Raw genomic sequence first — 142,180 nt, 5'->3', positions numbered from 1 at the left:
CTCGTGGACGAGTCGAATTCACATCAATCCAGTCGCCTGCTCGTGGACCAGGAGCTTTACTAGTCGAATTCACATCAATCCAATCACCTGCTCGTGGACCAGGAGCCTTACTAGTCGAATTCGCATCGATCCAATCGCCTGCTCGTGGACCAGGAGCTTTACTAGTCGAATTGACATCGATCCAATCACCTGCTCGTGGACCAGGAGCCTCACTAGTCGAATTCACATCAATCCAGTCGCCTGCTCGTGGACCAGGAGCTTTACTAGTCGAATTCACATCGATCCAATCACCTGCTCGTGGACCAGGAGCTTTACTAGTCGAATTGACATCGATCCAATCACCTGCTCGTGGACCAGGAGCTTTACTAGTCGAATTCACATCGATCCAATCACCTGCTCGTGGACCAGGAGCTTTACTAGTCGAATTCACATCGATCCAATCACCTGCTCGTGGACCAGGAGCTTTACTAGTCGAATTCACATCGATCCAGTCGCTTGCTCGTGGACGAGTCGAATTCACATCAATCCAATCGCCTGCCCGTGGACCAGGAGCTTTACTAGTCGAATTGACATCGATCCAATCACCTGCTCGTGGACGAGTCGAATTGACATCGATCCAATCGGCTGATCGTGGCTCCACAGCTATATTTAATGCATTGAATTCGAGCCAGCCTTGTGATTTTGGAGCGATAGCAGAGTGATTAACTAAGTCTACTTTCGGTGGTTGAGTGATGGCTTCCCTTTTACGCGCATGTGCGTGTGCGCTCTCAGTTGTATCGCCTGTGCTTTCTGCAGTTGGCGACGCTGTGATTGTGCCTGTTTTCTTCTTGGCTGCCTTCCTGCTCGGTTCCGTTGCTTCTTCGGAGGCCATTGCGGCGTCGTATTCGGGATACCAATCGTCGCCGAAATTTTGAAGTTTGACGACCTTCATCGAGTACGGATTTATGGGTTTCCTGGGCGGGCTTTTCGTGGACGGGTCGGCATCCGGCACTTCGATAGTATGGAAGGAGTGTTTTAAACTCGGATGCATGGGATCGTAATCGTAGTTTATCACGTCCTCCTCTTCTGGTGTCGTACTCCTTGTGGAAGTTGTGCGGGTTCTGGATGTAGTTGCCTGGGAGGTTGTGGAGGCGGCGGTTGTGATTGTTGCTTGGGAGGTTGTTGTGGGGATAGCAGTTGTTGCTGTGGTCGTTGTTGTAGTTGCTTGGGAGGTTGTCGTGGGGGCGGCGGTTGTGGTTGTGGGGATGGCAGTTGTAGGAGAGGTTGGTGCTGGAGTAGGAGTTGTGGTTGCTTGGGAGGTTGTCGTGGGGGCGAAGGTTGTGGTTGTCGGGCTAACAGTGGTAGGGGTAGTTGTTGCAGGGCTCGCAGTTGTGGTTGTCGTGGGGGCGGCGGTTGTGGTTGTCGGGATAACAGTGGTAGGGGTTGGTGTTGCAGGGGTAGTAGTTGTAGTTACTGGTGCGGTTGTCGTGGGGGCGGCGGTGGTGGTTGTTGGGATAGCTGTTGTAGTCGCTTGGGAGGTTGTCGTGGGGGTGGCGGTTGTAGTGGTTGCTTGGGAGGTTGTCGTGGGGGCGGCGGTTGTGGTAGGGATAGTAATTGTGGATGCTTGGGAGGTTGTAGGAGCCACAGTTGTGGTTGGCGGGATAGCAGTTGTAGGGGTAGTAGTTGTGGTTGCTTGGGAGGTTGTCGTGGGGGCGGCGGTTGTCGTCGGGCTAGCAGTTGTAGGAGTGGTCGTTGCAGGGGTGGTAGTTGTGGTTGCTTGGGAGGTTGTCGTGGGAGCGACGGTTGTGGTTGTTGCTGGGGTAGTCGTTGTTGCTGCTTGAGTCGTTGTGGGGATGGCGGTTGTGTTTGTCGGGATAGGAGTTGTAGTGGTGGTTGTTACTGGGGTTGTAGTTGAGGTTGCTTGGGAAGTTGTCGTGGTAGCCGCGGTTGTAGTTGTCGGGATAGTTGTGGTTACTGGGGCGGTTGTGGTTGTTGCAGGGCTAGTCGTTGTGGTTGCTTGGGCAGTTGTCGTGGGAGCGACGGTTGTAGTTGTCGGGATAACAGTGGTAGGGGTTGTTGTTGCAGGGGTAGTAGTTGTGGTTACAGGTGCGGTTGTCGTGGGGGCGGCGGTTGTGGTTGTTGGGATAGCTGTTGTAGTCGCTTGGGAGGTTGTCGTGGGGACGGCGGTTGTGGTTATAGGGGTGGTTGTTTCAGGACTAGTAGTTGTAGTTGGTTGAGAGGTTGTGGGAGCCACAGTTGTGGTTGTAGGGGTAGTAGTGGTGGTTACTGGTGCGGTTGTTGTGGGGGCGGCGGTTGTGGTTGTTGGGATAGCTGTTGTAGTCGCTTGGGAGGTTGTGGTGGTTGCTTGGGAGGTTGTCGTGGGAGCCACAGTTGTGGTTGCTGGAGCGGTTGTCGTCGCCTCTGCGGTTCCTCCACTTGTCGAATCACTCACTGAAAATGCGCTTGTGGTCGTGCTTGGTTGGGCGGCCGTTGTGGTTGCCGGAGTGCTAATCTCATTCCCTTTTCCACCCAGTGTTGACCAAATCGTCTCGACATCCTTCGGATACATTGAGACGGCGTCGTTAGTCGTCGGCGAGACGGTTTTGGATTTAAGCGACTCGTAAATATCCGCGACCGCCTGGCCCGGTTTTACAATTTTGTCGACGACGAGAGGGTACAGGTGGGGTATGTATTCTAAAACTTCCTCTTTAACTTCATTGGTCGTGCCCGTCTCGATTAATTTAGGTGACGGTCCGGTCTTTACAAACGAGCAGTTGCCAAAAGTTTCTTCGATGACACTTTCGTGTTCGTCCAGATCCGCGGAGTTTATGGTGTTGATGTTATTGGCCGAAATGCGTTTGTATGTGGTGGCCTCGTTCATTACGGTATTCGCGATCAGGTGATCGATCGATGTGAAAATATTCACGGCGGCCGAACCGGGGGCTGCAGTTTCCGTTGCTGTTATCGTGCCGTTGGTTAGGACGATTGTAGTATTGGCGAATGAGGCGCTCTTCTTTTTTGTTGAACAGCGTGCAGGCTTGTCGGCTGGCAATGGCTCAGTTGTGGTCACCGTCCTTTCTTCAACTGAAGTGACTTTCTCCGTTCTTGTTAGCGTCTGCTTTGCCCTTATCCCTTGGCGGTCGTTCTTACAACTATCCAAAATTGTGGACTCTTCAACCTGGTCCGTGGTATAGCTTTCGATCGTCTCAAATGATTTCTTTTCGTTAGTTTTCATGTCAATTATCTCAACCACGCGCCTTTCCCGAATCGTTTTGACTAAGGTGATGGAGGTGGTGTACGTCGTGGTTGTTTTGATCGTTTTGGCACCGCTCGAAGGAGGAGTCGAGATGTAACCGTTTCCTCCATAGTACGCATTATAATTATACCCATAAGGAGCAGGAGGTTGTTTTCCGTATGGATATCCAATGGTATGGTATGGATCATAATACACATAAGGTACGTACCCACCTGGTGTAAGCCCTTGTATGTATTCCTGCAGGCTTATTCCTTCTAGTTTATTTTTTTGGACGTTGTCAAAATGGGGTCCGTTCTTTTGAGACTTAGGAGCGCGGTACTCCATTGGCTCTTCGAAAACAATATCACTTACATAATATGGCACCCACAACGATCTCATCTTCGGAGGCCATCTGTACACTACGGGATTCAGCTCTTTGATCGGCTAAAATCATCACTTGTTAGCACTCTACCTCAATTACGCACTTACGAACCCATCCCGAAGAGAGAAGCCTATTACGGAACTGCAAATTTCTACTCGGCGTAGCCTGTCGATTACGTTTCGTTAACTCTAAGCCATTTTGAAACTTGGTACTTACATTAGAAACAAATGACAGTAGTAGCACCGCAGCCAAGCCGATTTGGAACATGCTCGCTGTATGGTCGGCACTAGATGATTCCCGAAAAAAAATCCTGACACAGATTAGCTATTTTTTAATAGCGCACATTTCACAAGCGATGCGATTGGTTTATTATCAGATTTAAAGAAAACACGGCAATAAAAGAGTAATATTCGTTAATGAGGTGCGAAATTACGTCAATTTAATTACCCTTTGTGTTATGTCAACCGTTGTGCAAGTGCAATTGATATTACTTGATAAGCGAAACGGTCCCTTTAACGCTCCGCGATTTCCCACTGTTCTCTTAATCATCATCCTTTTTTTCTCTGTAAATTGAAAGTAGCAGGAACACAGGCCATTTCATTGTTCGATTCATGTTCTCCTAGTAGAGGGTTTCATCCAGATTAATATGAAACGAAAGCGCACATTTGTCCGTCCAATTTCGAAAGAAAACCTCAAAAGTATCAGGAGTACAGGTTTTGTTTCAGTAGCTAGAATACGAAAAATCATATTGGGAGAACATAATGCATTAGACGATGTTTTTTTGAAGTCATTAAAATTGTATCATCCTTAAAAATCCTATACAAGGGTGTTTTGAATTTTTGAACACCCTGTGTATACGGTAGCTAGATCATACTATATTGTAAAGAGGCACTTTGGTGAAAAAATGCGACCATCCTGTCAATGAGCAATCCGGAATTTTGCTAAACGTCCTATACAAGGCCGTTTTTGAATTTTTGAACACCCTGTATATACGGTAGCTAGATCATACTATATTGTAAAGAGGCACTTTGGTGAAAGAATGTGGACATCCTGTCACTGAACAATCCGGAATTTTGTTAAACGTCCTCTGTACAAGGCCGGTTTTTGAATTTTTGAACACCCTGTATATGCGGTAACTAGACCATACTATATTTATCCTACAAGATTGTAAGTAAAAGACACTTTCTTGAAAAAATGCGTTAAAGCTGCCATTGCGCAATTTGGAATTTTGTTAAAAAATCCCATATAAGACCGTTTTTGAATTTTTGAACACCCTGTGTATAGGGTAGCTAGACCATACTATATTGTAAAGAGGCACTTTGGTGAAAAAATGCGACCATCCTGTCAATGAGCAATCCGGAATTTTGCTAAACGTCCTATACAAGGCCGTTTTTGAATTTTTGAACACCCTGTATATACGGTAGCTAGACCATACTATATTTGTCTTACAAGATTGTAAGTAAAAGACACTTTCGGGAAAAAATGCATTCAAGCTGCCATTGCGCAATTTGGAATTTTGTTAAAAATCTCATATAAAACCGTTTTTGAATTTTTGAACACCCTATGTATACGGTAGCTACACCATACATTATTGTAAATAGGCACTTTGGTGAAAGAATGTGGACATCTTGTCATTGAGCAATCCGGAATTTTGTTAAACGTCCTATACAAGGCCGTTTTTGAATTTTTGAACACCCTGTATATACGGTAGCTAGACCATACTATATTGTAAATAGGCATTTTTGTGAAAGAATGTGGACATCATGTCATTGAGCAATCTGGAATGTTGTTAAACGTCCTATACAAGGCCGTTTTTGAATTTTTGAACACCTTGTATATAGGGTAGCTAGACCATACTATATTTGTCTTACAAGATTGTAAGTAAAAGACACTTTCGGGAAAAAATGCATTCAAGCTGCCATTGCGCAATTTGTAATTTTGTTAAAAATCCCATATAAGACCGTTTTTGAATGTTTGAACACCCTGTGTATACGGTAGCTAGACCATACTATATTGTAAAGAGGCACTTTGGTGAAAAAATGCGACCATCCTGTCATTGAGCGGAGAGGGAATTTTGTTAAACGTCCTATACAAGGCCGTTTTTGAATTTTTGAACACCCTGTATATACGGTAGCTAGACCATACTATGTTTGTCCTACAAGATTGTAAGTAAAAGACACTTTCGTGAAAAAATGCGTTGAAACAGCCATTGAGCAATTGGGAATTTCCTATATAAGGTCGTTTTTTTTAAATTTTTGAACACGCTGTGTATACGGTATCTATTTTTCCTACAAGATAGTAGGTAAAGAGACACTTTGAAAGAAACGCGGCCACCCTGTACATGGTAGCTAAGTCTTTTTTTTACAAGAAAAATCATTACTTACCCTCGAAACTTGTGTTTTGCAAGGTATCCGAAAGAGGTAATCAAATCTCCCTTTGCTGGGCGTGGGGATATTGGTTGGGGGAGCACCAAGACCCCCCCCCCAAGGTACTACATTATCATTTAGCTCTTAGAACTGTCCATATGGATTACACTCCCCAGAAAAAAACAATTGAGTCTCTTGAAAAATCAAAACTATTCTCACTTTCCTAAATATTTGTGCGGTGAGGGGGGGGGGGCCGTAGCACCGGGTGCCTACCCTCTAGTGCAGAAGTTCGTCATTACCTTTTCCTGGAAAATCACAGTTTCTACCGATATAGTCATCAAATACCTCTGCTGGGCTCGGGGGTATTAGCCCCCCCCCCTTACTCCTTTTTCTGGGCTGGGGGTATTGGTCGGGGGGGGGGGGTATACTTAGAACTCTCGTGCATGGAAAACCCCCCAGAAAAAAACAATTGGTATTGATGATACTCCCTTGAAAAATCAAAAGTATTCTCACTTTCCTAGGTATGGGGGGGGGGCGTAGCATCGGGTGGTTTGGGGGAGTATAGAATAACTTCTCAGCTTGGAAAGATATAATTACAAAAATAAAAAAGTAACCAATTTCTAAGTCTACAGGGGATACAGCTCGTTCTTCTCCAATTTCCTCTTGGCCTTCTCCATATGCGAGTAGGCCTTATTAATACCACTCAACGCCTTCTTCGTCTTGTGCACCAGGTGCTTCACGCGCGATTTCTTTCCGACCCTCTTCGCTCTGTTCTCCACCGAACCTTGAAACGTACCCATAACCTTCGATATCAAATTGAGAAACGTCCTACTTTCCTTGTCCTCCTGCCGGTTCAGCATTTTAAACGCTTGTCTGCAAAATATCAAAACGTGACACTTCGCCGAGAAACACCGCAATCTCACCTGTCTTCGGGTCGGTCAGGGATTTCGATCGAATCCGAACTCTCCTCGCTGTCGAAGGCGAAACTCCAAAGCACACTCACCAAAAGGAAGCAAAGGACGAGGGACCACGACGTGCCGACCGATGGCATTGCGTTTGGAATGTGCAAAATAAACTTCCTCGGTTACTCAAAGCGTTTTATTTGTTTTTAATAACAATCGATGTTTACTAATTATTGCTATTTTGCTGAGGTGTCGAGAACGGGCCGAACTTCTTGACGTAGTGCAGCCACATGTCGAAGTCGTCTTCGTTCGCGAGCTTCTGCCGTTCCTCGTACCTGCAGCTGGCGTTGGTGGCGAGGATGTCGCTCAGTTTCACCTTGATAAACTCCAGGTTGTCGCTGAACTTCCCTTTGGTGGGGGTGGTCGGGCAGGGGGGCGATTTTTCGATGATTTTTATGACGATATCATCGTTTGGAGGTGGTTTTGTCGTAGTCTCATACTCGTCATCATCTAAGTAATCGGCCAAAAACTGCAGGTCGCGCTCCGTTAAGTCGCCGTTATCCTCCGTGCAGAAGATCTCCAACTTGGAGGTCGTCGTGGTCGGCTTCGGCGTGGTTGCCCCCTTGTGTATCTCGACCACGATCTCGCGATCGCGCTGGTACGGATTCCAGCAGTTGAACGTGGGAGGGGCGAAGATAACCGGGTAGTAGACGAGGCGCGGATGACCGTCCAACTTGCGGTCCTCGATTTCCGCCGACGCGAAGCCGGACCGTTCCAAAATTTCGAAGTCGTCGAGCTTCTTTAGCCTCTCCTGGTGTTCCCGGGACGGCGACCTGAAGGTCTTCTGGAAGCTAAAGTCCTCCTCCAGAGTCCAGATCTGAAATTGTTATTGAGCGCGTGCGAGATGGAGGTGGCCACTTACCCTCTGAATTACGCTCCCAATTAGTACGCACGCCAGTAACAGTTTGGGTAACATTCTCGAATGAATGGCGGCTGGTGACTGGTAATTATTTCAATTGGAGATTCCAGATTGTTTATTTATTTGGGCACGTTTTCGTGTGGATTTGCGACAAACTTTTCAAAGAGGTTCTTGACATTATGACGCATTGGCCTTCAATTTTTATGCGAAAATACGAGATGATTCATGGGCTTTTTGGAGAGGTAGGGGTCTTCAAGGTCTTGGGGGCCTTTGTAGACTTCATAATATCCACCCTCCAGCGGTTTTAGGGTTCGTCAAGATTTTCATGATACCCAGAATCTGCGTTGTCTTATTTTAGAGTTCTCAAGTTTCGGTCTTCTTAGGGCGTCCAAGGTTTTCAGGATTTCCAGGGTTTCTAGGTCTTTCAAGAGTCCTCAAAGCTTAGGGGAAGGTTGTGGCTTTCGGAACTTTTCGTCTGGCTTCGGCGCTTTTCTTTTGGCTTTCCTTTTGGAGTGTTCAGGATGGCGGCCAAGGTTTTCAGGATTTCAAAGTCTTTCAAGGATCTCCAAGACATCTGAGGTTTTTGTGGCCTTCAGAATCTTTAGTGTTTTCAAAGTTTCAAGTTAAAATTCTTAGTCCCTCAAATTCCAGTATCCACAAAGTGATCTGAGTCCTTGTTCATCAGAAATTGTTTGGAATCTTGGGTATTTGGTTTACCACAATCTTCGCGGTACCTTACTGGGCATTTACAAACTTTGTATCAGGAGAATATAATCTATCAGGAGGCATTTCTGCTCCTAATACATGTCTCTGGCTAACAGCTGAGCATGATGGCCGACGAGGGTTTCCTTCTAGCACCCACAGAAATTTGTTTGGTACCTTACCTTGGCTGAAATCTTGTATCAGGACAATAAAATACGCGAGAAGGTGTTTCTGCGCCTGATACATCACCTACGATCTGTGGGGTACTTAGGCGAAGATAATCATGATAATTCATTCCCAAAAACCATCATGGGAGTGTTACCTGGGGGGTTGTGGGAGGGTTGTGAAGTTTTTCTTTGTTGGGCGGTTGTAAACCCTTGCCACACATTAAGTCTTCTTTTAGCTGGGGGGTATTCCAGACCCCCCGGTGCTACGGACTTTGCAGGCGAAGTGAATCCTATACTTCATTCCCAAAAACTATCATAAGAGTGTTACCGGGCGGTCGAGGGGGTATCGAATACCCCCCAGCAAAAGGAATTCGCGCGATAAGTCTTCTTTTTGCTGGGGGGTATGGGGCTATACACCCCCCCCCCCGGTAACACTTTCATGATCGTTTTTCGGAATGAATTAAGTATAAGATTCGCTTCTCCTAAGAAGGGGGGTTTAGAAGACCCCCCAGCAAAAAGAATTCGCGCGTTAAGTCTTCTTTTTGCTAGGGGGTATGGGTCTATACACCCCAAACCCCCTCGGTAACACTTTCATGATCGTTTTTCGGAATGAATTAAGTATAAAATTCGCTTCGCCTAAGAAGGGGGGTATGGAATACCCCCCCCCCCCCCCGCAAAAAGAAGACATATTGCCATCCCCAAAAAACCACCATGATGTCACTGAGGCCTATATCGATTAAGGGTTGTGAACTCTTTCTTTATTGGGTGGTTGTACTATGCGTTAAGTCCTCTTTTTTGCTGGGGGGTGGGGGGCATGGAATACCGTAGGTGTACAGAAGTATTTGATACCTTACCTCAGCTGAACCTGCGGCTAATACATAGCGTATCACATCGCAATTTTTTGTAAAATTTTTCTGAGTAACAGGAGAGCATAATGGCCGTGAAGGTTTTTTTACCACCCACGGAAATGTTTTGATACCTGACCTTTGCTTAAACTTTTAAAGGTGTTGTATCGGGAGAGTATAATACACAATACATTACAGCACAAACTTTTAATTTTTCTGGCTAGCAGGAGATCATGATGGTCGAGAAAATCTTTTTTAAACACCCACTGAAGTTTCAACGCTTATCAGGAAAACATAATCTCTGAGGTGTTTCTGCTCCGTGCACACTTGCATAGTTAGTGAACGTTTTTGAAATTCCTTTGGATACCAGGAGAACAGAATTATTTCTTCTGCTGTTTTTGATGTTTTGGTTATCACCATGGATATGACATCGGTATTCATTCATCAAATCAAATTTGATGCTGTTTATGAACTTGATGCTTTTGTGTTTTTGATGTCATGAAATAGGAAATTAAAACCTCCACTATGTTAATTTGTAATTTTTATTAACACATTTTCTCTACAAGAATCGCATTTCAAGCCGTTTATCCACCGGATATTCGCGAACCCCCTCGTAGGCGAGAAGTTATCGCCTGCAACAAAAAGAAATCTTCATTAGTATTCGATAAGATAAACGACTCGAAATACTTTCATAAAAGAACAAATTATTTGGGGCCCTCAACCTCGCTCAGCAGCGACCTCTGCTTCTCCTCGCACAGCTCGAGCTGCCGCTGCAGATCGAAGAGTATCTTCAGCTCGCGACGGATTCTCAACTTCTTCGCCACCTTCTCGGCCATTTCTTTGACCGAATCCCGTTGCAGTTTTCTCAAGTTGTTCGACTCCCAAAGGAATTCCGCCTCCTTTTTGATCTTGTCGATTTCTCCGCTCGCCATCAGCATCTTCAGGTTGCTCACCGACTCGACGTCGCGCTGTATTCGTGCAGCGCGCCTTTTCTTCAAAAACGCGAGGAGCTGCCTGTTGTTTTTCGCGTTGACGAAGTTAATTTTGCTCAAAACCTCCTCGAGATCGTGCTTGGGTTCTTTCTTCAGCGTCTTCAAGACGCAATGAAACTTCTGGAGATGCACCAGGGTTTTGATCCACCTACCCATGTCCTCGTCCGGATTCTCGCCGATCTTCCTGGCGATGTCGCCCAGAATTTCCTCTTTGAGACGGAGACTTTCGTCGATCTTGTCCGCATTTGCGGTCTTGGCGATTTCGACCTTGAGGGTTTGTAGCGCTAGTAGCTTCTTGTAGATGTCGAAGTCTTCGTGGAACGTGCTCGCGATCATCTTCTGCAGGTCGGCGGTTAACTGAGCGATTCTTTCGTTGACGGTTTGCGTCTCCGGGTTGGCGGCGGATCTCTTTGGGCGCGGTTTGGGTACCAAACGTTCCGCTTTGAGCATCTTGAGGATGGCTTGCAGCAGGCCGACTTCGCGTTTGGTTCTCGGGGGAGATTCGAAGAGTTCGCGTCGGTCGTCTTTGTTTCTCGTGAATCGGTTGTAGGTGCTCTTGACCGCCGCTAGGAAAGTATCGGGCTCGTCGACTGCGCTGACAAACTCTTCGAGTAGCTCTACGTCGCCGGCCCCGCGCTTGGTCCTAGTTTCTTCCGCTTGTTGATCAGGTGCACGTTCCACCCTCAACACTTCTTCGAGTTCTTTGACGAGCTGCTCCCAGGAGAGGGTGCCGATGTCTTCGTACTCGTGCTCTCTAACGCTCCTCTTCTTTCGCCCGATTTCGATGTGGTCGTGCGACTTCTTCATGTTCCGTGCCAGAGCCTTGAGAATCTCCGCCAGAAGTACACTCTCTTGGTTGTACGCGAGCTTGTTGTCATGGTATTGGTCGGGCAGCTCTCGTCTGTATCGCCTGGTGTCGCAGTCACACCCGATCTCTCTCTTGGTGAGTCTCCTTCTGCGCTTCGATTTCCTGTAGTCCCCCATGAAAGACTTGACGAACTGCATGAAGAGGGTGTTGGAGACGCGCATCATTTCGCCGAAGAAGGGGTTTCGCTGTAGCTCACCGACGACCTTCAGAGGCACGCTGAGCATTTTCAAGAAGGGGGCGGCTTGAAAGAACGTATCGCCCGGTTTTGATTGGACCTCGATCTCGTTACTCTCCTCGAACGAATCGAATTTGGCCGAACGTTTGCGTCGGTAATGCGGGCCATGGGCGTAGTAGCGGTGGCGTCCGAGCATCGGTCGTCTGTGCGGCAAAATGTTGCGCATGGCAAAGCGGCGGTCCCACGGTCCCGTGACGTAGGGGGAATGCGTCAGTCCATTCCTGTTCTTGCGGAAGGTGAACTTGTGGAAGTTGATGTTGCTCTTGCTCGGGAGGAGGGAGGTTTTCGTGTTGAGGCCTAACATTTTGTAATTGATGGAGCGCTTTAGGCGGTTGTGGTCTTCGGTGGTGATTTCGGCCGTGGTGCTTCTCAGTAGCAGCTCATCGCCGAGCGGATTTGCTGAATTGGAGACCTGGAGGCTCTCTTTCTTCATTTGATCAGGCTCCACTTCAACTAAATTCGTATCAACTTCTGGCCGGATATCTGCGTCCAGACTTTTCGCTTCTTGGGGAGGCTCGGTGATCACCAACTCGTCCTCGTTGCCTTCGGTACTCACCTCTCGACTTTGGTTGGTCGCAAACATCGTGGCCGTTTTGCTGACCACGTTAGTTTGCGGCACCAGGAAGTTTTGCACGAGAAACTGGGGCGCCCAAATAATTTGCTTATACACGTTGACACACGGGGACCTAGAATCGTACCTTTCAGCCCGTGGGTACGGCGATCGACCGCCGAGCTTCTCCAGGATGGGCGGCGAACAGACTGAAACACTGAAACGTTAATGTCACGTCGCGGAAACTTCCGATTTACCTTTCGGCAAGTGGTGACGTGGAGGTTCGCAGATTATGACACGATCGGTGTGCGCGTAGAGGTTCTTAAGGTAGGTGGGTCGCCGCGGCGTCTCCTCGTCGGGGATCTGCAGCTGCGCGTCGTACTCTTCGGGAATCGGGCAGTATACGTGCGGTTTCCTTACCACGAGCCTCTCGGGGTGTATCTAAAATTGATCCCCATCACTCACCCAACATCATCCCGCCTGGTTACTCACTTGGTAGCCGTAGCTGCGCGCCCAGTGCGTTTCGGCTTTGGGCGCCACGGGAATTTCGACCGTGTACGGAATAGCCGTCGGGCACGTGCAGTGGTGGATCTTCTTGTGGATGATCTGCACTTTGGCACCAGGTGGCGAAATCACGTGAAACTGCTTGTTACACTGCAAAAAATTCACTTCGTCAAATCAACCCCTTCCTTACCAACCCGCCCTTACGTTTAGACACCCGCAGTTGCAGTACGCCCCAATGGCGAACATAAGCAGAGCGTAAAGTGCGACTTTCATGTCGAGATTCGTTGTGATTTGTCCAGCTCCGCAATTCTCTTTTATACAGCTCGAGATGACGGCGAGCAATGCGAAAGGTTGCACAATTTATTGTTTTTGTTTGCGAGTGCATTAACACTTTAACCTCCGCTTTAACGTGCTTTGAGCGTGCTACGTGGAGTTTTAGCCAAAATACGTTCATCTGAAGGCTGCTTGCGTAAGGAATTTTTGAATTCCAATAACTGCTTTTGGTCTATGAATTTATCTTCATCTAATGGTTTCACGATCTGCACCCAACGATGGAAATTTACCCATTTTTAAAGAAATAGCCTTCTTCTATCATGAGAGTGTTACCGGGAGGTCTGGGAGTCCCCAGACGACGACAATTTTCTTGCGATCCCCAAAAAAAACACCGTAAGGTTACTGACGCTTATAGAGAAAGAGTTATGGAGTCTGTCTTTGTCGGGTGGCTTTACACCCTCGCCACGCTCCTTTTGCTGGGGGGTATGGAATACCCTATATCGAAAGGGCTGTGGAGTCTTTCTTTGTTGAGTCACGCGTTAAGTCTTCCTTTTGCCTGGTGGAAGGGTGTCAGATTCCTTCTAATGACCTTCAGACTATTTTCACAGCCTTGGAAAATATTTTAAAGAGTCTAGAAGGAAGTAAGTGCATTCGGAGAGATTTTTAGAACCTTTAAGGGCAATGCCATAGGTTTTTACGCCATTTTTAAATTCTTACACGAGCCTTATGAGAGGTCAGATCCCTTCTAACGACTTTCAGACCATTTTCAAAACCTTAGTAACCATTTTAAAGAGTCTAGAAAAAGCTAAGGGCAATCGAAGGGCCTTTTAGAGCCTTTAGACCCTCTAGATCTTCGAATCTTAGCATCATTTTGAAATCTTAAGAATAGTACTAAATTGGCTATCGAAACAAATTAGCATCTCCTCCCCATCCCCATATACACATGTCTCCAACAACTACCTTATGCGCTTTGGAAAAATTTCCTTTGCATTTTTGAGGTAGCAATATTTTAAGTTTGAAGTCGCATGCCTAGAAATTTTGGGAAAATTCTTTGAATAATTGTACAAACATTTTGATTCAACCGTACCCAAACGCCTGATCAACAGTTGATTTTATTAAAATCTTTTTCTCTTTTCAGAGGAGGTCTGCAGTGTGTCCCCTCTACTTTGGCTGATGGATCTTCCCAGGAGAGACTGGATTAATAAGGCTACAGGGTAAGTTTCTAGCCCCCCTTACCCCACTCTTTGTTTCTATGGTTCAATTCCTTTAAGAAAACTGCCAAACGCAAATTAATGATTTACTGCGTTGGGCTTAAATTAATGAAACTTTTTCGAAATTTTAACGTAAATTTCTTCTTTGTTACAGATTCCAGAAGAGCAGCCTTATAAAGGTAGGATTTTTTTTCTATGCATGGTTGTATTTTCTTTCTTGTGTATGTGGCAGTGGGGGAAAAGTGATCTTAAATTCGAAATGGGTCTTTTGAGGCATCAATCGGTTTACGTGATATCAGTATGAATTCATAGCCATACCGATTTTACGAAGCGCAATGCATTTGTTTCAAAGATATGGGATTTCGGACGTAAAATCAGTTGATTTTTCGGACGAATTCCCATTATTATTATCGCAAACATATTTTTTTCAAAATAATTTTTCGGCTCAAATTTTTAAATCTACTGATCTTTGTTTACAAAAGAAATGTGTAGATTTCTTGGGCAGAATTCTAAATTTGCTACTGAACGTTCATCGTTAGAAGTACCGTAACTATCATTTTTTAAGAAATAACTATGCATCTACGTTGCTTTTTGCTTTATTTTTTGAATTTTTATGTTTGATTTTTATTAGTTTTGTTAAAAGAAATTGGGTAATTTCACTAGCTTAAGTCGTTTTTTCGTCCTGAAAAGCAGTGTCCTAAAAATAATGTTTTTAACAAGCATACGTCAGCGCGATGTTTTTAATTCAATTTTTTAATTTTTATTTCTGGGTTGAACGGCGATTTTAGTAGCTGAATCCCTTTTTAATGTTGCCTATGAAAGGTGGAGTGTTGTAAAAATAATTTTTTAACAAGCATACGTCAGTGCCGCGTTTTGATTCACTTTTTGAATTTTTATTTCTGGATTGAACTGTTTTTTTTAAAAAGATCTGGTGATTTTAGTAACGAAATACCTTTTTAATGATTCCTATGAGTGTCGTAAAAATAATTTTTTAACAAGCATACGTCAGCGCCGCGTTTTGGTTCATTTTTTGAATTTTCATTTCTGGGTTGAACTGATTTTTTTAAAGAAATCTGGTGATTTTAGTACCTGAATCCCTTTTTTAATGTTTCCTATGAAAGGTGGAGTGTCGTAAAAATAATTTTTTAACAAGCATACGTCAGTGCCGCGTTTTGATTCACTTTTTGAATTTTTATTTCTGGATTGAACTGTTTTTTTTAAAGAGATCTGGTGATTTTAGTAACGAAATACCTTTTTAATGATTCCTATGAGTGTCGTAAAAATAATTTTTTAACAAGCATACGTCAGCGCCGCGTTTTGATTCACTTTTTGAATTTTCATTTCTGAGTTGAACTGGTTTTTTTTAAAGAAATCTGGTGATTTTAGTACCTGAATCCCTTTTTTAATGTTTCCTATGAAAGGTGGAGTGGCGTAAAAATAATTTTTTAACAAGCATACGTCAGCGCCGCGTTTTGATTCACTTTTTGAATTTTCATTTCTGAGTTGAACTGGTTTTTTTTTAAAGAAATCTGGTGATTTTAGTAACTGAATACCTTTTTAATGATCCCCATGAAATGTGGAGTGTCGTAAAAATAATTTTTTAACAAGCATACGTCAGTGCCGCGTTTTGATTCACTTTTTGAATTTTTATTTCTGGATTGAACTGTTTTTTTTTTAAAGAGATCTGGTGATTTTAGTAACGAAATACCTTTTTAATGATTCCTATGAAAGGTGGAGTGTCGTAAAAATAATTTTTTAACAAGCTACGTCGGTGCCGCGTTTTGATTCATTTTTTGAATTTTCATTTCTGGGTTGAACTGATTTTTTTAAAGAAATCTGGTGATTTTAGTCCCTGAATCCCTTTTTTAATGTTTCCTATGAAAGGTGGAGTGTCGTAAAAATAATTTTTTAACAAGCATACGTCAGCGCCGCGTTTTGATTCACTTTTTGAATTTTCATTTCTGAGTTGAACTGGTTTTTTTTTAAAGAAATCTGGTGATTTTAGTAACTGAATACCTTTTTAATGATCCCCATGAAATGTGGAGTGTCGTAAAAATAATTTTTTAACAAGCATACGTCAGTGCCGCGTTTTGATTCACTTTTTGAATTTTTATTTCTGGATTGAACTGTTTTTTTTAAAGAAATCTGGTGATTTTAGTAACTGAATACCTTTTTAATGATTCCTATGAAAGGTGGAGTGTCGTAAAAATAATTTTTTAACAAGCATACGTCAGTGCCGCGTTTTGATTCATTTTTTGAATTTTTATTTCTGGATTGAACTGTTTTTTTTAAAGAGATCTGGTGATTTTAGTAACGAAATACCTTTTTAATGATTCCTATGAGTGTCGTAAAAATAATTTTTTAACAAGCATACGTCAGCGCCGCGTTTTGGTTCATTTTTTGAATTTTCATTTCTGGGTTGAACTGATTTTTTTAAAGAAATCTGGTGATTTTAGTACCTGAATCCCTTTTTTAATGTTTCCTATGAAAGGTGGAGTTGTCGTAAAAATAATTTGTTTAACAAAGCATACGTCAGTGCCGCGTTTTGATTCATTTTTTGAATTTTTATTTCTGGATTGAACTGTTTTTTTTAAAGAGATCTGGTGATTTTAGTAACGAAATACCTTTTTAATGATTCCTATGAAAGGTGGAGTGTCGTAAAAATAATTTTTTAACAAGCTACGTCGGTGCCGCGTTTTGATTCATTTTTTGAATTTTCATTTCTGGGTTGAACTGATTTTTTTAAAGAAATCTGGTGATTTTAGTCCCTGAATCCCTTTTTTAATGTTTCCTATGAAAGGTGGAGTGTCGTAAAAATAATTTTTTAACAAGCATACGTCAGCGCCGCGTTTTGATTCACTTTTTGAATTTTCATTTCTGAGTTGAACTGGTTTTTTTTAAAGAAATCTGGTGATTTTAGTACCTGAATCCCTTTTTTAATGTTTCCTATGAAAGGTGGAGTGGCGTAAAAATAATTTTTTAACAAGCATACGTCAGTGCCGCGTTTTGATTCACTTTTTGAATTTTTATTTCTGGATTGAACTGTTTTTTTTTAAAGAGATCTGGTGATTTTAGTAACGAAATACCTTTTTAATGATTCCTATGAAAGGTGGAGTGTCGTAAAAATAATTTTTTAACAAGCATACGTCAGTGCCGCGTTTTGATTCACTTTTTGAATTTTTATTTCTGGATTGAACTGTTTTTTTTAAAGAAATCTGGTGATTTTAGTAACTGAATACCTTTTTAATGATTCCTATGAAAGGTGGAGTGTCGTAAAAATAATTTTTTAACAAGCATACGTCAGTGCCGCGTTTTGATTCATTTTTTGAATTTTTATTTCTGGATTGAACTGTTTTTTTTAAAGAGATCTGGTGATTTTAGTAACGAAATACCTTTTTAATGATTCCTATGAAAGGTGGAGTGTCGTAAAAATAATTTTTTAACAAGCATACGTCAGCGTCGCGTTTTGATTCATTTTTTGAATTTTCATTTCTGGGTTGAACTGATTTTTTTAAAGAAATCTGGTGATTTTAGTACCTGAATCCCTTTTTTAATGTTTCCTATGAAAGGTGGAGTGGCGTAAAAATAATTTTTTAACAAGCATACGTCAGCGCCGCGTTTTGATTCACTTTTTGAATTTTCATTTCTGAGTTGAACTGGTTTTTTTTTAAAGAAATCTGGTGATTTTAGTAACTGAATACCTTTTTAATGATCCCCATGAAATGTGGAGTGTCGTAAAAATAATTTTTTAACAAGCATACGTCAGTGCCGCGTTTTGATTCACTTTTTGAATTTTTATTTCTGGATTGAACTGTTTTTTTTTTAAAGAGATCTGGTGATTTTAGTAACGAAATACCTTTTTAATGATTCCTATGAAAGGTGGAGTGTCGTAAAAATAATTTTTTAACAAGCATACGTCAGCGCCGCGTTTTGATTCACTTTTTGAATTTTCATTTCTGAGTTGAACTGGTTTTTTTTAAAGAAATCTGGTGATTTTAGTACCTGAATCCCTTTTTTAATGTTTCCTATGAAAGGTGGAGTGGCGTAAAAATAATTTTTTAACAAGCATACGTCAGTGCCGCGTTTTGATTCACTTTTTGAATTTTTATTTCTGGATTGAACTGTTTTTTTTTAAAGAGATCTGGTGATTTTAGTAACGAAATACCTTTTTAATGATTCCTATGAAAGGTGGAGTGTCGTAAAAATAATTTTTTAACAAGCATACGTCAGCGTCGCGTTTTGATTCATTTTTTGAATTTTCATTTCTGGGTTGAACTGATTTTTTTAAAGAAATCTGGTGATTTTAGTACCTGAATCCCTTTTTTAATGTTTCCTATGAAAGGTGGAGTGTCGTAAAAATAATTTTTTAACAAGCATACGTCAGTGCCGCGTTTTGATTCACTTTTTGAATTTTTATTTCTGGATTGAACTGTTTTTTTTAAAGAGATCTGGTGATTTTAGTAACGAAATACCTTTTTAATGATTCCTATGAGTGTCGTAAAAATAATTTTTTAACAAGCATACGTCAGTGCCGCGTTTTGATTCATTTTTTGAATTTTCATTTCTGAGTTGAACTGGTTTTTTTTAAAGAAATCTGGTGATTTTAGTACCTGAATCCCTTTTTTAATGTTTCCTATGAAAGGTGGAGTGGCGTAAAAATAATTTTTTAACAAGCATACGTCAGCGCCGCGTTTTGATTCACTTTTTGAATTTTCATTTCTGAGTTGAACTGGTTTTTTTTAAAGAAATCTGGTGATTTTAGTAACTGAATACCTTTTTAATGATCCCCATGAAAGGTGGAGTGTCGTAAAAATAATTTTTTAACAAGCATACGCCAGCGCCGCATTGTGATTTAATTTTTGAATTTTCATTTCTAGGTTGAACTGATTATTTTAAAGAAATCTTCTGATTTGGTAGCTGAATCTCTTTTTAATATTCCCTGTCAAACATGGTGTCGTAAACATATTTGTTTTAAGTATCATTGGTCGGTATGGTCTTTTTTGCAATTTTTGAATTTTTTTAAAGAAATTTACTGATTTTACTAACTCAATCTTATTTTAATATTTCCTGTGAAAGGTAGAGTGTGGCAGAAAGAATTTTTTAAGAAGCTTAGTCGGTATGGTTTTTCTGCAATTTTTGAATTTCTGATTTTTTAAATCAAAAACGAAATAAAATTCACTCGTTTATTTTACAAATTCCGTATCAGTTCTGTGCAATTTACAATCCACAAGTGGCACATCCCGTCCCTCTGTAATGCGAACTTTGACTATCCGAGCTGCTGCTGCTGGTAGACTTCGAGTAGGTGTACGTAGCTCCGCTGGAGTACTCCGGGTTTCCTTCATCTCCATTGCAAGTCACTTCGGAACCGTCCGAAGAGATCGGCACATTTTTGATGATTACCTGTCCGCTTTTGTAGCCATCGCCGCATGATGGCGGCCCTTCTACGCCGCACGACGGTACGATTTCCTCGTGAATTGGTTCGACGTGATGATGGGGCACCACCGGAGTTATGAACTTGGGGGGTGGCACTGAAACGTGGCATTGTTAACGTTGTGGCGCTAGTGAGCGCACTTACCTTTGCACGGAACAAACCCGATCGAGTGGTAGGAAATCGGCTGTATTACGACCGGTTCCGGTTCGGGTTCCGGTTCCTCCTCCTCCTCAATTTCGACTTCTTCCACCGGTGCCGCGTGATAAACCTTTGGCAATTCTAACGTATGACCGTTGAGCTTGTAGTAGCTTTCCTCGGGGAAGAGCTTCTTGTGCTAAAAACAACCGGTTAGATTAGCACCAGGTGCATTAGTACTTACGGCCTCGACGTAAGTGCTCGTCTCCTCTTTCGGAGGTGTGCGCGAACCGAACTGGAGATGCTCAACAGCCGCCTGCTTGCTTTGGAGTTCCTTGCGCACGATCGCCTTGGAAATCGCGTCCGCTGGCACATGCGAGGTGTGAATCTGGACTTTGGGCTGGTGCAGTACTGGCAGGCCGCAGATGGGGTAGTCGATAAGGGAATCACCGACATGACTGCGTTGGGTGGGGTAACCGTGTTCCTAAACTTTCGTTAAAATTCTGCACGTTTGCCATAGCGAGACGCTTACCGGGGCGTATCTTTCTGGACCGGTCCCCCCGACTTGGTAGTAGGTCGCATCTGCATCGCCGCTATGGTGATGGTGTGAGTCAGAGTGCTGGTGGTGGCTTCTGATGTGATTGGGGCCGTAGTGATCCGTCTGCAATTTGAAGGTTAAAGAGAGACAGTTGCTTCTTATGTCAACTTACATCAACGGGTAAAACAACAGAATGGCCTTGTTCTCCTTCACCGTATCGAATGCCCTATAGGTGACGTGCAGTAAGAAACCAGTGACATTTTGAAAGTCAACTTACTTGATTATAGTCGTTGTGATGGCGGTCGTGTAGATTGTGATGATGACCGTCGTGACCACTACCGTGGTGATGGCGGTCGTGGCGATAATTGTCATGGTGATCGCGGTCGTGACGGTCATGGTCGTGGTAGGTACGGCTGTGGTCACGGTGGTGGTGATCGCGGTCGTGACGATCATGGCCGTGGTGATCGCGGTCGTGACGATCATGACCGTGGTGAATACGGCTGTGGTCACGGTCGTTGTGATCGCGGTCGTGACGGTCATGGTCGTGGTGAATACGGCTGTGGTCACGATCGTGATTATCATGGTCGTTGTGATCACGGTCGTGACGATCATGGCCATGGTGATTACGTTCATGATGCGAGTGTGAAGTATGCGAGAATCCGGAAGCGTAGTGGTGGTGGGAGGACGTGCCGGTGCATCCGGAGCAAGCCGGTTTGGGAACGTTGGCCGGTTTCACTATTGTTTTTCCACATGTGCATAAATCCCCAACTGGTTTGAGGGGTGCAATGTTGCTGTCGTCCGTTTCATAATTGCTTCTCGGCCCATGGTGATGAGGTGGGCTGTGAAGGTGATTTGGACCATGATGATGATGAGGGGATCGTCCATGGGGATGGTGTGGTGAGAGGGCTTCGATGTCCACCTTGGGCAAAGTGTGCGGACGAACAACCAGAGGGTACCGAGACTCATCATCCTTGTCGGTGTCGTCCTTCACTGGCGTGCATACGTCAACTCCGTTCCCCAGCCCGCAGTTACACGGAACGCCAAAGCCAAAAACCTAAAAAGATAATCAATTTCCTCTTCTCACAAGATCTGTCCACTTACCAAATCTTGGCACATGCCAAACACTGCCAATATGATACCAATGTTACGAAACATTTTTCGGTAATGTGACTCGAAAGGTCTTCGGGCCCATTTTATAGTCCCCGATTCTTTTAGCGGGATGTGATTTTTTGCGTAAATAAATCGAACGCATATGAAACTTTCTTGGAAGGCAAAATGTTTAAACAAACGTGCGATAGCTTAATACAAGTATTTGTGTTATTAATAGAAACATTTTTTGAACAATAAGCAACAATAATTTCTGTGTCATTACTCATTAGCTTCAAACATTCTTCGGTGCGGTCAGTTACGGCCAAGGCTCTCAAATTCTGCACGCACATGATTCCTAATTAATTAAACCATAATTTGGAACGTGGTGACATAAATTTTTAAGAAAACTTCGATCTCTCGAATCTTAGTCCATTTTTATTAATGACTAATTAATTAATCGTGCAAAACGCACAATTTAATTAAATTCTGTACATTTGCAAAGGCTCTCATGATGCAATTTTGCACTCCTAATTAATTAAACCCCGTATCGTTTGGGAATTAAATTCTGGTGCCGTAATTTGGAACGCGGTGGTGGAAATTCGGTCCACAACTTCTTGAATCTTAGTCCGTTAAAGATCAATAATTAATTAATCGTGCAAACCGCACAATTTAATTAAATTCTGGAAATTTGCAAAGGCTCCCATGATGCAATTTTGCACTCCTAATTAATTTAACCCGGTATCGTTTTGGAATTATCTTTTTTTGGGACAATTTGGAATGTGGTGGTAGAAATTCAGTCCACAAATTCATCGAACTTTAGTCCATTTGTTAATGACTAATTAATTAATCGAGAAAACGCACAATTGAATTAAATTCGGTACATTTGCAAAGGATCCCATGATGCAATTTTGAACTCCTAATTAATTACACTCGGTATCGTTTCGGAATTATTTTTTTTTTGTGACAATTTGGAATGTGGTGGTAAGACTTCAGTTCACAATTCATCGAGTCTTAGTCCATTTATTAATGACTAATTAATTAATAGTGCAAACCGCACAATTGAATTAAATTCTGTACATTTGCAAAGGCTCCCATGATGCAATTTTGCACTTCTAATTAATTAAACCTTTTATCGTTTGGGAATTAAATTCTGGCATAATTTGGAACGCGGTGGTGGAAATTCGGTCCACAGCTTCTTGAATCTTAGTTCGTTTAAATCAATAATTAATTAATCGTGCCAACCGCACAATTCAGCTAAATTCTGTACATTTGCAAAGGCTCCCATGATGCAATTTTGCACTCCTAATTAATTGAACCTTTTATCGTTTGGGAATTAAATTCTGGTGCCTTAATTTGGAACGCGGTGGTGGAAACTTCTTGAATCTTAGTTCGTTTATAAATCAAAAATTAATTGATCGTGCAAAACGCACAATTTAATTAAATTCTGTACATTTGCAAAGGCTCCCATGATGCAATTTTGCACTCCTAATTAATTGAACCTTTTATCGTTTGGGAATTAAATTCTGGTGCCTTAATTTGGAACGCGGTGGTGGAAACTTCTTGAATCTTAGTTCGTTTATAAATCAAAAATTAATTGATCGTGCAAAACGCACAATTTAATTAAATTCTGTACATTTGCAAAGGCTCCCATGATGCAATTTTGCACTCCTAATTAATTCAACTTTTTATCGTTTGGGAATTAAATTCTGGTACCGTAATTTGGGAGCGGTGGTGGAAATTCGGTCCACAACTTCTCCAATTTTAGTTCGTTTATAAATCAATAATCAATTAACCGGTCAAACCGCACAATTTAATTAAATTCTGTACATTTGCAAAGGCTCCCATGATGCAATTTTGAACTTCTAATTAATTAAACCGGGTATCGTTTGGGAATTAAATTCTGGTGCCGTAATTTGAAACCCGGTAGTGGAATTTCTGTCCACAAGTTCTTGAATCTTAGTCCGTTTATAATTCAATAATTAATTAATCGTGCAAACCGCACAATTCAATTAAATTCTGCAATTTTGCAAGGCTCCCATGATGCAGTTTTGAACTCCTAATTAATTAAACTCTGTATCGTTTCGGAATTATTTTTTTTGTAATAATTTAGAATGTGGTGGTAGGAATTCAGTCCACAATTCATTGAATCTTAGTCCATTTGTTAATGACTAATTAATTAATTGTGCAAAACGCACAATTTAATTAAATTCTGTACATTTGCAAAGGCTCCCATGATGCAATTTTCCACTCCTAATTAATTAAACCCGGTATCGTTTGGGAATTAAATTCTGGTGTCGTAATTTGGAACGCGGTGGTGGAAATTCGGTCCATAACTTCTTGAATTTTAATCCGTTTATAAATCAATAATTAATTACTCGTGCAAACCGCACAATTTAATTAAATTCTACAATTTTGCAAGGCTTCCATGATGCAATTTTGACCTAATTAATTAAACTCTGTATTTCGGAGTTTTTCGGTTTTAATTAAAAAAAATTTAATGCACTTTGGAGCGCCATTACGAAATCATAATTAGGTAATTAAAAAATTATTGAATTACATAAGTATATATCGGGTTCTTGAACGTGTCGGTTTGTGGATTTTGGAGGACTTTAGGATAGCTCGTCGGTGTTTCCAACTGATTCGGCCACCACGTGCTGGAAATTCGGCTATCCGATTACAAATGAAGTACTTATAATAAGTACTAAAAGCAAACACAGCGCCACCTGTGGTTCTAGTGCGTGTAAAATTGACGTAAGCATAAGCACAACCCTACAGGATACGCCATCGAAAAGAAACATGAAAGTGAAGTGAATCGGTTACAGTTGGCAACACCGTTGCTTGTACGCTCGTGTGAAGTCGTGTAACGCCGCCTTTATTTGACGTCACCGACGGACCTAGCTGTCAGAATTCACTGTTAATTCGTGTTCGCTTTGCTACAAAAATGCCAGGACGGCGATGTGCAGTTTTCGGCTGTAATAATAGCCGCATTTCCACCAAGGATACGGAACCGGAAATCATTTATCACAACTTTCCTAAAAAAAGCGATGATTCCATACGTAAAGAATGGATACGGCGCTGCAAACGAGTAATGAATCCGAGCACGAGCCAAATGTGCTCTGCTCATTTCACTGCCGAGGATTACGAACGTGACATGAGGAACGAATTATTAGGTAATTGCCTAATTATTATTACGTGTATGGGAACTTTTAATGCATATTTATTCTAGGGTTACCGTTACAAAAACGTCTCAGGAAAAATTCCGTTCCTACTTTGAACTTGCCCGAGTCGTCAAAAGAGACAACGCACAGTTTAGCTCGGAAGGAACGGTCTTTAAAAAAACAAGAGGAAAGACAAAGGATAGAAGAAATGAATGAGTTAATTGATGAGCCCCTAGCGACCTTGCCTATTTTAAATGAGCAGTCTACAGCAGCGACACATCCTCATGAAAGTTAGGACACTACGGATTCCAAACAGGATTTACACGAATGAAGTGGACCCAGAAAACCAAGCATTGGGGGCTACGAATATGGCTGATTATGGTGTTGTGTGCAGGCGCACCCTCCTGTTGAATCCGACAGTTTCCAACTTTTGTTTCTTTGTGCCGTACACCATTGAATTCGTAATAAAAATTGCTACTCAATACAGTATGTACTTTTTTTAGGGGGCATAAAAAAAATAAAATTGATATCTCCGAAACCAAACGTATTCAAAATCTCTACGGTTACTGAGATCCCCATGGGGCTTACACAGAGCAAATAAAAAACAGATTTAATTTTACAAAAACTTCCAATATTTACATTTTTGCCTGTACACTTTACACTAACGATAACCTAAAAATAATCGGACGCCTTCTGTCTTTTCTGCACGCTAATATTCAACAAATCGTCGGTCAAATTATCGTTGGGCGCCTTTTTAATTCCCAAATTCAGTTTGGGCGTCAGAATCCGTCGAGGGGTAGAGGGCGCGTTCCGCCGATCGGCCGGGCTCGGCGAATACGTCGACGTAAAATCGCCCAGTTTCAGTTTGGAGGTCGCAAGCCGTCGGGCCGCCGGCGACATCGTCGCGAGGCGGTCGATCGTCGAGGTGTTCGGCCGAGGCGAGGGTCTACAATTGAGCGGTTGAGCGTGGATCGGAATCAGTTTCATACTTACGAGGCGAAGTGACGTCGCGCCGCGTCCATCGCCTTCTTTTTCTGGTCGCGGTGACGTTCGCCCACCTTCTCGGCGAGCGCGTGGGCGATCTGTTCGCGACGAGGCGGCTCCGACATTTTAAACGACGGTCCTGGCGTCCTAAAGCATAACACACGTGGCAGAATATTTGTTACAACTGTACTATACAAATTTGCGCATGCGCGGTGTCATATTCCGCGATTAGAGCATCAACAACTTACCTTGGCAGAGGTGTATCACTTCCATCGAGCCGAAACGGCGTCCCCTCGATCTCACCCCACGTCATCAGCGGCGTGTCCGCGACGCCCGGCCTCGGCGACGGCGTGCGCATGAAGCTAAACCCGTTCACGTTCGGACCATCGGGCGGCATCAGCTCCTTACCGTCGACGCCAATCTTCCCGTCCAAGATCTTGGCCTGGGATTTTGCCAGCTCATTGATCGTCTCCTTGCTTTGGTCCTCGTTGAACGGATTGACTTGCAGGCGGGTGTTCGCGTGCGTCACCTCCTGCCGGCGTTTACTCATTTCGATCTGCTCCTGAGGCGTGAGATCGACGCCGTCCGGAATGTACATGATGTAGTTTTTGTTCTTGTAGTTCCAGGTGTCGATGTTGAGTTTCTTCTCGGGCAGGGCGCACTGTTGCTCGACCGAGGGCAAGGTGAGCATCTTGAGCTGGTCGTCGTTGCTCTTCCCCTCCTCGTTATACAAATAGGAATACTTCTCGCGGTGCTTCTTCTCGGACTCGATCATAATTTCCTCGAAACTTTCATTGTCTTGCGACGTGTGCGAGCTGAGGAACTGATCAAGACTTAACCGTGTCTCTTTGCTGCTCTGTCGAGACTCGGAGGGGCACGCGATACTTCTCGGCGTTTGCGAGTTGTGAATGTTGGCAGGTGTTTCGAACGTAGCCGGGCTCGGTACTTGAAACATACTTAGCATTACACGTGCAACCTAGTATCATGTCAACTTACTTCTCTCCAACGGTGGCCTTTGCCCGCTGTACTTCGCGTACAGCTCCCGCAATTTGGCAATGTCGTTCCTCTGCATCGCCTCCAGATAGTCGTGCTGCGCCTTCAGCTTTTCGAGGTCGGGAAAGAAGTCCCTCTGGATGATCTTGCCCATCTCCTGCAATTCGGGGGGTGAAAATCGAGCAATCAAAAGGGAGGGGAAGGACTTACCTCAATGTAGGTTTCCTCGTCCAGAATTTTTTGTTTTGTCCGCTTCCTGGGTACATTTGAAGGCTTTTTGAAAGTAAGGTCGGTTTGAATTAGCGACTTCGAAGCCAAATTTGGCGAAGACATGACTTTATTTAAGATTAATAAACAAATATTTTAAGGTTATGTCTATTTGACGTTTTAAGTTAATGTTCTCAACGCAGAGATGGCGCTGGCGTTCAATAATCGAGGTACTTTACATACAGGGTGGTCTACGATGCTTATGCCTACAGAGGGTGTGAAAATGACTTTTAAAGACAAAATAATGCTATTTGTACAAGGGTAAAGACTATTCGGAGCCTTCTTTTAAAGCCTCTAATGGATTCTTAAAGGGTTCTCAATAATTGAGAGCCACTAATGTGCTTTTAATGACTTTTGTTTTTTAAATGATCTTGAAGGGTATTTAGCATCTGAATCTTAAAGAACTCTTCACGAATTTTAGCTTTCTCTAAGGGCATTTAAGATCCTCTGACAGTTTCCAAAGGTCTATAAAAATGTTCTAAAGGTTTATAGGTCATCTAAAAGTTTTAAATGTAATTTAAAGTAATCGTATGATAATCAATCCTAGGAATTTTGGGTTAGCGCCCATTTTCATCTGCAACTTTCCAGCTCACTTAAGCACTCTTTTAAGATGTTTGGGAAGCACAACGAGCCATGCAATCTTAATGTAATCATATCATAGTCGATCCTAGGATTTTTGGGTGAGCGCCCATTTTTACCTGCGACTTTCCAGCACACATGGGTAATTTTTTTTAATGATTTTTGCCAAAAATAAAGTGCCTTAAACGCAGACCAAGCCTTGTACCTTGAATGTAAACGTATTATAATCGATCCTAGGAATTTTGGGTTCTTGCTCACTTTCATCTGTGACTTCCCAGCACACGTGAGCACTCTTTTAAGATCTTTCCGCCTTAGAAGCAAATTATGCCTTGCAATCTAAATGTAATCTTATTATAAGCGATCCTAGGAATGTTGGGTTGGCGCCCATTTTCATCTGCCAGTTCCCAGCTCACCTGAGCGCTTTTATAAGATTTTTGGGAAGAATAAAGTGCTTTAGAAGCACATCGAGCTATTCAATCTTAATGTAATCGTATGATAATCGATTCTAGGAATTTTGGGTTAGCGCCTATTTTCATATGCGACTTCTCAGAACATAATATTAGCAATTTTTTATGAGTTTTGTGAAGAATAACGCGCTTTAAGGCCAGAGGAAGCCTTGTAATTTAAATATAATAATCATATCATAGTCGATCCTAGGAATTTTGGGTGAGCGCCCATTTTCATATGCGACTTCCCAGCACACAATAGCAATTTCTTGTAAGATATTTGCCAAGAATAAAAAGCCTTGCTATTTAAATGTAATCTTATAATTGAACCTAGGAATTTTTTCTGGGCGTTCATTTACATCTGCGGCCGTCAATGACCCGTTATAGTCTCTTTTATAGTTTTTCTAAGAGTAATCTGCCTTAGACCAATTTGACTGTAATCTTATTATAACCGATCTTACGATTTTTGGGTGAGCGCCCATTTTCAACTGCGATTTTTCAAAACACATTAACATTTTTTTTATGATTCTTGTGAAGGATAAAGAGCCTTAGGTCCAGACTAAATTTTGTAATTGAAATGTAATCGTATTATAAATAAATCCTGGGAATTTTTGGTGAGCGCCTATTTTTACCTGCGATTGTCCAGCACTAGTTACACTCTTTTAAAGTTCTTTCTAAGAGTTACTGCTTTCAGGTTGTCTTGCAATTTAAATGTAATCGTATTATAACCGATCCTAGGAATTTTGGATGAGCGGCCATTTTTATCTGTTACTTTCCAGGACTTTTTAGACTCTTTTATGGTTTCTTCTTAGAGTAAATTGTTTTAGAACCAGATTCAGTCTTATAATCGATTCTAGGAATTTTGGGTTTGAGCCCATTTTCATGTGCAATTTCAGAGAACACTTTTGCCATCTTTTTATGACTTGCGAAGAATCTAGTGCCTTCGAGGCAGACCAAGTCTTTCAATTTAAATGTGATCGTATTATAATCGATCCTAGGAATTTTGGTTAAACCCCAATTTTCATCTGGGCTTTCCAGCACCAAGAATAAAGAACCTTAGAAGCAGAACGAGCCTTGTGATTTGATTGTGACCATTTTATAATCGAGCCTAGGGATTTGGGTTAGCGACTTCGAGCCTCGGTAATCCGACAGCGAGCTATGCAATCGTATGATAATCGATCCTAGGAATTTTGGGCGCGCATGCATTTTCATCTGCGGCTTCTCAGGACACATTACCATTTTTTTATGATTTTTGTGAAGAATAAAGTGGCTTAGAGTCAGACCAAAGCCTTTTCATGAAAATTAAATCGTTTTATAATGGACACTAGGAATTTTGCGCCTATGTTCTTCATCTGAGACATTCCGGCACACATTAGCATTTTTTAAAAAATTTTGCAAAGCATAGGTAAGTGCTTTAGAGGCAGACCAAGCCTTTCAATTCAATTGTAATCGTATTATAACCAATCCTAGGAATTTTGGTATAGCGCCCATTTTTATCTGCGACTTTCCAGCAGACATGAGCATTTTTTAAATAATTTTTGCCAAGCGAGTAAACTGACATAGAAGCAGCTTGCAATTTAAATGTAATCGTATTATAATCGATCCTAGGAATTTGGGGCGAGCGCCTATTTCATCTGATTTTTCAGCACTCGCTAGCACTTTTTTTTATTATTGCTGAAGAATAAAAAGGGCCTTACGGGCAGACCGAGCCTTGCTTAAATGCAATCCTATAATCGATCCTGTCGGAGGTGAGCGCCCATTTTCTTCTGCGACTCGTTAGTACTTTTTTGTCTTAGAAGCATTATTTGAATGTAATCGTATCATCCTAGGAATTTTCGGTGAGCTCCGTTTTCATCTGGGATTTCCCAGGATACATTAACTATTTTTTATGATTTCAATAAAATGCCTTAGAGGTAGACAAAGCTTTGTAATTTAAATGAAATCTTTTTATAGTTGATCCTAGGAATTTTAGGTGAGCGCTTGTTTTCATCTGCTACTTTCTAGCACTCATTAGCAATTTTTTTAAGGTTTAGGCGAAGAATGAAATGCCTGAGAGGCACATCAAGCCTTTCAATTTAAATGTAATCTTATTATAACCGATCCTAGGAATTTTGGGTTAGCGTCCATTTTGATCTGCGGCCGTCCAGGACTCGTTAGACTCTTATATAGTTTTGCAGCGCTTGTAAGCACCCTCTTAAGGTTTTGTAGAACGCAAAATAAGCACTGCGAGTACAATAATGGGCTTTAGTGAGTGACCAAGTCTTGTAATTCAACTGTAACTGTATTATAATTGTCCTAGGAATTTTGGGTTAGCGCCCATTTTTATCTACAACTTTCCAGTTCTAGTTAGCACCTTTTTTAATGATTTTTGTGAAGCGTAATCTGTTTTAGAAGCAGATTAAGTGTAGCAATTTGACTGTAATCGTACCATAATGCATCCTAGGAATTATATTGGATTAGCGCCCATCTGCGACTATCCAGCACACAATGGCAATTCTTTATCATTTTTTGCGAAGAATAAAGTGTCTTAGAGGCCGAGACTTTCAATTTAAATTTAATCGTATCATAATCGATCCTAGGAATTTTTGGTTAGCGCCCATTTTCATCAGCAGTACTTCTAAGCATCCTCTTAAGTTTTTACAGAACGCAAAACAAGCAATGTAGGAACAATAATGGGCGTTTGGGCCTGTAATTCAAGTGTAATTGTATTTATAATTGACCTAGGAATTTTGGGTTAGCGCCCATTTTTATCTGCAACTTTCCAGTTCTAGTTAGCACCTTTTTTAATGATTTTTGTGAAGCGTAATCTGTTTTAGAAGCAGATTAAGTGTCGCAATTTGACTGTAATCGTACCATAATGCATCCTAGGAATTATATTGGATTAGCGCCCATTTTCATCTGCGACTATCCAGCACACAATGGCAATTCTTTATCATTTTTTGCGAAGAATAAAGTGTCTTAGAGGCCGAGACTTTCAATTTAAATTTAATCGTATCATAATCGATCCTAGGAATTTTTGGTTAGCGCCCATTTTCATCAGCAGTACTTCTAAGCACCCTCTTAAGTTTTTACAGAACGCAAAACAAGCAATGTAGGAACAACAATGGGCGTTTGGGCCTGTAATTTAAGTGTAATTGTATTTATAATTGACCTAGGAATTTTGGGTTAGCGCCCATTTTTATCTGCGACTTTCCGGCTCTAGTTAGCACTTTTTTATGATTTTTGCGGAGCGTAAACTGCCTTAGAAGCAGGTTAAGTCTTTCAATTTGACTGTAATCGTACCATAATGGATCCTAGGAATTATATTGTATTAGCGCCCATTTTCATCTGCGACTATCCAGCACATAATGGGGTCCGTTAACTTGGCCCCCCCACTGAGAGATTTCATAGTCGTATTATTTTGAAATGAATGCGCTCGTTATGCGCTCATATGCGCCACCGATAGTAACTCTTGCGCCATTATCGTTTTTTAGAAATCCGAAAAAACATTTGGGGGGGCCAAGTGAACGTAGCCCCCCCCCCCAGTACGTATTTTGTCCCTTGTAACTAGGTCACCTGATACATTTGGTTATGCGCTCAATTGCGCCACTTGAATTAAAGCTAGCGCCATTACGGTTAAGCCGTGACAAATTTTCAAAAAGTGGGGGGGCCAACTTAACGTTTTTAAAAGTTACTTTTTTTTAACATCTTTTCATACGAAATTGTACTCTCAGGTATGCGCTGAAATGCGCCGTAAAAAGATATCTTTGCGCCATTATTGTTTTTTGGTTATCCTTAAATATATTTGGGGGGGGGGGCAAGTGAACGGAATCCCCCATAACGCATTTTGCTACCGGTATTTGTGCCACTTGATACATCTGGTTATGAGCTCAATTGCGCCACTTGAATTAAAGCTAGCGCCATTACGGGTAAGCCATAAAAAAATTTAAAAAAGGGGGGGGGGGCTAACTTAACGTTTTCAAAAGTTACGTTTTTTAACATGTTTTTTCTACTACATCGTACCTTTTATCATGCGCTAAAATGCGCCGTCAAAAAAAACTTTGCGCCATTATAGTGTTTCAGAAACACTATACAGGGTGTTTTTTTGGGACCTTTAGTTAAACGATTCTGAGAAAGTAAAATAGGTAGGTTTTTAAAAATTTGTATTTAGGAGTTACTCCGAAGGCCGAATCGATGTAAAATATTTTCAAAATGGACGCACTTCCGGAAATAACTTTTGGCTTAACCGTAATGGCGCTAGCTTTAATTGAAGTGGCGCAATTGAGCTCATAACCAGATGTATCAAGTGGCACAAATACCGGTAGCAAAATGCGTTATGGGGGATTCCGTTCACTTGGCCCCTCCCAAATATATTTAAGGATAACCAAAAAACAAGAATGGCGCAAAGATATCTTTTTACGGCGCATTTCAGCGCATACCTGAGAGTACAATTTCGTATGAAAAGATGTTAAAAAAAAGTAAGTTTTAAAAACGTTAAGTTGGCCCCCCACTTTTTGAAAATTTGTCACGGCTTAACCGTAATGGCGCTAGCTTTAATTCAAGTGGCGCAATTGAGCGCATAACCAAATGTATCAGGTGACCTACTTACAAGGGACAAAATACGTACGGGGGGGGGGCTACGTTCACTCCCCCCCCCCCTTAATGTTTTTTCGGATTTCTAAAAGACGATAATGGCGCAAGAGTTATTATCGGTGGCGCATATGAGCGCATAACGAGCGCATTCATTTCAAAATAATACGACTATGAAATCTCTCAGTGGGGGGCCAAGTTAACGGACCCCACATAATGGCAATTCTTTATCATTTTTGCGAAGAATAAAGTGTCCTAGAGGCCGATACTTTCAATTTAAATTTAATCGTATCATAACCGATCCTAGGAATTTTGGATTAGCGCCCATTTTCATTGTGACTTTCACAGTACGGTGTCTTATGAAATGGAACTATGAACAGATTTGCGTATACAGAGTGTTAATTAGTCCCGGTTTTAATGATTAAAAATGGCATATCAAGCACGAGTGCGGTTCGAGCAGGTGCAATGCGCGAGCGATAAGTTTCACAAGACTTAGGTGTTCCAGTCGGGCTCTTAATTATTTACGGATGTACAAAATATGAATCATGTTACTCGTATTAGACTGAAACGATGTTGTACCAAAAAAAATCCTCAAGCTCCATCAATCTTAGCCGACTCCCAAGTGTGTCAAAACGTCACACGCTCAGTTTTACGTGTCCCTATGCTAATTAATCATTAGTAGAACATCGATCCTCTTCTTTTTTCGCTTGTTTCCCAGACGCACACTTAGGTTTGATTTTTCGGGCGAGAACGCAACGACGAAAAAAATCACTACCGCATTGATACGACGCCATCGGTAGAGGGGGAAACCATCTGCATAAGTTCTAATTTACCGAGTTTAAATTTAGAGTAAACCGAGCATGTAAAGCTCGCTTCATAAAAACAAATTTAAGGAAAAAGTGCACACAAATTTTTCATCGGTCCCAATATTGTATGCGTCCGTCTTTGTCTCGCAGCAGATTTTTAATTTGAGTGAACCTTTCATGTCTCTGGCACCTCGTAATGGCGCTTTGACAAACAAACTGCCACCACATCCGCACGTTTTACTGATTTTTTAAATTCGTATCAAAAGATTTGTTTTTATAGAAAATATAATTTAAGTTTAAGGGCGCATGTGAGGGTGTTTCGGAAGCGCATCAATTACGTTTTAGTGTGACAAGTTTTCGGGGGGCAAAAAAAATGTGGGAGGTCTCGGGATTTCGCAAAAGGCGATCATTTTATAAAAGTTGTTGATTTTGGACGTCGCTGAAATATTCATCAATCAGCGACGGTGGTGTCTATAAATAAATATCATTCAAAACTCATTAGCTGTCCGTCCGTATGTCGCATTTAGAAAAAATAATGCCACACATGATATACTAATCAAAAAATAAATGCTACCGAATGTCTCTCAGGCTTATTAATAGCGAAAGGAAAATATGCTTTTTTTTTGTTTTAACCAAATATTTGGATTAGACGTCCCAGTTAAAGATATATTTTTGTTTATATTTTTATTCGACACGGAACTTATGTCACTTTAGTATCGGTTTGAAATACCGGCGGCGGCGAGCGTGCCACCCCAAAAATAATCGGGGATGGCGCACATGGCCCATAACTCACCGATAGACGTCCCATCTAAGTGGTCCCTTTTCAAAAGTGATAAGTTGCCAAAATTTGTCACAACACCCGGTGGGCTCGACCAAATTAACATACATCGATAGTCCATGCGGAAAAAAAATCCTCGCTACACACCTACGACTAAAAATAAAAGTTTCTCACAGCGCACTTCGGAATATAAACAAACTTGAAAGTTTGTATCAGAAAATTAATGGCCCCTTAACTTGCAACCCTCTTCTCTTAGAACCGAAATAGAACGTTTCCAAATTTAAAATTTATGACGTACTCAAAAGTGCCATAATTTTATTATTCACTTACGCGTCATGTGAGATCGTTTGTTCATTTTCTGAATTAATGACGCGTTAATTCTTAAACTTGCAGCGAGATCGTTTGAATTAGGCCGACGAGACGGGGGCGGCCCCGTGCCAAAGCCGAATTTAATGTTACAAATTATCCCTGTAAGAAATCCTCGATAACGTACGCGTAAGAATTTTTAACGGCACAATTCTTTTGGCTCCCAAGCTTTGATAGAGTTGGGATCCCCAAGGGAGCAGCTTCAAAAATATCAGAAATCTTTGAACTGCAAATTTCCATTGTTTTCAAGGCTTTCTAGATTTCAGGATTCCAATAGGTCTCCAAGATTTTAAGATAGAGAACTTTCGCCCAATAAACTTCTTGTAAAGGATCACTAAATATTGGGAGTCAAAATAGTCATTAATTTCTTGTATACGACAATATTTAGAAAACTTATGAAATCTAGCATACCGTGTGCTGTCAGGATGCGCGAACACGAGATTTTTATTCGTGATGTGATGATTGTAGAGAGAGGGAGAGAGACAATTAATTTTCGTTTACTGGGGGGTATGAAAGACCCCCCGATACTACATTTTCGCGCAAAAATGTGTAGCGTTGACAGTCGCAAGTGCGCCCTAAAGATTGGGAGATTTCATTAGCTCCCATCACTTGATCGATTTGGGACTCCCAAGGAAGTAAGTGCGAGCAGCTTCACCATTAAAATTTTGCTAATAATTTAAAACCGAAAACTAAACCACGAATTTCATTTTTTTCATGGTATTGTAAATGTAGAGACCCCAATATTAATATGGGGGTCAAATGGACTCCCAATGAAGCAAGTGTCAGCGGCTTCAAAAATATTAAAATTCGTTAACATTTTAAGGGCTAAGATTTGAAAGGTTTGGGACTCCCATGGTAGCTTCAAAAATATTAAAATCCGCTAATATCTTAAAGGGTGAAGACTTGAATTGTTTGGGACCCCAAGGAAGCAAGTGCCAGAGGCTTCAAAACTATTAAGATTTGTTAACATTTTAAGGGCTAAGACTTGGAAGGGTTGGGACTCCCGTGGTACCTTCAAAAATATTAAATTTCGCAGCTAATATCTTTAAGGGTGAAGACTTGAAATGTTTGGGACCTCCATGGAAGCAAGTGCCAGAGGTTTCAAAAATATTAAAAATTTTTAACATTTTAAGGACTAAGGCTTGGAAGGTTTGGGACTACCATGGTAGCTTCAAAAATATTAAAATCCGCTAATATCTTAAAGGGTGAAGACTTGAATTGTTTGGGACCCCAAGGAAGCAAGTGCCAGAGGCTTCAAAACTATTAAGATTTGTTAACATTTTAAGGGCTAAGACTTGGAAGGGTTGGGACTCCCGTGGTACCTTCAAAAATATTAAATTTCGCAGCTAATATCTTTAAGGGTGAAGACTTGAAATGTTTGGGACCTCCATGGAAGCAAGTGCCAGAGGTTTCAAAAATATTAAAAATTTTTAACATTTTAAGGACTAAGGCTTGGAAGGTTTGGGACTACCATTGTAGCTTCAAAGATATTAAAATCTGCTAATATCTTAAAGGGCGAATACTTGAAATGTTTGGGACCTCCAAGGAAGCAAGTGCCAGAGGCTTCAAAAATATTAAAATTCGCAAATCAAATTTGCTCAAAAATGAATGAGGATTTAAAAAATAATTTTTATGTTAAGAGAAAGCAGTGGCGTAGTATTTTTTCTCCAAAAATATTTAATCCAAAAGTCGCACGGGCGCCACTGGTAGAGAAAATAAAAGCATAGAAGACATGCACCAAATTTCATAAATATGTCTACAATATTCTCTGTTATTATTCAAAAAATGACTTTTTTTAAACTTGACCACCCTGTATCTCAAAATTTAAAACGTTTAGGACTTCCGTTCATAGGAAGTTTTTTTCTTAAAATGGGTCCAAGAATTATCCTCTTAAATATTCGCATGTCCTTAAGGAACCCCCTATATATTTGAGGATCCCAATATATCTTTATCCTCTAAGACCTTAATATAGGGGAATTTTTGCCTCATGTGCTGCTGATAAAGGTTTTTCAATATCAGTAATCATTGGAGTTAGTGCTGTTAAGATTGGGAGTAACGAAATTCTATTAGCCCCGAGGGATTGATAGATTTGAGGGTCCCAAAGAAGTAAGAGCCAACAGTTTCCAAAATGATTAAAATTCGTTAATATTGTTAACTTTAAATTGCAAATTTTGTCCAAGTCTTTGTAAATTTAAGGATCCTTTTATCTGTAAGAGATTAAAATTGGGGAACTTTTGCTCTCATAAGTTGCTAATATAGGAAATTTAGGGATCCCAATATGCCTTTAATGTTAATGATTTTAAGATTGAGGAACTTTTACTTCATAAGCTACTGTTCCAAAATTATTGGAGTTTAAAGCAGCTCCCAAGACTTATACATTTGGGACCTCCAAGGAAATAAGTGCCAGCAGCTTCAGAAAATATTGAAATGCGCTAATATTTTAAGGGCGAAAACGTTTCTATTCTTTCTAAGGCTCTGTAAGTTTAAGGATCCCAATATACTTACCTTTAATTTCTAAGCCCTTAACATTTGCCTCGTATACTACTGATGAAGGATTTGCAATATCACTAAATATTGGGAGCCTGATTCTGCGAGATTCTATTAGCTCCCACGACTTGATACATTTGGGGTCCAAAAATAATACAATCTCATATTTTAAGACCAAAATTTCTCAAACGCGAGATTCTATTTTTTAAGGTTCTGTTAAAATAAAGGATCCTAATATGCCTTTATTCCAGAAGATTTTAAGATAGGGGGAATTTTGCATCATAAACTACTAATAAGGATTTTCAATTTCACTGAGTATCACTGGAATATGTTACAATTTTTAAGGGCAAACACTTTAAACGTAAATTTAAGGATCCCAATGTGCCTTTAAAATTTTAAGATCCTTCATAAGAATTAGAAGCATCTTAAGGTTGCAAACTTAAAGCTACGAGATTCAGTTAGCTCCCATGACTTGACAGATTTGGGAGCTCTAAGGAAGTAAGTGCCAGAATCTTCAAAAATATTAAAACTCGTTAATAATTTAAGATCGAAAACTTTAAACTGCGAATTTCCATTTTTTCCAAGGCCTTATATATTTGAGGATCCCAATATGCTTTTATCCTTTAAGACCTTGTCATAAGCTGCTGATCATTACACTGAATACTCTGCTAAGCTCTGCAAATTTAAGGATCCCAATATACCTTTATCCTCTTAATACCGTAATATCTGGGATCTTTAGCTTCAGCGAATACAGTATCTTTTCTAAATGTTGTAATTATCCGTAAGATCGTATTAGCTCCCAAGGTAAAGTCATTGCGGGCAACTTCGATCTTGGATCCTGATTTTTTGTAATATATTTGCAGAGCCGATAAAAGATCATCAATATCTTGAAATACTGGAAGTTGTACGGTTTAGGAGTGGGAATTTTAATTCGCTCCCAAACTCCCATTGTAGCAAGTGCGTGCCGATTTCAATATTTTAAGATGCCCTACCTGAATATTTTCGGTTTTCATTGCCGAAAGCTTAAAACAGCGAGATTCCAGTTCTCTCCTAGGCTTTGTAGATTTAGGGATCCCAATTTTCCAAGTTCCTCTACCCCCCAAGGCCTCAATATTTAATCTGAATTGTTTGGAGCATTTCTTTGGTTCGCGTTCTACAAGATCTATTGCTAATTTGTACTTTGAATTCGAGAATAAATAGTTTACGCTCTTCTAAAATCCTAGGATTGACTACAACATTCCTAAATTGAGAGTGCAATGCATTTCGTTTATTAAAAATCCTAGGATTAGTATTAAGCGGAAACTGATAGGTTTGGCTCTTTTAATTTCAAATTGCATCCTAAAATCCTAGGATTTGTATATTTAAGCTGTGAGGCTTTTTATAAATCTCGATACTTACTGTGCTAAGACACTTCCTAGGAATTTTGGACTACTTTGGAATTGCAATTTTGAATCTTCGGAAATGATAGGTATTCTCGACTACGGCCATTAGGAATTGCGAACTCGAGTTGTTTTGCTAATTAGAATCCTAGGAATAGGATTTGAAAAAAATTCCGTTGCGATAATAAAATAGATTTAATTATACATATAACAGCCATTAAAATTGTACACTTAACCCTACAAAAATGACAATTGGTTTCGTTTCTTTGGCGGCGCGAAATTTAAAATACGTAACACGATCACCTCGGCGTAAAATCGTAATTGGTCTGATGAACGGTCGGCGCCCTCAGGTTCGGCCCGCCGCCGTAAAACGACGCGTAATTCCCGTAGACGTGCCTGCCGAAGTTTCCGCCCCTCACGCCCTTGTCGCTACTGTAGACCGTGTTGTAGCCGTGCAGGATGTTGTGCGGGTGGTAGACCGGACCGTAATTGCACAGTTCGGCCGAGTAGGGCTGACCGATGGGGCTCAGTCCGGCGGCGAACGGTATGAGGGGCGTCGCGGCGCTCTGGTGAGCGTACCTGACGTGATCCGGATGCTGCTGAGGGATGAGATCGTCATCTGGAAGCAGAACGGATTTACTAGGGTTAGGGGGCTTCCGCCATTTTGTTTAAAAACAGTCTGTATAAACAAATTCAGCTCTCTGTATATCTAAGGCTACCTGTTTTATGTTTGATGATCGCAGATATTAATTTAGCCTTTTAATTTGTGTACGTTGGTAAATTGTTTAAACATCTTCGGTTGGGGAAGACGGCCATAAATCTCGTACGTCATATTCTGTGCGTTTTGAGAAATTGCCTGTGTACCTTTTAACGTTTTGGAAAGTAAACAAAAGATAATTTGTTGTGTGATTTATTGACTGGGAAGGAAGCCATGTGTTTGAAAGAATTTCTAAACACTGGGTGCTCCAACAGCTTAAGATGTGTTTACAAAATCGTAAAACTTCAAGTCGTTACTCACAGAGCAGCCTCTGTGCGCTCATTATTGCACTTAATCACTTTTTTAGGAGACATTTAGAGGTTTCATTTTTTTAACCAAACGTAAACAACTTCAAGTGACCCGCACTTGTCGAGAAATTACCTACCTTTGGAAAAGTTCGTGGGCGTCGTCCGCGTCGCTTTCTGTTTGTTGCCCTGCGTGCTTTGTGGACTCACATCTGGACCGCTGAAACAAAGGTGGTATTAACGACAATGTGAATAGTTCAAACGCTCGCCATTTTGAGATGCCTTCCAAAAGTCTAAAGAAAACCATTCAGTGGATGAAGGGCCTTTTAAGTCTGCACGAAGTTTGATCCCTAGTCTCTAGGAACTCAAAAAACTGTTTTTAAAGGTTCTAGAAAAATCATAGACCATTTTTTGAAATTTTTAGGGATGTAGAGAGGTCTCAAGTCTAAAGAAAACATTTAAAGTGAATTAAGGGTTGTAGAATGGTCTTTACGCCTTAAAGAAGTATTGAGTCTAATCCCCAGTCTCTTTTAAAGGTTCTAGAAAAAATTAGACAATTTTTTGGAATTTTGAGGGACCTAGTGAGATGCTAAAAGTTTGAAGAAAGACTTTAAAATGGTTGAAAGGCCTTGAACAACCTTCAGACCATTTTTAAAGTCATGGGAAGCATTTTAAACAGTCTAGCTAGAGCTAAGGGTATTCGAAGTGCTTTTTAGAACCTTTAAGGGTTAACCCAAAACCATTCCAAAATTTTTTTAACTTTTACAAGCGCCATATGGGACGTCAGATCCTTTCAAACCACCTTCAGATCGTTTTCAAACCCATGGGATGCATCTTAAAGAGTCAAAGGCATTCTGGGTGCTTTTTAGAACTTTTAAGGGTCATTCCGAAGGCTTTTGCGCCATTCCACAATTTTTTAAATTTTTGCAAGAGCCCTATCGGGCGTCAGACCTCTTCATACGACCTTCAGACCACTTTCAAAGCTATGGGAAGGATCTTAAATAGTTTAGAAAGAGCTAAAGGCATTCAGAGTGCTTTTACAACCTTTAAGGGTAATTCTAAAGGTTTTTGCGCCATTCCAAATTTGTTAAACTTTTACAAGAGCCTTATGGAACTTCAGATCCCTTCAAACGACCTTCAGATCATTTTGAAAGCCATGCGAATCGTTTTAAAGGTTCTGGAAAGATCTAAGAGCATTCGGAGTGCTTTTTAGAACATTTAAGAGTCATTCTAAAGGCTTTTGCGCCATTCCAAAATGTTTCAAAACTTACAAGAGCCTTATGGGACGTCAGGTCCCTTCAAACGACCTTCAGACCACTATCAAAGTCATGGGACGCATTTTAAAGAGTCTAGAATGAGCAAAAGGCATTCGAAGTGCTTTTTAGAACCGTTAAGGGCCATTCCAAAGGCTTTTGCGGCATTTCCCAATTTTTTTAACTTTTACAAGAGCCTTATGGGCCATCGGATCCCTTCAAACAACCTGTAGACCATTTTTAAAGCAGTGGGATGCATCTTAAAGAGTCAAAGGCATTCGGTGTGCTTTTTATACCCTTTAAATGTCATTCCAAAGGCTTGTGCGCTTTTTCTAAATTTTTTCAGCTTTTATAAGAGCCTTATGGGTCGTTAGTTCCCTTCAAACGACTTTCCAACCATTTTCAAGGCGATAGAATGCATCTTAAGGCGTCAAAGGCATTCGGGGTGCTTTTTATAACCTTTAAAGGTCATTCCAAAGGCTTTTGCGCCTTTTATAAATTTTTAAGCTTTTGTAAGAGCCTCATGGGGCGTCAGATCCCTTCAAAAGCAGTAGAATGCATCTTCAAGCGTCAAAGGCATTAGGAGTGCTTTTTAGAACCTTTAAGAATAATTCCAAAGGCTGTTGCGCCATCCCACAATTTTTTTAACTTTCACAAGATCCTTATAGGGCGTCAGATCCCTTTAAACGACCTTTAGTCCATTGTCAAAGCCATGGAATGCATCCTAAAGGTTCAAAGGCATTCGGAGAGCTTTTTAGAACGTTTAAGAATAATTCCAAAGGCTGTTGCGCCATCCCACAATTTTTTTAATTTTTACAAGATCCGTATGGGACGTCAGATCCCTTTAAACGACCTTTAGACCATTTTCAAAGCCATGGAATGTATCCTAAAGGTTCAAAGGCATTCGGAGTGCTTTTTAGAACATTTAAGAGTCATTCTAAAGGCTTTTGCGCCATTCCAAAATGTTTCAAAACTTACAAGAGCTTTATGGGACGTCAGGTCCCTTCAAACGACCTTCAGACCACTATCAAAGTCATGGGACGCATTTTAAAGGGTCTAGAATGAGCAAAAGGCATTCGAAGTGCTTTTTAGAACCTTTAAGGGTCATTCCAAAGGTTTTTGCGCCATCCCATAATTTTTTAAATTTTCACAAGAGCTTTATGGGAACGTCAGACCTTTCGGACCATTTTCAAAGCCATGTGAAGCATTTTAAAGAGTAGAAAGAGCTAAGGCCATTCGGGGTGGTTCTTAGAACCTTTAAAGGGCATTCCAAAGGCCTTTGCGCCATTTCACAATTTTTTAAAGTTTTACAAGAGCCTTATGGGGCGTCAGATTCCTTTAAATGACCTGCAGACCATTATAAAAGCCATGGGAAGCATCTTAAAGAATCTAAAAAGAGCTAAGGGTATTCGAAGTGCTTTTAATGCCCTTTAATATTCATTCCAAAGGCTTTTGCACTATTCCACAATTTTTTAAACTTTTATGAGATTTATGGAACGCCATATCCCTTCAAACGATCTACTTAAGCTTTGTTTGAAGCCATGGGAAGCATTTTAAAAAATCTAGAAAGAGTTAAGGGAATTCGAATTGCTTTGAATATCCTTTAAGGGTCATTCCAAAGTCATGGGAGAGCTAAGGGCATTCAGAGTGTATTTTAGAACCTTTAAGGGTTATTCCAAAGGCTTTCCCGCCAATCCAAACTTTTTTAAACTTTTACGAGGGCTTTATGTGACGTCAGATCTTTTCAAACGACCATCAGGCCACTTTCAAAGCCATGGGAAGAATCTAGAAAGCGCTAAGGACATTCAGAGTGCTTTTTAGAACTTTTAAGGGTCATTCCAAAGGCTTTTGTGCCATTCCACAATTTTTAAACTTTTACAAGCGCTTTATGGGACGTCACATCTCTTCAAACGACCTTCAGACCATTTTCAAAGCCATGGGAGTGATTTCAAAGAGTCTAGAAAGAGCTAAGGGCATTCGAAGTATTTTGTAAAACCTTTAAGGGTAATTTCAAGGGCGCCATTGCAATGCTTTTTAAACTTTTATAAAAGCCTTAAAGGTCCTGGAAAAGTTATAGGTAACTTTATTTAATTTTTTAAATTTTAAGGGACGTGGAGACCCCTTAAAAGTCTTAGGAAAGCCTTTCAAGTGGAGAAAGGGCCTTGAAAGGTTGACGAATGGTCTTTACGTCTTAAACATCTTGTATTAAGTCTGATGATGCCCAGTCTAGAGATTCAAAGAACTCTTCAGGGATTTTTAAAGATTTTTGAAATTTTGAGGGACATGGAGAGGTCTCTTTTAGTGGTGCCAAGTAGGTAACGCTTTGAAAAGGGGGGGGGGGGGGTAAACACACGTTCTACCCTTCATAGTATTCTAATGAAAGGTCTTATCGAAACAAATTGGTTTGTACACACTATATATCTTTCCCGCGCACCTCTTTTTCGAGTTTAGTGGGTGGTGGTGCCCCTGGGAGGGAGGGGGGGGGGGCAGAAATTTTTATCGTTCATGGTATTCTAATTAAAGGTCTCAACGAAAGGAATTAATTTCTACCAACTATAGTCCTCGACCCCTCTCTTTGTTTCTCTAATTATGCGTCTTGTCTCAAAGAATCACTAATAATTTACTAGTTTTACTAAGTATCGATCATGCGCCTTTGAACGCATGTGATCTCTGATATTTTCAAAAGTGCAAAACACAGTGAATATTTAATATGCTATTTCCGTACGTGTAACATTTCTGAAAGCCGAAATTCGTAAGATTCTTATGTCAGAGCGTAAGAGGGAGGACGGCTCCGCCGCCGCCGCCGGTAAAAAGGACAGACGCTTCGAATTACTCAACCCGAAACTAATAAACGAGTCCCGTAAATAAGTTAACTTCTGTTTCTTTGTAATCATTCGGTCTAATTTGCTCGTAAATACCATAAAACAGTTCGTTCGGTCGAATTATGGGACAAGTTAAGTTGCTTTGACAACGAAAAGACACCCGTTTGACATTTACGGGATCCTCTAAAATTTATTTTTGGCCTCCGGGTTTAAAAAATCGAATTCGAATTAAGGCGAAAAATTATGTGCGCCCGGTACCGAAATAATTGAGATAAATGCGCCGGTGGTTAATTAAAGACACGTTTCGGCCTCGCCACCGCGCTTCATCCTCATAATTTTCTCGGCGAATTCTCGAATAGAAAAAAAGCGTTAGGGGCGATTATGAGACTTATTTATTTTGATGTTAGAATAACTCTTAATTTCGAAGCGGACCGCGCGGTATTTTTAAATTACACTAATAAACATTTCAAGAGCGGGCGATTTTTTAAATAAATATCTTTCTTTTTGCAGAGCTTTTGTATGACACAAACTCGCGCGCGCTGTCCCCGCTATTTTTAGTTGATGGATGCTTCTATTGATGTCCTTGCGCTCTTAAAATAGTGTCAGGTAACAAGTTGTATGGAATTGAATTGTTCCGAAAACGATGACGCGATTTTCAAAAAGGACACAAAATGGTGTTGGGGGTAGGCCATTGCGGATTTTCTTTAAAACACTACCCCTAAAGAGGCTCTTCGTTGTTCTGTGGCCCCACGAAACTGAACGCACAAGGTTCTCACTTTAGGGGCTTCACGTCCCTGCGGACTCACAATTTTTTGAAATATTTGAAAATGTATGAGTCCTCTGACCCCCTAAAAACTGAGGATAGTGACACCCTTAATCAATTGTTAAGAATCGTCAAGGCTCTCCTAAAGGTCTTTTGGGATCGTTCTTCAAAATTTCACAGGACTAACAAAAATCTTCTGATTTTTCTCAAAATCTACCCCTAGAGTCTGAAGACATCTTAACGTCGAAAGGCTTTTTGTATTTTGTTGGAATTTTTTTGAATCACTCCTGGTGTGTTATATTTTTCAAAGGAGAATTTAATATGCCATCTCTTTAGATTCAAATATACAGGGTGCTCTATTTAAAAAAATGAGACTTTATCAGATAACTTTTTCACCTGACCCCGTATACTTATAGTGAAAACGGTATATTATTTAACAATCAGTATAAAGAAACTTTTAGAAGATCTTATGATAGTTGTAAGGAAAGGAAAGGGGGTTGGGGGGAATATTCGATTCAGTGTTCTCGTCTTCCATCAAAATAAAAGGGAATAAAGGAAAACGGACGGGAATAGAAAGGGGTGGGGGCGAAGCAGAAGCGGAAGGTGAAGAGGACAAGGAAATGCTGAGGCGGAACAGCAGGAAAAAAGGGTCGATGAGGATTCGACGGAAGATTCGGTTGAGAGGGTGCATAATTATAAGTGGTTTGCGTGGATAAGAGTGAGAAAGAAGACGCGAAGGGAAAAAGAAATGTAGAAAGGAAAATCAAGGGAAAGAGATAAGAAATATTAAGACTAATGGAAGCATGAAGTATAGGAGCAAGAATATGGTCTAGAAAGAGGGACATGAGAAGAAAAAAAAAGAAGAACAACAAAGAGGAAGGGAAAAAAGAACATGATGGTGGGGGGGGGGGAGGTAAACATCAAGAAACGGTATTGGAGTGGGTGAAACAGAAGAGGATAGAAAGAGAAAAGAATAACGGAATGACGTATAAGGTATAAAAAAGGAGGCGGAAACGAACGGCAAGAATGAAGTGGTAGGTATTATTGAAGTGGAAAAGCACAACACATTAAGCGTTCGTGGTGATAAAGGGTTGTAAAAGGGCGAAGAAGGGGAAGAGGGAGAGGAAATAGAAAAGTCAAGGGAGATTGGAGCAGAAGCGGAAGCTGAAGTCGAGAAAATGGAAGAGAATGGATAGCTCAAATGGATACCTGGATGGATACGATGTAAAGGGGTAGAGGAAAGACAAGAAAGATGAAGAGAGTGGAAGGAGAAGACAAAACGGGAAAAGAAGTAGAAGAAGATGGGGAGGAGTCCACGGTGAAGAGGTAACGGAGGAGTAACACGGAACCAAATTACGAGGAAGGGAAATGTACCTGTAAGTCTGAAGAAAAAGGTAAAGGAAGGGGAGGAGGAATGTGAATGTAGCGAAAGTGAGGAGGGCAGCTGAGGCGGAAATAAAGTTGCTGAAAGGGAATAAGAAAAACAGAAAAGGGTTCAGGAAGCGGGCGTTGAAACGAAAAACAGAGGAGGGAAAGGACACAAGAGCGGTAGAGGGAAGAAGGGTATGTGCGGTAGAGGAAGTTGGTGGAGAAAAAGCAGGAAGCGAAAGAGGAAAATGAAGCAGAAGCTGGCGGAAGAGAAAATGCTGAAGAAGATTAAGATGGAGAGAGAGAACTGAAATGGAGATATCATCGGAAGTAAATAAGGTAAATGAAATCAGGAATGGCAGAGTGCGAGAGAGAGAGGAAAGTAGGAAATGAAAGATCACGAAAATGTGCATGAAAAGGAAGTAGCAGCTGGGAAATAGGGATGAGACAGAAGAGGAAAACAGAAGAAGGATGACGGGGATGGAGATCTGAAGAGGAATGGGATGGCAAGAGGAATATGTAACTGGAATGGATGCGATCAAGAGGTGAGAAAAGAAACGGAATAGAAAGGATATTGCGGCGAGGTAACGGAAGAGAAAGACGAAGTGAACCTGAAACGTAAGCGACGCGACGGTGGGTCGGTGATACAGGAATGGCATGAAGGAGGATGATGGGGAGGCGGCTGAAGATGTTGAGACTGAGCGGGAAAGCAGAAGAACGTAAAGTGAGGGGGAGATTAAGACGAAACGAAACGATGGTATAATCGGAAGTGGGGGGTCTTGGTGTAGGGAAATGGGAGGAATTGAGGGGGCGAAATAGCTGGAGAAAGGGGACGATGAGTAAACGGCGGAAGATTCGGAAAGAAGAAGATGAAGCTGAAGAGTGCGTAATGGGAAATGGGAAAAGGAAAAGAAAGGTAGCAAGGGAAGGGAGGTGGGGAGACAAATGAGTGAGCAAGAAGACGACAAAAAAGATAAAGAGGAAAGTAAAGCATATGGGATTTGAACTTAAACAGTAGATGAAGGGAAAGAGAAATATTAACTGTAAAGGAAAACGGATGGGAATAGAAGGGAGGAAAGCAGAAGCGAAAGGTGAAGAGGGAACAACAGCAATTGCAAAATTTGCAGCGGCCAACACGAATGCGATTCTAATTTCAAACGAGCATTGTTCGCCTTCAACTGAGCTTCCAAATTAGATCACTCTAAATCTAAAATAAAATATTAGAAACTCCACCGAACCGCACGTGTGCAGTTTTTTAGGTGCGAATTAAAATTCCAGAAAAGCCATAAAAACGAAGCGTCGCGTAAAAAACGGCTAACGCAAATATCTGTTTTTTTGTTGCCCTATCATCATTAGTTCCATAGCGAGCGCGCTATTTCGGTATCTGCCACTCGCTTCTGGGATTAATAGCCCTCAAGTATGCGAAACGCATCCATCTCGGTCTCCCCCGACTCACCTCTCATCCGGGTCGCAGTCTCGGAAGCCTTTCGCGAAGGGGTTGCTGGCGATCTTGAGCTGGGTGATCTGAAATGGGAGCGTGTGAGTGGGGTGGGGTTGGTCGGTTTTGGTAGTTACCCTGTGGTTTTGGTAGGCGGTGACGGCGGTGAACGACGTCTCGGAGAAGACGAAGGTTTTGTAGTGGTGGCCGACTTCCTCTTGAGTTTGGGGTGGTAGGTAGACGATGTGGAAGCGCGGCTGGTAGCGGTGCATCGAGTTGAGGATGATCTGGAGAGATGGGGTTTGAGGGTTTTAGTTTAGTGGAAGGGGGGACTTACGTGTCCGTTGTCGTCGAGCTGGTTGTTGGTGAGCTTAAGCTTGTCGAAGGAGACGACCTGCTTCATCCACTGTTCGCCGGTCGCCGGACTGTCGGGGTGAACGTGGATGCGGGGTGGCGAGACAGGATCGGCTTTCCCCGCTACGACCCAGCTTGAGCTGGAATGGGAGTGGGTGAGGGTGTCGTGCCGGGGCTCTTCTTACCTATGGAAGGCGTAGCGGTACCTCTTGTCGTCGAGCGGAATGAAGTCCATCATCAGCATGTACTGGGCGTGCCTCTCCAGGCCGCAGATTCGCACCTGGAAGGTCGGAAACATTCGCCTCCCAGCCTTGGTGACTATCATCTCGGTCCCCAGCGAGTGGAACTCGTCCCAGAGCGGCTTCATCTCGAGAATGGCCCCCGCCGTGCTCAGCGCCGCGGATAAGCTGCGAAAACCGACTAGCATTTGTTCCTCCGGTTTCGGTCTTACCTCGTGCGCGATTTGCTTCCGGTTCCGGTTCGATTGTTATTCTCGGCGTCGGTTTCCGAATCCAACGAGAGCGAATCGGCGTGGCTAAGCGGCGAGTAGGCCTTTCGCGCCTTCGACGCGCTCTGCAGACACGCTGCAAGATTAAAACTAATTGGCGCGCCTGTCAAAATCGGCTTGACGGATGTACCGTGTCACTATTTACGTGAGTTATGGGGTTGTAAGTGTTCGGGCGGTCGGAATGCCCGTAAATCAGCGAAAGTATTTGGGAAAAACATGCTCGCTACACAAAGCTATCTGTTCCTATTAGTCACGTTTAGCGTTTCCTAAAAGTAAAAGGGGAGAAGAATGCGTCGCTTTTTGACGCAAAATTAGCGGCCGTCCGTCGCTCCTTACATACCAATCTCGTCAGGATGGCTAATTACGCAAATTTAACGACGCTAAGCCGTACTAATGTGGCCTTAAATCAAACTCACTCATTAGACTAACAGATTGCGGATTTGTAGCGTGAGCGTTTTTTGATTTATCCCCGGCCGAAAATACACCCAAAAGTACATTTTTCTCGCTACCGTGAAAAGTATACGTTAATTATAAGGGGGCGCCACCTTTGATGATTAAGTTTTATGAGTAGTGCAGCTCGTTTTCTTTTTTGGGGACCCAAAAAGTGAAAATATTGAAAATAATCGGTTTGTTAGATCTACAATCGGCCGCCAGTTACACTGATAAATCTCATCCCATTTATCTCATCATTTATCTTTCTACTGTTACCATTAAAATTTGCTCCGTTTTGAAATCATCTCGCGCCATCAGTTTACGACCCTCTTTGATCTTTAACTAACCGCGGAATTGACGAGTCCGAAACGCGCATCTTTAATAGGCGAATTGTCAGCACGCGCGGTGTAAACGTGGCTTTAGCTTGAATCGATATCAATACTGGCCTACTAATTTAAAGAAATTAAAAAAAAACATCTGAAATCTGAAACGGGTTGTTTCTTCTATTTGGAATTTTTCATTCATTTTTTTGAAATTCAACTACATGCATCTCATTATTTGTGTTTCTTCCGTTTTTTGGTATCATCTTCATCTATTTTTCCCCTCTAACCCCCTCTAACATTCACGCCCGCTTTCCCTTATTCTTTCTACTTCTCTACTCAATATCTTCCTCTTTCTCTCCACAAAGTTTGCATTCCTTCTTCTCGCCATTTCTTCCTCTTCTTTCTTTTGATATTTTTTTTTTGTCCAGTCCTTGTACCTCCCTCCATTTTTTCTCTGCTGCCGTATTTATATTCGTAATTCCTTCTAGTTCATGTCATTGCTTCCAAACCTATGTCTCGGTTTTCGTTCGGAATTCGTTTTTGAATTTTCTCCCCTCTTTCTTAGTTCCCATTATTTCGTTGCATCTGGTACTCTAAATATTAAAATCTCTTACTTCCTCTATCCTTTACTACCCTCCATTTTCATTTTTGTGAAGATTACCACATCTTCTACTAAGAAATGTGACAGGAAAGCAGTGCCGAGGAATCTAGGGGGTGTGGACTACCCCCTCCCCCCCTAAGGACTCGCTAATTTTTTCTCAATTTCCCTTAGCGCCCTCATGGAAACCTTTGGAAAAAGGTGTTGAAATCTTCGCATGCTGGGGGCTATTCCATACTGCCCAGACCGCCGGTGCTGTGCTCCTCACCATTGGAACTCATAATAGTTATCAAATCTTCGTATGGTTTGGGGGGGGGGGGGGGTCTATACCACCCAGACTTCCTGTGCTACGTTGTTTCATACGTAGAAATGTAGTAGGTATTAACATACTCCATACGAAAAGAGAATTCTTTATCCGTTTCCAAAAACTAATCATGAGTTGTTGAAAAAACATATTTCTGGGGGGGGGGGGCTCCAGACTTCCCGTGCTACGTTGTTTCATAGAAATGTCGTAGGTATTAACATACTCCATACGAAAAGAGAATTCTTTATCCGTTTCCAAAAACTAATCATGAGTTGTTGAAAAAACATATTTCGGGGGGGGGGCCTCCAGACTTCCCGTGCTACGTTGTTTCATAGAAATTTAATGTTAGCATACTTCATAGAAAAAGAGATTTCTCTTTCCTTTTCCAAAAACTAATCATGAGTGTGAGCACTTTTGTTGAAAAACGTATTTCGGGGGAGGGGGGAGGAAGGAGGACCTCCCGGTGCTGTGCTCCTCACAATAAAACGTTCATCCCTCGGAACTCATAATAGTTTTTGGGAAGACTGCCACATCTTTTACTAAGTGCGACAAGGAACGTAGTGCCGCAGGATATGGGGGATTATGGAATACCTCCCAGCTACACAGCAGTATCCAAACAAGAACTCGCTAATTTCTTCTCAATTTTCCATAGCACCATTTGGAAAAAGATGATCAAATCTTCGCATGCTGTGGAGTGGGCCCCCAGACTTCCGGTGCTATGTTGTGTCACAGAAATGTAGTGTTATCGTACTCCACAGGAAAAGATATTTCTCAGTCCGTCTCCAAAGCTAATCATGGGCGCGTGAGCACTTTTGTGGGATAACGAATTTCTAGGGGGCGGTGTTGTACTCCTTCCCATGAAATGTTTATTCCTTGGAACTCAATAGTTTTCGGGAAGATCATTACATCTACGAAAAAGCGGGGCAGGGACGCTGTAATGGGGGGGGGGTGTATTCTAGGGGTATGGAATAAATTATGTAGTCCTTCTTTGTTGAGGGTACTGTTGTGGGCTTGGGAGGTATTCCATACCCCCTAAAATACTAGATAATTTCTTCCCTATTTTCTTCAGGACGCCCATGGTAACCTTGATCAAATCTTCGTGCCCCCCCCCCGTGCTTCGCTCTTCGCCATAAAACGTTCTAATGTACTGTTTGCATACTCCACAGGAAAAGAGATTTCTCTGTCCTTTTCCAAAATCTTGAGTGTCTGAGCACTTTTGGGAGGAAAAGTATTTCTGGGAGGGATTTGGGGGGGGGATATTCCATACTCCCGGTTATTATCGTAAATGTAACAAGATATTCTCCAAATATTCTCGAAATATTAGTTATCAGGTTATCAGTTATCAATAAATACTGTAACTATCTTGTTGGTCATCTTATAATTGGTATATCCGTTTTTCTGTACGTAATTTAGGATTTTTTTGGTAAACTACTACAATTATAAATAAAGATCATAACGCGTAAACTGAAATGTATTATAAGACACTATATACGCAACCACAAACTTGTGATAGCAATAAATTTGGCAAAAATTCTGAATGTCATAAAAGTGCAGTTTACTGCCAGCTGAGATCTTAAATGTCATCGAATGAATGCGTTCATCGTCCAATGAAAAGTGTCGTAATTAAATCATCTAATTCGCTACGATTAAATTAATTGATATTGCTTTCATCCAAAGTTTTGACATTTCAGTTTTTATTTGTGCACGTCTGCAATAATCAGGTGATAATTTTGAAAAGCGTTCAAAACGTTTGGACGGATTCCGACATCTAAATATAATCTGGAAGATCGATCATTCCTAATTTTCCAGCCGCCTTAATTGCTAGGTGACTTAGTAATTTAATGAATTAGTGGCTCACCCTCAATTTGTTTCATCGGCGAGACGCTGGGAATCTGCTTCATTCCCGTATAGCTCCATCCGTCGGTCGCGTAGCAGCAGTCCGTCGGCAAGGATGCGACGGGATGCTCGCTGCCGGCGGCGGCGCCCTGAAGATCTCTGGACGACACTTGCATGTAATCCGAATGGTGCATCCTCACTGGCTCACCTTTCTCCACTTATAACATTTTTTCTTCCTTTCGTCTGCAAGATATAAACGAATTCGAATTAATCGGACGAAATTAAAATTAGAACGCGAATATGAGTGCTCTCTGATGCGTACGTGCGATTGATGGGCCGATGAAATGATCGCAAATGGATTTTTAAGATTTAAATGATAAGTGCAAATTAAATCTGTTGGCACTCTCTAATCGCGACTGTTTGTAAACATTTTAGTCGCTGGAATTGTGACGATTAGCAACGCCAACGAGTCTGCACTTCTTTGTTTATTTGGACATATTGAAAGTGTTATGCCCTTCGGACTGAGGAACGCGCTTCCAATAGCTTGGTATCTTTTGGAGCCAAATCAGAAATTTGGACCTATTGTTATTTTCTGTCAATTAATTTACTTACAATGAGAGTAGCAAGAGGGAAGCAAAGTATTCCAAAACAGTGATAGAACTTTGCTAGGGTTTCCTGTTCTTGATCTAATTACAAGCTAGCGAGAGAGAGAGACAAACTATTAACGAAAGTATGATACATAGGTCGAATTTTTGGAAGAGTCGGTACCTGTAGGTACCAAATCTGGCAAAATTGGCACAAAAATTAACTTAGATTGAATTTCCTGTTCTTGGTTTAATTAAAAGTTCAAATTTAATTTAAACTGCGCAAATTACGGCATGAAATTAGTGAGAGACAAACGAACTGTTAAGGAAAGGATGGTAAATCGATCGGATTTTTGGAAAAGTCATTATCTGGAGGTGTTAAATCGGGCAGAATTGGCACAAAATTAGCTTTGATAGAATTTCCTGTTCTTAATTTAATTAAAAATTCGAATTTAATTTAAACTGCGCAATTTACGGTATAAAATTAGCGAGAGAAAGGCAAACTGCTAACGAAAGATTGATAAATCAGTCGAATTTTTGAAAAAATCATTCTCTGGAAGTGCCAAATTGGGCAGAATTGCCACAAAAATGAACTTTGATAGAATTTCCTGTTCTTGATTTAATTACACGCTCGAATTTAATTTAATTGACGCATTACGACATGAAATTAGAGAGAGAGAGAGAAACATACTGTTAACGAAAGGATGATAAATCGGTCGAAGTTTTGTAAAAATCTTCATCTGTGGGTGCCAAATCAGGCAGAATTGGCACAAAAATTACCTTAAATTGAATTTCTTGTTTCCGATTTAATTACAGGCTCGAATTTAATTTAAACTTCTCAAATTACGGTATGAAACTAGCGAGAGAGAGGCAAACTGTTAATGAATGCGGATGGTAAATTGGTCGAATTTTTGAACAAGTCGTCAATTGTAGGTGGCACAATTGGTACAACAATTAGCTTTGGTACAATTTCTTGTTCTTAATTTAATTACAAGCATGAATTTAATTTAAACGTCGGGTTTTTGGAAAAGTCGTTATCCTGTTGGTGCCAAATCGGGCATAATTGGCACAAAAATTAACTTTGATGTACATTCGTTGGTTCTCGATTTAATTACAAGCTCAAATTTAATTAATTAACCACGGAATGAAATCAGCGAGAGAGAATCTAACTATTAACGAAAGGATGATAAATCGCTCGGTTTTTTTGAAAAGTCGTCTGTAGGTGTCAAATCGGGAGCACAAAAATTAACTTTGATAGAATGTCCTGTTCTTGATTTAATTGCGAGTTCGAATTTAATTTAATTAATTAATCAAGGCAGGAATTAGCGAGAGAGAAACAAACTTTTAACGAAAGGATGATAAATCTGTCGAATTTTTTGAAGTCGTTTTCTGTACGTGCCAAATAGGGCAGAATTGACACAAAAATTGACTTTGAAAGAATTTCCTGTTCTTAATTTAATTACAAGCTCGAATTTAATTTAAACTGCGCAATTTACGGTATAAAATTAGTGAGAGAAAGGCAAACTGTTAACGAAAGGTTGATAAATCGGTCGAATTTTTGGAAAAGTCATTATCTGGAGGTGCCAAATCCGGTAGAATTGTATTTTCTTGTTCTTGATTTAATTACAAGCTCAAATTAAATTAAATTAATTAATTACGTTGTGAAATTAGCGAGAGTGGGGTAATCTGTTAACGAAAGGATAATTAAGTCAGTCGAATTTTTGTAAAAATCTTCATCTGTAGGTGCCAAATCGGGCAGAATTGGCACAACAATTAGCTTTGGTACAATTTCTTGTTCTTAATTTAATTACAAGCATGAATTTAATTTAAACTGCGCAAATTACGGCATGAAATTAGCGAGAGAGAAATAAACTCTTAACGAAAGGATGAAAAATCCGTCGGATTTTTGGAAAAGTCGTTATCTGTAGGTACCAAATTGGGCATAATTGGCACAGAAGTTAAGTTTGATTGAATTTCCTGTTCCCTATTTAATAACAAAGCTTGAATCTAATTTAATTGCTCATATCATTGTATGAAATTAGCGAGAGAGAAAGATACTGTGAACGAAAGGATGATAAATCGCTCGGTTTTTTTTTGAAAAGTCGTCTGTAGATGTCAAATCGGGAGCACAAAAATTAACTGATAGATAGAATTTCCTGTTCTTGATTTAATTGCGAGTTCGAATTTAATTTAATTAATTAATCAAGGCAGGAAATTAGCGAGAGAGAAACAAACTCTTAACGAAAGGATGATAAATCTGTTGAATTTTTTGAAAAGTCGTTTTCTGTACGTGCCAAATAGGGCAGAATTGACACAAAAATTATCTTTGAAAGAATTTCCTGTTCTTAATTTAATTACAAGCTCGAATTTACGGTATAAAATTAGCGAGAGAAAGGCAAACTGTTATCGAAAGGTTGATAAATCGGTCGAATTTTGGGAAAAGTGATTATCTGGAGGTGCGAAATCGAGCAGAATTTGCACAAAAATTAATTTTGATACGATTTCCTGTTCTTCATTTAATTACAACTTAAATTTAATCTAATTGACGCATTACGGTACGAAATTGGAGAGAGACAGAAACAAACTGTTAACGAAATGATGAAAAATCGGTCGAATTATTGGAAAAGTTGTTACCTGTAGGTGCCAAATCGGACAGAATTGGCAGAAAAATTAGCTTTGGTACAATTTCTTGTTCTTAATTTAATTACAAGCATGAATTTAATTTAAACTGCGCAAATTACGGCATGAAATTAGCGAGAGAGAAATAAACTCTTAACGAAAGGATGAAAAATCCGTCGGATTTTTGGAAAAGTCGTTATCTGTAGGTACCAAATTGGGCATAATTGGCACAGAAGTTAAGTTTGATTGAATTTCCTGTTCCCTATTTAATAACAAAGCTTGAATCTAATTTAATTGCTCATATCATTGTATGAAATTAGCGAGAGAGAAAGATACTGTGAACGAAAGGATGATAAATCGCTCGGTTTTTTTTTGAAAAGTCGTCTGTAGATGTCAAATCGGGAGCACAAAAATTAACTGATAGATAGAATTTCCTGTTCTTGATTTAATTGCGAGTTCGAATTTAATTTAATTAATTAATCAAGGCAGGAAATTAGCGAGAGAGAAACAAACTCTTAACGAAAGGATGATAAATCTGTTGAATTTTTTGAAAAGTCGTTTTCTGTACGTGCCAAATAGGGCAGAATTGACACAAAAATTATCTTTGAAAGAATTTCCTGTTCTTAATTTAATTACAAGCTCGAATTTACGGTATAAAATTAGCGAGAGAAAGGCAAACTGTTATCGAAAGGTTGATAAATCGGTCGAATTTTGGGAAAAGTGATTATCTGGAGGTGCGAAATCGAGCAGAATTTGCACAAAAATTAATTTTGATACGATTTCCTGTTCTTCATTTAATTACAACTTAAATTTAATCTAATTGACGCATTACGGTACGAAATTGGAGAGAGACAGAAACAAACTGTTAACGAAATGATGAAAAATCGGTCGAATTATTGGAAAAGTTGTTACCTGTAGGTGCCAAATCGGACAGAATTGGCAGAAAAATTAACTCTGATGGTATTGCCTGTTCTTGATTTAATTACAAGCTCGAATTTATTTTAATTGGCGCATTACGGCATGAAATTAGCGAGAGAGAAACAAACTGTTAACAAATTGATGAAAAATCTGTTGGATTTTTGGAAAAGTCGCTATCTGTAGGTGCCCAATCGGGCAGAAGTGGTACAAAAATTGACTTTGATAGAATTTCCTGTTTTTGATTTAATTACATGCCTGAATTTAATTTAATTAATCACGGCATGAAATTAGCGAGAGAGAAACAAATTGTTAACGAAAGGATGATAAATCGGTCGAATTTTTGTAAAAATCTGCATCTGTAGGTGCCAAATCGGACAGAATTGGCACAAAAATTAACTTAAATTGAATTTCTTGTGCCCGATTTAATTACAGGCTCGAATTTAATGATAAAAAACGGTCGAATTTTTGGAAAAGTCGTTATCTGTAGGTGCCAAATCGGGCAGAATTGGCACAAAATTAGCTTTGATAGAATTTCCTGTTCTTAATTTAAGTACAAGCTCGAATCTAATTTAAACTACGCAATTTACGGTATAAAATTAGCGAGAGAAAGGCAAACTGTTAACGAAAGGTTGATAAATCGGTCGAATTTTTGGAAGAGTCACTGGAGGTGCCAAATCGGGTAGAATTGACACAAAAATTAACTTTGAATTTCTTGTTCTTGATTTAATTACAAGCTCGAATTTAATTTAATTGATGAAATTAGCGAGAGGGAAACAAACTGTTAACGAAAGGATGGCAAGTCGGTCGGACTTTTCGAAAAGTGGTTATCTGTAGGTGCCAAATCGGGCAAATTTGGCACAAAAATTATCTTTAATTGAATTTCCGGTTCTTGATTTAATTACATGCTCGAATTCAATTTAAATTGCACAACACGTCACGAAATTACCGAGAGAGAAACAAACTGTTAACAAATTGATGATAAATCTGTTGGATTTTTGGAAAAGTCGCTATCTGTAGGTGCCCAATCGTGGTACAAAAATTAACTTTGATAGAATTTCCTGTTTTTGATTTAATTACATGCCCGAATTTAATTTAATTAATCACGGCATGTAATTAACGAGATAGAAACAAACTGTTAACGGCAGGATGATGAATTTGTGGATTCTTTGGAAAAATCGATTCCAAATTGGAACAAAAAATGTTGTGATAGAATTTCCTGGAGATTTGTGATTAAAAAGTCCAAAAAAGGACCAAACTTTAATTTTTCACGACAAACATTTTGCAATTGCTGCCTTCTCGGCCGCGTCAGGGATCGTTTATTTCGGCGAAAATTTTAACGACGCGCGTCGTCCTTTTTACGGACGATATAAAAATTCGAAATTTTTCTTTCTCCTCGTCGCGGACAGTAAAAACCGCAGTTTGTGTTCTGATTTAAGTGGTCAATAAAACTCGAACAATTCGAGAATGTCGTAAAGAGTGCACCTACGTCAATATTACGCCCATTTAGCGTCTCAATATATCGTGACATGTTAATGGCGCGCGGACAAAACTATTCACCCGGTATATACCTACTTACCCAACGGAGCGGATTCCAATGAATTAATCGTCGATTTTGACTATTCGCACATTGTCACATCCATAAAATTGTTCAACATTCCCGCGCACAATCGAAAATTAATCCGCCGCCGCCGCGCCAAAAAACTTTTACATTAACAATTCTTCAATTCGCAGCTTTCTCTAATGAAGCTCGTTGACTGAATGGATTTTAAAATTTTCACACATGGTGTCAACGAAAGGGGCGACAATTTTCATCCTCTCGCCCCCCACCACCGTCGCTTCTTCCTTACTTAACTTAAATCATTGCGAGGTGGAGCGAAAACGCTTTCCCGAGATTTTCCCGTGACAGTTGAAAAACGCGGGAAGGGCGGCGACGAGCGCGCTTTTTGGGAGGCATCTTCAAAGGTACACGCCCCCGACCTTTCCCTATTATCACCTCGTCAATTCGGCTCGATCAAAAAAAGACAATTCGGAGTCCCAACAAAAAAGTTGGCAACACGAATTTCGCGCTTATGGTTTTATGTCTCAAGATCGCGAATGACAGACTTATGCAAGTGGGAAGGAAGTGCTCCGTTACAGCTTTCGACACCTCCATAATGTTTCGCTTCTTACTGCTACCGTATGCCTTACGAAACGATACAGGGTGTTTATCTGTGTCACATTATTTTCGTTTCCGTCGAGTTCGGAATCGTGTTTTCGACCTGGACGAAATTTATCTATCATTATTTTAATTTATAGTAGATAAATTGTCTGCCAGAGAGAGATGGAGAGATTTCTGGCAAAAGTTTGACGTTTGGTTTTTGTGTTACAGATCTATTTCTCGCGTTTTTATTTGCTATCCGCACATTCTTTCAAGTTTCCGACGAACAATTGGCACCATGCGTGACGTAACAGTCTATTGACAGTCCGTGACATTTCACATGACACATAACCTAGGCCTCCTTGATAGTAGGTATCCTCAAATATACCTGTACAAGGTTGTTTGGATACTAAACTTTTAAAAGATGCTATGGAAACCTTCTTCGGCAAAAGTTCATAATAAGAGAGACAAAAAAGTTGCGGTTGGAGAAACCTACCTGCAAATATGTTTTTTTCAAACATCGATTTACACCCCCACCCCTTTTCCAAGGCGCTAGGCTCTAATACAGAGATTGCAGTTTGAGAAAAGTATCGAAATGTTCTCGAAGTAATATGACATATTTTTCTAAAGGTCAATGAATGTGCCACTTGCACCCCCACCCCTCTCCAAGGTGCTAGGGGGGAAGCGAATTAATTACCCTCCAGGAATGGAAGGGAGTTATTAGCTTCGAGGGGAGAACTTCGCCAAGGGTTCTGAAATATTTTTTAGAGATGAATCGATGCCCCCACAGAATCGATCATGAAAGTTTGTACACATTTTGGAAAATAATCCCCCCAGTAAAGGAGTGCTATCAGGTTGAGGGAGGTTACTTCACCGAGGGGCCAATAGGTTAGGTACGATTCAATTTCAATTTTCTTGTCCTACCCCCTTTTGTACTACATCATCCTTTCATCATTATTGAAAGAAACCATCACATCTTTCCTTTTCTGGGGGGTAGTTCATACCCTCTAGACCCCCTGCTACTTCAATTTCCACCAATACGTTTCCCTCACAAAGGGATAATGTAGCGAGAGCTCACGCTTTGTTGAAAACGTAGTACCGGAGGGTCTCGGGGGTATGGAATACCCCCCAGGAAAAGGAAAGATTATCAGATTCCGGGAGGGATGGCCAATAGAGTACCATTGAATTTCAATTTTCTTATTCTGGAGGATATTGCCCCCCCCCCCCCCTTCTGTACTACGTCAGCCGCTTAAGGAAACCACTACATATTTCTTTTTTCATACCAAAATGTTAACAGTTTGCATTACCCTTACGACCCCCCTCTAAAAGGATCATGCAAGTGATGAGAGCTGTACGCGTTTTGGTAGAAAACATAGTACCGGGGGGGTCTGTGAGGTATGGAATACCCCCCAGAAAAAGGAAGATTCAATTCCCCCTCCCCCTAGGAAAAAGAAAGGTTGTTGTCAAATTCAGAAAGGGGGCCAACAGTGTACCATTGAATTTCAATTTTTTTGTCTTGGGAGATATTCTGTCCTGCCCTCTCAACCCCTTTGTCATCTTATTATCATAGATGGTGGAGCGGGGAGTCTGAGTGGTACCCCCCAGGTACATGCTCAGGGAGGGGGCCAATACCATTGAATTTTAATTTTCTTGTCTTGGATGATATCCCCCCCCCCCCCTCTGTACTACGGAACCCGGAAAATTATATATCACCGGGGGAGGGGGGTCCGTTCAATTCCACTGAATCGTTTACAGCTTTGATTACCTTTACGACCCCCCCCTCAGAAAGGATCATGTTAGGATGAGTGTGGGTACACCTTGGTCGTAGACCTTTCGTTCGAGAGTTCTTGTACGCACAGGCCGACAATCGCACGATAGGTCGGATGGACAGACGAACACGATTTTGAACCATGGGGAACCTATGATTTTACGATTTCCTGTACAGCCTGACAGGCGGACAATTGAGGAAACTTTGGACCAACTGTCCTGATACGTTTTTTTAGTTTCTAAGCTCCTGAAATTAAGCTTTAATATCAGGGGACCAGGCATTTGTTTATGGTTGCGAAGTAGTGACATATTTTTATAATTGTTTGGAGAACATAAGACAGTTCTGTTCGTGAAACACTATTTTCGGGAATATAATACGAGGTGAGAATGGTTTTTAGCATCATGAGCTCATATAAGCCGGCTTTTTCTCCCTTGATAGTATTACTCAACACAGAATGGCTTACATGTCTGCACTTCTGATACGATAATTTGTTGAAGTGGTTTTTGAATTGCTGACACTTTCGTTAATGTGCTGGTACCAGGAGAACATGACAATAGGAGTATCAGGAGTTCCTATTGTCATGTTCTCCTGGTACCAGCAGATTAACAAAAGCCTCAGTTATTCAAAGACCACTTCAACAAATTATCGTATCAGGAGTCAATTGCTTCTTTAGAAATAGTTGTGCAAGTAGATCTCTTCTGACGATTTTACTCTCCTGATATGTACCTAGTCCATTTTGGATAATATCTTCATAGCAGTGTGTGAGTATTAACCACTTTTATACCTTTGATTTCCTGATAATAAGGGATTTGGTACCTATTAGGGAAACAGAATAGTCTGTGCTCCTGATTTTTGCACGAGAAGATTAATTTAGCTCCACAGCTAGGGGTCAACGCTTCAAATTTCAGGAATAGTTTCCCAATCGATCTCGCGGGACGTACAATAATTTTTCTCTAAAACTACGCATTGAGTGATCTACACTCGCGACGGCGGACAAAAAATTTTAGAAATGTAATCGCAAGTGAAAGATTTGTGACTTTACAAAGTACCATGAGATTTTATGTGAAAATTATGTCAAACATCAGAGGAATTTCAGCTCTTTACAAATATATTTCAAAAATGAAAAATATCTCACCAAAAAACATTTTTTACGCGCGGAGAATTACGACCGGCTCCGTCGTAGAGCGCGTTCGCAATTTGTGACCGCGTTGACGGATTAATTAGATCTTCCTTTTACATTTACTATTAATATTAGACTCTTATCTCGCTTTATGTGTATTTTTTACGCGGGTTGTTGACCTCCTTTAAACTTGCATCTTTTGGTCACTTTTAAAGTACGCGCGCGTTAAAAAGAAACTTCTCTACCGAAGGGAACGCAATCGCCATCTAACGCCGGCGAGCTGAAACGGCTAGCGGCGGTTTCTACAAAACGATCTCACTTGCGCGTTAATTGTGTCTCAAATTGAGAGATGGCGCCCACGTTTGAAAATTACCCAAAACTCTAGAAAGACATTTAAAGTTTTCAAAACCAGGAGCATAGTGACACTGTTTGCTGCTCTCCTAATATACGATCCAATGTTTGTCTAAGAACCTCATAATGCTTAAAAATAGCAGTAATTTACTTACTTATCACCTTCTAACGAATTATGTTCTTCTGATACCAATTTCTCGTTCAAAAAATTATTGTATCAGGATCAAAGAAGGTGTAAATGTACGTTCTAACACTTTTTATTGCAAAGTGGATTCCTAAATCAGCTTTCGCATTTAAGAAATTGTTCTATTAGGATCACAGGAACGAAATAATGCCTAAATGTGGTAATAATTTATTCCTCACCACCTTCTAACGAATTACTTTTTCCTGACACCAATTTCTCGTTCACGTATTGTATCAGGATCCAAGAAGAGCTTCCTGTTTAGGAAATTGTATTAGGCACAGGAACGCAGTAATGCTTTAATATGGTAAACATTTATTTCTAAGCATCTTCTAATGAAATACGGTTTCCTGATACCAATTCCTCGTTAAAAAATTATTGTATCAGGGTTCAAGGATGTGTAAATTTACCTTCTCGCACTTTTTATTGCAAGTGGATTCCTAAATCAGTTTTCCCCTTTAAAAAATGGTTGTATTAGGATCACAGGATTCTTGATATAATTTAGCCCTTCGAAAATATCGTCAGTATTAAAGACTTTTGTTGGAAGGTTTGGCTTTTTTTTTCATAAAATTGTAGCAGGATTTCAGGAATCCTAGAAGTGGTACAATTTTGTTGATTTTCTTCTAACGTATGTACTTTGTTCTCCTTATACAAAATTAATAAATCAGGGAAACAGTAATTGTACCAGGAGCATAATAGCACAAATAAAATAGACACTGTTTTTTTCCAAAAATCGTATCAGGCGTTTATTGATTACAACTACATGACTTAACCTATGAGGATTTCTTCTTAACGGAAATGGCGTAAAATCTCCGCCTGATAAGTCGAATGAGCCATCGGACGAAGACAACCATCGAGTACAATGTGACCGACACTCCGAAGAGCAGCACTCCAATGACGTCCAGGAGGAGGTATTGATACCAAGGTATGTCCAGGAGCGGACTCCTTAGGTGTCTCGCTCCCTTGTGACGTATGACGTACTCCGTCCACCAGACCGCCTTTTCAGTGCCGGTCATCGGCTGGTCCTGCGCCAATTCGGCCAGCTGCTTCACTGTACTGCGATACCTGCGGGAGACCGTAAATTACATTCGACAGAGAAGATGAAGGCTTACCGTGGATTGGTGATGACCTCTAGCACGGTTTTCTTGAAGTGTTCCCTTTCCAAGCGTTGGTAGTCAAGTTCCAAACCGAGACCTTTGTTCACTATCTTTTTGGCGTTGAAGAATTGATCACCAAAGACTGGCATGCCGACCATCGGCACGTGCGAGTAGATCGCCTCGTCCATCGACTGCAGACCGCATTGTGTTATGAACAGCTTGCAATTTGGGTGCCCTACAACGAAGTTGAGCCACTGATGGTGGTTAACTGGGAGACTTACTGAGCACGTCCTCCTGAGGAAGCCATTTGGCAACAATGACGTTGTCGGACTTGTTCGCGATTTCCTCCCCGAACTTCCACAGGACAGTGTAGGGTAGTTCGGCAAACACCGACAGGAGCACTTCCATGGTGTTCGCGGGTAAAAATTCGCTCTTCATATTCGATCCCAGGCTAAAGTAGATGAATCCGTCGCTGGCATGGTCGAGCGTCGATTGGAGCTTCTGCAAGCAAACTGTTTGGTACCTCCCAATTTTGGCTTGGACCTACCTTGGGTAAGGGTCTGGGTGTACTTCTATGGGATCCGCTGCCGATTTGCACGACCGTGGGCACCAAGGGCCGATTATGGTGGAAGATGGGGTCGGCGTTAACGAACAGCATACTGATATTGTTTGCGATTTCTCCGAGAGGAGGGTAATCATCCCCGAAGTGTTTCGCAACGATCTTTTGATCGTTTTGAACCAAATCGCCCAAGTACGCCACAATTCCGTACTCGAACACGAAGCTAGCGACCCGTTGCCACAGCGATAACTTATCTCCAAACGGCAAGATGTTATCAGGGTACAAGCTGGAGTGGGTCGGGTTGCCGAGTGTCCGATAAACAAAATTTTATCCATCCAAGGACAGCATGCCAATATACGGACAGTTGAACCTGTGCGCAAACGCCAAAGGAGCGGGCCACAGGTACTCGACGACGACGAGGTCGAATTTGACCTCTTTGTCGTTTATTAGTTTCTTGATCGGTCCATAGTCTAACATTCGGTCGATTCCGTTCGACATGATCGAGAACAAGTTTCGCAACTCACTAACGACGTTCTTTTGGGCGATGCCCACGTGGTTCCTCATCATTTGGTCTTGCTCGGCCGGGGTCAGGATGCCGCTCAGGTCGATCTCGGTTAGGTTCACCAATTTGGGGTCCTTGAGAGGGTGGGTTGTTATCGTCGTGACTTGGTGGCCTCTTAGAGACAATTCCCTCCATAAGGGTTTGTAGACGACCTGGTGACTGTAGGAGTCTGTCATTACAACCCCTAAAATCTTAGCCGCACTTGCGCCACTGACAAGGAGGACCGCAGTTAGAAGCAAGAGCATTCTATCGCGTTTGGTGCACATGGTGGACTGCTGCCCTTTGCGACGACTGAGAGGATTTAAATCGATTTGCTTCAAGTGCGTGATAAAGTGACAAGATATATGGGTATGACGAATCGCCTTGATAATTCCAAAAGCGTATTTGGCGATTCACCAAATCATGGATTGCCAGGAGTTATTTAGGGACTAAGCAACTATTATTTATAATTCTCTCCCTTCGAAGTACTGATAGGAAAACAGTCAAGCACGGGGTCAGGAGGACAGAACAGAAAAGATATAGAGAGAACGCTAGGACGGAAGGAGAAGTGAAGGAAATGGGAACGGTGAGCAGAATATGAATCCAAAAGGAAAATGAAGGGTCAGGGAAAGTACAAGAAAAACGAAGAAGCAAGGAACGTGAATGAAAAGTAGGAAGCGGAAGAAAGGCGAAATCAAGCGGGAGTAACTATGACTCTCTTTGACGCTACCGAGTGGTGACGTAAGGCACTTGAACCAGAGAACTTGACACGAGTCATAGTTTCGAGCAGATACTTCCACGTGGTTACTTCTGGTAACCTGCCTCCTGTGGAAGGGCCAAGTGCTGCGAAGGACTTGTGTCCTAGGCAAAAGGGCCCCTTGAAAGAAAAAGTGTGACGCACAATTTTGTTTTTGTTGAGGTTGAAAATGGTAAGAGAGTGATTGAAGGACAAATACGAATGTGCAGGATCAAAAACAAAAGGGCGAAGTAACTCAGTGGCGAAAGGACAGAGTAAGGAGGTCAAAAAGAAATACAAACCGAGGAAAAAGTTGTATAATGCGTAGGTTAATGAAAGGGACGAGGAATAGAAATAAAGACAAAAGTGTAGGAAATGAAGGAGAACATGGAAGAATATACCAACGTGGAAAATGGGAAGGTGGCGAAGGAGCAAGACGAAAAAAAAGTTGAAACGGAAATGGGAGGAACGAGGAAGAGAAAAAATGAGGCGTAGGTAAGCAGAAGAGAAAGAAAAAACGAAGGACAATGGCAGTAGAATATGTAGCCAAAAAGGTAGTGAACAAGAACGACCAGAAGGGTGGAGATCCGAGAACAGTGGATGGAGAGTAGACAGAGGTGAAGAAAGAATGCGGGAGGGCCGAGACATGGAAGCGGAAGAAAGAGTACGAGGTGGATATGAAGAACAAAAGATGAGGGGAAAGAGCGATGGAAGAGGAAGGAGAAAATGGATAGAGATTGTGAGAAAAAGACCCCTGATGTGGGGGTTTGGTGAAAGGGAAAATAAATAGAAAGAACCGGGGAAGTGGACCAGTATGAGCGAACAAAGAAGGAAGAGGAATAAGGAGCACTAAATATTTAGGGGGGAGAACGTACTATCAGGGGGTGAGGGGGGGTATGGAATACCCTCCAGGAAAGGAAACAATTATTTCTTTACACCCATCTTTAATTCTTCAGGCACTGGGGGGTATGAATAGTCCCTGTCCTATGAAGCATCCCTACCTCACAAGCTTCGATTGTGTGTGAGAATGTACAACCGGGAGGGAGGGGGGGGGTCTAAGGGGTATAGAATACCCCCCAGGAAATGACAGATTTATTTCTTCACGCCCATTGTAAACTCTTCGGGTACTGGGGGGTATTCCAGACCCCCGGTGCTACGGTCTCTCACCAAACGTGCACCCATATTGACCCTTGTAGTTTTTCATCAAATATTCCTTTCTTATGGACCATCTTTAACTCACAGGATTCGATTTTGGGAGAGAATGTGCAACCGGGGGGGTATGGAATGCCCCCTCGACAGGAAAGATTTATTTCTTTACCCCCAACATCAACTCTTCGGGTACTGGCGGGTATTGCAGACCCCCCGGTGCTACGGTCTCCCACTAAATGTGTATTCCATACCCCCCACGACCCCTAAGGACTTCTGTTATAGTTTTTCATCGAATCTCTCGTTCCTAAGGAGCATCATGATGACCCCACAGGCTTTCCATTCGATTGTCTCTTTCATTTTGGAGGAGAATTTATACTCCCAAGGAATGGATAGATTTATTTCTTTACACCTATCTTCAACTTTTCCTGCACTACCCCTCTCCCCTCGGGACACTCGCCTATTCCCGCTCCTCCGGTGTTGAGGTCACCCACACTGTTACAATTCTTTTTTTAGGATCCCGACTAACTGCTTTATCACACACTTGCTATCAGCAAACCACGGTTTTTTTTGCTGTGCTTCTGTCCCGTAATTATTTTTTCACAGCCATTTACATATTAGCTTTTGTGCCTGATCTCCAATAAATACTTTAGCACGCAATTTCCAGAAAAATGCTTGGTTTCTTTGCTGTGCTTTTTCAGGATCTCGAGCAACTACTTTAGCACACAATTGCAATAAGAAATTGACGTGCTGCGCTCCTGTCACATTCAATCATTGTTTGAAAGCCCATTACATTAGGAAATGTTGGCTTCTTTGTTGTGCTCCTTATACTCTTTTCAATGCTATTTACATCTGTTGCCGTTGTTTGTTCCTGGTCCTTGTGGTACACAGATTTGCATTCAGAAATGGTTACTTTTTACTATGCTTCTGAAACTGGTAAATTATTTTTTTGAGCGCCCTTTACATCTTTGTTCTTGATACTTTTTAATTTTTTTCTAAATGCAATTTACTTCTTATGTACTTCGTTGCGTCTCACTTCTAATAATTGCTTTAGGAAACAGTTGCAATTCGAAAATGAAGGTATTTTTGCTGTACTCCTGATACTTTTAAATTATTTTTTGAAAGCCATTTATATTAACAACTACGTTGCTCCTCACTCCAAGCTATAGGAAATAGTTGCAATCGCAAGTTTTCGGGTTTTTTGCTGTGGTCCTGATACTTTTAAGTTGTTTTTTTTTTAATTCATTTGCATCTCTTGCACTTCCTGATTTGCATGTATGCAATTTATTACGATAATTGGAATTTTAAAGTCATTTGCGCCATCTGCCCCTGGTATATGAGCAACTAACGTAAACGGGAACAGATTCGTCTTAAGTATAATAGATGGCAGTACTTAAAGCGCTACTGTTACGCTTTTTTTCCCATTCAAACGTTAGATGTCGGGCCTTGTCTCGCTCCTGCAACCTAAGCTACAGGCAATTTACCAGAGTAATTTATATCGAGTAATTTTTGTATGTTGTTCTTTTTATTAAAAAAATACCCCAAGGTCCCAACCGCATAAAATTAATTCCATCTCGCTTAAGTACGACCCGGGGTTAAATCGGAAGCCGCCAAGTTTGGTACTATCTAAGTCTATAATTATTTATGACAAGTTTTCAAATATATTGACGCTTAACCCGTGGTTACCGGACGATTATTATTACATTTTTTCCGAAAAAAACACCTCCTCATTAAAGGCACCCACCAGAAAACTTTTCATGCGCCACGCCGTTTACGAGTAACGAATTAAAAACGGGTAATTACGACCCCGCTTCTAACTCTCCCAATTCTGGATTTTCTATTCATTAAAATTTTTTAGACGAGAAAGGCTATTCTCTCGATGGGTGGATTTTTATAATGCCCAGGCTCGCACGACAGTTTTTGTTATTTATAGGTTGGGCGTTAAACCATCAATTTGGCGGCTACTACCATCATCCTTTTATTTAATATACTGTTTCGCTTCTCGACCGCGCCGGGGGAGGAAAACGGGGGCCGTCGACGTCCGACGTCGATTGAACAATTTGCCCTCGCGTAAAAATGTTGACTTTACGACGACGACGGTATGAAATTCCTGCAGAAGTCTGCAAACGTAAACACTGTAATCTCCCGCTGGTAGTAGGCCGAGGAGAGCTATTATTAAGACCATGCTTGCCCATATAATTACCGGCAAGCCATGAAGACGTGCTTCTGCAAACGTGACATGATGTAGGTGGGTTATTGCCTTTTTTTAGCCATCTGACCTCTTCTACTCTCGTATTTACGAATTCAGCACTAAAAATTACGGCGGCTCGGATAAATCTCGTTACGTAACTGAAGAAACTTGATTTTATGGACTCAAACAGTTTTAATAGCATTTCTTCGTTAATTAATTACTCTTAATCGTATTTCGGTTCTGAATGAGGAGAGTAGCCTTTTGGTCTCATTTGCCAGCTTCAGTTGCCATCCTGTTAGAAGTTCGGGGTTCAGAATCACGAAAATCAAAGGCTACGTAGAGGAGAAGGCTTTTACAACCCATTTTCTTATTTTATTTGAAGACAGTAGCCTTTGGGTGCTCTTCCTGGTCACGATGTCCCCTTTGGAAGCTTTATTCGTCATTCTGTTAGGAGTTCATTCAAGGTCTAGACTGAGAAGAAGGCTTTTTTAATCAAGTTAGCCTTTGGGTCCTCTTCGTGATCACGATGATCCTTTTCGTCCGTTTTTCAGAAGTTAATGCTTCGCGGTAACGGAAAAAAAAAGGTCTAGGCAGAGGCGTAGGCTTTTATGGCCAAGTTTCTTATGCCATTGGAAGACAGTAGCCTTTGGGTCCTCTTCGTGGTCACGATGAACCCTTTGGAAGCTTTAGTCCCCATTCTGCCAGTCGTTCCTGCTTCGCGGTGACGAAAAAAAGGTTTAGGCACAGGAGACGGATTTTACAACCAAGTTTCTTATGCTATTTCAAGTCAGTAGCCTTTGGATCCTTTGCTTGGCCACGATGATCTTTTTGGAAGCGTCATTTGCTCCGTAGTTCATGCTTTGTGTGAACAAAAAAAGGTCTAGGCAGAAGAGGAGCCTTTTACAACCAAGTATTTTTAAGCCATTTAGAGACAGTAGCCTTTGGATCTTGCTTGTGGTCACTATGATCCCTTTGGAAGCTTTAGTCCCCATTCTGTCAGAAGTTCATGTTTCGCGCTGACGAAAAAAGGTCTAGGCAGAAGACAAGTCTTTAACAACAAAGTTTCTTATGCCATTTGAAGACAGTAGCCTTCGGGTCCTCTGGGTGGTCACGAAGATCCATTCGCGACCTTTAGTCGCCATTCTATCACGAGTTCATGCTTCGCGGTGACGAAAAAAAGGTGTAGGCAGAGGAGAAGGCTTTTACAACCCTATGTTCTTTGTGCTATTTTAAGACAGTAGCCGTTGGGACCATTTTCCTGGTCACGATGATACTTTTGGAAGTTTTAGTCGTCATTCTGTCAGGGGTTCAAGTTCTGTGGTGACCAAAAAAATGATCTAGGCAGAGGGGAAGGCTTGTACAACCCAGCTTCTTATGCTGTTTCAACACAATAGCCTTTGGGTCCTCTTCGTGGCCACGATGTCCTTTTTGGAAGCTTTAGTCGTCATTCTTTCAGGAGTTCTTGCTTCGCGGTGTGACAAAGGTCTAGGCAGAGCAGAAAGACTTTACAACCAAGTTTGGAGACAGTAGCCTTTGAGCCCCCTTCGTAATCCCTATGATCCCTTTGAAAGCCTTAGGCGTGTTTCTGTCAGGAGGTCATGCATCTCGCTGACGAAAAAAAAAAAGGTTTAAACACAGAAGAAGGTTTTTACAACCAAGTTTATTATGCTATTTGAAGACAGTAGCCTTTGGGTTCTCTTTCTAGACATGATTGTCTCTTAGGAGCCTTTAGTTTGCATGCTATCTGTTGCTCATGCTTCGTGGTGACGAAAAAGAGAGGTGTAAGCAGGAGAGAACGCCTTTCCAATGAAATTTCTTATGGTATTTCATGAATTCAGGATTTGATGTTTTGGGGTGAGGAAAAAAAGGTTTCGGCTAAGTTTCTTACGCCATTTGAAGACAGTAGCCTTTGGGAGCTCTGTTCGTTATTCTTCAGGAGTTCGTCCTTCGCGGCGACAAAAAAAAGGTCTAGATAGAGGAGAAAGCTTTTACAACCAAGTTTCTTATGCTATTTCAACTGAGTAGCCTTTGGGTCCTCTTCGTGACGACGATGATCCTGGAAGCTTTAGTTGTTATTGTTTCAGCAGTACATGCTTTACGGTGACAAAAAAAGTCTAGACAGGGGGGAAGGCTTTTACAACCAAGTTTCCTATGCCATTTGAAGACAGTAGCCTTTGGATCCTCTTCGTGGTGACGATGATTCGTTTGGAAGCTTTACTTCATGCTGTGCGGGGCTACGAAAAAAAGGTTTACGTAGAAAGGAAGGTTTTTGCAACCAAGTTTCTTATGCTATTTCAACACAGTAGCCTTTGGGTCCTCTTTAGTAGCCTTTGGGTCCTCTTTGTGGTCACGATGATCTCTTTGGAAGCTTTAATATCCATTCGGTCAGGAGTTCATGCTTCACATGTACGAAAAAAATGTCTAGGTAGAGGAGAAAGCCTTTGAACACACTTCGTGGTCACGAATGGTTTGGAACCTTTAGTCGTCATTCTGTCAGGAGTTCATGTGGTGACGAAAAAAAAATCTAGGCACAGGAGAAGACTTTTACAACCAAGTCCCTTACACTATTTGAATACAGTAGCCTTTAGGTCCTTTTCCTGGTCACGATGATACCTTTGGAAGCTTTAGTCGTCATTCTGTCAGGGGTTTACGCTTGGCGATGACGAAAAAAAAGGTTACGACGAGGAAAAGGCTTGTAGAACCAAGTTTCTTATTCTATTTGAAGACAGTAGCCTTTGGTCTTCTTCGTGATCACGATTATCCTTTTGGAAGCTTTAGTCCTCATTCTTCTAGGAATTCATGCTTTTTGTGGACGAAAAAAAAGGTTTAGGCAGTAAAAGTAGGCTTTTATAACGAAGTTTCTTATGCCATTTGAAGACGGTAGCCTTTGGGTCTTCTTCGTGGTCACGATGATCCCTTTGGAGGCTTTAGTTTGTGTTGCGCAGCTACGAAAAAAAGGTCTAGGTAGAGGGGAAGGTTTTTACAATCAAATTTCTTACGCTAGCCTTTGGGTTCTCTTCCTGGTCACGACGACCTCTGTGGAAACTTTAGTCTGCATTCTACCTGTTGCTCATGCTTAGTGGTGATGAAAAAAAAGGTCTAGATTTTAGGCAGAGGAAAAGCCTTTTCGAACCGACTTATATTTTTGTTGTTATTAGAGCTAATATTAATAACTTTGAGGAAAATAATGGCGTAAAGGTATAACCAAAATTGTTCAATTTGAATTTTTGACCTTTTCGGAATTTTTCGAAATGGTACCTATCTCTACATCTCTAATTTTTGAAATTGCACCCAACTCTAAAATGAAAGTCGAGCTGTTGAAGAAACCAGTTCCAACTGATAAGACAACATTTGAATTCAATTTGTTAATCGCGCAGTCGACTTACTCCTTTGCTTGAGTCATTACGTAGGTATTTTAAATTCAATAAATTCCGCACCCTTAAAAACATTGTGATTGTGAACAACTGGTGGTGTTGGTGGTAAATCGCTGCTATGGACAATACGACAGAAGGTATGAAACCATTTTTTTTAAATAGGATTTTGGTTTTGGATCTCAAATTCTATGAAAAATTTTTTGCTCACGCTTTTGTTCGGCTTCAAGCTGAAAATCCAGAGCTTTGTGTGGTCGTGAATCTAAAAAAAAGTGCTAGACCAGGCCTGAAATCGCAAAGGCCTAAAAAACCGTTCCATGCAAGATCGCGGAATTTCGCCTGAAGCGAAAAACATCTGATCCACCCATGAGTCACCGCTACAGGTTTATCCGTTTCAAATTATTGACCTGTGTCTGATGTTCATTCTCAAAAAAAGATAAAATTATCTAATGCCCTATTAACTGTTTGCTTTCGTCAACCCTTAAGCCCATTGGTTCTTGCTAACAACCCCCTGAGGCCTGAGGTGGAGTAGCTTCGGCTGAATCATTTCGTACCCTGAAAAACTTGAAAAAAAATGAAATGGAAAGTTTCTAATAATTAAACAGGGATGGGCACGTTTAAGGGTTGTAAAATAACGAGGATTTAAATCCACTCTACTAGCATTTCTCTGTAGGAAGTATTATCATGGTGGTTTTTTTGGAGATAGCAATTAAACCCCCCAGGCCCGTCGTTAAACAATTTCTTACACAATACGTTTAACGATCCCCACTCTAATGATATTAGTACAGAAGGAGGGGGGGGGGGTATCCTCCAGGAAAAGAAATTTAAATTAAATGGTACTCTATTAGCCCCCTCCTTAGACCTGGTAGCAATCTTTCCTTTCCTGGAGAGTATTCCATACCCACAGACCTCCTGGTACTAGATTTTCCGGTTTCCTTCAATAGTGATAGGAAGATGACGTTGTACGGAAGGGGAGGGGACAGAATGGAATATCCTCCACGAAAAGAAAATTATGCTACATTCTCTTCCAAAATATGCACAGGGTGAGTCAACGATTGCGCGGAGTAACTTAATGCCTTGAAGATAAGATTTTTCGGTATAGCGCTTTTGTATTATGATATGGTTGAATATTCTCCACATTTTAAAAATATTTGGAATTATACAGGGTGCGCCCTACCCAAATGGTACATTTTTTAAATAGAACCGTGTATTTGAATGCATTTTTGAATTCTACGTGTAATTGTACGTCTATTTTATTATATGGTTAATTAATATCCGAGAAGCTAGTAGTTTAAAAGATGATTCCATTTTTAAGAAAAATTGGGCATTTGCAAGCGTCAGTATATTGTCAAAATTATTACTTAAATTTTGATTGCAGGTTTTATATCTTTTATCTTGGATTAAGTAAAAGTCAAATAAATACATCTACTATGAAACTTTAAAAAAATAGCTTACAGGGTGTTTTTTTTTGGTAGGTCCAAAGCTGCAAAACTCATATTAAAAAATCTCACTTTTTTTTAATGGAACACTCTGTATATTTTTCTGTCATCATTTAGCTCCTCCAAAAACCTACTTTTGATAATAATGTCCTATACCTATCTCTTATAGTTTTTGAAATATCTTGGTGTTCCTGGTTTTTATATTCTAAAAAGGAAGACGAGGGTTTAAGACTCCACAACCCTTTCCCTATAGGCAGTACGAACATGGTGTTTTTTCTGCAGATTCAAATAAAACTGTTGTCTACGGAAGGGGGGGGGGGGGATGGAAGACCCCCAACACAAGTAAGACGAGGGTTTAAAACCAGGCAGTAGGTACTATCACGGTGTTTTTTTTTCTGGAGATGACTGTCGTTTTTCGTATCTGAAAAACTTTAAAATGGAATGGTTGATTTTTTAATAATTACATGGCGAAGGACAAGTTTAAGGACTGTATTTAATATATTTTTCTATTTCTAGGACTTCAGCGGCATCCAAACACTCATCCCTTAAACCGATCGGTACTTGCCAACATCCCCACTGAAACATTTCGTACCCTGAAAAATTAAATCGATAAATTTGTAATAATTCTGCTGTTTCTTCCCTCAAAAATTCTTAGTTTTTTTGGTGTAAACGGCACTATTTTTTTTAAATCGCCTTGTAACTTTAGACTCGTAACAAATACTGACTTTTCGTAGGTCGTGGACCAACTTTGATTGTATCAGAGTTTGAAAGGTGTTGTTGACTAAATCCCACAACAAAAGCGGAACCCGCTGGTATCAATTTCGCGACACGCCGTATAATTCGACCCCAATTAAGTATTTAAAAAAATTGCTGCGATAAACCCACTTTCGTACATTTTTATACTCGGTCGCGGATAATTTCATTGGAAGGTAACAATTTAGCGAAATTAAGGGCCCCGGAAACGTTTAGAAAATTAAACATTTATCCGCACTTAGCAAGGGGCAATAAATAACATTCTAACTTATAATTTCACGTGTACGTATGACAGCTGAATTGATACGTCGAAGGGGATCCATAATAGACCAATTGGACGGTGCCCTTTTTTTTCGGGTATCGATTAGTCGCCCCGAAGATTATTATAGTCCCCGAAGGGTACGTAGCAAAACGTCGCCAATTAGTAAACGCAACAACTGCAATTACGGTGTCATTTAAACCGTTCATTAAACTATTTTTAATTGGCCCCCTCGTTTCTTTTATTGGCGGCGTAAATATCAATTAGTGGGGGCGCTAATAAGACAAACGGTAGCTGGACGAACTGATTTATGCAATTTTTTCGGATTTTTCCACGGGCGGCGCGCGGGAGGGCGCTCTTTGTTGATAGTAAAAGTTAATTTCCGGTGACCGAGAAGATTACATCTAATCGTCGACACCCGCAGCCAACGGAGGGGGTCCTTATTTTTTTCGTCGCCCATGAATGGATCCGAACGTGCTTATTACAACCCGAAGCGGTGGGCGGAAAGGGGCCGGATTCTAATTTTCGTAATTTATAATTATCGTAATTAATCTTGCGTGTAATTTGGAGGAGAAGACAATCGCGTATTTGCATCCCATTCCGCCTTCGGTAGCGGAACTCGCGAACTTAGCGCGAAACGTATCATTATCGCAGAAACGTGGACAAAGTGAGCGGTTTCGGAGACGTGCCTCCATGGGAATAATCGCGGCGAGGATGCTGTTTGTACGTATAGCGTTAGAACAAATAAAGGAATCCGTCGATCAGATGCTGAGACAATCACCGACCCCGACATCTGTTATTAGAGTTGCAAGCTCGGCACCGAATATTACGTTATTATCATAATTGTGGCCGCAAATTGCTGCTATTACAGCCCTGACTGAGCACCAACGTTACAATCACACCCTCGTGTTGCCGATATTACACTGCGAGCTTAATGTTAGGAAATCGAACCGTAATTTCGCTTATTAGAAATTCCGCTCGTTGTCGGGCGAGTATCGACGCGACATTAACCGTTGATGCGCCATTTAACCGATTACACCAACTGCCGCCTGCCGGTCTGAAATGAAAATCGTGTAGCAAATTATATTTACCAATACGTCGCTAAAATCCGGGAATGTACCTTTATCTCAAAACAGCTGGAATATACCTTAGGAATATACCCGAACTGTCAGGCCAGAAAGTCAAATTAGTTCCACCTCATATTAAAGATGAGTCCTTTGCCAATATTGTTGTCCTGGAATATCCACAAATGTATTAGTTATGAGCATCGCGAGAGAATATTCCTTTGGAATATATCCGTCACATGTATTGAAAACTAAAAAGTTCGCTGGAAAGGCGCTACGTTATACGCTATACGTTTAGAATATACCGAAAATGTACAAATGAATTCCTTATATTCTCAGGATTCCGTTAATTCTGTAGTGTTCCTAGATTTTCTAGATTCCCTAGACTCGAGATTATGGGAAGAATATTTGCGTGGGAGGAGTATGAATTGACACTTACTAGCTATTTGACATTCATTTTGTGCTCTCCTAATAAAAATAATATTTTTGACGGGAGAGTATGAGAGCTCTCTTAATACAAAGAATTATGTTTGAGAGGGTGTCAGTGTCGAAAAGTATGAGAGCAGGTAACAGAATATCAACCTCTGCTCTCCTAATGCGAATAATTATTTTTGGAGAGGGATTCAGTATCCGGAGAGCAGAGCAAGTAATTATCTTTTGAGGTGTGTGCATCAGGAATGTTTATTAGAAAAGGTTTAGACATCAACCTCTACTCCCCTGATACAAATAAATGTGGGAAAATTTATTTGGGTAGGGAGAGTATGAGTTGACGATAGGTATTAGACATTCCCCCCACTAATACAAATAATCATTTTTTGAAGGGGCGTTCGTGTCGGAAGAGTAAGATAACCGGGTATTAGACAATCGACTTCTGCTTCTGCTAAAACACCAATAAATATACTTTGAAACCTTCTACTATCGAAAGATTGTAGTTTAAGAAAAGCACCTAAATGTGGGGGGGGGGGGATACTCAATTTTTTACCAAAACGTGTACATACTTCGTTATCCTTGATGATCATTTTGGAGGGAGAACAACCCAACTCTCTTTTCCTAGGAACTAGTCGATGTCCCATTAGAAACACAGCATTTTCCATTCTGCCCCCCTCCCCTTCTGTACTACGTCATTCTCCTATCATTATTGAAAGAATCTATCACATCTCTCCTGGAAGATATTTAGTGGAAAATCTAGTACCAAGGGATCTGGGGGTAATGGAAGGAAAAATAGGGTATAATTGAATTTGAATATTCTTGTCCTGAAGGATATTCCATTCTGCCCCCTCCCCCCTTCTGTATTAAGTTATCCTCCTATCTTAAGATTATATATAATATATAAGTTCAAAGGGCTGTAACTTTTGATCTAGTAGTCCAATCTTGGAACTGTTTGAAATTATGGATTCTACGGGCCAAATTCTATAAGAAAATGTTTTTTCCCGGTCGATCTCAGACAATTTTTTTTCCGGCCTTGTATAACCTTCCTTTTTTACCAAAAATCGACTGCTCCAAAATTTGTAGGGAAAACACTTTTTCTCACTAATTTTAGTGCGTAGAATCCAAAACGATTCGTACTTTTTCGATCAGACCTCTCAATCAAAAGTTATGGACTATGTAATTGCAAATTTCGACAAAAAGTTCAAAGGGCTGTAACTTTTGATCTAGCAGTCCAATCTTGGAACTGTTTGAAATTATGGATTCTACGGGCCAAATTCTATAAGAAAATGTTTTTTCCCGGTCGATCTCGGACAATTTTTTTTCCGGCCTCAAAAAAGGCAGTGTATTACCTTCCTTTTTTTCCAAAAATCGACTGCTCCAAAATTTATATTATTTTATATATATATAAAAGTAAATCATCATATCTTTCCTTTCCTAGGGGGTATTCCATCCCCCAGACCCCCCCCCCCCCCCGATATTACATTTTCCACTAAAACATTTACAGTATTCACTACCCTTGCCCCCCCCCCCCTTCTATTTTGCCTCTCTCCATTTCTTATTTCATTCTTTACTTATTATCTTTCTTTCACGGAAGGGGGGGTGAGTATTCCATTAAAAAAAATTAGAACCGTGTATGTGGTAACTAATTTCTTTTGGGATGGTGACCGTGTGTTATGTCAGTGTTCATAAGAATATACTTTGGGAATATACTGGTAGCGTATATTGAAGACCCATAATAGTGTATTACGGATGCAATTTATTTAATGAAAGTAGTTTCTTGATTTTACGTTGAAATAACCGCGAATATACTTTCTATTGGTGTTTACTGAAATATCCATCTGTCAGTCTGGGGAATATAACAACTTTTGGGTGTTCGCGTTTGAAATGTTCTAAAATAAATTGATGTAAAGATATTCAAACTGCAATTCAGGTGCGTTTTTATCTACCTGGTGCGATATTTCATTGTATATTCTTGGGATATTCTTAAGTATATTCCTCAGAATATTCAAGTAGTATCTTTGGGGACTATTCCGAAAGGGTGGAGAACTTTTTTACTCACTTTTTTTAGGATGAAATGTTTCTAAAATGTGATTCAGTCATCCGCGCGTAATTGTGCCTTGAAAATAATGGGAAAAGCGTTCCGACGATCACGTAAATTACGATTAATGTAGAACAAAATTTCCGACATGTCATTTTAAATTCGCTTATCAGATTTATATTACGAACGCACAATGGCCTCAATTTTGCTAATTTAAATCAGAAACTAAGTTCCGGAACGTCAGCGACGTTATGATAATAGACTTATTCGCGTGTTTTGTGCGTGCGTACGAAACAAACAAAAAAAGAAAACAGAAGGCATTAACTTAATTGGGTTTTTCGAAATTGATGCGCGATGATGTCGTGTCTCGGAAAGGTGAGATTAAAAAAGGACGATAAGGACGAATGACAAACTACGTAATAATTCCATTAGATGTCGGTACAAATTGGTTAATGAGGGTTAATTGGACATCGCAAGCTCCAATAATTATATGGCAGTCCGATTTGTGTTTCAATTAGACGAAAAGGACGAGGAGGTAAAAAATCGCACGCGACGTTTGGAATTCCCTTGTCAATCGTCAGAATGTTATACGACAGGTGTCTTCATTAGACATTCATGCAACCCCCAACCACGCAACATGCAAAGGTCGAAATTGCTCACGCATGATCCCGATCCGATCTAAAACCAATAGATTAATATCGTGGTCCTTTTATTTGTACATACATTAATTTCGTGCCGATCTTAAGGGTTGAAGAATTAAGAGGGCACGTCTCATTATTGCTCAGCATGTGCGCAAGTTTACACGATAAATTATCGAAACGCGCGCGGGTCCCCTCGACGGGGGATGATGATGTATCTGGTGTTTGGAGTTGAGCTAATTTGGCTAACCAATGCTTACAACACAAAATTTAAGATTTTATTAAGGGTGGATTATTGTTCGAGGGGTGGTTTTCTAGGAATTATTTACAATCGTAACCGCAACCCAATGTGGTTGATTCTTTTCATCGTGTACCTAGTGAACAATTCCTATTTTATTGACTTACTCAGTAGCATTGAAATTGTAACCACTCACATAAATTATTACTGTATCAATTTAATTAGAAATGGGCGCGATTTCAGCTTGGATTATGCGCCCATCTTAATTTCTTCGCGATCAATCGGATTTCATTCGAGAAAGAAGGAAATTCTGATCATTATTCACCTTTTAATGAAAGGGATTCACTTGCAAAATATCTACTCAAGAAATTTAATTAGAAATGGGCGCGGTTTCAGCTTGGATTATGCGCCCATCTTAATTTCTTCGCGATCAATCGGATTTCATTGTTGAAAGAGAGAAAGTCTGATCATTATTCACCTTTTAAAGAAAGAGACTCACTTGCACAATTACCAATGAATAAATTTAATTAGAAATGGGCGCGATTTCTACTTTGACTATGCGCCCATCTTAATTTTTTCGGGGTCAATCGGATTTCATTAGGGAAAGAGGGAAATTCTGATGCTTAATCACCTTTTTAAGAAAGACATTGACTTGCACAATTACCAATGAATAAATTTAATTAGAAATGGGCGCGATTGCAGCTTTGATCACCACTGAAAATTTTAATTAGGCACGATTCTTATTTTCTTGGGGCTCATTTGGAACTTTTTCGAGTAAGGAAAGGGGGTCTTACATATTATGTTCTCCTGATACAAATTCCTCTTTTAAGGATTACAAGGTTGCAAGAGGGCGCATGAATGACTGCGTATACCTTTCACTTGTTCTGTTCTTTCGTAAACCTTATAGTTTTGTCCTCCTTTTACAAGTTGAATCATTAGGATCAAAGTCGCAAGAAGTTGGCGAGCTATTGACAGTCACTTTTTCACTTATTATGTTCTCCTGATTGAAACTTATCATTGAATAATTTGTTGTATGAAGCTCAAAGAAGTAAAGGGGTTTCTCTTGATTTTTTTTAATTGACGCCCCAGAATAAAAGTAGCAAAGAGGTGTACACTTATTATGTTCTTGTTCTCCTAATATACATTTTTGTTTTAAGAATGCATCACAAGACGTTGGGAGGTGCAACATTTCCCTATCCAAAACAAGAACTATCAGAAAATGACACCTTCCAACGTATTATGTTCTCCTGATGCAAATCTTTTTTATGTATCAAGATCACAAGAATCCAAAAGTGTGTAAATAAGAGGTAAATTCGCTCAGAAACATCTTTATTATTCCTGATTCAAATTTTTCCCTTCAAAAAGTGATTCAATGCCATAGCGAGAGAAGGATGTTTTAAGAAGAAGTTACGTGACACTTTTTAATGTTTTATGTTCTCCTTGTGTAAATGTTTTTTATGCGGGAACTCAAGATTTTTAAAGCAAGGGACTCGCTTGGCACTGCATAAATCTGATAACTAAATATTTTGTGGGTGAGACCGTAGCATGGGAGGGTGTGGAGGGTATGGAATATCTCCCAATATATATTTAGTATTATGATGGAAATTATCAAGTCCTCCATTGTTGGGGGGTTTGTAGTTGTTTCAGAAACGGTACATGAATTTTCCGTTTGCTGGAGGTTTCTTATACCGTTCAGACCGCCCGGTGCTACGTTATCCTAAAAAATGTTTAGCGATCAGATCTGTAATAATATTTTTTGGAGAGACCCCACCAATACCCCCCCTCCCCCCATATATATTTTATATTATGATGGAAATGATCAAGTTCTCCTTCGGTGGGGGGTTTGTTGTTTTTTTCGGAAACTGCAAATGAATCTTCCTTTTTGCTGAAATTATCGTTACCTATTAATACCTACTTATCATCCGCTCCTAATTAAAATAGTTTCTCACGGATCATGCTTCGTAATACAACCTTTTTTAGTTTGTTGTATCAGGCTCGTAAGAAAGCAGGTTCTTGACAGTCACCTCCTCATATAGTATGATCTCCTAACACAAAGTAAAACTTTCTTACAAATTATGTACTCCTAATACAAAACCTTTTCTTCTAATACAAGAATCATTGTATCAAAATTATCACCAGCACCTGAACCGAAGCTGAAAAATTTTTTCTTCGGGCTTACAAAAGCGCAAGAAGGTGAAAATTAGCACAGTTGTTTTTAAATCGAATTCGAAATGCTTGAAAGTATCAGGTTCACAGAAACAGGGAATCGGGCTCAGAAAATCGTAAACCGTTGGAAATGGAGTTCTGTTTCTTGACAGGCGCCTCCTCATTAATTATATTTGAAGAATTCTTTTTTTTAATTACTCGCTGTATTACAAACGCGTGGATGTGAATAATGTTTTGTTAGTACCTTGCCACAAATTACTTCTTATTTAATAAAAACGTTGTATCAGGCCCGCAGAAACGGAAGATGGTGTATATTGGAATCAGTTTCTTCCAGACGTTTGGCTAATTATATTTCTAAATTTGAGGCGATTTCTTTCTCACATAAGAGCCCCTAATACAAAATTTCGTTTCTAAAAAGTAAAAACGTTGTATTAGGCTCACAGACTCTGTAGAAGGTGTAAACTGGAAACAGTTTCTTGAACAATCATTTGCTAATTTCTTAACCCTCTTCTAAAAATCGCTGTCAGGCGCACAAAAACGCAAAGAGGTGAAAATGGGAAACTGTTTCTTGACTGACACCTCCTCAATTCTTCTTTAAAAAAATCGCTATATTAGGCTCACAGAAACACGGGGAGGTGTAAATCAGGAGTAATGTTTGCTGGTATCTTGTCATTAATTATTTCTTTTCTAATAAAGCGCTGTATCAGGCTCACAGAAATGAAAGAATTACATTTCTTAGGCGCACAGGAACGCGTCGAGGTGTAGAAAATAGTTACAGAAAAGGAAGGTATCAATTGGAAATTAATTCTTGGCATTCGGTGATTTTGTTTCACCGACTATAAAGAAAACCAGTGGCGGCGAGCACCAGGGGGTGGTTGCCATTAAGTATTGAATTTTTAATTGTCCGAGTCGAATTTGGCGGTCGTCGTGGTCGGGGGTGAGTAATAATTCAACGACGTAATTTTCGGACAATTTAATTATATTTCAAAACCACACAACCGCCTATTTTCGGCTGTCATGTAAAGAAGCGCTTAACTTTTCGTCGCAATTGGTCATTGTATTCATGATCGAATTCCCCCCTTTTGTCTCCCCCGTCACTTGGAACGATCAAAACCCCGAAGGAAATAACAAATGACCCAAATAATAAATGTGGTCAGGGCACGTCAACTTCTAAATAAGTTTAGTGGGAACTTGCGACTGTTCTTGACGTTCATCATCCCCCTTTTAGTTTCATGTTTATGTGCGATTGTGGTCTGGTGTCGACACGAAAATGAGATCAGCCTACTTGTTTTTATGTATATAATTCGTTTAAGACATCTAATAGTTAACAATGTACATCTACACAAATTAGATCTTTATACAGAGCCGCGCGAAATTGCTGCGCCGCCTCATCGCTTATAATTATTTACTTACACTATTAATTGATTTGTATTTACATCTTTAAGCCGAGTTTTTTTTATTATACATTTATGCAATGATAAAATTAACTTAAATTAAGAAACTGAGATACACTTGGCACTTTAACAAAGTGGGGGGGTCCGGGGGCAAAACGTGCGGTGCACAAAAGTCGTGTCTTTTGCTTCACTATGCTAAAGTATACAAAAAGGAGAATCAATAGAAACATTGCACAAAAAACGCTCCCTTGAAGGGCAAAATTCGGATAACCAGTCTTCAATTTTCCCGCCGCCCTCTCAATCTCCGCGCGTATTTTCCCGATTTATTCCCTAGCCCTTTTGGCTAAGGCCTTCGCGAGCTACCACACCAGGCCCTCGTTGATCTGTGCCGGATTGTCGGAGAAGCTCCCCGGTGACATGAACTCGGGGCTACCGCCTCGTCCGCCACCACTGCCGCCGCCCTGCATCATCTGCTCGGGACCTGGTCCGCCCTGCTGCGCCATGAAGGGACCGTCGCTACCCATGCCCCCGAAATCGCCGCCCATGGGCATCGGGCCTCCGTGCTCCATCGGTCCACCTGCAGACTTACGTTACAAACCGAAGAGGTTCACCCGTTTACTCACCAGGTTGATTGAAAGGCATCGGTTGTCCGCCGCCCGGTCCGCCCGGGTGGTGACCGGGAAAAAACGGGCTGTCGTGCGGGTGAAAGGGCGGTCCGCCGTAACCGAACTCGAACTTTCCGTCGGCCGTCGCGAAGTACGGAAACCCGGGCGGGCCGTCCTCCAAGCCGCCCGGCGAGAGGTTCATCGGAAAACCGCGCATCTTGCGCGAGGAGCCGAAGAACGGCCCCCGTCCCATCGACGTCAACTGCTTCAGGCGACGCTCCTTCGATCGCTTGTTCTGGAACCAAACCTGCAACAGAAAAACGCCCCGAGTTATCGACATTCCGCCGAAACTTTTATCACCTCCGCCATAATCAAAAACAATAAGTAAAAAATATGCACAGATAAAGTTTGACTTTAATACGCATCCCGTATAAATTCTTCAAAGAATCCGCCTATAAACTATCGACGGTACAGAAAACTTTACACCTGAATATATAAAATATCTATAAAGTCGTAAAACGCGTATTAAAAATAATATTTATATACGTGAAAAGCACCGCTCTGTTCGCTTTTACTGCGATTTTGACTGGTTTATGGCGCCCGCCCGACTCTCCCCCAAACACAAAACTCCATCGGTTCACATAAAAACTACGCGTGAGATTTTTAAGAAACATTTCCTCCCTTTGTAACGAAGGATTCCGACGCTCGCGAAGAAGCGGCCCTCGGGCGGATCCCTGCGGAACGCCGCACAAAGTAAGCGTTTCGCGATCGTAACGTCAAAATTTATGGTGGCGTTTCGAGGAAAAATTCCCGGTTAGAAATTTGAAATATTCGGCGAGGTCGTTTCGTCTCCGCTGCTGTCAACTAATTAGGACTTAATCATATGTTCCATTTTAGGTCAGATTAATACGCGAGTATCTTCGGTGATCGTTACGTTTCCCAAAGTTCCAATTCCCCGTTACTCTAATTCAGAACAACTGGAAAATCGAGATAAGATAAGAAAAATTACATTTTCGACACCCCTATTTTCAGTATGTCAATCAAAAAGAGGGTAGTGTGCTTTAAAAAGATTTGGAATTTGGAATTAATTGAAAAACCTTCCGAAGAATCGCATATGATTTTCAGTAGGGGAATTTTTTGACATTCGGCTCGCATTCGGAAACACGACTTTTAATTCGGCTCATATTCATTAGCACTGATCCTTGAACTCGTAGAAAACGACTGGCGAAGATTTGAAATTGCTATCTCTTTTCGTTCCCGAGTTAGACGAGGAACAGACGGACAGACAGACATGCAAAACCATGATATAATGGTTTTTCCAAAGAAAAATTGTACTAAAAAGGGTCAATGGTCTGTTTTCCCATACCTTTTATGTCTTTCTGTCCCGAATTAATCTTCCCAAAATTTGATCTTTTGGAATACCTCAAGCATTTTCTCGCCTTTTGTATCATGTTGACGTGTGGAACATTCTTCCCCCAAAATATTTAGCTCTTCTAACACTTAGAAAGTTACCATCAAATGGAAGATTGGATGATTTTTTAAAAAAGTATCATGGGAGTCCTTAAGGAGTCTTAAGGCTGAACGTAGTACCGGGGAGTTTGGAGGGTATTATACCCCCCAGCTATTCCCTCTAGCGTACAACAATCTTATGATAGTTGAAGGAAGAGGAACGCCGAATCTTTCTTCTCTCCTGGGGGATATTCCATACCTCCCAGACCCCCAGGTTCTACATTCTTCCCCCAAAATATTTAGCTCTTCTAGCACTTAGAAAGTTACCATCAAATGGAAGATTGGATGATTTTTTAAAAAAGTATCATGGGAGTCCTAAGGAGTCTTAAGGCTGAACGTAGTACCGGGGGGTATGAAAACGCCGAATCTTTCTTCTTTCCTGGGGGGTATTCCAGACCCCCCCGGTTCTACATTCTTCCCCCAAAGTATTCAGCTCTTCTAGCATTAAAAAATTACTATCAAAAGATCGTTTAGGTGTACTGGAGAGTACTGGAGGGTATGGCATACTCCCCAGCCGTTCCCTTTAGCGCACGACAATCCTATGATGAAAAGTGTAATGGAAACCTTGAGGCTGAGCGTTCTTTTTGAAGCATACGGAATTCGAATCGAATAAAATCTCGATGATGGCGGTCTGTCTGTAAATTTGTTTGTCGGTCTGTCTGTCTGTATTCTCATTTCCGGGGGAGCCGAATGTGGTACACATATTCTTTGACATAAAAGGAAGAGTTGAAAAGATTTTCGGTAAAAGATGTGCGGGTGGTTTCTTTCTTTTGTTCCATTTGGATGGGCGTGTAGAACAATAATTACAAAAATAACTCAAAAAAAGGGTGAGTGATCTACGCAAAAAGTTTTTGAAAGTTCCTCCTATCACTCTCTCTTTCTCTTAGTCCCAATTTAATTGAATAATTTTCCCCAATTTTGATTTTTTGAAATATCTCGGGCAATTTCTCACTATTATATGTGTTGGTTGTATAACTATTACAAAAAAGCCCTAAAAAAGGACGAATTAATTGGTTAAGTTTCCAGAAGTTTAGATTTTATTTGTCTCACTTTAACGTAGAATTATTACAAAAAATTTCAAAAATTCAAAAAAAGGACAAAAATGGTTTGCATCAAAATTTTTAATTTGTTCCAAATTAATTAAATAATGACCAAAGTAGGAAATACGTTTTCCTAGTGAACTTTGGGTCTGTAGGGTTCACAAAAGATAAATTTTTCACGTTTCAATGGCTAGGTGAAGGGATTCCTCGAGGGATTCCTGGTGACAGCGCCACACCGTGTGCGTTCGTATCAATATTGAGGTACCGGGTAAATAAGTGGCACCCAATTAATATTGTACTACTCATCAAAAATGGTATAGTAATTACATCCGGCGCGACGGTTCCTCGGGTGGGAACACCAGGTGGTGGTGTTCTCAGCCACCCCTAACTACTTTTATAACACATTGTCGACGTTCTACTTGTTGGCGGAATAAAAATCGCGTTCCAATTTGAAATCCGTGCGGAAAGGCGCACTCTGCGGGTTTTTCGAGCGTGAAAGCCTCGCTTAAAAACGAATATAAATATGACATAATGAGAAACGTCAGATTTGTTTCGTGGGTAAATTTATAGTTAGATGGCGGTCGGTGAAATCATAGCGAGAGTTGATTTAAGAATGATTCCAAGCGCGTCCGAGCAAATGTGAACAGAAATTGTGCGGAACAATGAGGTGTGGTCCCATATGTCTGACTGTATCCATAAAAAGTTTTTCAAACGCTGAAATGTGCCGTCGCCGCCGTTAAAAGCCAGAGAAATCAAAACGAATGGAAAATTTGTCATCGGAGAGCGAGGAATGCCTTTAATGTTTTCTCTATTCCCCCAAGTTAATTTTCCAATTTTATACCGCACATGTCACCGATTCATAATTTGCCAGATAATAAGCACTCATAAAGTTATAACAACCCCATTTACTTGTTAGGACGACAGTAACAACCCCACTTTGCACAATGGAAGATACATTGTCCTTACCCGTGTTAACAACCCCTCACTGCGAGCTACAAAAGGAGTAGGCGTTGTGCATGGCCTTCTGTTGCGTTTTTCGAAATTTCCCTTTCGGGAATTCGCGTTTAATTATACGCGCGACCCCTGGCGGCGCGAAACAGAGACGGATTTTTAAGTAGCCTCTAATGCCGTGACGTGACGAAGCCATAATTTTCGTTTTTAGTGCGCTAAGCCGTTAAAACTACGGCGAACTGGTCCGGGGCCATAACCGCCTTTGTGCGGTAATTATAAGACCGGCAGTTTTTACGATTGTAATTTAGTACTTCGTCTAACTCAAACACTCGGCTGCGCATCTATGAGTTATTATATGTTTTGGGTAAGCACCCTCCCCCGCTCCCCCAACCCCGCGTGCTCGATTTTCACATAATCGTAAAATCGGGTCGATAAAGTCTGGGGCTTTAGCGTGAATTAAGGACGTGCGCGGATAATAAAAGTAATAACCAGTTTCGTGAGAGGTACCGTAAGTTCTTCTTCCGATTTGACCCCAATTTGGAAAAAAACGCGACCCCAAAAATCGTATTCTTTCGCTCGACACCGTGCAAGTAATTAAAAATACTAGCGGGCCTTGTGCGCAACCTTGAGGCGCCCCTAATTCAATTTCTCGTATTTCAAATTTTCGTCAAACAGTTACGCAACATCTCTACTGAAGGGTACAAGGCTGACGAGTGTATTATTACCAGTAGCCAACACGTTGCCTCATCCTGAAACGGTTTGCAGCTTCCCAAGGTGCTCAAAATGACTGGAACTCTCCTCAGTGACTTCAGTATAGTATTCTATACCTTCTGGGACCTTTAGTGTACTGTTTAGGGTTCAGTTTTTCGATTTTTCTTCTCAAATTAGAAGTGCTAATGCCTAAATCATGAGTGCTGAATCCAGAACCTTGATCTGCAGCTTTCCAAGGTACTTAAAATGCTAGGAGTTGTCCTCAGGGACTTCAGTGTAGTATTATGTGGCCTCAGGGACCGTTTAGGATACATAGGTTTCGGTGTTGTTCAATTTTTCTTCTCAAACTTGGAGCATCAGTCTAAATCATGAATCCTGAATTAAATCCTCAATCAGCATTCCAAGGTACTAAAAATGCTCGGAGGTCTCCTCAGGGACTTCATTATAGCATTCTGTGGTTTCAGGGATCTTGAGTTTGGTGTTTGGGGTCCAGTTTTCGAAGTTTTTAGATTTTTCTTTTTAAACATGAAGCGTTGATGCCTAAATCATGAACCCTGAATACCGATCCTTGATCTACAGCTTCCAAAGATACTCTAACTGCTGGGAGCTCCCCTAAAGGACTTCATTGTAGTATTCTCTGCATTCAGGAACCTTTAGTTTAGTGTTTAGGGTCCAGTTGTTGGAGGTTTTTAATTTTTTTTCTGAAACATGAAGCGTTGATCCCTAAATCACGAATCCGGAATTCAAATCCTTGGTCTGCAGTTTTCCAAGGTACTCAAAATGCTCCCCTCATGGACCTCATTGTAGAATTCTGTGCGTTCAGGGACCTTGGGTTTAGTGTTTAGGGTCCAGTTTTCGGAGTTTTTCGATTTTTTTCTGAAACTTGACAGTAAATCTTCAATCTTCACGCCTAGATAGTGAATCCTGACCCAGATTGCTGATCTGCAGCTTCCCAACCCAAGGTACTCAAAGTACTTGGAGTATGCCATTTGGGCTAAACGAAACACTTTTAGTACAGCTAGTGTTAAGAATCAAAGTGACTCAATAAAGAAAATACTAAGAAGTGATAATTTCTATTTCTGGGAAGCGTGAATGTGAAAAGTTTGAGGCATTAGTTTTTCGATCGCTTTGAAGTGGCGTTTCGTAATTTATTTCGAAAGAACTCGAGAATCTCGAAACCGGACCGTAACTAATCGCCGGTTTTTACCTAAACGCACTCGCTCGCACGCACCTCGCGCGCTATTTATATATTAACATTGTAGCGCGTAAATTGGATTTAGTGTGGTCCACCCCGAAATAACTTCGTACCATAATTAAGTCGCGCATTTTTTTTATTGTCACATAAAAAGGAGCCACAGTTATAAATTAGGCGTTAACAAGTGACCTCGTTTTTGTTCTCTTTGTCCTCGGCTTTTCTTTTTCGACGTGCTTGGCTTTTGTTTCTGCGGAGACGCACCGAATGCCTTGGGCGATCGACGGGGGACCACACCGTCAGTGGAATTCACAAAGACCCCCTGGCGCACGACGGACATACAAAGACGAGGGTGTGTGTATGTGGATTTATAATGCAAGCGGGGTTGTTTGACCCATTCGTTGCGGTCATATTTTTAAAATATTAATCTCTCTTTCGTTTCGATTTTTTTTTAATTTCTAACGGGTCCGACGTTTCCGCCCCAAACGCAGTGCAAATTTCACGGGGTCCTTTTATCGCCAGCTGCACGGCGTACAACATCGCAGGGGATGGAAAAATGAAACAGTTTCTTTTAAATCGTGCGGTAAATAAAACGTACATACTTTTTGAGTACTTGTGCCAAGAAATGTCATTTGGAGCCCTCAATGCTCAGGGTCTTCAGGAGGTTGTGGTTTAAAGTTCTGCAAGTCTCCTCAAGTTTAGTTTAGATTTTGTCTGCGTTTCAGGATCATCCTCAGTCTCTGAGGACCCAGAGATTCGAAACATTCCGAAACATATTTTAGGGTCTTTCTACAGGGGTTACACATCTTCCATACAGCATTTACAAGTTACTTTTTAGTCCAGGATAAAACTTAAAACTCAGAAGCCTTTAATTTTCAAGGGCAAAAGGGATTTTAAGCCTTATAAGTTATATTTCATGACTCAACACCTTGTACGATATAATCTAAAGAGATAGCATATTAAATTAACTTTTTGAAAATACTGAGAAAATCCAAAATATTTAATCATTCTAAACGATTCAAAAAATATTTTAAAAAACCCAAACATTTGGATTTATTTCCATCTTTTTGAATCTTTTTTTAGTTTTGTATATTTTTTGGAATTACTTATCTTGTTTAAATATTATAAAAAATGTATATCCGTATTATTATTGATTGTGGATTTTTAAAAATGAGTATACGGGTTCAGTTCTTGGAAATCATTTGATAAATGGAACACCCTGTATATTTTAAACTACAGATATCGCTTGGCAAATTCTCTTTTCAAAAATGTAAACTGAAAAAATTCAAAAAGATTCAAAAAGATTGTTAAACATTTTAAAAAACCCGTTGGAAATTATTTTGTCTTTTTGAATCATTTCAACCTTTCTTTTAAACGTTGTTAAATCTTTTTTGAATCACTGGAATCTTGTTGATGAATTGCTCCATTTTAATTAGTGTGTGGCTAATAGTAGACGAATGTATTACACTAATTTTTATTGAAAATGTTAGTTGATAGCGACCAACTAACATTTTCAATAAAAATTAGTGTAATACATTCGTCTACCACTGGAATCTTTTTTAAGTAGTATATAAAAATGTATATCATAAACGTTTCTCGAAATTGATTGTTGAAAAATTTACGCTTTTGAAAATAGGTATTCTGGGTCAGGTAAACAAAGTTCTTGGTCTTGTTACATGGAACATCCTGTATATTTTAACCTAAAAAGATAGTATACTAAATTCTCTTAACAAATATAACACCGAAAGAATCTTTCTGAATCATTTCAACCTTTTTCTTAAATCTTTTTTTAATTTTTTGAGATCACTTGAATGTTTTTTTAATATTATGGAAAAATATATTATGACAGTTTCTTGAATATGATTGTTGAATAATCTGACCTTTTGCAAACGAGTATACGCGGCCAGGTAAAAAAGTTCTTCGACCTCATCTCTATTGTTATATAGAACACCTGCATATTAAATTCTCTTTTCAAAAATATAAGTAAAAAAATTCAAAAAATTTAATATTGGTTGGAAAAATAAATTTAATTTAAAATAAAAATTTTGAATCGTATTCAACTTAATTCGTTTTTGAACATTATGGAAATTGTGTATTATAAAATTCTTAAAAATGATTGTTGAATAATTTGCCGTTTTGAAAATGAGGATATGGGGTCTGGTAGAAAACTTCTTGGACCTAACTCCATTTGTTAAATGGAACACCCTGTCTATTTTAATCTAAAAGAATAGCATATCACATCTTTTTTCCAAATCTTAAAAAATCCCTGTTCGACATTTTTAAAATCTTTTTTGAACTTTTTTAATATCCCTGGTTGTTTTTAAAGAGAGGATTTAATATGCCATATTTTTAGATTAAAATATATAGGGTGTTCCATTTAAAAAATGATGTTAGGTCCGATAACTTCTTTACCTGACCCCGTATACTTATTTTGAAAACGAGAAATTATTCAACAATTTCTATATCACTAGAGAAATATAGGGTCATTCTGAAATTGACATTTTTTTTAAATATCCCCAGTAGCGAGTGAGTATTTACAAATTTTGATTTTACCATTTTAAGTTTAATCTAAAAAGAGCACATGAAGCCTGTTTTAAGACAACATTAACCCTATAAAAGTGTCGAAAATGGGACACCCTGTATTTAGCAATTTCGGTTCACTTAATCGATCTTTGCGCGAACTCAGTTTCTTTAATATGAAATAATTGACTCTATTGGCGCATAATGTGCGCTCCTTTGATCTCTACTATATACGTCGCAAAGAAACTTTTGGTTCTTCGAATTATTCGAATACCGTTACAAGACGAGTAGGCGCCGGGCAAAGTTTTCGAAAATCGCATTAAATCCGGAAAGGCGAAGTCACGTGGAAAAGAATGCGTCCTAAAGTAACGGGCGGTCGACACCCGACGAGATTGTCCCTCGAGATAAAGCCGGATCGGATGACATTTCGCCCAGCTACACGTGTTTACGATATCATTTACAAGAGACGAGCCGCTACTTGTTAGGACCTACCTGTATCACTCGCATCGGCAGGCCCGTCTCCTTCGCGAGCTGCTCCCGTATGTGCCGCGTCGGTTTCGGCGTCTGCGAGAAGGCCGTCTTCAGGATCTCGAGCTGTTTCGCCTTGATCGTCGTTCGCGGACCGCGACGCTTCGAACCGGCGCTGCTGTCGTCCGGACTTTTGTTTTCCGTCTGCGAGTCGCGCGTTTCCGGATCGCCGTCGAGCGACGTCTGGTCCTCGGAGTCGTCCTGACCGGCCTTCGCCTCCTAGATTAGAATTGCGTCAGCGACATCTGGCAAGCGGTCCATGGGAAACTTACCGTTCCTATCGTACTGCTGATGTCCGAGTGCGGCAGGGAGTTGTTGTTCGTCTCCCCCGGAACCGGGGGTAGCGAACCGTGGAGTGAGTGATGCTTTAGGACCGAAGAGGTCGTGCTGTTATCGTCGTCCTCGTCATCCTCAGACGCCGACCCCAATAACGGATCTGTAAATAAGAATGGTCGAGGCGCATCAAAATATTAACATATTTCAGCCGTCGCGGTCGGCGGTCCGAAACTAAACTTTTAACACACTGACACTGACTGCAGAAGAGAGAAGGGTTAAAGGTTACCCGAAGGCGATTTTCACGCGGAGCGCGCGCGCTATACGGCTTATGACCGCATTTTTTCGTAATTGCCAGGGAGAACAAGGAAAAAGGCTTTTCCCGCCGGCTAGATCGATAGAGAAGGGCGAACACACCGAGAAATCCCCGTCCATCAAGTGTCACTTTGACATCTGCCTGACGTGTAGCGCCGGATAAGTTTGTACATGACGTGACTGGGTTTTAGAAATGCTGTCCGTTTCGGAGAGGTTGATGTTTTAACGTTTTAGAATATTGCAAGAATGTCCTTGAATTAGCATTTTTTTTTCTTTACGTTCGTTTAACAGGTTGTAAGAATGTGACCTCAATTTCCCAACCGTTTTCCGCTTCGAAAAATCAATTTCGATTGCGATTCGTCGGAAAGTCAAAAATTGAAAGTCTCGGGTCTCTTGACTTGGCAATTTAAGGTTGAAACGAATGCTTAGTCATGGTTTTAATTGATAAAACTGTTGCAACCCCACGAGCACGGCGTGCAAGAATAAAATACGTTAACGCTCTCGCAATGGTCTAATAGTTTGCAGTTGGCAGAATACTGCACATTCTGAATTTGGTGTCTGAAATGGGAAAAAAACCTTTTTTCTTGCAAAAAAGACCGAGAAAGGCGTTGAAAATCATCTGCTCGGCAAAGAACATTGAAAGCTTAGGAGAGAGTCTTGAGAGACTTCAACAGTCCACAAGGTTTTGGGAAGCTATCCATTTTGCTCTACTCGATTCGCGATTTTTTACACGTTTTTAATAAGGTTTCTTTAGTATTCTCCAAAAACTTAGAGCTCATACAGAGTCTTTTAGCCCTTTTCCAAAACTTCATTTCATTGGACCTTGTCTTGGTGCATTAGAAGACCTTGTATGTCTTTGAAGAGCCTTTCAGCTCATTTTCAAAGACCTTAAAGGGGTGTAGAATACCTCCCAGTCGACGACAGTTTTATTGCTATCCCCAAAAAACCACCATGAGGTTACTGACACTTATAGAGAAAGGGTTATAGAGTTTTTCTTTGTTGGGTGGATTTAAATCTTCGCTATAACCCTCCATAACGCTTTCTCTTTGAGCCTCAATAACCTCATGGTGTATTTTGGGGAGAGCAACAATATTGTCGTCGCCTGGGAGATATTCCATACCCCCTAGACGCCCTGGTGTTTTGCACTACTTCGTAGGTCAACAAAATCTGATTATTCCTTCTCAAAACTTATCATGAGAGTGTTACCGGGGTGGTGTTGACTGTTGACGACAGTTGTATTGCCTCCCAAACAAGCCACCATGAGGTTACTGACATAAAGTAGAGGACAACAAACCTGTCGTTTCCTGGGGGAATCCCTTCCGGTGGTACGTTTTCTGCAGTACTCCTGGTGGTGGTGGTAAAAATTGTGTTAAATTACAAATTGTTTTGTAAAAGAGTAACAGAATTTTGATGTCTAATTGACGGTTGAGGCTGAGAATGAATTGTGCACTTTGGGAGTTTTCAAAATCCCCCCACGGTTTATTACAGCCTTCCAAGGTGGTCCATAATTCATTCACACCCCCAATATTCCTCAATAATTTTAGAATCTTCAACTAACTTGAGCTACAAGCTAATTCATTACCTTAATTTCCGAGTAATTAGTTGAGTACTAATTGAATTGCCTCTAATTAGCACTCAATCTGTAATAATTAAGGGCAATTTAGGCCTTTGCCAGTGGGTCCGAGTTCTATACCCCCAAAATTAGCATTTGGCTTTCTGTTGGAAATAAACGTGTAGAAATCCGAGTTAAAAAAAAGGATAATGCTAAGAAGTAATCGCCTTAAGTCAATCTTTTCCTTTTTTATTCAATCACATAGGTACTCGCGCACACAAACATTTTCATAATCACATCGGCTCCGAAGAAGAACCCCAGCGAGTGTAAACTGCGTAGGCGTGCAGGTGTGAACATCCGACCACGATGTGTATGATCCCATACCAATAAAGAATGGTCCGGGGCTCGCGGGGAATAATATCTTGTTTCGCAGCGGGCCCCTCACTAATTGGGGTTTGTTGCGGCGGACCTCATGGGGGTCACTTCTCGAAGTAATTGGATGTGGAACGTTCCAGTTGACCTTCTTGTTAAGATTATCTCCTCGAGATCTTTATAAAAGAAGAATAATTCGCCGCCCTCCATCGCGTCGATCGATTCGACAAACGTGTCGGGTAAACATCCGAAGGACTTCGCAGTTTTGGGCAAATATTGACAAGGCGCTTTCGCAAAGATGCCCCTTTAAAGTCGCGTCCAATTTCGATCCCCCTTTCCTGTTTGGTAATCGATTACACTTAAGTTGGTAAAAACACTTTATTCGAGTGTTGACACTGGGAATTACAACTCAATTGTCATCTCTACTGTTATTAAATGGGGTGGCCGATCAAGTACCTACCCGCATATAAATTGCAGAAACAATGCCGTAATTTTACTGTAAAAGAAGTGCGGTGGGAAGCGCCAGAACACCTGAGGATACTTTTGGCACTTCGTTTTGGTTTATTGCTTACGTGGGTCGCGCTCGCCCCATTCACGAGAGACTAATTTTATTTTCCTAATATGAATGTGTCCAATTCAATTAGCATAAACCCCGTGATTATCATTATTTTGTGGACGACGTACGATTTTTGTTTTTGTATCATAAATTATTCATATACTTACAGCGATAAATTCGCTCCCTCTCCATCGTTTTAACTTATTACAATGCGTTCTGTCCATAAATCAATATCGCCGGAATGAAATGGGGCTGCGAAACGCGATTTGGGTCAAAACGGCACATTAATCACGGGATCGGGCAACGAAAATAATCCGGCGAAGAACTACCTCCGACGAAACATCTACTTTCTCCACCACCATCCCCACACAACGCGACACCGCGTAGGTTTCTTTAGTATCAGGAGAACAGGAAGAATCTGTAGTCCTGATACAATAATTTCTACAAAAAATTCTTAGGATACTTTTTTGAAAGGTGCAAGCCATCTAATAAAGTGCTCCAAAGTTATTCACGCGCAGTTTTTTATCTCCTGCGCTCCTGATATAACACATTATTGTAAGCATGCCTCAAGTTAGGGACGTATGACGTGAGAAAGTACTTTAGAATCCATTTACTCTTTCACTCACGTGCTCCTGTCATAGTAGAATTCCGAAAGCTATAGAGTACGTGTGTAGCAGTTTTAATCTCATGGTTCGGGCTTTCCTGTTCTCCTAGGTGGTGCAACAGATTGTTGCAAACGCGTCTTAAATTTCAAGGAATACATAACTTAAGAAGTACTTTGGAATTCATTTATGCTGCATTGCGTTATGTGCTCCTGATTTTTGTGGAATATTCTATAATGTTTTGATCCACACAGAGCATCTTCTCTCTTGCGCTCTTGGTATAACAACTGATTCTAAGCACGTTTGAAATCCCAAGGGATGTATGACAGGAGGAAGTACTTTAGAATTTATTTACGTTACCTTGGACTCATGTGTTACTAATATAGTGACAATTGTGGAAGATTCTAAAAATATTAATCCGTACAGTTTCTTTCTGGCCTGTGCTCCTGGTACAACAGATTATTCTAAGCATATCTTTAGTTCCAAGAAATGTATGACGTGAGGAAGTAATTTTGAATCCATTTAGGCTGCGCGGCACTCTTGTGCTCCTGACTACCAGGAGAACATAATCGTGTTCTGTGCACCCAGAGAAATGTTTCAATAATTTATTTTCGTTTAGGTATTTATATCAGAAACGTGTAGATAATCTTGCTAGAAGGTATTTATCCTCTTAATTGATGAAATGTTGTACATTTTCACTGTCTACCAGGAGAACATACTGCCTGAGGAAGTCGTTTTTTGATCAGGGGTTTCTTTTTGGAAATTTTAGATTGTGAATGGAGGGGTATAAACTATAATTGACCCTGAGGGGTTGTAGGGAGTCTCGAAATTTGTAAATATCGCGATGACAATGAACATTCAATTTATATTATACTATAAAATAATGTATTGGTACATAAATTGTAGTAATTTGAATAATTACAGGTAATTAGATGTAATTGCATTGTAATTACAGGTAATTATACAGTAATTCGCCTTAATTGGCCCAACAGTTTTATTCCTACAAATGATTCTGAACACTTTTGGGCACGTAAGACTTTTATAGGGGGTACGTTTCGAGATGACGTACTGTTAAATAATAAAAAAAGAAGGGGAATGCGGCTAAAACGATTATCACGTGAATTTAAACAGTCGTAACTTAAAAACGAATGAAAAAAAAGTAGGTTAAATCATACCATGTAACAATTAACGTCAAAAATAATGTGTTCAAACATGTAAAAAATAGTTCTTATCCTAAAACAACCATTAAATTATCATGATAAAGCTCAGCCGCTCCCACGAAATCCTCCTTCATTAAATATTTATAAGTTTTAAACCGCAGAGGATCATATGAAAAATGGGATTTTCTTTCAAATCACACAGACAATTATTTGCGTTGAAGTTTTCCCAAATTTATAAATTAAATTATAATTCGAACTAGATGCACGAGGTGGTAATTTTATCGTTCGAATTTGCATTTGACAAAAATTCGGTATCGTGACGCGCGCGCGAGTGGATTAATCGTCCCGCGGTGCGCGAGATCGTGATTTTTTCCGATTAAGTTATTACTCGGATTGTGGGATTTGTAATTACTCGGGCCGTAATTGATTTATATAAATTAGTCTCCGAAGGTAAATAATTTAAGTCGTGCCCAACGGAAATTGTGGTGTTCAGATTTATAGGGTGTCGAAGTTGCCCTGCACGTACCGCGCGTTTCGACCTGGGTCCGAAATTGGAATAAATCGCAGGTGTTCGAATGTAATTTAGACGTGAATTGAAGATCTACTTTCATCGAAGCTTCGTTCGGCTGCCTTTGAGGCTCCAATGGTAATTAAAGGTCCCATACTCCAGGTTTCACTCACTTATTTTGAGGAAGAGCTGGTTGTCCGTGGCGTCGATGATTTATTGAAGATTCGAGCACGTCCTCGTAACAAAACGAGCGCAAACCGCGTTTCTAATGGCACAAGTAAACGGCAATAAAATTTACACGTACCTCGTCTCACATAAAAACCGATGACGTAAATGTACTTAATTTAAAGATGCCATAACGGCCTTGACTATAATACACTCAAACCGACGCCATTTTCCCTTCTTTAACCGCGAGGGATAATCCGGAAAATCGACGGAGATCAATAAACGCGTAATATGCATTTTATACGCGCTGTCGCTTTTGGCTCGGTTACAAAGGGCCGGAATCGACCAAGCTGGAAAAACATTGTCCATTGTGCATAACTGCTACCCCGTGCCTACAAATATTATTATAAGGGGGGATTTTTTAACCCCGAGGATATAGCGACGTGATTCTATCGAAAACATTTACCTTTTGAATTTTTACTGATGCGGCGTTTGAAGTCGCCCGCACGGATGGACGGGTTTCGTTTTGAAAAAGTGCTCAAAACCAGGTATTTGTGCAGGGAGATTTTTGACGTTAGCAAAGGAATCGATTGTGTTAAAAGACTATGCATGACGGAGCATCAGATTTCAATTAAACGTGCAGTACGTATACATTTCATGCACGCCATCTGTGATTCTGAAAATGAAGTAACGCATGTCTCGAACTATTATGCTAATGCGGGTCACTCTGTAATTAGCCGCAAGCCTGTTGAGGGCCCAGAACAAGAGAGGGATAATAAATAAATAAATAAATAAATAAATAGCTCAACGCTAATTTTCTATGTTACCGTAAATACAAAAAAGATCGTCAAGTGTACTAAAATGCATTGGTATTGAAGATTTAGATCGTAGCTCAAGTAGGGGGTCCTTAGGGAAGTGTAGGGGTGTCTAAAAGTATCGCCAAGTACATTGAATTGCAATTATATTAAATATTTAGGATTTAGCTCAAGTTATCAGGAGATTTCTGGATTATTGGGGGGGTCCCTAGATGAGTCAAATGACCCTGGAGGGCCTGATCTGTCAAAGATTTAGATTTTATCTCAAGTTATCAGGAGATTTCAAAATTGTTTGTCAGTGCCAACAAATTTGACATACCTACTCCTAGGTTTGTTTGTGCCGAACTCGCCCTCGGTTCGCTCGGCACTACTTTCAAGACTCACTTTTACGTGGAAATTTAATCACTGGTCTATTTTCATACCGAATCACCCGAACGTATGTTATGAAACAAGTGCCGAGCAAGCCGAAGGCGAGTTCGGCACAAACCTAGGCAGAGTAAGGTTTAATGCGTTAAGTTTAATAATAATAATAATAGTAATGTATAACTGATCTATAGCAATGCCTAGCGATTCAGAACAATTTCGAGACAAGTTGACTTACCTATTCAAACCTTACTTTGCCTAGGTTTGTGCTGAACTCGCCTTCGGCTCGCTCAGCACTGATTTCAAAGCTATCACTCTTCGTTATCTTGTTTTCTATCGGGCCGAAGCTTTATAACCAATGCCGAGCGAGCCGTAGGCGAGTTCGGCACAAATCTAGGCAGAGTAAAGGTTTGATGGGGTAAGTCAAACCTCTACTCGTCCTAGGTTTGTGCCGAACGGCCTTCGGCTCGCTCGGCAAGCTATCAAAACTATCCATTTTACGTGGAAATTTCATCACAGATCAATTTTAACACCGAATCAGCCGAACGTATGTTTTAAAACAAGTGCCGAGCGAGCCGAAGGCGAGTTCGGCACAAACCTAAGCAGAGTAAGGTTTAATGCGTTAAGTTTAATAATAACAATAATAATAATAGTAATTTATAACTGATCTATAGCAATGCCTAGCGATTCAGAACAATTTCGAGACAAGTTGACTTACCCATTCAAACCTTACTTTGCCTAGGTTTGTGCTGAACTCGCCTTCGGCTCGCTCGGCACTGATTTCAAAGCTATCACTCTTCGTTATCTTATTTTCGATCGGGCCGAAGCTTTATAACCAGTGCCGAGTGAACCGAAGGCGAGTTCGGCACAAACCTAGGCAGAGTAAAGGGTTGATGGGGTAAGTCAAACCTCTACTCGTCCTAGGTTTGCGCCGAACGGCCTTCGGCTCGCTCGGCAAGCTTTCAAAACTATCAATTTTACGTACAAATTTCGTCACAGATCAATTTTGCAAATTGCTATTATTACTATTATTAATATACTTAACGCATCAGACCTTTACTCTGCCTAAGTTTGTGTCGAAAGCCCGGTCCGATCGAAGGAAGGGCGCTAGCTTTGAAATCAGTGCCGAGCGAGCCGAAGACGGGTTTGGCACAAACCTATGCAGAGTAATAGTTTGAGGGTGTAAGTCAATTGATTTTAAAACTATCACTTTTTTGGAAGTTTGATAACAGATCTGTATTATTGCGCAGGGTAATATTGGCACAAGTTTATTTGCCCCATCAGACCTTTACTCTGTCTGGTTTTGTGCCGAACTCGCCTTCGATTTCAAGATTCATTCTTCCGTGAAAGTTTAGCCACAAGATCTTATTTTCGATCGGACCGAAGCTTTATAACCTAGGCAGAGGAAAGGTTTGATGAGGTAAGTCAGCCCTCTTCTCTTCCGGGTTTTAAAGATTTTAATTTTACGTGCTCCCGGTTCGATCGACATTAAAATACGCCTGCGATTAAAATTCCACCTAAAAGTGATGAGTTCGGCAGAAACCTAGGCAGAGTAAACGTCTCTCGCGTTACATCAATTGCTTCACTTTTTTGGAGGTTTAATAACAGATCAGTCGATCCTATGTAAAACTGATAGTCTTGGAACAAGTGACGAACTAACCAAAGGGAAGTTCAGCACAAACTTAGGCAGAGTAAAGGTTTGATGGGGTAAGTCAGATCACTACTCCGCCTAGGTTTGTGCCGAACGGCCTTCGGCTCGCTCGGCAATGTTTTCAAAACTACCACTTTTACGTGGAATTTTAATCACAGGTCTATTTTAATACCGAATCAGCCGACCGTATGCTTTGAAACCTGTGCCGAGCGAGCCGAAGGCACAAACCTAAGCAGAGTAAAGCTCTGATGCGTTAAGTTTAATAATAATAGTAATTTATAACCAATTTGCAGTAATGCCTAACGATCTAGTGTAATTTCGCGACAAGTTGACTTACCCAATCAGACTTTTACTCTGCCTAGGCTTTGTACCGAACTCGCCTTCGGCTCGCTCGGCACTGATTTTAAAGCTATCACTCTTACCTGAAAATTTAATCACATGCCTATCTTATTTTCGATCAGGTCGAAGCTTTATAACCAGTTTTGAGCTAGCCGAAGGCGAGTTCGACACAAACCTAGGCAGAGTAAAGATCTGATGGAGAAAGTTTAATAACAGATCTGTATTGTTGCCTAGCAATCCAAGGGCAATATCAGGACAAGTTGACTGACCCCATCAGACCTTTACTCTGCCTAGGTTAGTGTCGAACTCGTGTTTGCCTTCGGCTTCAATGGCATTAAAGATTTAGACATGATTTTAGAAAAAATGAGGGGTTGCTAGGGGCGTAGATGAATTAGAAATGATCTTGGAGGACTATAATTGATTTAAAAAATGATAACGCCCCTTAAAGAATCCCCATGTTCACCATCATGCAGTATAGTATCAGAGATTCATGTTATAGCTCAAGTTTTTAGGAGACTTCAGGATGAATAAGGGTCCCTAGGCGTTTACTTAGATGCAATATAAATATTTAGGCTGTAGCTGAAATTATTATGAGTGATAGTGGTTTCAATTGACTTTAGAAAATCATAGTGGACCTTAAAAGATTGCCAAGTGCTCCTAAAATGCATTGGTAATCAAGGTTTAGATTTAACTCACGTTTTTAGGAGATATCAGACTGCATGAGGGGTGCCCAGGGGCGTGGCAAATGATGCTGAAGGGCTTTAATCGACTTTAAAAGACCATAACGTACCGAAAATATCACCAAGTGCACCGAAATTAAATAGTATCAGATATTTAAGGTATAGCTGAAGTTTTTAGGAGATTTCAGGATACATTTTGGGTACCTAGGGAGGTGTATGATCTTGGAGGGCCTTAACTGACGTTAAAAAATGATAATGCGTCAATTTCACTATAATGCAATAGTATCGGCAATGTGCGTTAGAGCTTTAAGAAATATACATGGTCCCTTGGGCTTTAATTGACCTTAAAAATCATAACGCACCTTAAAAGGTTACCAAGTGCGCTGAAATGCAAATGTATTAAGGAATTGGAGGAATAGGAGATCTCATATTAAATTGGGGATTTCTAGGGGTATGGATGGATAGAATATGATCCAGAAGGTCCTTATTTGATTTTAAAAATTCATAACGGATCGTAAAAGGTAGCCAAGTGCTCCCAAAATGCAGTAGTAGTAAATATTAAGTTTGTAAGTTGGGGCCCGTGCCTTAGAAGATCGCCAAAGGGACTAAAATGCAATACTATGAACGATCTAGGTTGTAACTTACGTTATCAGAATCAATTAGGATCCCTAGGGGAGTGGATGAAAGCCAATCGATTTTGGAGAACCTTAATTTAAAAAATCGCAACGTGCTTTAAAAAGATCACCAAGTGCATTGACATACGATAGTAGTAAATATTTAGGTTGTAGCTGAAGTCATCAGGAAGTTTCAGGTCAAATAGTGGTTCCTAGGGGTGCTGATGAGTGGCAAACGATCATGATGGGCATTAATTAACTTTAAAACGTGCATAACAGGACTTAAAGGGAATGCAATGCAATGGCATTAAAAATTTAGACCGGAATTCAAGTTTTTAGTAAGCATCAGGATAAATGAGGGGTCCCTAGGGATATAGATGTATGGACTATGATCCAGAAGATCCTTAATCGACTTTAAAAGTTTACAACTTGTTTAAATTAGTCGTCAAGTGAATTGAAATGCAATTGTATCAAATATTCAGATTGTAGCTCAAGCTATCAGAAGATTTCAAATTAATTGAAAGGCCCCTAGAGCTATTAATGAATGCCAGATCAACCTGGAAGACTTTACTTTGCTTTAAGAAATTACAGCGTGCCTTTAAAGTTCACCTAGTGTCGAAATAGCACTGAAAAAAAAAGTTTCCAGTTTTTAAGGAGATTTCTGGATCATTTAGGGATTTCTAGTGGAGTGAATTAGCGATAAATGATGCGGGAGGGCCTTAATTGACTTTAAAAAATCATAACGTGCCACGAAGTGCACTGAAATTGCAATTGTATGCGTTGTACCTCAAAATTTTAGGAGATTTCGGGATAAATCAGAGGCCCCTAGGGGCGTGGATGAATAACAACTGGTACTTGAGGGCTTTAATTAACTTTAAAAAATCATAACGTGCCGTAAAAGATCGCGAAGTGCTCCTAGTAATCAAGATTAATAATTTAAAATAAATGGGTGGTACAAATGATGCTATATAGGGTGTTAAATAATCTTCAAGTCCACTGAAATGTCAATTGTAACAAGGATTTAGGTTGTATAGCTCAAGCAAGTTTCAAGTCAACTATAAAAATAAACTGTTTCAAACTAATATAAACAACGAGCGACAAACAGACGGACGGAAAGTCCAAATGACCAAAAATTTAGGTAATCTGTTAGTCCCTTGATCATTGTCTACTGAAAACAGAATTGGAAAACTCGAAACCGTTCGCGAGTGATCATGTGCACAGACGGACGAACGGAACGTCTTTAAGGCTTTTTAAAATGGGTATAGAATACCCCTCCCCGACCAGCAATAGGTACCTACTCCTCAGTGGTACCCTCGGCAAAGGGAGACTTGATAATTCTTTCTCCTATCAACCTCATGTTAGCTTTTGAGAAAAGGCAATTCATGTCATACCCCCCAGACCCCCAGTAGACACTACGTTCTCCCACAAGAGCGCTCAGACTCTGATAATTAGTTTTTAGAAAAGGACAGACGATTCTTTCTGTACTGTGTAGTGTGTTAATACTAAATGTTTTTGAAGAAGAACGTAGCACAAGGAGTGGGGAGGTCTGGAGGATATGGAATGCCCCCTAGCGATATTCCCCAGTAGTACCATCAACAAGGGAAGACTCGATAATTCGCTCTCTATTGCTCCTAGTAACCTCATGTTAGCTTTTAAGAAAGGGCAATTAATTTCATACCCCGCAGAGCCCCCGATAGATACGCTCAGACTCTGATAGGTAATTAGTTTTTAGAAAAGGACAGACGAATCTTTTTATCCTGTGGAATGTGGGAACACTAAATGTTTTTGGGGAAGAACGTAGTTCTAGGGGATCACTGGGGGCAGCCAGCAATACTCTCCAGTAGTAGGTACCCTTAGCAAATTCGATAATTCGCTCTCTATTTCTCCTAGCAACCTCATGTTAGCTTTTGAGAAAGGGCAATTAATTTCATACCCCCCAAACCCCCTGGTAGATACTACGTCTCCCACAAGAGCGCTCAGTTTTTAGAAAAGGACAGACGAATTTTTCTAACCTGAACAGTATGGTAACACTAAATGTTTTTGGGTAGAACGTTGGAGCGGAGGATTTGGGGGTTGTGGAATGCCACTCAGCAATTCTCTTCAGAGTACCCTCAACAAAGGAAGACTCGATAATTCTTTCTCTATTTGTTCTAGCAACCCCATGTTAGTTTTGCAGAAAAAGCAATCAAATCTTTGTATGCTGGGGGGGTATTATACCCCCCAGACTCCACGGTATAGGTACTAGGTTTTTCCACAAGAGCACTCAGACTCTCGTAATCAGTTTTTAGAAAGTTACATGCGAATATTTCTTTCCTACTGAGTATGTTAGATTGCTGGCTCTAAATGTTTTTGAAGAATAACGTAGTACCCAGGGGCGGACTGACCCGGGGAGGGGGGGGGGCGATTGCCACCTGGCCTGTAGATCATAATGGCCCGTTGGAAATTTATAAGTACGAGTATGTGCTGCATTTAGTTTCTTGCACTATTAATAAATTATTAACACGTTTCTCTAATTGGGGTTGACGTTAGGTTGTTAAAATATTCTGTTTTAATTGAAGTGTTTTACAAGGAATGTATCATTTTTTGTCGTAGCATGAAAGTGCTGAAATACAATGATAGGCGACGCACCTCGTGTGGATTGTACGAGTATATTTTGTTACTTTTAATTATCAGCTGCAATTTAAAAAAAAACTATGGTAAGTGATTAACTTTTGAACTAGTAGCCCAATCTTGGAACTGTTTGAAATTATGGATTCTACAGGCCATATTCTATAAGAAAATTTTTTTTCCGGGTCGATCTGAGACAATTTTTTCTTCGGGGCTCAAAAAAAGGCAGTTATTACCTTCCTTTTTTACCAAAAATCGACTGCACCAAAATTTCTCGGGAAAACACTTTTTCTTATTAATTTTGGTGCGTAGAATCCAATACAATTCGTACTTTTTCGATCAGACTTCTCAATCAAAAGTTATAGACTAGAAACCAATTTCGAAAGAAAATTCAAAGGGCTGTAACTTTTGATCTAGTAGCCCAACCTTGGAACTGTTTGAAATTATGGATTCTACAGGCCACATTCTATAAGAAAATTTTTTTCCGGGTCGATCTGAGACAATTTTTTTGTCGGGGCTCAAAAAAAGGCAGTGTATAACCTTCCTTTTTTACCAAAAATCGACTACACCAAAATTTCTCGGGAAAACACTTTTTCTTATTAATTTGTGTGCGTAGAATCCAAATCAATTCGTACTTTTTCGATCAGACTTCTCAATCAAAAGTTATAGACTAGAAACCAATTTCGAAATAAAATTCAAAGGGCTGTAACCTTTGAACTAGTAGCCCAACCTTGGAACTGTTTGAGATTATGGATTCTACAAGCCACATTCTATAAGAAAATTTTTTTTCCAGGTCGATTTGAGGAAATTTTTTTTTCGGGGCTCAAAAAATGGCAGTGTATAGTACCGAGGGGTCTGGGGAGTATACCCTCCACCGATACCTCTCAGTAGTACCGTTGAGTGAAGGCTCGATAATTCGCTATTTCTCCTAGAAACCTCATGTTAGCTTTTGAGAAAAGGTAATCAGATCTTGCTCTTTTGGGTGAAACACAATTAGGGCATTGTGCGGGGGTGCACCACTTTGCGTTTCCAATTTTTTTGCGTACTGTATATCGTATTCGTACTAAAAATGCTACTCAATGTACAGATGTGTACTGTTTTTACAGGCCGTATGAAAAATAAATTGGATGATGATTTCTTTGAAACGAAACGTTTTATTTAAAATCTTTCAATGGTGTCTTGTAGAGTTCAAAAATGAAAATAAGAAAGTGCTTTTTAGTTTTCTATTATTAGATGCAAAAAAAAGATTTAGGATCTCAATATAACTTACCACCTTTTGAATTCAGGACTAATTCGTACCCACGAGGAAATTGTTACCTAGGTATACCTAAACAAATTATTTTTTAAGAATTCTGAATTTCAGGATAAATGAGGGGTCGCTAGGTGTATGAATGATCCTAGGAGGTTTTACTTTACGTTAAAAATCACAATGTGCCTTAAAAGATCGCCAAGTGCACTGAAAAGCGCCTATTTCATTTTATCCCCAAATAAGAGAATGCAATTCTTCAAATTTCGATCTCTTGGTTATAATCTCTCGACTTTTAACGGGTACAGGGGAAGGAATGTAGAAATGGGAATATTTCCATATCTAAATTCGCTGAGTGGAATTTATGCCGAATTCGCCTTTCTCGATTTTCGAGCTGATCGAATTCGCCGATTGGATGAGTTGTTCGAATTCCTCGACCGAAATACCTATCGTAAATCCTAATTGCCGTTTGGTCTAAGTAACTTTCGAGCACATCGGCAAAGGTCGAAAGGGTTGCGGATTATGTACCCTCAGGTGGCACTCGAGAGTTTCGTTAACCAAATCGAACTCATATTCAAGTTTTTCGAGTTCGTTATTCGTTTGGCGCAATGGCGCTACCTACCCGACGCGCGAGCATTGTCTGACGTGGGGAAAAAGGGTAAAAACTCAAAACAAAGGGCGCTGATGCACAAACGAGGCGCTCAGCATGCATTCGACAGATGATATGTTGTCTCAAGCCCGAGGCTTTTGTCGAAAGCTCCCGCTTTGTTTGCCTAGTGAAATTGAAACGAGATGCGATTTGGATCATATGCTTTAACGTTCTACGGGGGGATTTTATCCGCGTTTCTCGCCCTCGTTTTTTTTCGCGATTTGAATGCGTTTTCGCCGCGCCGGATTGCGCCGTCGTCAGCGGTGACTCCACCTTTAGCGCCGCGACCCAATCGAACGCGCCGAGATCCCCTCGCTTTTGATCCCCCCCTCTCTCCTTATTTTATTAACGAATATAATAATTTCGAGTTCTTCCCGTCTGACCTACATAAAATCGTCACAATATCGACTTACCGTGATGCGATCCGGGCATTGCGTTTTTGTTCCCCGACAAATAGTCCTCTTTGCATATAAAGTTATTGTCGTCTAGGACGTAGAGCTCCTCGCCGGTCGACAGCTTCTTCCGGCAGACTATGCAGGTGAAACAGTTGATGTGGAACACTTTGTCTCTCGCCTTCCTCACCAGGTCAGTTGGCAATATTCCCTGACCGCAGCCGCCGCATTTCGTACCGTATCTCCTGGAAGAAAAAAACAGAAAAAAATCATTGCACCGGTCGAGGTCACCGAATGTCTAATTCGTCATGGCGAAGGTGCTCGGTTACAATTTACGACCGCGCACTCGTTATAACAACCATATCGACACCACTGGTATTAAATCCTCCCCCCGTTTAAAATTAGATAAGGTTTTAAATGGTGGTCCCAGTCGACTTTGATGTGGCCTGCTCACGGAGATAAGTGCACTTTCATTTATTTATGGTAATTGCGAGGGTGCACCCCCTTTTAACTTCCTCTTTTTTCTCGCGTGGGAGACGCTCTTCTTATCGTTCGAATTTATGAGAAGTGTCGATTAGTAACGCCACCCGCGATTCGATTCCCTTAATCAAAATATTGCCTAATCTACTTTTTTTTATCGGGCGACGTTAATGAGATCGGGAGCCGAAACTAATTTTCTATGCGACTGATGCAATTGTAGATTGTAATTGAAATTTGAAGTTTTCGAACTTCGGCTTCTGGTAACTTGTGGGATAGAGTTAGCCGACACGCAAGTAAAATTAAGGGGGAGGTTTAACGTTGGCTAACCTGCAATCTGTCGAGAATTCTCATTCATTCTAAATTTTCGTGGGAATTTTCGAGAATTTTTGCCTTTCACGAATATGCCTTATATAGGACTCAAAATAGCTATGCCGATTAAAAAGTTTAACTTTAATTTTTCTGCAATTTATACAGCAGTGTCCTTAAACTCGAATTGGGGCTGTTTTCTCTTTGAAATTTTTCCGAAATTCAGTGAGAGAATTTTATGCCTCCGGCGAATTGAAATTCAAGCAATCCTAATCAGAAAACAAGCGTTGAGAGACGGTTCGTCGTCGAATTTATACCTACATCGGCAGCCCGCCTTTGATTCGCCCTTAAAATCCAATAAGGTTTTTTCTGTTCCAAATTCTTCTGAAATTCAGTGAGTAGAATATTATTCCTCGGAGGAACTGATGAAATTTCTGGAATTTTAAGCAGAAATAAGCACCGGGGATAATTTAACTTTAATTTTTCCCTTCAAAACCGATTTGGGGTTGTTTTGTGTTTTAAATTTTTCCGAAATACGCAACGAGCGGAATTATATTTCGGAAGAACTGAATTTACGGAAATTTTAAACAGAAAACAAGCACTTAGGGACAATTGAATCTTAGGTTTCTCGAATATTTACAGTAGTCACCTTCAAAATCAAATGGGAGTTGTTTTCCCCTTAAAACTCTTCAGAAATTCATCAGTGAATCGAATATTCTGCCTCGGAAGAACTGAAATTCCAACAATTTAACATTGAAATCAAGAATGTAATCAGCAGTAGCCTTGATTATCTCCCACAAGTGTGGGGGTTGTTTTCTGATTAACATTTTTCTGAAATTCAGTGAGTCAAACTCGGAACAATTGAAATTCGGGCAATTTTAAACAGAGAGCGAGCACTTTGGGACCTTTGAGCTTTATGTTTTTATAGAATTTATACTGCAGTCGCCCTCAAAATCAAATGGGGGTTGTTTTATCCTTCAAATTCATCTGAAATTCAATGGGTAGAGTGTTATAGGTACCTATAGGAAAAATTGAAATTCTGGCAATTTTGTTTTGAAAACAAGACAGTAGCCGCATTTGATTCTTCCTAAAAATTAAATTGGGGTGGTTTTATGTTTGAAACTCTTCTGAAATTCAGTGAGTAGAATATTATGCTCCGAAAGAACTGAAATTCCGGAAACAGCAAGCACCGAAACAGAGTTGAACTTTAATCCTTGCCACTCATCGTGGAATTTATACAGCAGTGGCCTTTGATTCTCTCCCACACTTGAATGGGGGGTTGTTTTCTGATTCAAATTTTCTCTAAATTCAGTGGCTCAAATACTATGTTTCATAGGTATACCTACTGAAATTCCGGAATTTTAAACAGAAAGCAAACACTGAGGGACAGTTGAACTTAAATCTTTGAACATCAGTCGAATTTATGGAGCGGTCCCTTTTGATTCGCCTTTTCTTTTTTTTAATTCTTCTGAAATTTAGTAATTGGCTATTTATCCCCCTTCCGAATTTAAATTCCAACTATTTTATATTGAAAACAAGGATATACACCAACAGGCACTTTTGCATAGAATTTAGGTATATAACAGTTGTCTTAGATTTTCCCCAAAAATTGAATTGGGGATATTTTCTGGTTCAAATTTTTGTGAAATTCAGAGTCAGATATTCTGCCTCGGAAGAATTGAAATTACGTCAATTTTAAACGGAAAAACAGTGAGTGAGTGCCAGTTAAACTTTAATTTGTTCAATTCATTGTGAAATTTATACTGTAGTCGCCTTTCATTCGCCCTCAAAATTGAATGTGGGTAGTTTTCTGTTTTAAATGCTTCTGAAATTCAGTGAGTCGAATACCATGCTTCGGAGGAACTGAAATGTTAGCGATCTTAAGCAGAATAAGCGCTAGGGACAGTTGCACTTGAATTTTTCGTTTTTTTTTTTACAATAGTCGCCTTTGATTTGTCCTCAAAACCAACTTTTTTGTTTTAAATTGTTCTGAATTTCAGTGAGTCGAAGATTATGCCTGAAGAATTTAAATTCCGGCAATTTTATACAGAAAGGATTGAAGGACGTAAAAATGTTAATTATTCTCGCATTTTTACCGCAGTTGCCAAAATCGAACTGGGGTTACTTTCTGTTAAAAATTCTTCACAAATTCAGTGAACTGACAAAAATTCACATTTCGGCAACTTGAACCAGAAATCAAGCACCGAAAGACGGGTGAATTTTAATCTCTACAGTGAGTCGAATACTCGCCTCAGAATATTCCGACAATTTTGAACAAAAACCAAGCACTGAGAAACGGTTGGACTTAAATTTTTTTAGAATATATACAGCAGACTCCACAATCGAGTTGGAGTTGATTTCTGTTTCAAGTTCTTCAGAAATTCAGTGAGATGAATATTCTACTTTAAAAGAAATGGAATTACGGCAATTTTAAACTGAGAGCCAGCACTGAAAGACACTTGAACTTCATTCAGCAGTTTCTTGGTTCGCCCTCAAATTCCAATTGTTTTTTGCGTAAAATTCTTCTGAAATTCAGTGAGTGGCTGTTTACCCCTTACAACATTCGCCTTTGATTCTCCCCCAAAATTTAATGGAGGTGGTTGTGTGTTTCAAATTCTTTTTAAATGCAGCGAGCCTAATATTCTGCCTCAGAAGAATTAAAATTCCGATAGTTTTAAACGGAAAACGATCACTGAGTGCGAGTTCAACTTTAAATTTTTGCAGTTGATCGTGGAATTTATACGGTAGTCGCTTTGATTTGCCCTCAAAGTCGAATAAGGTTGTTTTATGTTGCTAATTCCGCCATTTTTGAACCGAAATCAAGTATCTGGGGGCCAGTTTAATTTTTCTTTTTCAAATGCTTCTGAAATTCAGTGTGTAGAATCTTCTACTTCGGGATAATTGAAACTATGTCAAGTTCAGACAGAAAACAAGCACTGAAAGAACTTTAATTTTTCTCGAATATTTATAGCATCAGTCGCTCTCAAAATTGGAGGTTGTTTTCTTTTCCAAATTCTTCTGAAATTCAGTGAGTCGAATATTGTGTCTCGGAAGAATCGAAAATCGGGTCATTTTGAACAGAAAGCAAGCACTGAGGGACAGTTGAACTTTAATTTTTTTCCAACTTTTACAGCAGTCGCTAAAGTCGAATTGGGATTGCTTTCTGTTTGAAATTCTCCTGAATTTCAGTGAGTCGAATATTATTCCCTGAAAGAAATGAAATTTCGATCATTTTAAACAGAAAACAAACACGGGGACTGTTTAATTTTAATTTTTCTCGAATATTTGCCGCAGTCGCCCTCATTAATCAAATGGGGGTTGTTTTATCCTTCAAATTCTTCTGAAATTCAATGGGTAGAGTATTATACCTAGGAAGAATTGAAATTCCAGCAATTTTATATTGAAAACAAGAACATATATAGCAGTCATCATTTGATTCGCCCTTCAAATCAAGTTGATAGTTTGTTTCCTTTTCAAACTCTTCCAGAAATTCAGTGAGCAAAAAATTCTGGGTCGGAAGAATTGAAATTCCGGTAATTTTAAATAGAAAGAAGGCGCTGAAAAAAAATCGAGTTGGGGTTGCTTTCTGTTTCAAATTCTTCAGAAATTCAGTGAGCAGAATACTCTTCCTCGGAAGTGTTGGATTTCGGGCAATTTTGAACAGAAAACAAGCACTGAAGGACAGTTGAATTTGAATTTTTGCAACTCGTCACCATCAAATTGTTTTTTTTTTCCAATTCTTCTAAAATTTAGTGAATGGCTTATTATCCCCTTTTAAGAATTGAAATTGCAATAATTTTATATTGAAAACAAGAATATATAGAAAGGATGTCACCTTTCGCCCTTAAAATTGAATGGTGGTGGTAGAGGTGGTTTTTGTTCTAAATTCTTCAGAAATTCATTGAGTTGATTATGATTATGGGTTGTTCACACTTGCTGAAATTCAGTGAGTGAAATATTATGCTTTTAAACAGTAAATAAGCACTGAGGAACAGTTGAACTTTAATCGTTAGGGCGGTGCCTTTTAATTCGCCCTCGAATCGAATGTGGGTTGTTTTCTGTTTTAAATTCTTCTGAAATTCAGTGAGTCAAATATTCCGGCTCAAACTAATTGAAATTCCGGAAATTCTAGGTAGAAAATAAGCACGGAGAGGGTTGAATTTTAATTTTCCTTGAATAGTGACAGCAGTTGGATTCAAAATCAAATGGGTGTTGTTTTCTCTTTCAAATTCTTCTGAAATTCAGTGAGTCGCATATGATGCCTCGGCAAAGCGAAATTCCAGCAATTTTAAATAGAAAGCGAGCCCTGAAGAGCAGTTGAGCTTCAATTCTTTTTTGATTTGCTCCCAGCATCAAATTTGGATTGTTTTTTGTTACAAATTCTTCAGAAATTCGGCGAGTTGAATATTATTCCAGCTATTTTAAAAAGAAAACAAGCACTTAAGGACAGTTGAATTTTAATGTTTCTCGAATTTATCACCAGTCGCCTTTGATTCGCCCCAAGATCGAATAGGGGTTGTTTTATATTTCTCTTCTGAAATTCAGGGGGGTAGCATAGGTATTATACCTAGGAAGAACTTAAATTCTGGTAATTTTAAACAGAAAGACGGTTGAATTCTAATATTTGCAAATCATCGTCGAATTTCTACAAAGGCGCCTTTTGATCCGCCCTCAAAATCGAATTTGTGTTGTTTTCTGCTCTTAATTCTTCAGAAATTCAGTGAGTAGAATATTATGCCTCGAAAGAATTGAAATTTCAACCATTTTATTTTGAAAACAACAACAGTCACCTTTGATTCGCCCTTAAAATCGAGTTAGGGTTGTTTTCTCTTTCAAATTCTTCTAATATTCGGTGAACTCATAGAATTGAAATTCCACCAATTCTAAGCAGAAAATCGTGGGACAATTAAGCTTTAATTTTTGTCCCGATTTTATATACTTCAGAAGTTGTGGCCAAAAAATCAAATTGGGGTTATTTTCTGTTAGTAATATTTATATCTCAGAAGAACTAAAATTCTAGCAATTCGAAACTGAGGACGAACAATGGGAAAAAGTTTCTGGAATTTATACCTAGAGCAATAGCTTTTGATTCGCTCTCAAAATTCGAATGGGGGTTCTTTTCTGTTTCAAGTTCTTTCGAAATTCGGTGAGTAAAATCGCAAACTTTAAAATACCGGCAATTTTAAACGGAAAAATCGCCTTTTATTCGCCCTCAAATTCAAATTGGGATATGTTTTCTGTTCCAAATTCCTCAGGAATTTAGCGGGTTTGATATTATGCCTCGGAAGACCCGACATTCCAGCAATTTTAAACAGAAGACAAGCGCTGAGGGACAATCGAAATTTAATTTTTGTGAGTAATTTACGCAGCAATCACCTTTGATTCGTCCTTAAAATTAAATTGGTTTTTTTCTGTTAAAAATTCTTCAGAAATTCAGTGAGTCGAATATTCTGCCACTGCCACAGAAGAATTGAAAATCCGGCAATTTTTAAACACAAAGCAATCACTGAGTGTCAGATGGGGGTTGTTTTCTATTTCAAATTCTTCTAAAATACAGTGAGTCGAATATTATGCCTAGGTATCATTGAAATTCCGGAAATTTTAACAGAAAGAAATTACTGAGGCCGGCTGGGCATTAATTTTCCTCGAATTTATACAGCAATCGTCAAAATCGTTATTGTTGTTGTTTCCTGTTTTAAATTCTCCTAAAATTCAGTGATTCGAATTCCCTGCCTCCTAAAAATTGAAATTCCGATCATTTTAAAAAGAAAACAAGCACTAAGGGATGGTTGGACTTTAATTTTTCTCGAATTTATACAGCAGGTGCCTGTTATTTTCTGTTTCAAATTCTTCAGAAATTCAGTGAGTAGAACTGTATGCCTCTGGAGAATGGAAATTCCAGCAATTCTAAACGGAAAACAGGCGCTTTGTCTCGATTATATACAGCCGCCGCCTTTAATTCTCCCCCAAAATTAAATGGGGGTTGTTTTCTTATTCAGATTTTTTCTGAAATTCAGTGAATCGAATACTATTGCTCGAATTAACTAAAATTTCAGCTATTTTAAGAAAAAATTTGCGCTTGGGACAGTTGTACTTTAATTTTTCTCGAGTGTATACAGCAGTCGCCAAAGTCGAGTTGGGGTTGTTTTCCATTTTATGTTCTTCCGAAATTCAGTGAGTTAATTATATGATGCCTCGGAAAAACTGAAATTGCAGCAATTTTAAACAGAGAACAGACATTGTGGGACAGTAGAACTTATGTTTCCTCCAATCTTCACAACAGTTGCCTTTGATTCTCCCTCAAAATGGAATGGGGTTGGTTGTCTATTTAAAATTCTTCTGAAATTCAGTGAATCGAATGTTATGTCTCGGAAGAATTGAAATTCGGGCAATTTTAGGTAAATCGAAAACAATCACAGTTGAATTTCAATATTTCTCGAATACTTAGAGCAATCGCCCTCAAAATCAAGTGGAGATTATACCATAACACCCTGTAGCATCGCCAACGAAGCGTTTGCGGACCTATTGAACTTTTAAGTCATAAAATAAGCCAAAGAATGAGCCCCTTCCGTATTTACATCATATTTAGGAACACTCTGTGTATTCTTGTTTTCAATATAAAATTGTTGGAATTTCAATTCTTAAGGAGAATAATAAGTCATTACTTCTAGACGCTAGAACAGAATAACCCTAATTCGATTTTGAAGGCGAATTCAAGGTGGGTGATGCATATTCTCAGTGAGTCGCAAAGATTACAATTCAGCTATCCTTCAGTATTTGTTTTCTGTTAAAAATTGCTAGAATTTCAGTTCTTTTGAGGCGAAATATTCTACTCACTGAATTTCAGAAGAATTGGAAACAGAAAAAAACGCATTTCGATTTTGAGGAATCATTGCTGCCGTATAAATTCGAGGAAAAATAAAATTCAACTATCTCTCGGTCGGTGTTTGACTTCTGTTTAAGATTGTTTTTTCGAGACAGAATATTCGACTCACTGAATTTGCAACAAACAACCAAGAATTTGGTTTTTTGGGCAAATTAAGGCGGCTCTGTATAAAATAGCGACAATAATTAAAATTCAATTGCCCCTCAGTCCTTGTTTTCTGTTTAGAATTACTGAAATTCCAATTCTCCGGAGGCAGAAAGTGCTACTCACTGAATTTCTGAGGAATTTGAAACAGCATGCAATTCCAATTCGAGAAAAATTAACATTCAACTGTCTCTGCTTGTTTCCTGTTGAAAATAGCTGGAATTTCAGTATTCCCGAGGTATAATATCCTACTCACTGAATTTAAAATGGATTTCAAACAGAAAATAAGCACAATTCGATTTTAAGCAAAGGCAACTCTTGCAGAATAACTTCGAGAAAAATTAAGGTTCAATTGTCTCTCTCAGTCTCAGTGTTTCCGGTAATTTCAATTAAGATTAAACTGTTTCTTTTTGATTAGAATTGTGGGAATTTCAAAGACAGAGAAAATGATCTCAATCCGATTTTGGAGCCTAATTAAAGGCGACTGATGCGAAAATTTCTAAGTGAGTCGCGGAGATTAAAATTCAACTACTTATCCTTCATTGTTAGCTTTCTGTTTAAAACTGCCGGTTTCTCCTAGGCAGACAATTCAACTCACTGAATTTCCGAAAAATTGGAATCGGAAAACAACCCTCATTCACATTTGAGGACGAATCAAAGTGACTGCTGGATAAACTGTCCCTCAGTGTTTGTTTTCAGTTTAAAATTGGCCGAATTTCAATTGTCCGGAGGCATAAAATTCTAGTCACTGAATTTCAGAAGCATGTTCAACAGAACACATCCCCAATTTGATTTTGTGGGCAAATGAAGGTGGCTGTTGTAGTAAATCGAGAGAAAAATTAAAGTTCAATTGTCCATCGGCGGTTCTCTTTTTAGAATTGCTGGAATTTTCATTCTCCAGAGACATCAAGTACCACTCGCTGAATTTCAGAAGAATTTCAAGCAGAATCACCATTTTGTTTGGGGGGGGGGGGCGATCAAACGCGAGTCCTGCATAATAGATTGGACAGTGAGTTGCAAAGATTAAAATTCAACTACAGTGCTTATTTCTGCTTAAAATTGCTAAAATTTCAGTTCCTCTGGGGCATACAATTCGACTCACTGAATTTCAGAAGAATTTAAAACAAAAAACAAAACCATTCGAATTTGAGGGTCAATGCATGGATAAATTCGTGAACTCTCCCTCGGTTCTTGCTTTCCTTTTGCTGAAATTTGAATTCTTCCGAGGTATAATCTGAGACTCACTGAATTTCAGAAGAATTTGAAACAGAAAAAAAACGGTATGGGAGTACCCCCCAATGAAAAAAATTTTATGATACGTTCTTTACAATTATCTTGAGATTCTTATACGAACAAACTCTTAAGTATGCTGGGGGGTATAAAGGGGGGTATTTCATACGCCCCAGATCGCCCGGTGCTACGTTTTCCCACAAAAGTGCTCGAATCTCATCATTATTGAGTTTGAAAAAGGGCACATAAATTACTATTCATGTGTAGTATGCAAACATTATAATCTATTGTGGTGAAACTAGCACGGGGGGGGGGGGGTTACGACCTATTTTCCCATTGTCCCATCTTTTTCCGTACTTTTGCTTTTCTACTCCGTCAAACGCTGCCTTTAAATCGATGAAAAACGCTAACACTTTTCCCCCTTTTTTCAACCGATCCCCTCTCATCTACCCCCCCCCCTCTATTCGTATTTATTTTCAACTCGTTATATTTTTCCCTTTCCCTCTGTTTATCACATTCCAAAAAACGTTTTCTGTTTTTGTTTCCCTTATTTATTCTTTATAGTCTTTCTGTTTCTCCATTTTTTTTCCTTACATTTTCTTTTGCACTTTTTTCTCAACTCTTTCTATATCTCTCCATCGTTATTCGGTATCCGTTTTGCCTTAAAAACTGATTTGGGGTTGTTTTCTATTTAAATTCGTCTCTTCTCAAATCAGTGAGTCGAATATTATTCCTCTGAAGAATTTCCAGCAATTTTAAACAGGAAACTGAGCAGGAATCAAACAGTGGGGGATTCATAAACGTTTTGAAACTTCGCCCCTCTGAGGCAATAAAGCCAATAAACATCATGAAATCTTGCGCTACTATTAAAAATACCTTAATTTTAGTGGGCATATCATTGGTCGATTTATTTCTGTTTCTCTTAGCCCCTTATGTTATGGCTCTGTCCGTCTCTCCGTCTGTTCCTCGTCTAACTCGAGAACAAAAAGAGATAGCGATGCCAAACTTTCGCCAATCCAGGATCAGTGCTATTTATATGAGCCGGATCAAAAGTCTGGTTTCCGAATACGAGTTTTTTTTTTGCTGGGGGCTTAGTGTCCTTAGGAGACATTGCAAGTCAGTCTAAGGCGAGTTCAGCGTAATTCGCTCCAATGTAAACAGTAAATCTGACTGTCCTAAACCAAATATAAACAAAGTCGAGTGGGATTTATGTCGAACTCCCCTCGAATGATTTAATTTTGTGTGTTCACGCAACGGCCTGTGTGAATAAATCTCGAAGATGATTGCAAGCACAGAGAGAGCAACAAAAACTTGTTCAACAAATAAATCACCGCTCGCGAGAAAGGTTTTGAAATGAGAATTTTTCGCTCGGCTTAAAATAAAAATATTAACATTAATTTACACAATGAATAATAAATGAAGAAAGCAGTCGATCCACTAATTTATAGCATTTTTTCGGGGGTACGGGGGGCGTTCGACAAATCGGTCACTATCCTGAATAATTTATATAGTCGTAAGTTATGAATGAAATTATAAAAAAAAATGCGTTTGATTTATTCTCGCGTAATTTAAATTACAAATTTTATCATAATCTCCCTTGTCCCCCGCGCGATTCTATGGGAACCGAGCGTATAATTAAAACAATTAAACGTCAACAAAACTCAAAGTCACTCTAATTTCCTTACGAAAATTATGAACAATTTCGTGATTAAGACGTTCGCCAAATTTAATTAGTTTTTTCTATAACGTCAGGAACAGTTAAAAATCTTAATAAAAATTAACAGTTACTTACATCTCGCTGTGTATGTCTGGAAAAAAGCGGGCGACGTGGCCCTTTTTTTAATTTTTTGAAAAATCGTGCGTGAAGGCCACTGGCGTTTCGCTTGGTTTAACGCTTCAATGCTGCTGAAATTTGGCGCGGTCGAGTGAGCGCAATCTCTCTTTTTATGTACGCGGAGGTAGACAATTCGAAGGATTGCACAGCCATGTGGAAATCAAAAGGCGATGGTACGCGATCTAGGAAAAAGTGGTGGCCCTACAACTGATCCTTGTGGTAAACCGCGCGTGACGATCGGTCGCAGGTGCATTAGACAGACCAAAAGGCGTTGCCATTTAATTTACGACATTGTTTTGACTGCAAACTTCAAATGCGCTGACTTGTACAAACATTGTTAACTAAAACAAAAAAGTGTGCCCCATTTGCGGCGTCGTCGGCGTCGGCGACGTATTGATCGCCAACGTCGAGCCAATAGAATTCGACTCATTTTTCGCGCCGAAACCCCCAATTGATCGAAATTTTAATTATCGTATTCGCGCGGCCGACGGATGTCGTCCCCGTAGTTTCGCGACGCCCGAGAGCGAGAGCTGATTTAAGGGTGTAAAAGTTATCGTTTTAGAGGTGCTACGGGACCGTTTTATGTTTGAATTTCATTACGCGTATCGCGTTACAAGCGACATGGCTTTAGGTTTCGCGCTCAAATTCTATTATACCTACGCCTGCCCTTCTTTTGTTGACGCTTTTTTTTTCGTTTTCCTACGGCCCGAAATAATTAAATCGTTTGATGACTTATTTTTTATAGTCCCGCTGATACCCACTTCGCAAACAACTTCACAAAAAGAACCGATTTGAAATTCCCGCGCATTTTAGGCGAGAACACAAAAATCAACCCGATCGCCATTACATAGAGATACATTTTACTCTCTGCTCTTAATACATAAAGCATCTGTCGGAAGGATTTTAGAAAGTTTTCGTTCCCTCCCGGGGGAGCATGATCAGCGAAGGGGTTTTTTTCTAGTCTATTTTCGCTTAAACGAGAAGGTATTAATGCTCCTGCTAGATAAATCATCCACCCGTAAAAGTTTCGGAAACTTTCTGTGCTCCTAATACCCACTTTTTGTGGTTCCCAGCAGTACAAGACGAGTTAGTAACCCCAAGAACTGTCGGAAACAGGAAAATATAATCAGCGAGAAGGTATTCCCGCTACAGTACGACATCTATTGAACAATTTACGTGACTACCAGGAGAACATGACAGGAGGAGGTTTTGTCTCAAGAGGAACGCTATATTAAGACGATACAATGGACGAGAAGGTATTTTTTCTGTTCTAATAAATATATTATCTGTCTGAAAAATATCTCAAATTTTGGGCGAGTATGTATCAGGAGAACATAATAAATGCGCTTCCTTTTTCGAGCCACACATGCTCTTAACACGTAGAGTATGTATTAGAACTTTTTGTGGCTATCGAGAGAGCATATCAAAGAACGTGGTCTTTTTCTAACTTCAAGGCAAGGTTTTACAAATGTATTTTTCCTTAAACCCCTAAACTTTTGAGGAGGTATCTCTGTGCAATTTTCTAAATTCCAGGAGAACGTAATAAACGAGGAGATATTTTTTTTAACCTTAAAGGGAAAGTTTCAGGTGTCTGTTGCTGCTGATACATAGACATTTGCCAAAAAGATTTGATTATCAGGAGAACATAATACATTTTTTCTAATCTCAAGGGAGGGGGTTTCGGCAATTTATTTTCCCTTTCCAGGAGAATATAATGCTCCTGATACATAGAGTAAACGTTAGAAATAAATTTTAAATGTACTTTGGTTGGCTAGGAGAATATTCTAAAGGAGGAAGTCCTTCTGAAGTCAGAAAAATACCTTTCCGTTTATTATGTTCTCTTGATTGCCAGAAGGGATTTTTTCCGAAAGGTACTGTATGTATTAGGAGCTCAGATATCTTCTCGCGCATTATATTTTACTGAAACAATAGTTGTCTAAACTTCAAGGTGGTCTATGTATTAGGAGTCCAGTACATTTTCATCGTATTAAGAGCAGGGCTACCTCTTTACTCTTTATATTATCCTGATCCGAAAGGTTAACGGAAAATGAGCGTATGAACTATATCTTTTGAAACAAAACTAAGTCCTTTTCGTTTACAAAATGTCTGTGTATGCTCATACAAAAATCTCCGAAGGTTGAACGAATATAAGGAGACAAGGAGAAAAGGTATACCTCGCTTATTACATTCTTCTGGTAGCCGACGGAAGTATTTTAATTTTCTGACTAAGTAATACCAGGGGAACATGAGTCACTACGAGGTCATTTTACGTCATTAAAAGGAGTACTTTAACAATTTATTTTCACTTAAATCGTCGGAAACCTTTGTATCAGGATTATTCGAGCTAAAAGGTAACCCTGCTCCTAATACATCACAAAAACAGCTACCAGGAGAATGTAATAAAAGAGTAGGTCCCTGCAGATCTTTTTATAGTTTATAGAGTATCCGTCAAAAGATGGCAGGAGAACATATTAAACGAAAAGGTCTTTTTTGAAGCAATATTTATTTTTCATTCGCCTTCTGGAACTTTTGTATCAGAATAACATCCCGAGTGAGGAGGTAGCACGTAGAGTATGTATTGGACGAATTTTTGGGGGTGAGCAGGAGAGCGTATTAAACGAAATGGTTTTTTTCTAACTCCAGGACGATTGTGTCAGCAATTTATTTTTCTTCGAGCTTTTATGAACTTGCATATTAAGAGAATATAAAGAGCTAGGGGGAACCTCTGTACCAGAAGAATGTACTTAGTAAAAAGGTATCCCTGCTCCTGATACATAAGATTATACGTGGGAAGAAAAGTTTTCTTTGGATAGCTAGGAGGCGTTTTCGAGTTCCAGAAGAAAGGTTTCGACAACATATTTTGTAAGGAAAAAATCTATCAGGAGAATATAATAAGCGAGGAGGTTTTAGTGATGCTTTCGATAAAGTTACGTAACTTTGGTTTGTCTAATAGGAGATTATAATAAACAATATTACCTGATGAAAATTTATTTGCGCTTTAATCTTCCGGAACTTTTGTATCAGGAGAGTATAATACCAGGCGAATATTGTGAAGAAGAACACCGCAATAATTGCTGCCAGGACCTTTGTATCAGGAGAAAATATCAGATGAGCACGATGCACGGGGAGGTCTTTATCCATCATCAAGAGGAACTCCTTCCAGAATTTTTGTATCAGGAATATAACATGATGCACGAGGAGGTCTTCTTCCTACACCAAGAAGAACATCGCAACAATTCCTTTCGGCACTTTTGTATCATGGGGAAATGATTAACGAGGTCTTTTCCGTCATCAAGAACATCGCAACAATTCTTTCCAGAATGTTTGTATCAGGAGTATCTAATAGCAGGGGAACATGTTGCATGAAAGAATCAGGACAATGAGGAGAAAATAACAGGGAAACATGATGCGCGAGATCTTTTTCCGAAATCGAAAGCAACATTTCAACAATTTATTGCTGTATACACCGTCGGAAACTTTCGTATCAGGATAATATAACGAGTGAGGAGGTCCCTGGCTTTTAACACGTAGTGTATCTATCGGAATTTTTTCAAATTTCTACCAGGAGAACATTTGGTGTTTTTTGGTTCTAAGGCGAATTCTTTTAACCTTCTCTGGTCACCAGGAGAACATAATAAAGGAGGAGCTCTTTTTCTAACCTCGAAAAATTTTATTTTCTTAAGTTTATTTCGGTTTAACCTTTCGGGAACGATTGTGGCAGGATGATAATAATTAGTGAAAAGATATCTCTGCTCCTGATAGGATTTTTTTTTCTAACCGCGGGTGGACAGTTTCAACGATATATTTTTGCTTGAAAAATCGGGAACTTAATAACATATGAGAATATTATGAGCGAGGAGGTATCTCTACTCCTAATACACAGACTATGTTTTGGAAAAGTTATGAAACTTTGGTCTGGATACTAGGACAACATGATAAACGAGATTGCCTTCCTATAGTAGATTTTTTTGCACTTTATCCTTCTAGAATGTATTAGGAGAACAGGTTTTTTCAGTCATTGAGTTTTTTTCGCCTACATTCAGGAGTAAACGCTCCTAATACATAAAGTATCTGTCAAAAAAATCTTCTCCAGATATCAGGAGAACATAAAGGAGATCTTATTTCAAGAGGTATATTTTCGTTGAATTTTTGTATCAGGGGAGCATAATGAGCCCTACTTCTAATACATATAGAAAATTTAAGACTAAATAAAAACAGAATCAAAAGACACTTACCTAAAAAAGTCGTCTCTACAAAAAAGTTTGCCTTCTCTTGAAAAACACTTGTCCGTCAGCGGTTTATGACAATCAAAACACCTTACACAATCAGCGTGCCACGTCCTTTCAAGAACATTTAGTAGGAACTTGTCAAGTATAGGTTTGTTACAGCCGGCGCAAGCAATCAGCATTCCGGCGGCTGGCTCTGCTCGACCTTAAAATTAAGAGAAAACAGCAAATTAAAAACGTTGCCCATCAGAAGCGCGCGCGCGCGAGGCCGTCGAGGGCGTGCGTCAGGGATCGCCCGCTGGCCCTTTACTATTTAAACAATAACCGGGGCGCGCGCGCGCGGTTGCCTCGCGGGCCCAAATCAAAAATGGTCGGTGGCCAAGAATGCGTGTATAATTAGTATTGTTTAAGGAGATTAGTATCGTAATACCCCCTCATTATGTAGGTAGGTACCTAACTTTCTTGGAAACTGCACACGGTCTTTTGTTGTCCAAATTGAAATGCCCAATTAACTTTCAATTTGTCCCCGCGACCACGCCGAATTTTCCGCTTTTTCGCTCAATTTTAGCGCGCGTAGCGAATCGCCTGATAAATTTTAATCGTCGAAATTTAATGAGTGCTCTCGATTTTAATTGAAATTCGAAGTTTATTGTTTTCGTTCGAAAAAATTCCGCACACGGCTCCAGTTACTGCAATGGCCACAGATCAAAACTATTATTGTTGAATCAAGAATTATTTTTGTTCAGTAGGAATTATTCCTGTGATCCTGATACATATAAAGAGGTCAACATAGTACGTTAGGTTAGAATCTTCTACTTAAACTTGCTTCTCTTGCCATGGTGAATCATTTTTTGAAGGGAAAAACTTGTATCAGGAGATTACGATATTAAAGGAGACGTTTCTCTTATTTACATATTCTTGCGTGTCTGTTATCCTGATACGTAACAAAAGATTGGTATCAGGAGAGCATTAGAAGGTGTCAGTTGATAACTTCTACCTAAACTTGCTTCTCCGACTATGCATTGAAACATTTTTTGAAGGGAAAGACTTGACCAAGAGATCATGATATTAAAGAAGATGTTTCTCCTCGAATTTACCTCCTATTTACACATTCTTAAGTTTCTTTGATCCTGATACATAAAACAAAGTTTGTATTAGAACATAATACGTTAAGCAAACTCATTATCAACCATCTTCTTCTGTAGTATGATCTCCTGATACACAATTTTTCAGTGTAAATGCTTGGGTCGGGGCACAGGAAGACACACAGAACACATTGTATGTACTAGAATCACAAGACACAAAAATGATGGGAAAAAACTGTCGGAAATTTTTCCATCGGGAGCGTATAAGACCAGGGGAACATGATCCAAGAGGAGATATATCTTCCTTCATCAAGAAGGATATCGCATCAATTTCATCCAGAACTCTTGTATCAGGAGAACATTATCATTTTTCCGAAGGACAATTTTTGTTTCAAGACAATGTAATAGAACATGCATAAAGAGTCTTGCGAAATCAAAAGGTACATTTCAACCATTTATTTTTTGTAATAATGATCGGAATCTCGTGTGTCAGGAGTGTATAATGAACTAGAAGGTGTTTCTACCCGTAATGCACAAAGTATTCGTCAAAAGAACTAGAAAATGAGGTTTTGTTCTTGTTTCAAGATGATGTTTCTAACATTTATTTTCGTTTAACCTTCGGGATCTTTTGTATCACGGTGTTATAATGAGCTCCTAATATCTAGAGCACCCGTCTTCGTATCTCAGGAGTACATGAGAGATTATGATATTAATGAAGGTGTGAATTTACCACCTATTTATACGCTTTGGGTTCCTGTGATCTGATTCATAAAAAGGACTTGTATCAGGAGAACATAATACTTTAGAAGGTGTCAGTTGATAACTTCTACTTAAACTTGCTTCTCTCACTATGGCATTGCAACACTTTTTGAAGCGAAAGACTTGTATCGGGAGATTATGATGGTAAAGAAGGTGTTTTTCAGGGCTTTTACCTCGACATTCTTGAGTTCTTGAGATTTTTAATCATAAAAAAGAGAATATAATACCTTAGGCAAAAGTATGATCAAAAATCTTCTACTGTAGTATGATAGTACCCATTCTTGGATCAGGGGCACATTAACGTAAAACGGTACAAATAACGAAAAAAAATGTTAAACACGTTCCTACATGCTGTGTTCACCTGATACAAGCTTTTCCTTAAAAAATCTTGTGGGTATTAGGATCACAAGAACACAAACGATAAGCACAAGTTTTCATATAATCTCCTGATAGTTATTTTCTTTGGATAGGGAATTGTTGATATAAATTCATCGTCCAGGGGCACAAGACCGTAAGAAAGAATTTTTTTAATATATTTCTGCGAATCTGGCGCAACAATTCTTAAAACAAAAATTTATATCAGGGGAACAGAATGCGTGAAAATAAAGTGTGTGCTTTCTTGCGACTGTTTGGCCCTGATGGAGCAGTAATTTATATCAGATCATAATAAGTGAGGTGTCCGTCAATCCATTGAACATCTCCTAGCGACTCTGCGAACCTGATACAGTAATTATTAAAAAAGAAAGTTCTCTCGGGAGAACAATAAGTGGGGAGAAGTTTGCCAGTAAATTGTACACCCTCTTACTTCTCTGTGAGTCTAATGCAGTGATTCTTAAAAACATGTTATACTAGGTGAACATAACAAGTAAGGAGGTGTCTGTGCTTGCAATCTTGCTGCAATGATTCTATTATAATAATTTCTATTAGGAGAGTTTTTTTTTTAAGTAATTTGCATCAGAATCCCATCCGTAATTCACAGAGAAATTGTTTTTACCAGGAAAGCATAATTAACGGGGAGGTTTTTTCTGTGCTCGAGGAAAATGTTTCGACACTCTTTTCTCAGCGAATCTGATCTCCTGATACTAGTCTTTCTTTTTAAAATCAACACAAAGATATCCATAATTCCACCGTTTACAAAAAAAACAATGGAAAGCGCTTAAAATTTGTCTAGGGCCTTCTATGATTTTTGAAAACAGTTTGAGGTATTACATGTCGTTTTCTAGAGTTTTATTGAACCTCTTCTTAGTTCTCTATCGCCTTTCTAGGGCATTTCGGGTTTTCTGTTAGTATCGCAAGTGTTTTAATTAGGCGCAATTTATGCGCTACTTAGCAGCATCAAAATTGGGCTATGGACACCCGTTTTTCACTTTCAAAAATATAAGCAACTCAACGCAACTTGTGACAGTTGTCAATTTTTTATTACCGAGCCCCAGCCCCCCATTATGCGCTTTTAAGTAAAATTTTGCGCCATTATAAGACAAGCATCAGCTGTTTCATTAATATGTGCGCTTTTAATTAAGTGCCAATTATGCGCTACTTGACACGGTTTCCTTCAGAGTCTCTAGGTATTTATCTCTAAATTATGCAAAAGTTTCATTAACTGATCTCAAATTCCATGACAGTGATAATTATTAGTAGTGAGTACCAATTATGCGACGGTAAATAAAATTGTGCGCCTTTGCACATGAATTGCAGAAACACCGTCAACGCAGAAGTAACTAATTTCTACCATTTTTGTTAATATCGCGAGTGATTAAAGTCTAATTCAACTTAGTGTTAATTAGGCGCCAATTATGCGCTGCTGAATACCGATTTAAATTTTTCGCCGCAAGTTCGGCGATTTGCCTGATTTGTGCGCAGCGAAGAACTCAATTTGTAATTTAATTAGGATTAATTAAAATCTAATCAAATTGTGCGCCAATTATGCACTGCTCAATGTCGTCAGAATTAAACTCCAAAACATGCCCTATGGCAGTCGCCCACTTTTAATGACAAAATTACTGAGTTTTTGTATGCCTCATTTAATAATACTTTGCGTTATAACGCGACAGCGTGATTGAGTTTTTTCTTGATGCTGTGATGGTAATTTAGATTTAATGGGCTTTTAATTATGCGCTGCTTAACGCTCTTAACATGAAAATTCACGTTTTGCAACCCCCTTCGACTTAGGCATGTGACAATCGCGTATTTTTCATTAAAATGTGATCGGAGACCAATTATTCACCGTTAAATAAAATTGTGCGCCATATAAGAGGACGCGTTTTTTCGCAAAAAATCGTCGCCGCGAGGATACCTAAGTTCTAATTAATATTTGAGTTTTCATTGTGTGGTGCTGAGTACTGTCAACATTAAATTTTTTACTTTTTTCAACTCAAATTTTAGGAAGTGTCTAATTATGCGCCCTTAAACAAGATTTTTGCGCCACAAAATTATACAAATGTTGCCAAAATACTATCGCCACGAACCAAATTGGTAATTTTCATTTTTAATATCATGACATCGTGAGTGTGATTATGCGCTAATTATATTTTTCTCTTTAATTAGGGGCCAATTATGCGCTGTCTGGCACGGTTTCCTTCAGAGGTATCTATCTACATTATGCAAAAGTTTCATTAATTCATGACAGTGAATTATTAGACATTAATTACAACGTATCTAGTAGCAATTATGCGCCGGGAATGAAATTTTGCGCCGTTGTACATGAATTGCAAAAGCGCAGAAATATCCCATTTTGGTTAATATCATGACCGTGATTAAAGTCTAATTCAAATTTATGTTAATTAGGCGTCAATTATGCGCTACTGAATAAGGATTTTAATTTTGCGCCATAAATTCTAACGGCCTGCCTTCACTTAGTGTAGAGATGAACTAAATTTGTAATATGCTGGTTAAGTTTTAATTATAATTTAATCAAATTGTGCGCCAATTATGCCCTGCTCAATATCATACTGTGAAGGCGATTTAGATTTAATTACATTTTGAACTTTTAATTATGCGCTTCTTGGCGCTCTAATATGAACATTGATGTTTTACATTTTACCAACCGTCTTTGAGCTACGTATGTGACAATCGCCTATTTTTAATTAAAAAGTTATCGTGGACCAATTATTCGCCGTTAAATACAATTGTGCGCCATATAGTAGGATACATTTTTTTCGCAAAAAATCGCCGCCGCGAGAATGCGTACGTTCTAATTATTATTCGAGCTTTCACTATGCCCTCAACAATAAACTTTGCGGTTTTTTTAACCGAACTTTGATTATACAAGGTAGGTAACAATTATGCGCCGTTAAATATACTTTTGCGCCACTATATGCGGTAATGCATATGTCACGAGTTGGCGCAGTAAAGGACCAAATTGATAATATTGTCATTGTTAATATCATGAATGTGATTATGCGCTAATTAAGTATTTCTCTTTAATTAGGCGCTAATTATGCTGCTGTCCTGCTCAAAGGCGCATTGTGCACTCGGTTCTGAATTCTAACTAAGATCTACTTAATTAGGTACTAGAATTGAATTTGGCGCCGTACCGGCGAGTAGGCCAATTTTCAAATTTTCTCTTAAAACCAAATTTTGCGCCTCCGGCATAAATCTTTGTGGTCTATGCGAAACAAAGAGGTTACCAACACGTCTTCGACCCGTGTTACAAATTTTTTGAAAATTTAAAAACGCTTTCTTTATTTTTGAATTGAAAATTCAATGCGACGACCTCCTCCCCGACGGATCAAAATTTTGGAATTTTCTTTTCTTCAAAATAATTTGAAATCTGGAAATTTAAGTACCTTAAGTCCTCGACTCGATTATCACAAAATGTTCTTTTTTTAGAGACACTCGAAAACCTTTGTACGATAAGGAATTTTCCGGTCAAGTTTAAGCCAAACCCAATTCTTTTTCAAAAAAATGTTCTCAGTTCGGTTTTTGAATTTTGTCTACCTATAGTTATCGGATGGGCCCGACGGAAGAATGTTTCCTTTAAACAAATTACAAAATTTTATTAGTAAACTAATTCGCGGTGTTAATTAATTTTGAATTGTGGTGGACAAAGATGCCTAATTAGTAATTACCGATCTTTGGAATCGGTTGCCACGGACGACAGTGCAACAGCCACTATTCCTCGAGCTTTATGCGACAAGGTCCATAAAACTTTACTGACTTTTTATACAGTCGCAAGTGAAATTGTCGTATAATTACGTATACAAATTTAGGGTTTGAATAGAATTGCGCCTAATTGGTACCTAATTAACACTTCTTCTGTTTCACTTAATTACACTGGTTAATTAGGCCGTAATTAGCAATACAGTGTGATCCGTCGCGAGGACGAGCATACCTATGTTGTGTGCCGTGTGATGTATAAAAGAAGAATTAGGCCCAAGGGGTACATGAGCCAGTCCGGCCCTTAGGGTTAGGGCCCCCACGGAAGCACAGGCGGGCCCCCCGTCCAGGTACGCAGCCAGCCTGATGGGAAAATGCACTTTACACCCACAAAATATTTAGTTATCGCACTAATACACTGTGTTTTGGTTTTTCTCGGGGGGGTTCGAAGCGCACACACGCGCCCGTTCCGATTTTCGCGAAATGCAGTGGCGCCCGTCCTCAGTACTACCTACTACACGCGCGCGTAACTCGCGAATTTTTTTTTAGTCTGGTGCGAAGCCTCGTCTGTCACGATCGCTCACGTTCGTTGATAGCAACAAACTGGCAACCCATTCCAGTGGCGCCGATGCCCCCTAGTTTTCCCATTGATTTCTCCCCACCCGCCCGATCCGCCAATCGGCGACGTCCGATACGCCCCCCACCCGACGCGCCTCCTTCTGGTAGCCATCAGCTCGCGATGCTTATCGTTCACCTACGGCACTGCCAGCGCACTTATTCCACGGGGTCCCAAAGACCCTTTTCCCATGCCGCGCGCCTTTCTTATCCTTTTTTTTCTCCTCCGCGTTTTTCGCTACTGTTTTGCATTTTTACGCCGGTCTCACCTTTTTCCGAGGTGAGATGCGCGGCGACGTCGTCGTCGCCGTCGAAAATTTTTCCTTCGATTCGATAAATTAATTACGCGTGTGTCGCTTTTTTTCCTCTCCCTCGTCCGCCGCGCGCGCGAAAGAGAAAAATGGCGCCCGTGGCATGGGAACGAGCATAAATTAAATAACGAAATCAAAACACCATTCTCTCGCAATCAAAACGTTAATTACGTTTAGATTTGCTGAAAAAAAATCGCGCCGCCGCCGAACGAAATCGATTGATTTCCGCTAATTCGCGCGTAATTGAATTTAAGTACTTGGGCACATTTCGGGGTAGGAAAAAATGGCGAGCCGATATCCAAAACGTTACGAGATATAAGGCAATAAATTACGAAACGAACGCGTTATTCAAACGTACGAGAAATTAGCAATAAATCATGTTCGATTTTATTTATTTCACATGCGATTTGACTTTGTCTACCTTTAATTTCAATTAAAGGCTGATGGGAATTCACGCACCGAAATTTTCCTTCGGCTTGAACAATCATTCACCAATTACGGCTTTGTCAAGTGAGCCTATAAGAAGTTCGCTAATTTAAATTACGTAATCAGATTAGATTAAATTAGCAAAATTACCACTTTGATGTAAAATTACGTTAGAATTGCCGATCGAAACCTAATTAATTACGAACTGAATTAAATTGGTTTGTTGCTGATTGTTAATGTTGTATGGTAAATCCAGCAAAAATATAATTAGATTAGATTAAATTAGCGAAACGCCTAATTACACTTTAATTAAATTAAAGTTCGCACTTCCACGTTGGAAATTCCTTTCCGTAGATAATTTCCTGTCACTAAGATATGAAAAAAACGCCTGATTTCAGAAAGAAAACTGAAGACATGGATTAAAATTACCAATTTTCGGTTAGGTATAAAAAGCTGAATTGCAATTCTTAGTGGATTAAAGTCTGGAAATTTCGCACCGAAATTTAAAAGCTAATAACCGTAATAATAATTAGCGATGTGTGCAATTAATTCCGAACGGGCAATTTCGTAAAGTAATTACGACCAATTAATTAGTCGCTTGTAAATCACAGAGACACTCACTTCTTAATTTAATACCAAGTATCCGCGTGGATTGAATTGTTTATTTTAATGGGCCGCAATTAATTAATTTGGAAATTACCTATGCAATTACTAATTGGCTGGTAAGTTTATTAAATCAACAATTAACTAAACAGCGAAATCGTTTCAATAGAGCTGAATTTTTGCGAGAAGCGAGTATGAACCTCTTCCTTATTTATGTTATATGTAATTCTATAATACATTACTAATTTAATAATTCTTCAATCGTTAGATATGTCTGATAGTGGGATCATTAGTTTCTCCCGTTATTTAGGTATAAGTAATTTTATAAATAATTAATTAGTCAGCGTTGATTTCTGATTTAAAACCACTTATCATGAAGAATCATACGTAATTTATAATTACAAATTAACTACAAGTTCGGGGAGATTCTTAATTATTTGGACACTAGATAATTAGCATTTGTGCATAATTGTTTGTGTTTCGCAAGATACGTACGTCGATTTACAAATAATTAATTAGCACTTTGCTCTTGCGAGTGTAATGAAATTAGTAATTCGCCCAATCAGTTTACTTTTATTCTAAATTAAATTGCTTACGCATTGGAATTGTACATGCACTCGCCTTTTCTTTGAATTAATCCAATTTAAGTACAACTAGTTAATTGAATTGTGTAATTAATAATTAATTGTTACATTTTAACCAATTAAGGCTAATTTTAACTCTCTAGAAAAAGTAATTGGTGAATAACAACGGGAGGAGTAACAATTACACATTTTTGTGAGCCTGATATAATATACGGTATAGAATATGTCCAAAAATAACTTGTATTTCTGTGATCTTGGTATAACATAGGAGAACATAATACGGAAGAAGGTATTTGAAATTTTCGAAAGAAAGTCGCGTATTAGGAGAGCATAAATGAAGCCTTGATGAACTGATCGCCTCGTCTGGGTCCCACCCAACTAGCTGGTGTGTATTTGCGAGATGTAAACACTATATGTAGGCATTATTTCTGAGCTGAGCATGTATTTACTCCTGATAACCATTTTAAATACTCCAGCCGGCAATTGATTGGATGTACTTGCAATTTTATGTCTTCCTGATACTTCTGTAAAATTGTATTTGCAGTGCAAGGGTATTGGTTGACATACAACGCTTTGATCTTTACCTACTCTCCTGATATTAACGTACTTCCCTAGCATATGATGTGCTCCTGATGATACGGGTAACGTAGCCAGAATTTAAGTATGCTTTTGGACGCTATAAGAAATTGAAGTCCATTGGTTTATCTGTTTATCTTCATGAATCAAAATTTCCAGTAAAAGATGAATGTATCAGGCGTACAGAAGTTTTCGCGTTTAATCTACTCCTGATACGAGCAACGTAGCCAGAAGCGCTCAATTAGATTTAAATTTACTAAGAACGCCCAGGATGGGAATCAAAACTTCCAGTAATCGTTGAAACTATCAGGCGTAAAGAATTTTGCGTTTGATGGACTCATGATACCGGCAACGCATCTGGGATTTAATTAGATTTAAATTTGCTTCAGAATTTTAGGGATTGAAATCTCCTTAAATCAAAGCTTCTAATAACTGTTGAAAGATGACAGGTAGAGAAATATCGCGTTTGATGTACTCCTGATACTGGCAACATAGCCAAAAACGTTTAATTAAATCTGAATTTACTAAATGACGCTACGGAATTTGAACCTGTTTTATCTCCTCTTGAACCTTGGCTTACAGTAGTCGTTGAACGTATCAGGCGTACAGAAATTTTTCACTCCAAGTCCTGATACCACAAAGGAGCCAGAAACGTCTAATCAAATTGAATATTTAGTAAGGATGTTAGGGAATTGAAATCTGTGAGTTTATCTTCTTAAATCAAAGTTTCCACTTGATAAGGCACATATCAGGCATACAGAACTGATGTCGACAAAGTAACCAGAAACGTTTTATTAAATTTAAATTTGCTTTAGAAGGTTAGGAAATTAGAGTCTATCGGTTTTGCTTCTTGGATCAAAGTTTCCAGCAATCGTTGAACCTATCAGGCGTAAATACGCGAGGGAATTGAAACTTGTTTTCATCTCCTAGCGTTTTATTGAATTTAAATATGCTTAAGTACGGTAGGAAATTGAAATCTATATGGTTTATCTTCTCTCTAAATGTAATGAATCACGCTATGGAATCGAAATCTGTTGTATCTCCCCTTGAACCAAGGTTTCTAGTAATCGTTGAACGTATCGGGCGTACAGAAATTTTGGATTTGAAGTACTCCTGATACAGAGAACGAAATTAGAAAGGTTTAATTAGATTTAAATTTGTCTAGGAACGCTAGAGATTGAAATCTTCCACGAAGCAAAGCTTCTAATAATTGTTGAACGTATGAGGGCTGCAGAATTTTGCGTTTGATGGACTCCTGGTACCGGCAACGAAGCGGGAAACGTTTGATTAGATTTAAATTTCTTTAGGAACGCTAGGGATTGAAATCTTCTTGAATGATAGCTTCTAGTAATCCATTAACGTAGCAGGCGTAAAAAACTTTAACGTTTCATGAACGCCTGGTATCAGCAACGTTTGATTCAATTTAAATTTTTGGACGTTAAGATATTGAAATCCATTCGTTTATCTTCATGAAACATAGCGTTCAGTAATCGTTTACCGTATCAGGCGTACAAAAATTTCATGTTTAATGTGTCCTGATACCGGCGACATACCCAGAAACGGTTAATTAAATTGTCAGTTTTTCCTAAGAACGCTAGGGAATTAAAATCTAAGAGTTTGTCTTCCTAAATCAAAGTTTCCACTAGTCAAGGAACGTATCAGGCGTATAGAACTACGCTTATGGTGTACTACTCCTGATATCGGCAAAGTAGCCAGAAACGTTTTATTATATTTAAATTTGCTTTATGACGCTTAGAAATGGAAGCCTATTGGTTTATATTGTTGAATCGGAGGTTCCAGTAATCGAAGAACGTATCAGGCGTACAGAACTTTAGCGTTTGATGTACTCCTGATACCTACCAGCAACGTAGCTAGAAGTGTTCAATTAGATTCAAATTTGTGTAATTGAGGGATTGAGATCTTCTTGAATCAAATCTACCAATAATCGGTGAATGAATCAGGCGTACAGAAATATCGCGTTTAATGTATTCCTGATACTGAAAGCGTAGCCAAAAAGTTTAATTAAATCTAAATTTACTTAGTCGCGCCAGGGAATTGAAACCTCTTTTATATCCTTTTGAACCAAGCCTTCCAGTAAATTATGAGGCGTAAAAAAATATGGCGTTTGGTGTACTCCTGATACTGGCACCTGGACCAGAAATGTGTGATTAAAGTTTGCTTTTGGTCGCTAAGAAAGAGAAGTTCAATGATTTGTCTTCATGAACTAAAACTTCCAGTAATCATTGATCATATCAGATGTACAACGCAGGTAAAAGGTAGATTTAAATTTGTATAAGAACGCTCTTCTTGAATCAAAGCTTCCAGTAATCGCTGAACGTATCAGGCGCACAGAAATATCGTGTTTGATGTACTCTTGATACCGGCAAGGTGGCCAAAAACGATTAATTAAACGCTAGGGAATTGAACCTTGTTTTATTTCTTCTTGAATCAAATCTCCCAGCAATCATTGAACGTATCAGGCGTACAGAAATTTTGCGTTTCATCTATTCCTAATACCGACAGCTTAACCGGAAAGGTTTAATTAGATTTAAATTTGTTTAAGAATGGTAGGAATCAGAAGCTTCTTGAGTTAAGGCTTCTAGTAATTGTTGAACGCATCAGACGCACAGAAATATCGTGTTGATATACTCCGGATACGGTTGACGTATGCAGAAAGCTTTTATTAGATTTAAGTTTGTTTAAAAATGCTTGGGAATGAAATCTTCTTGAGTCAAAGCTTTCAGTAATCGTTGAACGTATCAGGCGTACAGAATGTTACTGTTTATGGACTCCTGATACCGGCAACGAAGCCAGAAACCCTTAATCAAACCTAACGCTAGGGAATTGAAATCTGTTTTATATCCTTTAGAGTCAAACCTTCCAGTAACCGTTGAGCGGTTTAATTAAATCTAAATTTACTTAATGACCGTATGGAATTGAAACTTGTTTTATCTCCTCTTCAACCAAGGCTTCTAGTAATCGTTGAACGTATCAGGCGTACAGAAATTTCGCGTTCGATGTACTCCTGATTATGCGACGTAGACAAAAATGATTAACTAAGTTTAAATTTGCCCAATAACGCCCTGGAACGGAAACCTGTTAGTATATCTTCTTGAGACAAGGGCTTGCACGATTCGTTTCACGTATCAGGAGTACAGAAATTTCACAGTTTGTATATTCCTAATACACGTGGGTAAAAACCAAGTTTAATTTTATCTAAAAACTCCATGAAATGCAAATCTATTGGTCTTGCAGCAGTCGGTAAACTTATCAGGAGTTCAGAAATTTTCCTTGGATGTGCTCCTAATATCACAACGTGGTTAGAAATAATTAACTAATATTAATTTTGTTTTGACTCCATTGGTAGATCCTTGTGATGCAAACGCTTCCACTTTCCAGCAATGGTTGAGCGTATCAGGAGCGCACATTTTTCGCGTTTGATTTGCCCATGATACCACAGCATAACCGAAGGTAATTAATCTGTTTAAAATAGCGCCAAAAACGCATGGAGGTGACAATCGATTGGATTGTCAAGAATCGTAGAACGTATCAGGAGCACAGAATTTGATGTATTTTTGATAAATAGTAATAGTACATAGCGAGTTAATAATTGTCGTAGCAGTAGCATGCCCACATGGGCGAACAGAGTGGCCCCCAGCCAGGCGGGCAGAGCATCTCTCCGCAGTCACTGTCGTCTTCACATTCCAAACCTACACCCAGGGTAATTTATCATAAAATTACTGTTGCAACTGAACTTACGGCATTGGTATCCAGCGAATAAAGCGCACATTATCACAAAGAAGTAGAGAACTTTCATATTTGTGCTCGTCCAGGGTTCCCAACTGACTTTGTGGTGTTTCGTATTACCGTTCGGTTTATCGGCTGGGATGTGGCTTTGCGATATTTTCTAATAAAAATAGAAAATTGATATCCGTTCGATAATATGTTGATAATCGAAATCTCGAAGCTGCGCATACTTCAAGGACTCAGGTTGTACCCCTTGGAGAGCCCAAATGTCTCAGGAACCGTACTGCCCTGTAGATATCTAAAGACTGATGACTTTGAAGATTTTAAGGGATGGTCGCGAAGGTTTTGAAAACTGAGGTCGTTGGGAAGTCTCCAAAGGGAAAGGTTCTGTTTCTGGCCCGGAAAATTCTGCAACCTGGAGGTCTTGAATACCTTGGAAAAATGGCGCCATTTCGGATTTTACGAACCAAAAACGGGCGCGATCGACCCGCAGTCTTCGATCGTCCGTAAAATTACCGCCGCCATTTTCGCATGACGCGACGCCGATCGAAATTAAGTCGACAAACAAAAGCGTCACATCCTCGTCGTCCCATTTCAATTTAAATCATTTCGTCTCGGCCGATAAAACAGTCATCGCGCTTAATCCCGTTCAAACAAGCTCCGTAATTCGCCGTGAAATACATTTCGCGTTCACATCGACCGAATCTGAATTGTGTTTACCTATTAGCCACACGTACTGAAATTGCGCGTTTACCGGATCGAAGGGGGGTGCGCCGCAAGGATCGGTCGCGGGACCGTCGCTATTTCCCAGTTAATTGTATTGTTAGACGGCGGCGGCGTGTAAAAAATTTCGGGCAATTCATCATCCGCGCTTCGGACACTGAAAAATGGGAATCGCCCGGACTGTGCTTAGAGTTCTGCCACTTTCTATATCCCAGGTCACATTCTAATTCCATTTGCAGGAGTAGTCAAAATGTTAGGTTCGCGTTTCGGGCCGAGTTCATTAGTATGTTAATTAAAGGTGATGAACAGCGTTTCGTAATTCTCCGTTCGTTGCTGCTGCTGCCGCCGCAGGTAGTTTCTGTAATGAACCTGCGGCTTCGCGGGGCAGCTCCTTTTTTATGGTGGTTTACAAGTCGTTTTGTGGTGTACACGTCTTGTGTGTGTTTTTTTTTCGGTTTCGGCGGAGAGGTACGCATAATTTATAATTGAATTAACCGCGAGATGTCTTACGCAACCGACGAGAGTAATATGAGAATTGGGCACTAAATTTATGGGATTAGTCTATTCGAATTATAAAAAAGAAATTCCGAAATCCGAATTCCTAAAAAAATTCTCGTTAGTACAACTTATGTCGAACTCGCCTTCGAAGCCATCAGGTTTTTGAATGTTCAGTCTTCTGAATCTTCATTCTTCAAGATCTCAACTGTTACCTTGATCTTGCTGGCTTTCAGGGTCTTCTCAACTCCCCGAGTTTCTAAGGTCAGTTCTCTGATCTAGGTTTTCAAAGTATTTAAGACCCTTTCGAGTGTTCACAATAAAATTTATGGAGTTTCTTGAGTTCCTGTCATCCTGAGACATAAAAAAGCATTTGTATCAGGAGACCATGACTTCTCTTAAACTTGCTTCCCTCACTAATCGCATTGACACACTTTTTGAAGGGAAATACTTGTGAATTTACCTCCTAATTACACATTATTGAGTTTCTGAGATCCTGATACATAACAAATGTTTGTATCAGGAGACCATAATACGTTAGAAGCTATCACTTGATAACTTCTACTTAAACTTGCTTCTCTCACTATGACATTGAAACACTTTTTGAAGGGAAAGACTTGTATCAGGAGATTGTGATGTTAAGGTAGATGTTTCTCAGTTAATTCGCCTCCTATTTACACATTTTTGAGTTCCTATGTTCCTGATACATAAATAGAGATTCTTAACTTTTAAAGGGCTCGAAAAGGGTTTTATAGAAGCATTGAGTATCTTTAATCAACTTTTAGAGCTTTTCAAGGCTCCAAAAGTTCTTAAGAGTTTTCTGTTCAGAGTGCAAATAGAATCTTTAAAAGTCTTTAAATTGAGTTTTAGAGCTTTCTTTAAAATCCGAACGTTTAAAGGGTCCTTAAGAATGCTCTGAAAGCCTTTAGTGTACTAAACATCCGAATCTTTAAGAACCTTTAAGAACTTACTAACCCTAACGGTTTCTAAAGGCTATAAAAATCTTGCAAGATTCTGATTAACGCCTTTAAAAACCATTCACAACCTTTTAGAATCTCAACGAGCTTTAAATGGTTTCAAGAACCTCCAAGAGCCTTTGATTTCCGTACCTTTAAAAACTTCACGAGCTTTTGTTGTCTTCAAAATGCTTTAAAGGTCTTTAAGAGCTTTGAAGAAATGCTAACGGTCGATTTCTAAGGGCTTTCAGAAACTTCGAAAACTTTTAGATTTTTTAAAAGCCTTCAAGAACCATTCGGCGCTTTTAAGAGTTGCCATGAGCCTTAAAACGTCTTCAAAACCCTCACTCAGAGCTGTAAATTGGCTTGTGGATCCTTAATGGCATCTAAATGTAATTAAAGGCCTTTAAAAACCTTTTCCTAAAAGCTTTAGGAACTATCAACGGCCTTTAGCAATTTTCAAGAGATTTCAAATGTTTTCTGCAAGAGCAATTGGTTCTTAGAATTGTGTAATTTTTGTATCTTGAGGGCTCTAGTCTCTAAATGCAATTAAAAGTCTTCAACAACTTTTAGGGGCGGCTTCCAAAGCACCTCAAAATGCTTCTAAAAGCTTACTAAAACCTTTTAAAAACCATTTGCGAGCCTTTAAGATTTTTACGATCTTTCATATGTTATCAATCAGTTTCAAGAGTCTTATAGAGAGTATAAGGGTTCTTGGATCTTTCATTTCTGTATCTTGAAAAGAACCTTTAAAAACCTTTACAATTTTAATGGCTTCAAAAGGCATTTAAAACCTTTTAAGGATCTTCAGGAGGCTGTCTGTAAGAGTTTCGATTTCAGTATTTTGAGGAGCCTTTAAAACACGTTTTTTGAAAGCGTTTTAAGCCTCCAAGGGCTGATAAAAAGCGCCTTTAAAGTTTTGTAGTAGCCCTTAAGATTCCCTAAAAAGATTTTCATGGGTGTCCATAAATAAAGGCATTGCGTGACTTTTAGGACTTTTCAAGGCTCCAAAGGTTCTTCTGAGGAATCTTTAAAAGCCTTTAACCGACTGTTTAAGGCCCTTTAAGAATCATACACAGCCACCAAGAGCTTGCAAGAGTCTCGATGGACCTTCAAAAGTATTCCAAAGCCTTAACGTCTTTGAAACTCTCGTTTCTTTACGATCTGAGCATTTAAAGGGTCTTTAAGAAAGGTTTTTATAACCTTTTAAAACCCTTTAGTGCTTCTAGAAGCCTTTTGGAGTATTAAATATTCGAATCCTTTAAAGAATTTAAGAACGTTTACTAGTAATGATCTTTACATACATTTAAAGGCTTTTAAAAGTCTTTAAGAACCATTGACAACCTTTCAGAGTTTTAACGAACGTTAAATGTCTTAAAGAAGCTCCAAACTCCTCCGAGAGCCTTTGATTTGATTTTTAGAGCATTGATGTGCTCACCTTTACGACTTTAATGGCCTCGAAATGTAATTAAGGGCCTTTAACAATTTTGAAGAGTCCTTAACGCTTTCTAAGGGCATTTAAAGATCTACTATAAAAGTCATAAGAGTCTCTAGGAATTGTCAAGAGATTTTAAGAATCTCCAAGGAAGCCTTTAAAAACTTATACGGATATAATCTCTTAATGCAATTAAGAGCCTTTAAAAACTTTGAAGAGGGGCTTTTAAAGCTCCCCAACATTTTCCTAGAGGCTTTTAAAAATCGTGCTGTATTAAAACCTTGAAGGATCGTCAGGAGCTTTGAAAATTCGCGAACGGTTTCTAAAGGCTTTCACAAATAGTCCATAGAGAGCCTTTGAAAATTTCCAAGAGCTTTCTCGAAGCGCTTTAATTTCAGGGCCTTTAAGACACTTTACGGGCTTTAATTTTTTCTCTTTAAAGACTGGTCCATTGGGAGGGACCTTTCACTGACCTTTAGTACTTCTAACAGTCCTCTGAGATCGCTTAAGAATCTTTAAAGTAGCGCTAATGATTCTTTGAAAATGAATATCGGAACGGGGTTAAGGGATTTTAACAGTTTGTAAAGGCTTTTGAAAGCGTCCAAGAGTTGATAGAATTGTTCTAAAAACCTTTTGAAAGAATGCTCTAAAATGCTGAAAAAGTCTCCATCAGTGGCATGGCTTTATGAAACACTGAGTGCCTTTAATTGGATTTTAGAGCTCTTCAAGGCTCCAAAGGATTCTTTAGTCTTCAAGGCATTTTAAAGATCTCCAAGGTTGTACTAAAGCTATCAAGAGGAATTTTCAAGATTTTTCAAAAATCTCCAGTATTCTATTGGTCAATTCTCTTAAAGGCTCTTGGAGTAAGGCTTTAGTTGGCTTTTAGAACTTTAACATCTGTATCCTGAGATCCATTAAGCACGTTTACCTCTAAAGGTTTTTAAAGGCCTTCAAACGCTTTACTTGTAGAAGCTGTAATAGCGTTTAATTGCCGTCTACAGCCTTAATTTGTGTTAGTATCTTGAGGAACCTTGGAGAACCTTTACGACGTCAATGGGTTCTAAATGCCTTTAAAATCCGTTGACAGCTTTGAGGATTCTCTAGCGGTTTCTATGGGCAATCAAAAATTTCCAAGGTTCTACTAAGTGCTTTTAGAACTTTTAAAAATCTCTAAGAACCAGAGCTTTTGAGAAATTTCACGAGCCTTTAATGCCTTCAAGGATCTTTCAAGGCTTTTTAGAGGAGTAATTTACATATTTCAAGAGTAGTAGCTGCTGAGACACCTTGACCCCCCTCCCCTTTGGGAACCATGACCTTGGATTTTGGCCCATGGTCGTGGCCTTGGATGCTGAAACCAGGTCATGGCCTTGAGTTTTTAAACCAAGGACGTGGTCTTGGGATTTCCCTGGTTTCGTGACAAAATAGGAGTCTAGGGATTTTCCTGGTATGGTAATACTCCCTAGGCAACGACCTTGCTATTGAAAAACCAAGGCCATGACCCTGCTCAACCAACGAAGACCACTTAGCCTCTTTAAACAGACTTGTAGGAACTATTTCTAAAAGACCTTCGGCTTTTTTCAAGAGCTTTTTAAGGCCTAAAGCTGTTTTCATTCTTTAACATTCTGTCTGTCTTTTCTTTGGACTTAAGGGTGATCGGAATCTTCCCCGCCGTCCTTATAATCTTCAGATTCTTGTAATCAAAATATTCTTCATCAATCCTCAACAGTGCTCATTCTTCATTCAAAGAGTTTTTGGTCTTCGCCATCGTCAAATTTCAGAACTTTACTCCTCTAAGAAAGCGTGAGAAAATTCAATCGATGTACCTAATTAACTTGAGCGCGTTAAATTTACATAAAATATCCGAGTCGGTCATTCAAGCCAGATCATTGACTCATCATTAGGCAATCTCTTGCCACCCAAGAACAAAAGAAACGCGCTGATGTTAACGATCATTTTTCATACCGCGGGACAGCGCTCGCGAAATCCCGAGAAATTGAAATAATTTACGTCTGGCCCTATTCCTTTCGCAACGGTTCCGGACAAAGTGTCGACAAGTCCTAACAGCGGGATCCCGAACGGACTACAAGGCACACGCTGCGGTCGCCGGCTCGGAATATAAATCGAGGAAAAAAGCGTCAAAAGGCCTTCCTTGTTCCGAGATCGCGCTCTGTATACATCTGAACAAACAGAAGTTTAACGACCGTCGAATGAAGAGAGTGCCACAACAAATCCGTTTTACCATAATTTCGCAAGATTAATGTCGGGATGGCATGTGCGCGGACAGACAAACTTTGTACGCGAGGATTGCGTAAGATCGCGTCGAGTGTTGCGCCGGACGATCGCCACATGTGTCGAGTGCGCCTTGCCTCGATTTGTATTAATTACGCGTTAATTATCGAAACGGGATGTTGTAATGGGCCGCGAAGTATGATAGGAAGATTGTTCTTCGCGAATGTTGACTTTTTTCTGATTGTCTAGACGATTCACTTTTGCTGCAAATGCAAAAATAAATGTCGCCCGATTCAAAGTAGAAAAATTTTGGGTTTTTAAAATTTTATTGCTGGTTTCGCTGTCAGCAACACTGCTAGCAACTGTCCGAAGTCATACCCGCTTGTATTGCAGTGTTTTTTTACGTGTCTTCCTTTCTAATTTTATGTACCAATTCCCGCCAATTCAGGAAATACCATTTTTGTTGCTGATTGCAGCTCAAGCAACACTGCCAGCAATCGACTGAACTCATACCTGCTTGTGTTGCTGGGTTTTTAACGTGTCTGTATTCGAATTTTTTGTGCCAAGTTCACAAGATATGAATATTTTAATTTTTGTTGCTGGTTTCGCTGTCAGCAACACTGCTAGCAACTGTCCGAAGTCATACCCGCTTGTATTGCAGTGTTTTTTTACGTGTCTTCCTTTCTAATTTTATGTACCAATTCCCGCCAATTCAGGAAATACCATTTTTGTTGCTGATTGCAGCTCAAGCAACACTGCCAGCAATCGACTGAACTCATACCTGCTTGTGTTGCTGGGTTTTTAACGTGTCTGTATTCGAATTTTTTGTGCCAAGTTCACAAGATATGAATATTTTAATTTTTGTTGCTGGTTTCGCTGTCAGCAACACTGCTAGCAACTGTCCGAAGTCATACCCGCTTGTATTGCAGTGTTTTTTTACGTGTCTTCCTTTCTAATTTTATGTACCAATTCCCGCCAATTCAGGAAATACCATTTTTGTTGCTGATTGCAGCTCAAGCAACACTGCCAGCAATCGACTGAACTCATACCTGCTTGTGTTGCAGGATTTTTAACATGTCTGCATTCGAATTTTTTATGCCAAGTTCACAAGATATGAATATTCGAATTTTTGTTGCTGGTTTCGCTAGAAGCAACACTGCTAGCAATAGTCCAAATTCATACCAACTTGAGAGCATATAATAAAAATTAATGTCAGTGATCATTAGTGCTTTTAGCACTTACACTATGGATGGAACAATCGAATTTAACATCAACAGTGTGTGGGGTACGAGCTCCTTAGCAAAGGATGATTCGATTCTGAGAGACCGTTACACCGGAGGGTCTGGGGGGTGTGGAATACCCCCCAGCAGTAGCCTTCCTAAAAATTAGAGTGTTACTGCTAAAATCACTTCATATTTTGGGGTAGAATGTACAACCGGGTACTGTGGGGGGTATGGAATATCCCCCGGGTACTGTGGGGGGTATGGAATATCCCCCAGGACAGGAAAAGGTCCTTTCTTTACACCCATAATAAAATCAAAAGAGGGTATTGGGGTTGTCACCCCCCCCCCCCCCAATCGAACGATGCTCCTCAGGAAAGAAAGATACGATGAAAAACTATAACACGGTAGGGGTTTGTGGGAAACGGCTAGTACTAAAAAAGTGGTTATATTTAAGGCATTCGTATCAGGGGATATGGAAATTTGGAAATGGATTTCTGCTCTCCTAATACAAATAAAATAGTTTTCCACCTTTCTAACGTAAATTATTATCCTCGGTATCAGGAAAGCACGGAGTATCGATATTTGAAAGCCAATTTCTATTGTTTTATCTAACGACTTTTCCTAAAAAATGTTATTATCAGGAGGGAATGATTGATATTAAAAATCTCCTTGGACTACTCTTGAGAAGGTGCCACGAGATAATGACCTGCGAGGAAAAATTCGTAAATGATCTTCTGTTATCTTAATACAAATGGCATTAGTATTAGGAGAGTATAAGAAGAGAGCGGGAAAGCTAATTTCTGTTCTCCTAATACACGTGAAAGTCTTTGAAAATGGTCTTAAGTAGATTCTACCTAGGATTCTACTCTACTACTACAAACAATTATACTTACAAATTTTCTAGGTATCAGGAAGGCATGAAGAGTAGGTATTAGAATTCCTGATACCTAATTATTTTGGAGGAGGTTTTGGTATAAGGAAAGAATGAATGGGTTCACAATATCTACTCTCTTAATACAAATATATGTTTTTAAAAGAGTTGATGGTGTCAGGAAAGAACAAGACAACATAATAAAGTTTATTGACTTCCTATTACAAACAATTGCCTTTGGAGAAGGTGAAAACACCTCGCAAGTGTACCTCTAGACCCCAAGTACAAAGAGCACTTTAACTAATTTCGCACTCTCCTAATTTCAAGCCATTTTATATACACCTTCTTTTAATAATTATCAATCCACTCCTTTAATTTTTCTGATATTAGGAGAGTAGCAATTGAATCCAAGATATTTTACGAGTTAAAAAAAGTAAATGTTTATTTTAATGCAATTATTAGGAGATTAGAACTTGATATCTTAACGAATGTGTATGTTGGATGTATAGCTGAAACGGCTTCGGATAGACCGTTCAAGTATCAAAATGTTGCAGAAAAACCTTATAGTGGTTTGCTCGTTCTACTTTCCTGATAAGATCATCCGTTTAATTGTCAGCTACATATCTAATCGTCTGATAGTAAAACGATTATGAAGAAACGAATTTTTTATAAGCGGAATTTTCCCTTCTGTGCTCAGGAAACCATAATCCGTAAGACACCGCCCTTCCTCTCGCGATATCAGGAGAACATGATGTTTTTTGGCAATATTAACTACGACCTTGTCACATCGTAGTTAATATTGCCAAAAAACATCATGTGCATCAAGTAATAATTGTTTTGGAAAATAGTATCAGGAGAACATCAATCAATTTTCAAAGGGGGTTACTTCTGTTCTTCCGGACCGATTTCCTTTGATGCGTAAGTCAAGGATTTAGACATTTATGGGTTGTTTAGGCAAAAAACCCACCCCTAACAGTCGCATAAATAAAGACACAAATATACAAAACCCCGAACTTCATTTTTGATGGCAATAAAAATGTATGTAATCGAATAAAGGAGGAATGCAATTTATTTCTTTGTTCGGTTCAGAAAGTAGAAAGAGGGCGAACGTAGAGATTGATACATGCGATTATCCGGTGTACGAGTTCGACAGTTCCAAATCTAATTCTCCGATTTAATTTTCACGGAATGGGTTTGTAATGAAGTTTCGATTAGTGTATCGTAACCCTCGCTCCCTTCGGGGCGCCAACCGAAACGAGAAGAAAAAAAAACATTTAAATATTCATGAAGACGAGAGGAAAAAAAAAGTAACCTCACGTTTCCAAGGCAAAAAGAGAACCGCAAGAAAAATGAAGAACCTGTACGTCGTTCAGCCACTAATTCTCCCAAACTCTATTTCGCGTTTGACTGGCTACCCTCCGTGTTTACCACCCTCGAGTATATCCCGGGGTTTTCCGTTTTCATTTTGGTTAGATTAGCGAGCCGGTAAGGGCGAACGACAACGACGCGCAATTTTTTTCCTCCTAAATATTTTTTTCGAATCTCACCCGTTG

The 142,180-nt window shown here is 39.8% G+C and overlaps 10 protein-coding genes across 12 annotated transcripts in view; 1 reads left to right on the top strand and 9 right to left on the bottom strand.

The window, feature by feature from the left end:
• Nucleotides 1-3,973, bottom strand: part of LOC116162468 (mucin-5AC-like) — a 5,839-nt gene extending 1,866 nt beyond the window's left edge. For all 3 annotated transcript variants that reach the window (XM_031476086.1, XM_031476087.1, XM_031476088.1), the window contains exons 1-3: nt 3,813-3,973; nt 3,708-3,761; nt 1-3,658 (exon numbers count right to left, since the gene is read on the bottom strand). The exon at nt 1-3,658 is cut by the window's left edge. In XM_031476086.1, coding sequence (XP_031331946.1) covers nt 1-3,658; nt 3,708-3,761; nt 3,813-3,863 — 3,763 coding nt within the window. In that variant the 5' untranslated portion in view covers nt 3,864-3,973. The remainder of the gene's footprint in view (nt 3,659-3,707; nt 3,762-3,812) is intronic.
• Nucleotides 3,974-6,603: 2,630 nt separating this feature from the next.
• On the bottom strand, nt 6,604-7,855 carry LOC116162166. The gene is made up of 3 exons (XM_031475714.1): nt 7,787-7,855; nt 6,886-7,741; nt 6,604-6,835 (listed from the first exon to the last, which is right to left on the bottom strand). The coding sequence occupies exons 1-2, from the start codon at nt 7,838-7,840 to the stop codon at nt 7,091-7,093; spliced, it is 705 nt and encodes a 234-aa protein (XP_031331574.1). The 5' UTR covers nt 7,841-7,855; the 3' UTR covers nt 6,604-6,835; nt 6,886-7,090.
• Nucleotides 7,856-10,059: 2,204 nt separating this feature from the next.
• LOC116161663 lies at nt 10,060-12,944 on the bottom strand. Its single transcript, XM_031475094.1, has 4 exons — nt 12,851-12,944; nt 12,635-12,796; nt 12,400-12,583; nt 10,060-12,351 (listed from the first exon to the last, which is right to left on the bottom strand). Exons 1-4 carry the CDS (start codon nt 12,917-12,919, stop codon nt 10,202-10,204), a joined length of 2,565 nt encoding a protein of 854 aa, XP_031330954.1. The 5' UTR covers nt 12,920-12,944; the 3' UTR covers nt 10,060-10,201.
• Nucleotides 12,945-19,299: 6,355 nt separating this feature from the next.
• LOC116162359 (sarcoplasmic reticulum histidine-rich calcium-binding protein-like) lies at nt 19,300-21,389 on the bottom strand. Its single transcript, XM_031475975.1, has 7 exons — nt 21,336-21,389; nt 20,512-21,288; nt 20,407-20,460; nt 20,229-20,357; nt 19,941-20,180; nt 19,706-19,895; nt 19,300-19,658 (listed from the first exon to the last, which is right to left on the bottom strand). The coding sequence occupies exons 1-7, from the start codon at nt 21,387-21,389 to the stop codon at nt 19,348-19,350; spliced, it is 1,755 nt and encodes a 584-aa protein (XP_031331835.1). The 3' UTR covers nt 19,300-19,347.
• A 2,853-nt stretch (nt 21,390-24,242) lies between these two features.
• On the top strand, nt 24,243-24,917 carry LOC116160867. Its single transcript, XM_031474003.1, has 2 exons — nt 24,243-24,493; nt 24,550-24,917. Exons 1-2 carry the CDS (start codon nt 24,265-24,267, stop codon nt 24,774-24,776), a joined length of 456 nt encoding a protein of 151 aa, XP_031329863.1. The 5' UTR covers nt 24,243-24,264; the 3' UTR covers nt 24,777-24,917.
• A 159-nt stretch (nt 24,918-25,076) lies between these two features.
• Nucleotides 25,077-26,844, bottom strand: LOC116161416 (splicing factor ESS-2 homolog). The gene is made up of 5 exons (XM_031474752.1): nt 26,669-26,844; nt 26,462-26,615; nt 25,714-26,410; nt 25,475-25,612; nt 25,077-25,427 (listed from the first exon to the last, which is right to left on the bottom strand). Exons 1-5 carry the CDS (start codon nt 26,789-26,791, stop codon nt 25,154-25,156), a joined length of 1,386 nt encoding a protein of 461 aa, XP_031330612.1. The 5' UTR covers nt 26,792-26,844; the 3' UTR covers nt 25,077-25,153.
• An 11,467-nt stretch (nt 26,845-38,311) lies between these two features.
• LOC116161789 (T-box transcription factor TBX1-like) lies at nt 38,312-57,089 on the bottom strand. The gene is made up of 9 exons (XM_031475258.1): nt 56,834-57,089; nt 51,159-51,379; nt 47,587-47,719; nt 47,321-47,542; nt 47,119-47,275; nt 46,919-47,068; nt 46,800-46,867; nt 39,278-39,357; nt 38,312-38,754 (listed from the first exon to the last, which is right to left on the bottom strand). Exons 2-9 carry the CDS (start codon nt 51,328-51,330, stop codon nt 38,435-38,437), a joined length of 1,302 nt encoding a protein of 433 aa, XP_031331118.1. The 5' UTR covers nt 51,331-51,379; nt 56,834-57,089; the 3' UTR covers nt 38,312-38,434.
• Nucleotides 57,090-61,559: 4,470 nt separating this feature from the next.
• On the bottom strand, nt 61,560-62,791 carry LOC116161818 (UDP-glucuronosyltransferase 1-2-like; the record flags this gene model as incomplete). Its single annotated transcript, XM_031475286.1, has 4 exons — nt 61,560-61,879; nt 61,927-62,146; nt 62,193-62,412; nt 62,459-62,791. Coding segments are annotated over 4 exons (1,065 nt in total), but the record flags the coding sequence as incomplete, so codon positions are not given.
• LOC116161817 lies at nt 62,765-63,307 on the bottom strand. Its single transcript, XM_031475285.1, has one exon. The coding sequence runs from the start codon at nt 63,296-63,298 to the stop codon at nt 62,798-62,800; it is 501 nt and encodes a 166-aa protein (XP_031331145.1). The 5' UTR covers nt 63,299-63,307; the 3' UTR covers nt 62,765-62,797.
• Nucleotides 63,308-80,764: 17,457 nt separating this feature from the next.
• Nucleotides 80,765-126,447, bottom strand: LOC116161051 (LIM/homeobox protein Lhx5). The gene is made up of 7 exons (XM_031474243.1): nt 126,069-126,447; nt 119,904-120,099; nt 104,810-105,033; nt 90,202-90,365; nt 89,894-90,148; nt 81,497-81,785; nt 80,765-81,450 (listed from the first exon to the last, which is right to left on the bottom strand). Exons 2-7 carry the CDS (start codon nt 120,074-120,076, stop codon nt 81,233-81,235), a joined length of 1,323 nt encoding a protein of 440 aa, XP_031330103.1. The 5' UTR covers nt 120,077-120,099; nt 126,069-126,447; the 3' UTR covers nt 80,765-81,232.
• Between the last annotated feature and the right edge of the window lie 15,733 nt (nt 126,448-142,180).

This window comes from Photinus pyralis, unplaced genomic scaffold, assembly GCF_008802855.1.
Source record: "Photinus pyralis isolate 1611_PpyrPB1 unplaced genomic scaffold, Ppyr1.3 Ppyr1.4_LG10, whole genome shotgun sequence".
NCBI lineage: Eukaryota > Metazoa > Arthropoda > Insecta > Coleoptera > Lampyridae > Photinus > Photinus pyralis.
This window is presented reverse-complemented; position numbering and strand designations above follow the sequence as displayed.

Coding starts and splice junctions, on each gene's coding strand:
- LOC116162166 (XM_031475714.1), bottom strand. CDS start 7,840: ATGTTACCCAAACTGTTACTGGCGTGCGTACTAATTGGGAGCGTAATT. Junction 7,742..7,786: donor TTGGGAGCGTAATTCAGAGG/GTAAGTGGCCAC, acceptor TAACAATTTCAG/ATCTGGACTCTGGAGGAGGA.
- LOC116161663 (XM_031475094.1), bottom strand. CDS start 12,919: ATGAAAGTCGCACTTTACGCTCTGCTTATGTTCGCCATTGGGGCGTAC. Junction 12,797..12,850: donor GCAACTGCGGGTGTCTAAAC/GTAAGGGCGGGT, acceptor AATTTTTTGCAG/TGTAACAAGCAGTTTCACGT. Junction 12,352..12,399: donor ACGTCACCACTTGCCGAAAG/GTAAATCGGAAG, acceptor TCAGTGTTTCAG/TCTGTTCGCCGCCCATCCTG.
- LOC116162359 (XM_031475975.1), bottom strand. CDS start 21,389: ATGTTTCGTAACATTGGTATCATATTGGCAGTGTTTGGCATGTGCCAA. Junction 20,358..20,406: donor CTGTTGTTTTACCCGTTGAT/GTAAGTTGACAT, acceptor TTCAAATTGCAG/ACGGATCACTACGGCCCCAA. Junction 19,896..19,940: donor CGAGCACTTACGTCGAGGCC/GTAAGTACTAAT, acceptor GGTTGTTTTTAG/CACAAGAAGCTCTTCCCCGA.
- LOC116160867 (XM_031474003.1), top strand. CDS start 24,265: ATGCCAGGACGGCGATGTGCAGTTTTCGGCTGTAATAATAGCCGCATT. Junction 24,494..24,549: donor CATGAGGAACGAATTATTAG/GTAATTGCCTAA, acceptor TATTTATTCTAG/GGTTACCGTTACAAAAACGT.
- LOC116161416 (XM_031474752.1), bottom strand. CDS start 26,791: ATGTCTTCGCCAAATTTGGCTTCGAAGTCGCTAATTCAAACCGACCTT. Junction 26,616..26,668: donor ACGAGGAAACCTACATTGAG/GTAAGTCCTTCC, acceptor CCCGAATTGCAG/GAGATGGGCAAGATCATCCA. Junction 25,613..25,713: donor AGTGATACACCTCTGCCAAG/GTAAGTTGTTGA, acceptor GTTATGCTTTAG/GACGCCAGGACCGTCGTTTA.
- LOC116161789 (XM_031475258.1), bottom strand. CDS start 51,330: ATGCACCATTCGGATTACATGCAAGTGTCGTCCAGAGATCTTCAGGGC. Junction 39,358..46,799: donor GACTGCGACCCGGATGAGAG/GTGAGTCGGGGG, acceptor CCTTTGTTTCAG/CGGTCCAGATGTGAGTCCAC. Junction 38,755..39,277: donor GCCCACGAACTTTTCCAAAG/GTAGGTAATTTC, acceptor TTCTGCTTCCAG/ATGACGATCTCATCCCTCAG.
- LOC116161817 (XM_031475285.1), bottom strand. CDS start 63,298: ATGTGCACCAAACGCGATAGAATGCTCTTGCTTCTAACTGCGGTCCTC.
- LOC116161051 (XM_031474243.1), bottom strand. CDS start 120,076: ATGCTGATTGCTTGCGCCGGCTGTAACAAACCTATACTTGACAAGTTC. Junction 81,786..89,893: donor TGCCGATGCGAGTGATACAG/GTAGGTCCTAAC, acceptor TTTCTGTTGCAG/GTTTGGTTCCAGAACAAGCG. Junction 81,451..81,496: donor GATGCCTTTCAATCAACCTG/GTGAGTAAACGG, acceptor GTAAGTCTGCAG/GTGGACCGATGGAGCACGGA.